This window comes from Aotus nancymaae, unplaced genomic scaffold (genome assembly GCF_030222135.1).
Source record: "Aotus nancymaae isolate 86718 unplaced genomic scaffold, 86718_ANA_hifiasm-v0.15.2.pri h1tg000008l, whole genome shotgun sequence".
Lineage (NCBI taxonomy): Eukaryota > Metazoa > Chordata > Mammalia > Primates > Aotidae > Aotus > Aotus nancymaae.
In genome coordinates this window covers 27,116,503-27,224,705 of record NW_026988419.1, presented here as the reverse complement: position 1 = coordinate 27,224,705, position 108,203 = coordinate 27,116,503, and the positions used below count along the sequence as shown (strand labels likewise).

Below are 108,203 nucleotides of genomic sequence, written 5' to 3'. Positions count from 1 at the left end.
GAAGAACCAATTCCTACCAAAAAAAAAAAATAAGTGGAATAAGATGTGGATTCTCAAGACCCAAATATATATATATTTGGGTCTTGAGAAAAAATATATATTTTTTTGTTTTCTTTTTTTGAGACAGAATCTTGCTCTGTCACCTAGGCTGGAGTGCAGTGGTGCAATCTTGGCTCACTGCAACCTCTGCCTCCCAGGTTCAAGTGATTCTCCTGCTTCAGCCTCCTGATTAGCTAGGACTACAGGCATGTGCCACCATGCCCGTCTAATTTTTTGTATTTTTTAGGAGAGACAGGGTTTCACCATGTTGGCCAGGCTGGTCTCGAACTCCTCGGCCTCCCAAAGTGCTGGGATTACAGGCACGAGCCACTGCGCCCGGCCTTTTACTTTTTAATCAACTTAAATTTTTGGTTTTCCTACAGATTCTTCATTGAAACAATATGGTGTTTAAAAACAATTATAAAGCAATATATTGTAAATTCTTTCAAACGTTCAAATGACCAAGGTATAACATTCATTTTCTTATGCTATACTACATTAGTTGATCCAGAGGTACTCACAATTAAGTTTTTATTGTATCTGCTGAGATACTTTCCATACATATACACACACATATATATACACACACATTATACACTTATGTCCTTAATACATCCTGAAGCTCTTTCCATATCAGCATGTTGAGATATAGCTCATGAAACCTCTGCATGTTTCATTTTATGATCATACAAAAAAACGTTTAAGCAGTTCCCTATTGGATATTTAAATATTTTTGTTTCGTCTGACAAACATTGCAAATATACATCCTTTGTCTCACAATGAATCATGCCTTGAGTCTCACTCATATTTGATTCAGATGAGACTTTGGACTTTGACTTTAAAGTTGATGCTGGAATAGTTAAGACTTTTTGGGGGCTATTGGGATGGAATGAATTTATTTCGCATGTGAGGACATGAATCTGGGGAGCCCAAGGTGTGGAATGCTATGTTTAGATTGTGTTGTTTCCAAAATTCATGTGTTGAAACCTTAATCCCAATGCAACAGGGTTGGGAGGCAGGGCCTTTTGGAAAATGATTAGGTCACAGGGCTCTGCCCTCGTATTTGACTGATGCCATTATAAAAAGAACTTGTGGGAGCATGTCAGCTCTCTCTTGCTCTTCCATCTTCTGCCATGGGAGGACAGCAAGAAGACCCGTGCTAGATGCTGGCACCTTGATCATGGACTTCCTGGCCTCCAGAATTCTAAGAAGTAAATTTCTTTATAAATTACCCAGTCTGGGCCTGGTGGGTCTCTTTAGGCTCACATCTGTAATTTCAAAACTTTGGGAGGTGAAGATGGGAGAAGTGTCTGAGCCCAGGGGTTCAAGACCAGCCTGGGCAACATAGTGAGACCCATCTCTATAAAAAAAACTTTTAAAAATTGGCCAAGTGCAGTGGGTTATGCCTGTAATCCCAGCACTTTGGGAGGTTGAGGCAGGCAGAGCATGAGGTCAGGAGTTCGAGACCAGCTTGGCCAACATGGTGAAACCGTCTCTACTAAAAATACAAAAATAAGCTGGAGGCCAGCACAGTAGCTCACGCCTATAATCCCAGCATTTTGGGAGGCCAAGGCAAGTGGATCACTTGAGGTCAGGAGTTTGAGACCAGCCTGGCCAACATGGTGAAACCCCATCTCTACTAAAAATACAAAAATTAGCCAGGCGTGGTAGGGGGCACCTGTAATCCCAGCTACTTGGGAGGCTGAGGCACAAGAATCACTTGAACCTGGGAGGCAGAGGTTGCAGTGAGCTGGGAGCAGTCCACTGCACTCCAGCCTGGGCAATACAGTGAGACCTATCTTAAAAAAAACAAAAAAACAAAAATAAGTTGGGCATGGTGGTACATGCCTATAATCCTAGCTACTCAGGAGGCTGAGGCAGGAGAATTGCTTGAACCCAGGAGGTAGAGGTTGCAGTGAGCCTAGATCATGCCACTGCACTCCAGCCTGGGCAATGAGAGCAAGACTCTGTATCAAAAAAAAAAAAAAAAAAAAGGTTATATTCTGTGAAAGGATGAGAACCAAGTAGACTATCAACTTTTTAAAATTAGTGGGGCATGGTGGCTCAAACCTGTAGTTCCAGCTGTTCAGGAGGCTGAGGCAGGAGGATTGATCGAGGGAGTTTGAGGCTACAGTGAGCTGTGATCATGCCACTGAATCCTGGACTGGATGACAGAGTGAGACCCTGCCTCAATCAATAAATAAATCAGTCAATCAGTCACCCAGTCTGTGGTATTCTGTTTTAACAGCAGCAACAAAGACAACTAGCCATGGTCACTGTGTTATATACATACCTCTATTAGAATATGTTATGACATTACTATAATTGATGCCTAAGTATCTTTTAGTATACTGTTAGCTTCTTCAGGATATGAGTTAAATTATATTTGTTTTGTAGTCTTGGGTAAATAATGTACTTGACACACAGTAGATACTCTGCAAATGTTTAATAGATGTTGGAGTTGAATTTCAGGCTTTGTAATGTCACAGAAACAGGAGTCATAAGAGCTGATCCAAACCCAAGATCTGCCCCTACCTTGCCTCTTATTCTTTCTGGCCTCCATTTCCACAATTATAAAATTGTGGATCTCAGCTCACTGCATCCTCCGCCTCCTGGGTTCAAGCAATTCAGCAGAAGAAATTTCTAAGCAGCAAAGCATTCAAGATGTGGCCTAGCTAATGCTAGTGGCCTACAATCAGATACAAAGAAATAATTTAAAGTTGTAACTTATATTTAAAAGGGAAGCACAGCATGTAAGTTTGGAAAATTCACAGGCTAGTCATGTGGCACAGAAGGAAAAAGCACTTTTAGGAGAGGAATACAAGCAGGCTACAGGAATATAGTTGCCCATGCTAGACTCAAACTTATTGGCTCAAGCAATCCTTATTCCTTAGCCTCCCGAGTAGCCGGGGTTATAGGCTTGTGCCATCATGCTCAACTATTCACCTTATATTGCTGTCCAAAATGTTTTTATTTGAGGCAACCTGGGATAGTGAAATTACTTCTAATAATTAAACACTCTTGCCATTAGTATCTAGTTGTGTAACCATAGATAAAGTTATTTAATATTTCTTGAGTCTCAATACCTACCATTAGCAGAGATTTAGTGAAGATGAGCCATAATGTATTTAAAGCTTTAATGGCACTTATTTAGAAGGTCCTCAGGAAATTGTATTATTCTTCCAAGATCTTTCTAAATTGCCTTATTCACCTAAAGAGACTTGACCTTGAGCCTTTGTAGACTTTCTCATTGGTGACTCCTTCATTGCTTAGAATGTCATGATTCCACCGGCCAGGTTATTCTCATCTACACGTATTTTTCTTACATCTGAGGACTCAGTCTGTTTTTCTCTAGCAATTATCTTCAATGTTTGTGCTTACAATAACCTTACTATTTGGCATTATGACACTAATATGTGCCCATGAGACAGACTGAGCACTACTTATCCCAGATAAGGTATTTTTTAGAGATTATGATTGTTCACCATAAGCTGCCCATCAGGTAGCCCAAGGATCCTGGATCAACTTAGCCATATATCATCTTTTCTATCTGAATGCAGTATTCTCTTACCCACCATATAAGGTCTACACATATTCACTAAGAGTATTATATAAAATAAAAAACTGGGACTAGGTCTCCTCAAGGTAAGCACAGTGCTAAGGGTAAGAGATGGGAAGTTTGTTTTAAGTTCAAACACTTGAGGCAAGAATTTATACAATTTCAGGCAACTGGGCATTTTAAGCAAACTACACAACTTCATGATATATCACTGAGGAGGATAAAATAAACAGTTCTAAAAGCTGGTACAGGTGACAAATTTTGTGTAATTTTAAGTTTTAAATTTTTTTTGTAGAGACAGGATCTTGCTATGTTTCCAGGCTGGTCTTAAACTCCTGGCCTCAACTGATCCTCCTGCCCTGAACCCCCAAAATGCTGGGCTTACAGACGTGAACCACTGCACCTGCTGTTTTTTTTTTTTTTTAGACAGAGTCTCACTCCATCACCAGGCGTCAGGCTGGAGTGCAGTGGCGTGACCTCGGCTCACTGCAACCTCCTCCTCCCGGGTTCAAGCAATTCTCCTGCCTCAGCCTCCTGAGTAGCTGGGACTACAGGCGCGCACCACCATGCCCAGCTAATTTTTTTGTATTTTTAGTAGAGATGGGGTTTCACCATGTTGGCCAGGATGGTCTCGATCTCTTGACCTCGTGATTCGCCCGCCTTAGCCTCCCAACGCGCTGGGATTACAGGCGTGAGCCTGTAATTACATGCCCGGCCTGCACTTGCTGTTTTTAAAGACATTGTGACATCAGCCTGGCCAACCCTGTCTTCACCAAACCCCGACTCTACCAAAAATACAAAATTAGCCAGGTGTAGTGGCACATGGCTATAGGAGGATTGTCTGAACCCAGGAGGCGGAGGTTGCAGTGAAATGAGATTGTGCCACTACACTCCAGCCTGGGCAAAAAAGAGTGAAACTCTGTCTCAAAAAAAAAAGCAAAAATTAACCAGGTATGATGGAGTGTGTTTGTAATCCCAGCTACTGGGGAGGGTGAGGCAAGAGAATCAACTGAACCAGGGAGGTGGAGGTTGCAGTGAGCTAAGATCGTGCCACTGTACTCCAGCCTGGGTGACAGAGCAAGACTCCATGTCAAAAAAAAAGAAAAGAAAAAAAAGAAATAAAGGAAAAGCGTATCCTATACTTGGGCTGAGTCTTTAGTGAAAACAGAAAATAATAACAAAACAAAAAAATTGTGAACATAGTTTTTTGTTTGTTGTTTTGAGACAAAGTCTTGCTCTGTTGCCCAGGTTGGAATGCAGTGGTGCAGTCAAGGCTCACTGCAGCCTCAAACTTCCTGGGCTCAGGTGATCCTTCCACTTCAGCCTATAGGCGTGCACCACCACGCCCAGCTAATTTTTGTAATTTTTTGTAGAGATGGGGTTTTGCTACATTGCCCAGACTGGTCTGCAACTTCTGCGATCAAGCGACCCCCAAAATTTGGACTCCCAAAGTGCTGGGATTACAGGTGTGAGCCACCACACCTGGTCTTTGATTAGAAAAAAAGAAAACAAAGAAAACAAAAACCAAAAAACTTTATCTACCTTTAATTATCTTCTAAGTTACCTAAGATTTTTACTGCCTTTTTTTTTTTTTAATTCTCAGTGATCCTTATTCTGATTCCTTTCTGTTTTGACAATTAAAAATTATGAAAGCTGGTAGTTTTGTCTCCTATTACTGGAATAATTTAGTTGATTTAATGCTACAGATGGTGTTAGGATAATGAATACGGAACATCAATGCGAATCTAAATTGTATCTTGAGACCTCTCTTATTACAAAAGTGTGCATACATGTATAACTTATACACAAAAAAGCCACATAAATCACCATGATATTATAAAAGGAGATTGAAGAGAAAATAGAAAAATGTGTTAACCATTAAACTCAATATTAATTCTTAGAAGTAACAACCTATGGAATCTGCATTAATGAGAGGAAATGATATGTTGCAGTCAAGAACAATGGGCTTTGGAGTGAATAAGAAATATGTTTGTGTCTTTTGCTGTGTGGCCTTGGGCAAGCTATTTAATATACCCAGGCTTCAGTCTTAATCTGTAAAATGAGATAACAATACCACCTCATAGGGTTGTAGTAAGAACAAAAGATAATGCATGTAAAACCAGAGTGCTTAGCACACATAATAAAGCTAAATAATCATTAGCCATTGTTATTATAATCATTAATTATAATTATCCCAGATACATATCTGAGCATGATTATATACTTTTCCTGTTTACCCAGCTGGACAAAGTATTTAAATCTAGCACTAGAAAAAAGTGGGCTTTAATTGAAACTCTTCACTTCATCCATTTTATAGACATAAATGATTTACGAAGATAAACAACCCATACTTTAACAATTTCTTTATATTTGTCACAAAGGTTATCAATGCTTTTAAGAGCATATGCATAAAGTTTTATTATTTAACGTTACACACGATGCATGTTTTTGAAACTGCAAAGTTGATAATATCATTTTCAAATAGGCATAGCATAACCTTAAATATTACATGATTCAGGCTTTCTTTTTTTTTTAACAAAGAAATAAACCTGTAAGGGATTACTCCACTATAGTTGTCCATTAATTATTTGTGGCAAAACTGGGCTCCTAGGAAATGCTTCAGCATATGGATGGTTCCTCGACTGCCTGGGCACCCTCTGTGACAGCTTTGACACATTTGGCCATTGTCTGTGAGGCTCTGCTAATTGAATCTGAAAGATATTAAGAAAACGTCATTTTGATAATACAACTTTTTAAAAAGCACATAGTGAAACTTTAATGCTGCACGTATTTAGGAGGAAAAAAGATTATAAGGCCCTATCCAAGTATATATAATTATATGTAACCAACAGAGTCCAACGACAAACCCCTTACTGGCCAAATGCTTTATTATTCATTTTTTTTGAGACGGAGTCTTACTCTTGTTGCCCAGGCTGGAGTGCAATGGCAAAATCTAGACTCAACGAAACCTCCTCTTCTCAGGTTCAAGCAATTCTCCTGCCTCAGCCCCCTGAGTAGCTGAGATGACAGGCATGCACCACCTCGACTGGCTGATTTTGTATTTTTAGTAGAGACGGGGTTTCTCCATGCTGGTCAGGCTGGTCTCGAACTCCTGACCTCAGGTGATCCGCCGCCTTGGCCTCCCAGTGCTGGGATTATAGGTGTGAGCCATTGTGCCTGGCCCAAATGCTTTCAATTAATAATCAAGTAACTATAGAACAGCTAGACAGTGCAGCAGCCATTAAAAAATTATAAAAAAGGGCTACACACATATAAATAGTAATAATTACATATAAATAACAATATATAATTATTAACATAATATTATATATGTATATTATATATGTGTGTGTCCCTGGAGGAAGAGTGATTAAAATGTTAAAAATAATTATAGTTATTTCTTGGTAGTAGGAATGTAGTGACTTAAAAAAAAAAAAAAAAGACAAACTTATTTTAGGTTCAGGGGTACATGTGAAGGATTTTTACACAGGTAAACTCATGTCATGGGGATTTGTTGTACAGAACATTTCATCACCCAGGAATTAAGCCCAGTACCCAAGACTTGTCTTTTCTGCACTTCTCCTTCCTCGCACCCTCCATCCTCAAGTAGACTACGGTGTCTGTTGTTTCCTTCTTTGTGTTCATAAGTTCTTAGATAAATACTGTAGAAGTGATTTTTCGTTGTGCTTTTGAGCACAGGCACTATTTTACAACGAAGGTAACTTATTATCTAACTAAAATATCTATTAATAATCTTACAAACTATATCAAAAAATTAAAATAGACTCCTATGTACTTTTAGATAGTTAAAATAATCTGTCAACTATTAAGTACCTCATAACCTAGATGTTATATCAACTGTTCTAAGAATCTGCAATAAAGAAGTTTCAGTTTTTCTGCATTCTTAAAAACATTCCTAACAACTTACATCAGAAGCACTGTTTAACATGTTTCACATTTAAATGTTTTGATTCTTCTACCTATAATTCTCAGAAAAACCTTCAGTTATTTGTCACTTTGGAAATTCTCCCTAAATTGCCATACAGTGACATTCCTTACAACAATAAAATTTTATGTTTAAAATCTATTAATTGTTTGGATTTTCAAACTTTGCTCACATTTCAGAAACAACAAAAAAAATTAGAGTGTAATCAGAAAATAAGTTAATGTTACCTTCAATGTTTGAAAACCGTCAAAGATTAAGAATTGCAAACACTACCAATCACAAATTGGAACTATAATACTAAATGAGGTGTTCTGATTACTTCTTACCTCTCATATTTGGCAGTCATGTTGACAATTACTTACCTGTCATGTAAAAGTCTTTTATAGTTAGCTGAGGTGGAACAAGTGGGTCAGCAAGAAGCTGCTGATTCACCAGCTGCACAAAAAAGAAGAGATCAACAATAATATGGAAAACTAGTAGTGTTAAACCAGTAGATATACCATTATGAAAACCGCTCATAAGCGAGCTGTTACCTTTGAGAGCTCATTTGCTTGCTGGAAGTAATTAGCCCCTTCGATATCATCATATCGAACAAGATTAGGAGAGACTTCTTCCAATCTGTTCCTTACTTGATCCAGAGTATCATATGGAAGAGTTATCCCCGCAATCTACATGTCAGGTTCCCAAAAACAACAAAAAGCGGCACTACTGAAAAACCTATTGGTGTAGCCATACATTTATGAAGAAACAGTTAAGCAGAGAACACAAATATCAAAAATTCCAATTCATAAACAGCTGTCAGTACATTAGTGACTCTATGAAATGATTCAAGAGACAATACTATGCTAAATCCAAATGTTTCTGCTAACAATACACAAAGTTTACAATGTATCATTATTTTAAAAGTCAGGATGCTTACGTTTACATCAATAAAGAGCTAACAGACATATTTTCAGGCAAAAGACAAGTCAACAATTTTCAACAATAAAAGCACCAATTTCAGGCCTAGTGCACTGGCTCACACCTGTAAATCCGGCACTTTGGGAGAAAGAGGTGGAAAAATCGCTTGAGGGCAGGAATTGGAGACCAGCCTGGCCAACATGGTGAAACCCCATCTCTACTAAAAATACAAACATTAGCTGCGCTTGTTGGTACATGCCTGTAATCCTAGCTACTCGGGAGGCTGAGGCATGAGAACCGCTTGAGCCTGGGAGATGAAGGTTGCAGTAAGCTGAGATAATTTCACTGCACTCCAGCCTGGGCAACAGAGGGAAACTCTGTCTCAAAGATAAATAAATAAAATAATAAAAGCACCAATTTCAAATTAATTAATTAATTAATTAATTCGACAGAGTCTTGCTCTGTCACCAGGCTGGAGCACAGTGGCTTGATCTCCGCCCACTAGAACCTCTGCCTCCCAGGTTCAATCGATTCTCCTGCCTCAGCCTCCCTAGTAGCTGGGATTACAGGTGTACATTACCACACCCAATTAATTTTTGTATTTTTAGTAGAGATGGGGTTTCACTGTGTTGGCCAGGATGGTCTTGCTCTCTTGACCTCGTGATCTGCCGGCCTCTGCCTCCCAAAATGCTTACAAAAGGATTATAGGCGTGAGACACTAATTCCCCGCAAATTCCTTTAAGAGACAGGGTCTTCCTCTATCCCTCAGACTGGAGTGCAGTGGTGCAATCAGAGTTCACTGTAACCTTGAATTACTGTTTCTGAATACATGTTTCCTATAGAAATTATTTAAATCATCTCTGCATTTCAAATTGGCATCTTCCTTGACTCTGAAAATCATTCTAATAGGCTAAAATGTCAAATATCCCGTTAGCAGCATCACTAAGAAATGCCTCAGAAATTATACCTCAGAGAGTGCTCTTATAATTTTCCAGTCTTCTCTTGCCAAGCCAGGAGGTGTCACTGCTACTTTAGTCTGCTGAGCTCTACCCTCAGTGTTGACATATGTAGCAGACTTCTCTGTGTAAGCAGCTCCTGGGAGAATAACATCAGCTATGGGAGCCCCAACATCACCATGATGTCCTGTACAAAGATGGAAAATGGCAAACCACATTTTTATTAAACACTGATTTTCTACTGTACATGAAAGACAATATATATCATTTTAAATCCCATTTTGTAAAGTCACAAAAGTTTTTAAAATTAAAATAAAGCAGTGAAGTAATATATATTAAAGTCCATCTCACCCCTAATTCAACTCCCTTCCCAAAGAAAATTAACGCTAAAGCATTTGGGCTGGGCACGGTGGTTCACGCCTGTAATCCCAGCAGTTTGGGAGGTTGAGGCAGGTGGATGACTTGAGACCAGGAGCTTGTGACCAGCCTGGTCAACGTGGAAAACTTCATCACTACTAAAAATAAAAGAAATATAAACGAATGTGGTGGTGTGTGCCTGGAATTCCAGCTACTCAGGAGGCTAGGGCCTAAGAATCGTTTGAGCCCATGAGGAAGAGGCTGCAGTGAGCCGAGATCACACTGCTGCACTCCACCCTGGGTGACAGAGTGAGACTCTGTCTCAAAAAAATTTTTTTCAGCCTGGCATAGTGGCTCATGCCTGCAATCCCAGCACTTTGGGAGGCCGAGGTGGGTGGATCATGAGGTCAAGAGATCAAGACCATCCTGGCCAATATGGTAAAACCCTGTCTCTTCTTAAAAATACAAAAAATTAGCTGGGTGTTGTGGGGCATGCATGTAGTCCCAGATACTTGGGAGGCTAAGGCAGGAGGATTGCTTGAACCCAGGAGGTGGAGGTTGCAGTGAGCCGAGATCGTGTCACCGCACTCCAGCCTGGCGACAAAGCAAGACTCCGTCTCATAAAAATTTTTTTTTTAAATTAAAAAAAAAAGTATTTTTGGCCAGGCACGGTGGCTCACACCTGTAATCCCAGCACTTTGGGAGGCAGAGGCAGGTGGATCACGAGGTCAAGAGATCAAGACCATCCCGGCCAACATGGTGAAATCCCGTCTCTAATAAAAATACAAAAATTAGCCAGGCGTTTAGCACGTGCCTGTAATTCCAGCTACTCGAGAAGCTGAGGTGGAAGAATCACTTGAATCCGGGAGGTGGAGGTTGCAGTGAGCGGGGACTGCGCCACTCTGCTCCAGCCTGGCGAGAGAGCAAGACTCCATCTCAAAAAAAAAAAAGTATTTTCTGGGCCGGGTGCAGTGGCTCACGGCTGTAAACCCAGCACTTCGGGAGGCCAAGGCGGATGGATCACGAGGTCAAGAGATCGAGACCATCCTGGTCAACATGGTGAAACTCCATCTCTACTAAAAATACAAAAAATTAGCTGGGCATGGTGGCACGTGCCTGTAATCCCAGCTACTCAGGAGGCTGAGGCAGGAGAATTGCCTGAACCCAGGAGGTGGAGGTTGCGGTGAGCCAAGATCGCGCCATTGCACTCCAGCCTGGGTAACAAGAGCCTCCGTCTCAAAAAAAAAAAAAAGTATTTTCTCAGACTATTTTATGCAAATACAAGTAAGTGTAATATCATACACACATATAAAATGGGCCAATAAGTATATTTATGCTTACAAACTAGAAATGCTTGCAAAGTAGAACTGCTCAGATGTACCAGTTTGTGAAATTTGGTAAAGCAGACTGAAATAGGGGAAGATGCAAAGACAGGAATACGACAGTAGTTAATACTGAAAAAGGCATAATCGAAAAATTACAGAAAAATTCAGAAATACTATCACCAATTAATAACAAAACTGGTAGAAGAAAAAAGTTATTCAGAAAAGAAGACCTTTAGAAACATCTGAATCAAGTGTAAGAAGTGGTAGAATAGGCCAGATGCAGTGGCTCATGCCTGTAATCCCAGCACTTAGGGAGGCAGAGGCGGGCGGATTACCTCAGGTCGGGAGCTGGAGACCAGCCTGACCAACATGGAGAAACCCCGTCTCTACTAAAAACATAAAAAATAGGCTGGGTGTAGTAGCGCATCCCTGTAATCCCAGCTACTTGGGAGGCTAAGGCAGGAGAATTGCTTGAACCTGGGAGGTGGAGATTGCAGTGAGTAAGATTGTGTCGTTGCACTCCAGCCTGGGCAACAAAAGTAAAACCTCTGTCTCACAAAATAAAGAAAGTCGTAGAATAATATATATAGTTTAATATAATTTGTGCACATTTGTATATGCGTACAAAGATGTTATGAAGTACGCATACCAAAACTGTCATTAATGATTATCTCTGGAAAGGACTAGGAATAGGATTTTAGTTTATTTATGTTACTATTTTATTAAAAAATAACATTTTTTATTGCTCAGTCACCCAGGCTAGAGTGCAGTGGTGTGATCATGGCTCACTGTAGCTTCAGCCTCCTGGGCTCAAGTGATCCTCCCCACCTCGGTCTCCCAAGTAGCTGGGATCACTGACATGCAGCACCACGCCTAGCTAATTTTTAATTTTTTTGTAGAAACAGGGTCTCCCTATGTTGCCCAGATTGGTCTAGAACTCCTAGGCTCAACAAATCCTCCTGCCTCAGCCTCTTAAAGTGCTGGGATTACAGCATAAGTACAGCATCCAAGGAACAGGATTTAGTTCATATATTTTGGTTTAACTTTTTTTTTTTTTTTTTTTTTTCCCTCAGACGAAGTTTCGCTCTTGTTGCTCTGGCTGGAGTGCAATGGCATGATCTTGGCTTACTGCAACCTCTGCCTCCTAGGTTCAAGCAATTCTCCTGTCTCAGTCTCCTAAGTAGCTGGGATTACAGGTGCCCACCACCATGCCCAGTTAAATTTTTGTATTTTTAGTAGAGACAGGGTTTCACCATGTTGGTCAGGCTGGTCTCAAACTCCTGACCTTAGGTGATCCACCCACCTCGGCCTCCCAAAGTGCTGGGATCACAGCAGTGAGCCACCGTGCTCGGCAAGTAATAATAATTTTGTTTTTTTGAGATGGAGTCTCGCTCTATCACCAGGCTAGAATGCAGCAGCGCTATCTTGGCTTACCACAACCTCCAACTCCCAAGTTCAAGCAATTCTCCTGCCTCAGCCTCCTAAGTAGCTGAGACTACAGGCCACCATGCCCAGCTAATTTTTGTATATTTAGTAGAGACAGGGTTTCATCATGTTAGCCAGGACAGTCTCGATCTCTTGACCTTGTGATCTGCCAGCCTCGGCCTCCCAAAGTGTTGGGATTAGAGGCGTGAGCCACCACACCTGGTAGGTAATAATTCTTAAAAGCAGTATCAACTATGTAACTAATACGGTTTGTTTAAAAAAAATAGGTGCGAGAAGGGGGGTGTAAAATTCTCAAATGGAAAACATTCAATTCACTAAACATATTACTAAATGGTTTATAATATACACAATGTACTGTTCTCTTTTGTTTCTGGTGTCACAGGTGATACTTACCTTGATAAATAATGAAACAATCCTTTGGCAAATCCTGTCGTGTGATACAACCTCCATCTGCTCCCAGGAGAAACAGCACCTTGGGAGGGCTCTTCCGAATTGCTTCCACCCCAGGTTTATAGCCAAGGTCTAAGGCAGCTACTTGACTTGCAATCCTGTAAAACAATTATAGAATTTTACCATAACTGCAGTGTTTTCAATGTAAAAAAAAATGTGATTCTTGGAATAATTTCAACGCTGTCAAAAAACCTATTTTATTTATTTATTTTATTTTTGGAGATACAGTCTCACTCTGTTGCCCAGGCTAGAGTGCAGTGGCACAACCTCAGCTCACTGTAACCTCTGCCAACCATATTTAAGCGATTCTCCTTTCTCAGCCTCCCAAGCAGCTGGGACTATAGGCACATGCCATCACATTCAGCTAATTTTTATATTTTTAGCAGAGATGGGGTTTCATCATGTTGGCCAGGCTGGTCTTGAACTTTTGACCTCAGGTGATCCATCCACCTTGGCCTCCCAAAGTGCTGGGATTACAAGCCCAAGCCACCATGCCTGGCCAAAAATCCCATTCTTATCCATTTAAAATAGACGCCAAAACCAGAAACAGCAGTCTTTTACTGTTTTGAGAATGGCAGCCAAAGAAATATAAGATTCTTAAGACACTCTGTCTCTCTATGACATAGTAACAAATGAAATAATTCTAGAAATTTTATGCCAACTGTAATTGCTTTAAGTCTGACTCTTACTCAATACAGTAAGACATAAAACATGACAAGCTATATATATTTATTAAAGAAAAATCAAATGATTTCAAAAATCAACAAGGAGAAATTTATTTATTTATTTATTTATTTTTTGAGATGGGGTCTTGCTCTGTCACCCGGCTGGAGTGCAGTGGCGCAGTCTTGGCTCACTGCAACCTCCACCTCCCGTGTTCAAGCGATTCTCCTGCTTCAGCCTCCTGATTAGTTGGGACTACAGCCATGTGCCACCATGCCTGGCTAATTTTTTATATTTTTAGTAGAGATGGGGTTTCTCCGTGTTGGTCAGGCTGGTCTCGAACTCCCGACCTCAGGTAATCCGTCCACCTCGGCCTCCCAAAGTGCTGGGATTACAGATGTGAGCCACTGCGCCCAGCCTATATTACTCTTATAAGGAGAAAATAATCTTTTAAGGAAGAGGTCTAGAATAAATAAACTTTGAATAGTAGGGTTGTTGTTTTGGTCTAACTTGCTATTGTTAACTATCTAGAAATAGCCATTCTGAGGACCTACTGTATATAATATAAATAGGTAAAACTTTCTAAAACAAGTTGGAAGCATGCTTCAAAAGCCTCAGAAATGGTTATCCTGTGTGCCCCAATAGTCCTATTTTTAGAAATATATCCTAAGAAAATAATATCAAGTGTAAAGGTATCTGTGTATCACTGTATTATTTAAGAAGTTAAAAACTAGCATCAACATACATGTTAAAAAGAAGAAAATGGCTAAAAAAATTTATAGTATATTCATGATATTAATTAGCCATTAACACTTTTATTTATAAACAATTTCTGGAAAAACAAATTCTGATCATAGTAGGAAATTCTCATTTGGCAATGAAAACCTATTAAAACCAGGATACAAAATTGTATTCATAGTATAATTTCACCTATGTAACTAAAAAGTATCACATAACCACCAGGTAGAGTGTCTCATGTCTGTAATTCCAGCACTTTGGGAGTCCAAGGTGGGTGGATCACCTGAGGTCAGGACTTTGAGACCAGCCTGGTGTAGAAACCCTGTTTCTACTAAAAATACAAAAATTAGCCAGCTGTGGTGGCACACGCCAATAGTCCCAGCTACTTGGGAGGCTGAGGCAGGAGGGTTGCTTGAACCTGGGAGGTAAAGGCTGCAGTTAGCCAAGACTGCACCACTGTACTCCAGCTTGGGCAACAGAGTGAGACTCTGGTCTCAAAAAGTAAAATATTACACAGGGTAAATAAAAGCTAGAGGAAAATGCATGAATATAGCAATAATAATTATCTACACAATGTAGAACAAGGATCAGCTCCATTTCTGCTCATGTTTTTCTCTTTTCAACTTACCTAAATTAAACCTGCATTATTGATATAGTTAAAAATACAGGCCAGGTGCAGTGACTCATGCTTATAGTCCCAGCAGTTTGGGAGGCTGAGGCAGAAGTATCACCTGAGCCCAGGAGTTTGAGATCAGCCTCGGCAACATAGTGAGATCTCAACTCTACAAAAATAAAATATTAGCTGGGCATGTGGCATGCGCCTATAGTTTCAGCTATTTAATACTTGGGAGGCAGGGGTGGGAGATCGCTGGAGCTCGGGAAGTCAGGGCTGCAATGGACTATGATCACACCATTGCACTGAGACCCTGTCTTAAAACAAAAAACCAAATAATTAAAAAGAAAAAAGAAATCCTTCAGCTGAATTCTCACATTAGCTTATCATTTAATCAAAGAACTTGATGCAATTTTTGAAACAAGGTATAACTAATATAACAATTTTTAAAGTACTTCACTTTTTTTCTCAACAATTACTGCTATTTCAAGTATTTTTAATACTCCCTATTATTTTGGGCTCTTATCATACAGAGAGTAAAGGTCTATGTCTATATTTTACGTGTGTAACTGGGATATTGTTGCTAAATGTTGCTTGTAAATTAAATGTGACAGTGTATCAGGAACACATATACACACACAAAATTACTTGGATTTATAGCATATAAAGCAATTATTCAACAAACCTATGAAGGATATTCATAACTTTCCAATCACCAGTAACACCACTAGTCATCCGAATCTTTTGTGCAATGCTAGAAACAGCTGCAAGAATTGCTGCTCCATCATTTCTTTGTAGTGCAGAACTGCCTAAAACCACCATAGGTTTTTTAGCTTCCTTTAGGACCTAAAAAAAAAAAAACAAAAACAAAAAAAACTTTGATTTTAAAATATTACAAGTAAACTGAACAGCTAACCACATTTGCCTCTACAATGTATGTTGTCCCAAGTCTTAGATCTAACATGAATGTCTTTGACTTGCTAGCCCAACGTACAGACACACATATACAACCAGATTTAGTTTAATACAAAGCATCTTGGCAATACTACTGTGAAATGCCTGAGTGAATATCAGCTAAAACACATTTTCTAAAAGTAATTATTCAGAATAAAAAGCCTACCAAATTATCCTGTGGTCAGAATGACTATGGGCGGGTCCCAGAAAAATTGGGAAACTTCTCTACAGAGATTCAGATGGTACTAAAGAATAGGAAAAACCATGCTGAAGTATCATGTCTGCTATCTTCTATCTACTTACCATGCTACAGACAGGGAGGAGGAGGCAGGGAAAGCAATGATCATTAAATCACAATGTTGAATACCTAACTTTTTTTTTTTTTTGGGGGCGGAGTTTCGCTCTTGTTACCCAGACTGGAGTGCAATGGCACGATCTCGGCTCACCACAACCTCCGCCTCCTGGGTTCAGGCAATTCTCCTGCCTCAGCCTCCTGAGTAGCTGGGATTACAGGCGCGCCACCGTGCCCAGCTAATTTTTGTATTTTTAGTAGAGACGGGGTTTCACCATGTTGACCAGGATGGTCTCGATCTCTTGACCTCGTGATCCACCCACCTCGGCCTCTCAAAGTGCTGGGATTACAGGCTGAATATCTAACGTTTTTAAGGGTTTGTTTTAAACCACAGTAACTCTGAATGACAAAAACTGTGGGAGAATGCATCCCAAGAGTAAAGGAAACTACAGATTTCACAGAAGATGGACAAATAAGTTGTAAAGTTATAAGCCAGGCATGGTGGCTCACGCCTGTAATCCCAACACTTTGGGAAGCTGAGGTGGGTGGATCACTTGAGGACAGGAGTTCAAGACCAGCCTGGCCAACCTGGCAAAACACCATATCTAGTAAAAATATAGGAAATGTTAGCCGAGCGTGGTGGCGTGTACCTGTAGCCCCAGCTATTCAGGAGGCTGAGGCATGAGAATTGCTTGGACCAAGGAGGTGGAGGTTGCAATGAGCCAAGATCATGCCACTGCACTCCAGCCTGGGCAACAGAATGAGACTCTGTCTCAAAAAAAAAAAAAAAATACTGTAAAGTTATAGAATACACAGCTCATTCTCCCACCCATCCTTTGCGTCATTCTTCAATAAATAGCTGGCCACAATCAAAGAATCAGCATGGAAATTATGCTGAGATATTATAAAGAGGAATACATTCATCACAAGAGAAACTTCCCAAGGAAATGTGAATAGTTCAGAGAAATAGTTTTTAATAGTCTCAAAGACACCGAAAAATAACACACTCCTTTTCATTTAAAAAGAGCTCAAAGAAGCAACACTGAAGAGATTATTATATAGTAAGGAGATTTGTATCACTGAATTCAGGAAAGAACTGAAAGAAAAACAAATTAAAGAGCTAAATACCATTCCAGAAACAATAAAAAATTAAATAGGCTAGGTGCAATGGTTCACGCTTGTAATTGCAATACTTTGGGAGGCTGAGGTGGGTGGATGACTTGAGCCCAGGAGTTCAAGAGCAGCCTGGGAAAAGTGGGAAAACCATCTCTCCAAAAAGTTGGCCAGGTGTGATGGTGCACACCTGTGGTCCCAGTGACAGCGGCAGTAAGCCAAGATGGTACCACTGCACTCCAGCCTGGGTGACAGAGCAAGACTCTGTCTCAAAAAATAAAGAAAGACAACATGACTAAATACAGGGACAGCAAAGACAGGGTATAGGATACAAAACAAATGGAAAAAGAATAAAAGAACAAAGGGAAAAAGACAGATATGAAAGACCAGGCAAGGTTGGCTCATGCTTGTAATCCCAACACTTAGGAGTCTGAGGTAGGAGGACTGCTTCAGGCCAGGGGTTTGAGACCAGCCTGGGCATCACAATGCGCCCCATCTATAAAAAAATAAAATAAAAATTAGCTGTGCATGGTAGTGCATGCCTGCAGTCCCAGCTACAGGGGAGGCTTAGGTGGGAGGACTGCTTAAACCCAGGAGTTGGAGGCTACAGTCAGCTACAATTCTGCCATTGCACTGCAGCCTGGGCAACAGAGTGAGACCTTAAAGAAGATTCAGCATCTGCACTGTTATGAGTTATTTTCTTTTGGGACGGGGTCTTACTCTGTCACCCAGGCTGGAGTGCTGTCACATGAACTCAACTCACTGCAACCTCCACCTCCCGAGTTTAAGCTATTCTCCTGCCGCAGACTCCTGGGTAGCTGGGATTACAGGCACGCACCACCATGCACAGCTGATTTTTAAATTTTTATTTAATTTTTATTTTTTAGTAGAAACAGGGTTTCACCATGTTGCCCAGGCTGGTCTTGACCTCCTGACTTCAGGTGATTTGCCTGCTTTGGCCTCCCAAACTGCTGGGATTACAGGTGTGAGGCCACTGTGTCCAGTCAAGAGTTTTTTGTTTGTTTGTTTGTTTTGAGATGGAGTATCGCTCTATCACCAGGCTGGAATGCAGTGGTGCAATCTCAGCTCACTGCAACCTCTGCCTCCTGGGTTCAAGTGATTCTCCTGGCACAGCCTCCCAAGTAGCTGGGACTACAGGTGTGTGCCACCATGCCCAGCTAATTTTTCTAATTTTAGTAGAGATGGGGTTTCACCCTGTTAGTCAGGATGGTCTCGATCTCTTGATCCCGTGATCCACCTGCCTCAGCTTCCCAAAGTACTGAGATTACAGGTGTGAGCCATGAGCCCGGCCATCAAGAGTTCTTAATGAGGGCTGGGTGCGGTGGCTCACGCCTATAATCCCAGCACTTTGGGAGGCCGAGGCAGGTGGATCACGAGGTCAAGAGATCGAGACCATCCTGGTCAACATGGTGAAACCCCGTCTCTACTAAAAACACAAAAAATTAGCTGGGCACGGTGGCGCGTGCCTGTAATCCCAGCTACTCAGGAGGCTGAGGCAGAATTGCTTGAACCCAGGAGGCGGAGGTTGCAGTGAGCCGAGATCGCACCATTGTACTCTAGCCTGGGTAACAAGAGCGAAACTCCGTCTCTTAAAAAAAAAAAAAAAAAAAAAAAAAGTTCTTAATGAAGAGAACAGAATTAATGGAAAATATATTTAAATCTATTATAGAAGAAAATGTTCTCTGAAAACACTAGTCACCTACCATATGGGGATGGGAATTGGAGAGAAGAAAGGGAGACTTTTCACTGAATATTTTAAAATATTTTTGATCTTTTAATCATGATAATGTTTTGTCTATTGAAAATAAGGGGGAGGCCGAGGCGGGTGGATCACGAGGTCGAGAGATCGAGACCATCCTGGTCAACATTGTGAAACCCCGTCTCTACTAATACAAAAAAATTAGCTGGGCACGGTGGCGCGTGCCTGTAATCCCAGCTACTCAGGAGGCTGAGGCAGGAGAATTGCCTGAACCCAGGAGGCGGAGGTTGTGGTGAGCCGAGATCGCGCCATTGCACTCCAGCCTGGGTAACAAGAGCGAGACTCCGTCTCAAAAAAAAAAAAAAAAAAAAAAAAAGAAAATAAGGAAGCAAGCTGGGTTTTGCTACTTCATCCTCTTGCACATCAGCTTCCTCCCTACACCTGAGACTGTAAGTGAAGCAACCATCTTGTAGCCACAAGTGTGTAGAGAGACACACACTTCCACATGTCAGTGAACAAACATATTGATGCAGCAAAGCAGAAGGCAGGCTCTCTTTGATGGTATCCTTGGATTACTGCATCATCTTTCCAAGTGCCTACCTCCATACCTCTTTGTGCGACAGAAATTCCTTATTTTTTTTTTTTTTTTTTGAGATGAAGTTTTACTCTTATTCCTCAAGCAGGAGTGCAATGGCACGATCTCAGTTCACTGCAACCTCTACCTCCTGGCTTCAAGCAATTCTCCAGCCTCAGCCTCCCGAGTAGCTGGGATTACAGGCACCTACCAACACGCCCAGCTAATTTTTGTATTTTCAGTAGAGACGGACTTTCACCATGTTGGCCAGGGTGGTCTTGAACTCCTGACCTCAGGTGATCTGCCCACCTCGGCCTCCTAATGTGCTGGGATTACAGGCATGAGCCACCACCTCCAGTGAGAAACTCCTTATTTATTTTTTTTGAGATAGAGTTTCGCTTTTGTTGCCCAGGCTGGAGTGCAGTGGCTCCATCTTGGCTCACTACAACCTCTGCCTCCAGGGTTCAAGCGATTCTCCTTCCTCAGCCTCCTGAGTAGCTTGGATCATAGGCATGTGCCACCATGCCCAGCTAATTTTGTATTTTTAGTAGAGACAGGGTTTCTCCATGTTGATCAGACTGGTATCAAATTCTCAACCTCAGGTGATCCACCTGCCTCGGCCTCCCAAAGTGCTGGGATTATAGGCATAAACCACAGCGCTCGGTCAACTCGTTAGTTTTTTAACCACCACTACCACATGTACATTCTAAAATAAAGAGAACCTTGTATCTTTAAAAGTACACCCTGTTCTATAAGACATCACCTTTAAGACATATTTTGGAAAAGTTACTGAATTTCAAGAATGATAATCAGAACAGGGTTTGGGGAGGGGTGGGGGAATAAAGTTTACAGGCGGCTGGGCGCGGTGGCTCACGCCTGTAATCCCAGCACTTTGGGAGGCCGAGGCGGGTGGATCACGAGGTCAAGAGATCGAGACCATCCTGGTCAACATGGTGAAACCCCGTCTCTACTAAAAATACAAAAAATTAGCTGGGCATGGTGGCGCGTGCCTGTAATCCCAGCTACTCAGGAGGCTGAGGCAGGAGAATTGCCTGAACCCAGGAGGCGGAGGTTGTGGTGAGCCGAGATCGCGCCATTGCACTCCAGCCTGGGTAACAAGAGCGAAACTCCGTCTCAAAAAAAAAAAAAAAAAAGTTTACAAGCTTCTTCACTAGCATAAGGCAGTGTCTATAAAGCTCAGAAAGGGAAAAATATGTCTGACCCTGGAATTTCACATCCTGACAAGCTGTCTTTTCAGGAACAGACATTCTCAAACAAACAAGAACTCAAGGAACAGAGGCAACCATGAGCCACCTTTGGGGGAAAAAATCAATAAAGCCAACAACAAAATGAATTAAAGAAAGAACTCAACTGAAAAAAACATGTAACTCTGAAATGAAAATAGAAGGACTGGTAAAATTTTAAGGAATAACTCCTTTCGCAATAAAGAAAGATTTAATTGAAGTTGAAAGTGCAATTCTTTCAGTTTTACTTCGATTTCTTTTCAGATAATTTCAAGAAAATTAAACCTGGTAATTAAAAACTGCATGTACAATAAGATCTCATTTTTGTTTGACTACTCATCCATCTTGCTTTGCTCTCTGTATAAATGGAGAGATGATTATGATGTTTTATCAATACCTGTTTTGAGGTGGTGGGATTTTAGGTAACGTTTTACTTTCTTCCTCACATTCTTTTCAGTATTGGTATAAGTTTTAACAATCACATAGGATTATTACAAAATCAGTTAAGTTTAAATATTAATTAAAAATCAACAAGAATAGATACATATAACTTCAGAGCACCTGGCTAAATGGATGGCTACCCGAAGCAATGTCTTGAAGAATTTTGGGGGAGTCTCCCAGGTGGTTATAGCTGTAAGTGAGGTCCACTGGACTGCCTATAAGGGCCACTTTTAAGTCATTATGCAGCCAGCTGAAATAAAAACAACATTTTTAGAAGTCAATAACTAAGCTAAGCAGTTACCGGTCTCATCAATGCTAAGTGATACATCTATTTACTATTACAAAATGTTAAAAGCACAAAAGCACTGATAATACATTTAACAGATATAATTTACTATGTACCTTACAAAACAGTGTTGCAAAAAAGCATGCCAAGGCAATTCAATGCATTAATTTGCTGTATAGAAATACTATCTAGGCCAGGCGCAGTGGTTGGGAGACCTAGGTAGGTGATTACTTGAGGTCAGGAGTTCAAAACCAGCCTGACCAACATCGTGAAACCCCCATCTCTGCTAAAAATACAAAATTAGTTGGGCGTGGTGGCACATGCCTGTAGTCCCAGCTACTTGGGAGTCTGAGGAGGCAGGAGAATCGCTTGAATCTGGGAGGCAGAGGTTGCAGTAAGCCAAGATTGCACCACTGCACTCTAGCCTGGGCAACAAGAGTGAAATTCTGTCTCAAAAGACGAAAAAAAAAAAGCTCTATTCAATCAGCTATAAACAAATATTTTAGTTTTGGAATTAATCTGTAATTTTTATTTTGCAGTATTTACATGGCAGTGTCATTTATCTCTTAATTATCCATTAAGGACATTTAAACATTTTCATAATTTATGGAAATATACGTCAGTGAGTACCTCGTATTAGGGAGCACCTACTCTGTGCCAAGTGCTGGACATAAGTGACCTATGCACCCAAATGCAATGGTCATGAGACCCCCACAAGGGAAGTGCTGCTTTCACCAATGAGGCTCAGGGAAATATACTATGTTATATTCATATTTATTCTCCATGGCAGAGAACTACGGCTCCAGCTCCTCCAAAAAGTCGTAAGTGGGCCAGGCATGGTGGCTCAGGCCTGTAATCCCAGCACTTTGAGAGGCCTAGGTGAGCTGATTACGAGATCAGGAGTTCAAGACCAGCCTGTCTAATACAGCAAAACCCTGTCTCTACTAGATACACAAAAATTAGCCAGGCATGGTGGTATGCACCTGTAATCCCAGCTACTCAGAAGGCTGAGGCCCAAGAATCGCTTGAACCCAGGAGGTAGAGGCTACAGTGAGCCAAGATCGTGCCACTGCACTCCAGCCTGGGTGACAGAGCAAGATTCTGACTCAAAAAAAAAAAAAGTCATAAGTGCAGTGACTATATAGTCTGGTTTGTCTGAGACAGTGCTGTTTTTTTTTTTAGCCTGTTATCTTGATATAATTAATAATTTGCCCTTTCATTCCCCTAGTTTAGACAATAAACTATATGGCTACCCTCTTTATAAATCTCTAAGATGTAAATTTAAAAGAAAGAAGGCATGTTACAAAGTAACTTGTGAGACTAATTGCAATGTATGACTCCAGAAGGATCCTAAGGAAAGAAAAAAAAAGAAATTATGAAAAAAATTAATGACATTTAAATATAAACAGTGACTTATAAATAATATTGTATCAAAACTAAATTTCTGGCTGGGTATAGTGGTTCATGTCTATTACTTTCAGCACTTTTGGAGGCCGAGGCAGAGGAACACTTGAGCTCAGGAGTTCAAGACCAGCCTGGGCAACATAGTGAGACCCTGTCTCTATAAAAAGTATTTTAAAAAAAATAGCTGGGCATGGTGGTGCATGCTTGTAATCCCAGCTACTCAGGAAGCTGTGGTGGGAGCATCATCTGAGCCCAGGAGGTCAAGGCTGCAGTGAGCTATATGATCATGCCACTACATCCTAGCCTGGGTAACAGTGCAAGATCCTGTACGAAAAACCAAAAAAACTAAATTTTTTTTTTTTTTGAGACAGAGTTTCACTCTTGTTGCCCAGGCTGGAGTGCAACGGTGCGATCTTGGCTCATCAAAACCTCCGTCTCCCGAGTTCAAACGATTCTCCTGCCTCAGCCTCCCGAGTAGCTGGGATTACAGGCATGTGCCACCACGCCTGGCTAATTTTGTATTTTTAGTAGAGACTGGGTTTCTCCATGTTGGTGAGGCTGGTCTTGAACTCCCGACCTCAGGTGATCCACCTGCCTCAGCCTCCCAAAGTGTTGGGATTACAGGCGTGAGCCACCGCGCCTGGTCGAAATTTCTTGATTATTTCAGAGAATCTTCCTTGTTCTTAGGAAATCCACACTGAGAATTTAGGTATAAAAGGGCACCATGTCCACCAGAAACTTCCAAATGATTCAGAAAATTAGATTCTCGCTCTTTCCTCTGGGCCGCCAACATGCCATCCAGACTGACGAAGACCCAGAAACTTCAGGGCCATGTGAGCCACGGCCACGGCAGCATCGGCAAGCACCGGAAGCACCCCGGAGGCCGTGGTAATGCTGGTGGTATGCATCACCACAGGATCAACTTCGACAAATACCACCCAGGTTACTTTGGGAAAGTTGGTATGAGGCATTACCACTTAAAGAGGAACCAGAGCTTCTGCCCAACTGTCAACCTTGACAAATTGTGGACTTTGGTCAGTGAGCAGACACGGGTGAATGCTGCTAAAAACAAGACTGGGGCTGCTCCCAAGATTGATGTGGTGCGATCGGGCTACTATAAAGTTCTGGGCAAGGGAAAGCTCCCAAAGCAGCCTGTCATTGTCAAGGCCAAATTCTTCAGCAGAAGAGCTGAGGAGAAGATTAAGGGTGTCGGGGGGGCCTGTGTCCTCGTGGCTTGAAGCCACATGGAGGGAGGTTCATTAAATGCTGAGTACTTGTTCAAAAAAAAAAAAGAAAATTAGATTCTCTCTCAAACACACACACACATATGTACATATATACATACATATATGTATATATATACACATACTGAGAATCATAATACAAATATGGCAAGATGTTAACATCAGTTAATCTATGTGAACAATATACAAAATGGTATACAAAGACCATTTCAAGCATCTTGAATTATTTCAAAATAATAAGCTAACAAAATAAATTTAAAAGACCAGCAAGCAGAGGAGAAAATGGACCTATCAGAAATTGTTACAACTGGGCATGGCAGTTCATGCCTATAATCCCAGTACTTTGGGAGGCCAAAGTGGAAGGATGGCCTGAACCCAGGAGTTCGAGACTAGCCTGGCAACATGTCAAGGCTCCATCTCTAAAAAATTAAAAAATTAGAAAATATTTTAAATAAGAAATTGTCTTCCAGTTACCTTTTGGAGTCTCATTACCACCTACACTATTAGGAAGATGTCATTTTTCACAAACATAAAAATTACATAAATATTTTTAAACCTTGAATAAATATTACCAACCTCTTTCGAATTCTAGCATTAAATAGTGGTGCCTCAAAACGTGGATTTGTACCAACCAGAAGTAAAACATCTGCCTCTTCCACACCAGCAATTGTAGTATTAAGAAGATAATTGGAACGCAAATCTGTGCTAGAAATACAATATATAAAATGCAAATTTAAAACTAATACATACAGAGAATCCATAAAATATTCTCATATCATCAAACCCACTGCATTCCCAAACAAAAAATTTTATGAAGTATTTCTAAATTAAATGAACATTTCAGATAGTTATTTTTTTTTTAAGACAGCATCTCGCTCTGTCATCTAGGCTGGAGTGCAGCGGCATAATCCTGGCTCACTGCAACCTCCACCTCCCTGGTTCAAGCAATTCTCCTGCCTCAGCCTCCCCAGTAGCTGGGATTATAGGCACACACCACCACGCCTGGCTAATATTTCTGTATTACTAGTAGAGACAGGGTTTCACCACGTTGGCCAGGCTGGTCTCAAACTCCTGACCTCAGGCAATCGCCTGCCTTGGCCTCCCAAAGTGCTGGGATTACAGGCGTGAGCCACCATGCCTGGCCTCAGATACTTATTGATAAGTGGATTCCTCTATTTCCTACAACTTCTGGTTTGATCTTGGTGTATATGTGAAAATAAATTGGGGGATATATTGGAGAATCTAGGTTGTCTCATTTTACACGTAACTTGTAACTAAAAGAAGAAAGGAAAGCCTAGATCCTAGCTTCATATTTCTCACCCAGCTCCTGCAGTAGGGAAGACCTCTTCAGTGCATAAGGTGTCAGAGTCCACTCTATTAAGTAAATCTTTGAGAGCTACTAGGGCTTCAGCATCCACCAAGCCACCTGCAATTGCTGCCACATCTTTGCCTTGAAAACTCTGCAACTAGAAATAGATGAAAAGGGCATCACCAAGAAACCTACATGCAGCAAAGACCACAATGAAATATTCAGAAAATAAAACAGTAATTGTTTTTAAGTACAAAAGAAGTTAACAGATTTCTGATTAAAAAGTTTTACAACACAGCCAGGCTCGGTGGCTCATGCCTGTAATCCCAGCACTTTGGGAGGCCAAGGCAGGCAGATCACCTGTAGTCACAAGTTCGAGATCAGCCTGGCCAACATGGTGAAACCCCATCTCTATTGTTAATACAAAAATCAGCTGGGTGTGGTGGCACATGCCTATATTCCCAGATACTTGGGAGGCTGAGGCAGGAGAACTGCTTGAACCCAGGAGATGGAGGCTGCAGTGAGCCAAGACTGAGACTGAGCCACTGCACCCCCAGCCTGGGCAACAAGAGCAAAACTCCATCTCAAAGAAAAAAAAAAGTTTTACAATAATTATTAATCTAAAAGTGAGAAGCTGCAGAGGTATTACGTGGGGCCACAGCTAATAACATCAGCTTGGAAAGAAGCTATTTGTTTTATATTTAGGAACAAAGGCACTTCAAAATGAGGTCTGGAGAATAAAGTGGAACTACAGTTAGCTTAAATGCAACTTCCTCTGAAGTATCTGCCTTCCCCTGTAGTGCTTTACGTTGTCTTTCTCTAGTAAGAAAACTATTCCCTCCACTTGTGCTCTGGCATGCTCATATTCATTCTCAGATTCTTCTTTAAGAATCACCTCTTGGCCGGGCATGGTGGCTCACGCCTGTAATCCAAGCACTTTGGAGGCCAAGGCGGGTGGATCACCTGAGGTTGGGAGTTCAAGACCAGCCTGACCAATGTGGTGAAACACCGTCTTTAAAAAAAAAAAAAGAATCACCTCCATAGGAAGGCATTGCTTTTTTTTTTGAGATGGAGTCTCACTCTGTCACTCAGACTGGAATGCAGTGGTGCAACCTCAGCTCACTGCAACCTCCAAGGAAAACACTTGATATGCCTGTCCTAGTTAGGCATCCCTCCTATGTGCTCTTACTCATATTACTCCCTAATCATAGCTGCATATAATAATTGCTGAATTGTGCAACTTTCTCCACTACAAGACTGTAGGATGCAGGAACCATGTCAGTGGTTTTTATATCCCTTAATCTAGCATAATATCTAGCATATGTCCTCAATAGATGTTTGTAAAATGAGAAAGATTAAATCATAATCTTAGTAAAAGGAAAAAAGGGAAGAAACATACGCGCCCCCCCACTTCATGGTAAAGATGTTTCTTGATCATCGCAAACACTATTTAACACTATTTATTTCCATTTTTACCATTCCAGCTACACGAGAGAGTGCATCCTCCCAGGAAGTATAGGTTAAAAGCCCTTTTTCGTTTCTGACCATCGGCTGGGTAAGTCTTTGACGTTTTAGCCCATCATAGGCAAATCTAGAAAACAGAAATTACGCCATTGTGGAATCTTGCTAAAGAAGCAACTATAATTTTCAAGTTTAAAATCAACAAAAAATGTTATTAAAATACAGTGCTGGTTAAAGTATCAAATATCTAAACACCTAGACACAAGTAATTATTCCAGATACTTTTAGAGATGAATAGATTTTATGAACTTCACCTGAAACTAAAATACCATCTAAAAGTTTGATTTCTTCCCTTAAATCCATACAAAAAAAGTTTGATATCTTATACTTTTAGATAACTGAACAATCTTAAAATTACAATACAAAGAGATCTGATAGCTAAAAAAGGCAAATCATTTTTATTTACAAAACGTGAGTACCTCTAGATATTTTATCAAAATTACATTGTGCAAACTCTTACATTTAGTTTCTTTCAAGCAATCATCCTGCTTGGCCTCCCAGGGTGCTGGGATTACAAGTGTGAGTCACCGTGCCCAGCCTAGCTTCTTTTCTCTAATGAACAAACTGAAATAAGCTGAGAATGTATCAATCTACTTTAATTTCTCCATGTGTGAGGAAAAAAGATCTTTCTCAAAGTAAATAAAATATCCAGGATTGACCTAGGACTATTAAAGTCAGTATTATCACATTACATAAGCAGCTCAGATTCCAGTAGTCTATATTCAGTAAATAATTTGCAAATATAAAAGATAACTCTTTAAAATTATTATAAAATTTCCTTTAAACTGCAAAAGTTAAGGAAAACAATATAGCATATACCTGGTTTTATCAGAGATCCACTCTTCATTGATGTCCTCATGCATTCGTGGCAAAATCCTCATCACTTCTCCAGTTCTTGTGCTAACCACAATATTACTCCCAACTGCATCCATTACATCAATGGATTCTGTCTTTCTGAGAAACACATATGGTGTTTACTATGGTGCTTTTGAGAATAAAATAAATTTCTGTTACCTGGTTTACCAAAAAAAAATTTTTACAATTGATTCCCTTTCTGAATTACTTAAAACTATGAAGCTCAGAGGAATTGCAAATAAATAAAAGAACTCCCTACTTTTTTTTTTTTTTTTTGCCATGGAGTCTCACTCTGTTGCCCAGGCTAGAGTGGCATGATCATAGTACATTGCAGCCTAGAACTCCTGGGCTCCAACAATCCTCTCAAGTCATTTAAAATTTTTTTTTTTGTAGAGACAGGGTCTCATTAAGTTGACCAGGCTGGTCTTGAACTTCTGGCCTAAAGCATTCCTCCCACCTTGGCCTGCCAAAATGCTGCAATTATAGATGTGAGACACTGCTCCTAGTACACCCATATTTGAACACACAAATTCCTGGCACAATAATTAAGGCTTTAAAACTATTATCTCACATAGAAGCTAGATTGAAGGGGCTCCAATTGGCCAAATTTGGGATGATCAACAAAAGGGGCAGGATTTCTGTCTATGGGCGATTAAGGAGCTCAACAAACCTTCCCACTGAAAAGCAAAAGTAAAGCTGGACAAAAATGACAAAACCCACCATCTTAGCAGTTTGGAAATCTACCAAAGGCACACAACAATGTGGGAAGCTTTTATGCACTGAAAAACTCGTGGCTGGGCTCAGTGCTGCTCCTATGCTCCTCTCCAGCCCCTCGAAATGGAATTTTGTTGAGTGTGGGGCAGGCTGTGAAAATGAGAACTTCTTTGCTACTGAGGGAGACAACTCACTTAATTTGGAGCAATAGGCAAACTTGTCTGTGGAGGTGATCCTTGGAGGTCATCATAGCTGAGGATAGTCAAGATTTTACTAGCCTGAGGTTGTAGTGGTAACTGCAGCAAGCATTCCTAGCCAAGGCTGCTATATGCACAGGTGAAACCAGAATGGGCTCAACCCATTCACAAACTCCTGGACAATACTGAGACCCAAAGGGCCCAGTGCAAAGTAATATAACAGTGGGGCAGACTTGAAAATAGCCTCAACTTTTGAAGATGCTCCTCTATCCACATACAGATCCACTGGCAAAGAACATAACTCTTATTAGGTCAAGGTGTTTGAAGTATAATCATACCTGACTACTAAACTACACAGACACAGAGGAACCCCTAAGCCTCATTTAAAAACAAAACCAAGAATATTAAAATATGTTCAAAGAACCAAAGAAAATCATGTTTAAAAATTAAAGGGGATGTATGACAACCACGAATCAGTGAGCAGAGATTCTCAGTAAGAATACAGAAATTATGCAAAAACAAAAAGCCAAATCCTAAAATTGAAAAGTATAAAGTTTGGGTGGACGCAGTGGCTCACACCTGTAATCTCAGCACTTTGGGAGGCCGAGGTGGGAGGATCACCTGAGGCCAGGAGTTTGAGACCACCAACATGGAGACATCTCATCTCTACTAAGAATACAAAAATTAGCTGGGTGTGGTGGCACATGCCTGTAATCCCAGCTACTTGGGAGGCTGAGGTAGGAGAATCGCTTGAGGTGGAGGTTGCAGTGAGCTGAGATCATCCCACTGCACTCCAGCCTGGGCAACTAAAGTGCAACTCTGTCAAAAAAAAAAAAAAAGAAAAAAAAGAGAGAAAGGAAAGTATCAAGTTTAAAACTGGATGATAATTTGTTATGTAAATACTCACACCTCAGGCCGGCACAGTAGCTCACACCTGTAATTCCAGCACTTTGGGAGTCTGAGGCGGGCAGATCATGAGGTCAGAAGTTCAAGACCAGCCTGGCCAACGTGGTGAAACCCCATCTCCACTAACACAAAACTTAGCTGGGTATGGTGGCAGGCACCTGTAATCCCAGCTACTCAGGAGGCTAAGGCAGAGAATTGCTTGAACCAGGGAGGCGGAGGATGCAGTGAGCCGAGATCATGCCACTGCACTCCAGCCTGGGCAACAATAGCAAAACTCCGCCACAAAAAAAAAAAAAAAATTCACATCTCTTGCATCTATCTACTCCATTTCTTGGTTTAATTGAGAGAATGAGAGATATATACAGAAATTTATGAACAGCAATGTTTTTTACAGATTTGTAATGATAAAGAAATATAAATACGCTAAATGTCTATTAACAGAAACTGGTTAAGTAACATGACATTCCTAATGGTTGAAAACTTAATATACAACAACATGGGAGACTATAAATTTAAAATATCAACATTATTAAACTCCTTGGAAGAACACATGAAACAAATAATTTTGTGGTTGAGTACTTTATAATTAATTTCCAAGAAAACTACAATTAATTTGCACAGGTTCATCCTAACTACTTAACTTCTATTTAAAGGGTTTTACTTAAACAAACAAAAAGTCAACAAACCAAAACAACACTTTCTTCCTGAAACTCAGGAAGAAAGTGAACCTTAATTTTTTTTTGAATGGTAATGAATTAAGGACAAAAAATAAATTATCATAAAATACAAAAATACCTTGTTTCCCAAGGCCGGGCAGTAAAGGCATAGGGCTTAGAGGTGAGGGCACCTACAGGGCAGATATCAATGATATTTCCAGACAGTTCAGACATGAACATCTTTTCAATGTATGTACCAACTTGCATATCATTTCCTCTGCCTGTTGTTCCCAAATCATCAACTCCTGCAATCTCACTTGCAAACCTACAAGATAAAAAATGTGCCATCAAATGGTCAAGTCCAGCAAAATAATTTCCTTATTCATGATAACAAAGAGATGATGATTTTCAAAACACTAAAAATAAATGAGTGTATCTTCAATGGTGAGCACAGTTCTAATAAAAAATAATTAAATGTTTGCATTTTATTGAGGTGTAACACATATGCAGAAACTTATACAAATCATATGTGTACAACTCAGCAAGCTGAGAGTGAAAGCGAATGCTTGTAGATTTTAAATCCACCTGAAGTTGGTACTAATTGAAAGTGAACTTATTTTATTGGTATATCAAAAATAGCATCCCTCTTCTCCCACCCAACAAAAATAGCCATTCAGTTCAAAGTTATTATTCATCAAATTGTGACTATTAAGTAAGTATACAATGATATTCTATAATATAAGAAACCAGGAAAAAAAATTTACCTGATGCAGCGAGTACACTGTATACATCTTGTCATGATGGTCTTTACCAATGGCCCAATGTTTTTGTCTTCCACTGCACGTTTCCCCTCTAAAAATCGGCTCCTGTCATTTCCAAACATCATGGACTGGTCCTTAAGTAGATTATGAAAGAGTCAATCTAATGCTGCTAATAAAATTAAAATCTGAGACAACCAAAAAGATTGACAGAATTCTACTACATACCTGCAGATCACATTCACCTCCCTGGTCACAAATAGGACAGTCCAGTGGGTGATTTGCTAGTAAGAACTCCATCACACCTTCTCTGTATGAAGATTGTAACATATAAAATGACTCTCAAATACATACATACTGACATATACAGTTAGTACTCAAAATGACCTATAAGCTTATTATTTATTTATTTATTTTTTGATGGTGTCTCACTCTGTTGTTCAGGATAGAGAGCAACGGCATGATCTTGGTTCACTGCTGCCTCCTGCCTCTGCCTCTTGGGTTCAACCAATTCTCAGCCTCTCAAGTATTTGAGATTATAGGTGCTCACCACTACACCTAGCTAATTTTTGTACTTTTAGTAGAGGCAGGATTTCATCATGTTGGTCAGGCTGGTGTTGAACTCCTGACCTTAAGTGATCCTTCCTAGCCTTGGCCTCCCAAAGTGCTAGGATTACAGGCATGAGCCACTGCGCCAGGCTCACCTATAGGCCATTTAAACAACTTTCATAGATGTGTATACATATATGTATAAAAATATATACATATATCTATTTGTTGAGACGGAGTCCTGCTCTGTTGCCTAGGCTGTAGGGCAGTGGCATGATCTCAGCTCACAGCATCCTCCACCGCCCCAGGTTCAAGGGATTCCGCTGTCTCAGCCTCCTGAGTAGCTGGGACTACAGGTGTGTACCACCACGCCTGGCTAATTTTTTTCTATTTTAGTAGAGACAGGGTTTCACCATGTTGGCCAGGATGGTCTTGATCTCTTGACCTCGTGATCCGCCGCGCCCAGCCAGGTGTATTTTTTAATACTGTTAATAGTAATTTTACATTTTGTATCAGAAATGCCAATTAACTGTCATTCTGGTAGTTTTTTTTTTTTTAAACAGACAGGATTTTGCTATGTTGCCCAGGCTGGTCTTGGGCTCCTAGGCTCAAGTGATCCTCCCACCTCAGCCTCCTAATTATCATTCTGATAGTATTAAACACACAATCTGGAAAATACTTACAGGAGCCTAGAATAAAGTATCATTAGAGGACCTAGAAAAGTATTATTTTTGGTCAGGTTTGGTGGCTCACATGTGTAATCCCAGCACTATAGGAGAGAGGTCAAGGTAGGATGATCACTTGAGGCCAGGAGTTCAAGAGCGCCTAGACAACATAGAGAGCTATATTTCAAAAAAATAAAGAAAATTATAAGTTTTTTTTTTTTTTGAGATGGAGTCCCACTCTGTCACCCTGGCTGGAGTGCAGTGGCAGGATGTCAGCTCACTGCAACCTCTGCCCCCTGGGTTCAAGTGATTCTCCTGCCTCAACCACCCAAGTAGCTGGGATTACAGGTCCCTTCGTGCTCGGCTAATTCTTTTTGTAGTTTTTAATAGAGATGGGGTTTCACCGTGTTGGCCAGGCTGGTCTTGAACTCCTGACCTCATGATCCACCTGCCTTGGCCTCCCAAAGGGCTGGGATTGTAGGCATGAGCCACCGTGTCCAGCCAGAAAATTATAACTTTGAACAATACCGAATGATCAAACGTTGCTGAATGGTCCTCAGAAAATATTCACATTAATTCAAAACAAAATAATCAGTGCCAGTACAAATACATCAATGAAATAATAGCTTAGTAAGTCCAAATTCACCATTTATCACAAGTTGATCAAGTTACTAAGCAAGGATTTTTAATGTTGATCCTAAGGCTCAATACAATAAGCTCCTGACTTGACCTCTTCTACTATGTAGAACTCACTTCTATTGCTCCTAGATGCCAAGTACACCAACTTCTTCAGAGTTTGATACTAAATTCTTAATTTATGGGAAGGTCTAAAAAACAAAACGGCAATTTTCTGCTTTATGAAAGTCTACAACATTGAGTAACATTAAAGTACCTGGCTTTCTTGGACTTTTCTGAGTTTGTCAGGATATTCCAACCCTTCATTACTGGCATGGCACAAGCAGCTACAACCTGGGATTTCAATTTAAAAAAAAATGTGTATTTGTATTTATTTGTAATTACAAGCAACCCAATATAGAAAAATGTTAAATTATATAAAAACATTAAATTATACAGTGGATAACAGGCAAAGAATGGAGTATTTTTTAAAACTAAGTTTTCATATTCATAGTATGATGATCTGGTACTTCACATTTATCTCAGAGATAAAACATCCTGGTTCTTAAGTTTATTCTAATAGTTAACGCAATTTTTTATTCTGCTCTGAAACAGAACCCAAAGAACTATGCTTTGATTAGCAGGCACTACTGAGTTAAATATTGCATACACCAAAATGAAACTACTAAAAGTAAACCTCTTCCCTGCAACCCTTTTCTCTATTAAAAATGGCAAGGCATCAGCAATTCTAATGTTCTACTTGGCAACTCTACATCCTAGTTAGAAATCATACAACCATTTGGAAATACTGACAGCTGTAAATCACTTTTAATTTCTAGATCTGTTACAATTATATGGCATATGTGTTTATAAAGCACTTCTATCTGTTTCCAGTTTTGAAATGAAGAGAATTGATTGCACAAAAGAATTAAATTTATATATAAAAGTAAAGACGGCTAGGTTTTCCACTACAATATTGATTCTAAATAAAGTTTGCTGCAAGATTTAAAGTTTTCTACCTTCTACAGCATGGTATAGAATTTTAGGTATCAAGTACCTTAGGAGCTTTCTCAATTTCAACAAGGCACATCCTGCAGTTTCCAGCAACAGACAACCTTTCATGATAACAGAATCGAGGAATCTGCATGCCAACCTTCTCACAAGCCTAGAAGACAAAGTAAAAAAAAAAAAAAAATGCATTAGAATAACCTGACTTCACTGCTGTTATTGCTGAAACACACATATACAGCCATCTTATTACTACTATCTATCCACTTATCTTCATTCATTCTTATTTCAGTCCGTTTATTTGCCCTTGATTTTAACCCCTTCTCCTCTGAAGCTGCCTCAGAGGACCTTAGGATCCTTGGCATGACTTCACCTTATGTGGAAGAAACTGGATAAAGTATCCTTTGACTGTGCTGATGACCTGACTTCCCATATCCATTTTGAACTGTTGTCCATAATGACCCTTCAACCTCTGTCCTAGTGGTTTCATACCTGGACTACTTCTTTGCCTCACTCTCTTCCTTTGGATTAGAGATTTCATTACACATCACCTAGCTGGCTATGATTTATTTCTGTCTTTGGCTCCTATGTCCCATTCAGAACTCACCTCCCACTGTGGCTGAAGTTTTTCCCAGTTCCTGTTTGCCCAGTAAGGGGGATTATCTCTGCTCTACCAGTTGTCACCTACCCTCCTCTGCAATTTCTTCCTCCTTTTAGTCCTTTTAATGTTCAAATTTCCTCTAGAGTCACTTCCTCCATCTCCAGACTTCATTCTAAAGCAATCTCATCAATTTCCAGTGTTTAAATTATTTAGTTAGCAAAAATGTGTTGAGTGTTTCCTTTGTGCAGGATGCAGGTATAGTACTGAACAAGACAGACAGTGTCCCAGTCTTCACACTAGCTGACATTCCTTATGATGATTATGTCCAAACTTTCATCTGCAGCTGTGTTAGTCCTCCACTTCTCCAAGCTTCAGATTTACAGGCATTTGCATGTGTATGTTCCACAGACAGCTTAAATTCAAATGATCTCTCCCTTCTACATACTTCAAAATAACCTAACAAATGCAGAAAACCACAAAATTCCTCTGCTCTCTTTGAATTCTAAAGGACTATCTGTCTCTACATCTCCACTGAAATTTTTTTGTGTTTTTTCCCCGCTATTGAAACATATTGGGAAGTTCTGCACAACAGGGGGAGAAATTCCTCTGCTCTTCATCATTCCTGAAGGCCTGTCTACATTTCAGTCTCCCTTGAATTTACTCCTCTTGTCTTCATTCCCATCGCCACTATCTATTTTAGGCCTTTTTGTATCCTGTTCCAATAACACAAAATGCTTTTTCCTTGTCTCTTATTCCAGTCTTGCTATTCTCCAAACCATCATCCTCTACAGTCACTGTCACCCTACTTAAACAGGCAACAAAACTCCTGATGGATCAAAATATAAGCTCTTCTGAGTAGCAGACATTGTATTTTACAACTAGACCTTCCTGTCCTCAATAACTTGATTTCCTGTAATCTCATCTTCTACTTATACCTTATGTTTCATCAATATTAAACTATTTGAAGCTTTCAAAACATGACAAGCTATCTGCCTTAACTGATTTTTCCATAGGAAATGCAAGCATGTCCTTCTTATTCACATATGAACACACCTGTTCATCCTTTAACACTTCCTCAAGGATCACCTGAGGTACCCGACATCTCTTTCTACTACCTCCTATCCCTGCCACAACTTTTCATTGTACCTTAAACACACATTTATATCATATTTTGTGCTTACATGTCTGTGACTGGCAGATAGTCTAGAAATGACTCCTAAAATGAACAAAGAACATTTAGATCTGTGACAACTTATAAATGGTGTGAAGCATTACCTCTCTATGACCAATTTATTATTTCTGGAGGAATATGAAGAAATTAAATATATAGAGCATGAATTTAAGCACATGCTACCTTCCATTTACCTGCTTTGTAGGACATATTCCTATACTACTAATCACAGAAAGGTTGTATGAAAGTGAAAAGCATCAAGCAGGCGCACAGCAAACGAAGGTTATTTTTTCACAAACTTACCTATAGTAACTAATTTAAGTTACTTCAATTTCTTAATGGGTATTCATTTGGAATGCAGAAGTGAAACAAAAAAACTACCGCAGTTCACTAAAAATGCCACGAACAAATAAATGATAGCTCACTTTCAAGTGCCAAGATTTAAAATGAAATAATATTAATATAATTTTGCTACATATAGTTCTTTTAAAGATTTACTAATACTTTAAACAGTATAAAGGAAATAAATTCAAATTAAAAAAAAATCAGCACACACACAAAATAAAAAGTTAGAATGTATGCCTACTTGGAGGACGGTTGTTCCTGGTTCCACCATGACAGACTGACCATCAACAAACACTTCAATCAAGTTGCTTGCTGCTGTGGCAGTTGTTCGAGCTGACCATCAAAGATATTGAAGTAAAAAACAGATTAACAGAGTTTAATTTATTATAGCAGATGGTAATGAATGAATTAACTCTAACTATAAACCCAAAATTTTTCATTCCGTATTATTCCTCTGTATTTCTCTAGATGCAAACTTATGGTTATCTATTTTTGATAGTAGTTTAAACTAACATTTTTCTTTTGAGAAGGAGTCTTGCTCTGTTACTTAGGCTGAAGTATAGTGGCACAGTATTGGCTCACTGCAACCTTCACCTCTCAGATTAAAGCAATTCTCCTGCCTCAGTTTCCTGAATAGCCGGGATTACAAGCACATGCACCATGCTCACTAATTTTTGTATTTTTAGTAGAGACAGGGTTTCTTCCATATTGGCAAGGCTGGTTTCAAACTCCTGACCTCAAGTAATTCTCCCACCTCGGCCTCCAAAAGTGCTGGGATTACAGGCATGGGCCACCGCGCTGAACTTTAAACTGAAACTGTTAATACCACTGAAAATATGTTCATGGGAAGATCACTTTTCAAAAACGGAATGTGATTTTTTCATTTTGGCATTGATGTGTGTAGTTTCTAATACTTTCCATTCCATGATAATTCCTATAAACTGTTTAAAGTAAAATTGTATTTTGAAAGTTATTCAACTTGGATCATTTGTTTCTTTTGTGTGTATGTGAGATGGAGTCTCGCTTTGTTGCCCAGGCTGGAGTGCAGTGGCGTGATCCTGGCTCTATGCAACCTCTACCTCTCAGGTTCAAGCGACTTGCGCCTCAGCATCCCAAGTAGCTGGGATTATAGGCGTGCGCCACCATGCCCAGCTGATTTTTGTATTTTTAGTAGAGATGGGGTTTCACCATGTTGGCTAGGCTTGTTTTGAAGTCCTGGCGATCCACCTGCCTCAGCCTCCCAAAGTTCTGGGATTACAGGCATGAGTAACTGCGTCCAGTCTGTTACCTATTTTTATTTTTTAAAATTATGGGTTTAGGGTCTTTGATAAAATATTCTGTAGACTTTTCATAGCCATCTTGGACTAAAATATATATATATATATATATATATATATATATACATATATATATATATATATATATATATTCCACAGACTTATAAATTTACAAAAATAAGGTATAATACCCATGAATGCAAATTGAAAAAAAATACTCACCACATCCTTTAGGAGACTTAGAAAGGCCTACTAAGGCCTTTCTTAGAGGTGTCCTTAACATATTGCTAAAAATAAAACAAAGAATTATATTATTGTAATGGGAAAAAACTGTTTGGTAATGTTTATGGCTTTAAAGTATTTCATATACATTATGTCGCTGAACATTCATAGGTTCTGATATTTTCCCTCAAAGTCTGTAGATAAGAATTCTTAGTCTCAGAGACATAGATTTGTACAATGTCAAAGAGCTAAGCAGCAACAGCTATTGTACACATTTGCACTTTCTAATTCTATGCAGAGAGGAGTTTTGTCATTTTAAAAAAATTATTTAGAAAGGATCAAACTTAAAACACTACCACACAGTAAAATAAACTGCAAGACTAACAGTAAGCTTATCACTAATGGTTATGTAAAATAAGGTCTACTTTTCTGCTTTCATTTCCTACCAATACCTATTCTATTATTTCATGTTCCAAGCATAGCTGTCTACTAAAGGCTCCTGAGATACTCTGAGATAGCTCACCAGCCCAAGCCTTTGAAGTGTCTTGAGTGCTATTTTCTGATACACTTGTTTTACAGATTTCCAATTATGTGTTTATAAGCCCATTCTGCCCTCACTGCATTAACTCCTTGATTTTTCTATCTTCAGTACCTATGCATCAGAATGGCACAGAGTAAGCTCTTAAACAACAGTTCTCAACTGGGGACAATTTTGCTCCCCAGGGAGTATTTAGCAACATCTGAAGACAGTGCTGTCACAAACAGGGGGAAGCTACCAACATTTAGTGGACAGAGGGCAGGGTGCTGGCTAAACATCCTGCAATGTACAGGATAGTCCTCCACAATAAAGAATTATCCAAAGTAACAACAGTGCTGAAGTTGAGACACTGCTCTAAAAGGCTTACTGAATTACTGAAATAAATGGGGGTGGATTACATAAACACCATGACTCAAAGACAACACAAACAGAAAGAAAAGTTACTGAAACTTTTTTTTTTTTTTTTGAGATGGAGTCTTACTCTGTTGCCCAGGCTGGAGTGCAGTGGTGCAGTCTCAGCTCACTGCAACGTCTGCCTCCTAGGTTCAAGCAATTCTGCCACAGCCTCCTGAGTAGCTGGGACCACAGGTGTGCGCGACCACACCAGGCTAATTTTTGCATTTTTATTATTTGTTTATGTATTTATTTTTGAGGGGGAGTCTTGCTGTCACCCAGTCTCGCTGTCATCCAGGAGTGCAGTGGTGTGATCTCGACTCACTGCAACCTCTGCCTCCCAGGTTCAAGCGATTCTCCTGTCTCAGCCTCCCTAGTGCTGGAATTACAGGCTCCTACCACCACTCTGGCAAATTTTTGTATTTTTAGTAAGACAGGGTTTCGCCATGTTGGCCAGGCTGGTCTTGGACTCCTGACCTCAGGTGATTGGCCTGCCTCAGTCTCCCAAAGTGCTGGAACTACAGGTGTGAGTCACTTTGCCCAGAAAATTTTTGTATTTTTAGTAGAGATGGGGTTTCACCATGTTGGCCAGGCTGGTCTCAAACTCCGGACCTCAGGTGACCCACCCGCCTTGGCCTTCCAAAGAGCTAGGATTACAGGCATGAGCCACAGTGCCCAGTCAAGTTACCAAAACTTCTAAACTTGTTGGGGTTTTTTTTCTACTTGATCACATAGACTAAGCACTGACCTTTTTGCCTATTTGCTTGATCATATAGGTTAAGCATCTAAAATCATTTGGAACTTCTAAAGGAATTAAAAATGCAAATTGGCCAGAGGAGGTGGTTTATGCCTGTAGTCTCAACATTTTGGGAGGCCACCTTGACGAGTTTGAGATCAGCCTGGGCAACACAGCAGGAACCCATCTCTATCAAAAAAAGAAAAAATTAGCTGGGTGTGTGGCATGCACCTGTAGTCCCAGCTCCTCAGGAGGCTGACCTGGGAGGATGGCTTGAGCCCAGGTGTTCAAGGTTACAATGAGCTTTAATCATGTCACTGCATTCCAGCCTGGGAGACAGAATAAGATCCTGTCTCAAAAAACAACAAACAAGCAAAAAAAAAAAGCAGCAAATTATGTGATTAGAATGTATTAAAAAAAAATTTCAACAGTAAAGTTTCAATACCTGCAACAGTATTATTGGATAACAGTCCATATACATTGGTTTTAAGCACAAAATTCTGCACACAGATGATGTACAACAGGAAATTCATCATTTCATTATTTAAGATTATGTGATACTGAATTTGCAAACATCAACTCTGTTTCCTGTAATTTTTTGGTAAATCAGTTACTGGTTCTTTACTTACAGAGCAGGAGGAAAACAGTACTTCCTAGACTATGAGCTACTAGTAGGAGCTCAATAAATGCCAGTTAAAGCTGACTGAATTCGACTTAGGCAGTACTGGTGGCCACTGACAATAAGTTTCTGTGTGTCTGGCTTTTTTTTTCTTTGAGACAGAGTCTCGTTCTGTCGCCCAGGTTGGAGTGCAATGGCATGATCTTGGCTCACTGCAACCTGTGCCTCCCAAGTTCAAGCAATTCTCCTGCCTCAGCCTCCCAAGCAGCTGGGATTACAGGCACCTGCCACCATGCCCAGCTAATTTTTGTATTTTTAGTTGAGACAAGGTTTGCCAAGTTGGCCAGGCTGGTCTTGAACTTTTGACCTAAGTGATCCACCCACCTTGGCCTCCCAAAGTGCTGGGATTACAGGTGTGAACCACCACGGCCCACCGACAATCAGTTTTAAAGTGCTCTTTGTGCTTTTTCTTTAGTACCAGTACACACTGCGTATTTATTTTTATTATTCCACTTACTAAACTGTAGGTTAGTAATCAATTTTAGTACCTATCAGACTGTAAGCTCCTTGAGGACAAAGAGTTTGCATATTTCCCTTCTTGAAGACCTAACACGGTATCACCAAGTTTTAGAAATGAGTAGCATCTGTCCTATTAAAAACTGATGGCATATATAAATGTAAACCTAAACTTACTGCATTAGAGCATTGACAGATTTGCAATCAACAATCAGTATTTCATTCAATTTTAAAACTTTAATACTATTTAAAATACGATATAACAATAGTACTCACTTTAGATAGGAAATCAACTAGAACTAGGCTATTGACACTAGCATCAAAGCATAGGCCAAAGTAAGAAACACAGATTTGCAACACTTCCATATGTGTTTTGAACACTGACATACCAAGTAGCAACAGAAATAACTGTCTCTTTAGATGGAAAAATGCTAATGACCAATCATTTCTAATACTAGACTGGATACCTTTCCGTATAGGGACCATACTATTCCACGTTCTCCAACATGGATCCTGCATCCATCCAAGGTACTACCCTATCCCAATCCATCATCACTCCTTGCCTGGAGTATTTCAATAGCTTCTTAACAGGTCACCAGACTTTCACACCGTTCCCACACAGCCCCTCCCCTCTCGCCACCGGCTGTAACCTCAGACTGAAATGCTCTTCCCTCTGATCTTTCGGGCCACTCCTCATCCTTCACATCTTGGCTTAAAAACCTTTTCTCAAGGAGATTTTCATTGACCAGCCTATCTAACATTTCCTGACCATTCCCGAGTCATATCACCTATTTTATTCTTCTTTACGAACTCCTTTTTGGCTCGTAAACGTTCAATAACTGTTAAGTGAACTGAATCTCTAATTTCTGGTCGTAACTTGAACAGAGCACTTTCCAGGATTTAAACAGTGCAGGTGCTCTGGCAGCCTTAACTCGGTGAAAACAAGAGTATTCCGCAAAACAAAAATAACTGTTTACTTATCAAAAGTTACGGTTACACTTCTATACTGTCAATTCGTGTGTGAACAGAGTTGTGCCTGATTCAAGATCTTACAGTATAAGCATTAGATCTCAAGAACGTGTAAACAACGTTTTGTTATTCGCAATGCAACCCTGAGCTAACTTTTCAAAAGTCCTTTTTCTCAATTTCCCCGTCAGTGAAAGGAATAAAATGCTGTCCAACGTGGTCAATGGACAAAACAAACAAAGTCAACAGAGGCGTGAACGAAAACGCAACAGTGACTAAACAATCAGGCACTGTACCAGGTGTGTGGAAATCTGGGGGGACAGGCTCGGTCTTAAGGCTTAAGTCATCGGACACTAGTTCTCTCCTGGGGAACAAAACGTCCTCCACCTCTGAGAGGGGAATGTCCTGAATTTTCCCTGCAGAGGAAAGGTCGCCTGCAAGCGTGCATTCGGGCCAGCGTTCCCAAGGGTCCCCTGATCCTCCTCGTCCTTTCTGCTTCATCAGACCAGACTCCGTGGCTAAAAGCCCCCACCTGCCGGTTCTCAAGGGCTTCTGAGGTGGCGGAGCGGGAGGCGGCGCCCAGTCAAGGACAAGAGAAGAATAAGTCGCGTGGGCCAAAGGAAACAGTCCCGTCAAGAAATAAACCCCTGGCAGACGCATCTCACCCTTCCCATCCATGCAAAACCTCACCTTCTCCCCGGAGCCGCGAAGGCTGCTCTGCTAAACTGTCCGGACCACAACGACCCTTAGGAGACCGGGTCGCTTACTTAATATGGCGGCCTCAGCTAACTCTGTCAGCCGGTTCTGGAGAACGGAAAGCCCGGAGGGACTAGAATCCTCGCATTCGACAAGTCTGTCGGCAATTTCCGTCAGCCGACCAGAGGGCGGAGCGGAGGTCGGCCCAGCGGGGAGGCGGGAAGGACAGCTTGGACCCGCAGTTCCGCCGGAAGTGGCCTGTAACCCCCGAGGCCGAGCGTGTTTGGTCATCTCCGGCGCTTCAAGGGGCGGTTCCCGTTATCTTCCGGAGCCGTGGAGGTACGAATTTAAGACATGCCCATTTTGTTAATTTATTTCCAAACGCAACGAAGGGTCCAGGAACAATTTGTGGGCCGCTTAATTCAGGGCCCCCAATTCGTACGTGGAGAAGTGAGAATGCTAACGTACTTTGACCTTTAACCTTTGGTCGGGCGCAGTGGAGGGAAACGCCTCCGTCTCTATATAAGGAATTTTCCGGCCTCTCTGATCCCTTTTTTCTCTTTGAGCGCGGGGCTCTCTTGGCGTACGCTGTCTCTTTCTGCTGCTCCCCAGCTCTCGGATACTAGCAGACGTCATGGGTTTCGGAGACCTGAAAAGCCCCGCCGGCCTCCAGGTGCTCAACGATTACCTGGCGGACAAGAGCTACATCGAGGGGTGAGCGGACGGGCCGAGACGGGACCGTGGGGAGGCTTGCCGGGGCTGGGGCCACGTGGCGCAGCGTCGGCTGCCCCGGGAGGGAGGGAGGGAGGATGAGGGGTTGGCGCCCCCCCGTTGCCATCTCCCAAGGCCCGCGTGTGGTGCTAGCCCGGGCTCTGGGGAGCGGTTCACTAGCAGTAAAAGGTTGAAATGTGCTTTATTTACACTTAATTCAGCCAGGTGTCGCCGCGTCGCTGCCCAGTTAATAAAATGTTGGGCTGTAGATAGAGCAGTGCTAGAGATTGCAATCGTTGAGGTCTACTAAGTGGCAAGACATTTCTCAGGATAACGTGGCGACCCAAGCATGGTTTGATTTTTAAGGAGCTTATAAAAAATATATATATATATATTAAAGCACCCCTACCGGGGCTAGTGCTCACTAATTAATGTGATGCATACAGCATTATTTTCGCTGGCGTTTGTCTTTCAAAGATGTGTATGAACGTTTCTGTGTCATTGGCAGGTATGTGCCATCACAAGCAGATGTGGCAGTATTTGAAGCAGTGTCCGGCCCACCGCCTGCTGACTTGTGTCATGCCCTACGTTGGTATAATCACATCAAGTCTTATGAAAAGGAAAAGGCCAGGTAAAATCATCTTTGTGTCTAGCTGAGCAATAAGACTGCTCCCGAAGTTAATCAGGATGTTCACATGACAAAACTGGACCCAGGCTACTTTAGCTTTGTTGGGATATTGTAAGCTAAATTTTTCAGTAACCTTAGAGGGCCAAGAGACTGAAGTCCTCCATTTTTTCACAGAACAGGTAGAACATGGACAACAGCAATTCAGCTTTTCCCCACACTGCCCTGCCAATGTGCCTCGACCCTGACCTGGGAGGCCCACCTCTTGGGTGAGAGGGTGGCTCATTCATTCAGTCCTTGGCCATTCTTCTGAAACTGCCAACAAGGGTGGAAATTTGGGGAACTGGACTCCATTTCACTAAGAATGGAACTGAGCATACTTAATGAAATTTCAAACAGAAATGTGCATACTGAAAGAGTAAATCATAGCGAGTATTGAAAATACTGTCTCACATGGGACTAATGTTTGTTGGGTGACCAGTTGAACATATGACAGTGTTTACCTGGGAGTATGTGAAAGGGTAAATTATTGCAGAAGGGATCTAGTGATAAATAGTGATTGAAACAAGTTATTTTGTATTGTCTGGAAAAGGATGTTATATTAGCTCAGTAGTGGTTGAATTTAAATGTTTTTCAAGCCTGCCAGGAGTGAAGAAAGCTTTGGGCAAGTATGGTCCTGTGGATGTGGAAGACACTACAGGAAGTGGAGCTACAGATAGTAAAGATGATGATGACATTGATCTCTTCGGATCTGATGATGAGGAGGTATGGCATCTTCTATAAAGAATATATCGGCTGGGCGCAGTAGCTCACGCCTGTAATCCCAGCAATTTGGGAGGCTGAAGTGGGTGGGTCATGAGGTCAGGAGTTCAAGAACAGCCTGGCCAAGTTGGTGAAACCCCATCTCTACTAAAAATACAAAAAAAATTAGCCAGGTGTGGTGGCGGGCGCCTGTAATCCCATCTGAGGCAGAGAATTACTTGAACCCAGAAGGCGGAGGTTGCAAGGAGCTATGATCGTGTTCCAGCCTGGGCAACAGAGCGAGACTCCGTCTCAAAAAAAAAAAAAAAAAAAACACACATTGATCAGCAATTTATCATTGTGGATAAACCAAATTGCCTGGATTTGAATCTTGGTTTTGATTTTTATGCATTTCTCAATTCTGACTGGTTGCATGATGAATAAAATCAAATCACCATCTTTCGGCTGAGTTCGTGATGTATTTGCTTTTTTCTGATAAGGCCAGTCTTTTTTGTGATGACCCCACTGGCTTTAAGCAGGAACAACCGGCTTTCTGAAAAAATGGATTAATTTTTTTTTTTCTTTACAGGAAAGTGAAGAAGCAAAGAGGCTAAGGGAAGAACGTCTTGCACAATATGAATCAAAGAAAGCCAAAAGTAGGTCATTTGTTTTTAACTTCACTTCATAATAATGTAAGTAATGTTTTTCATAGTTGTCCTTGAAGTAATTTTCTTCACATTTCATGAATAGGTTAGTATTTTAAAACCTGTAGGGATTCTTCCACAGCTACTGGTCTGCAGCTGTTCTTGTGGTAGCAGTTGTGGCATTCCTCTGTGGGAAAGAAACTGTTAACACAATTAAACACCTCTTTCTTAGCAAAACAGAAAGTGGGCATATGTGTGACAGACACAAGATGTATCTGTAGTTTTGACTAACGAGATAGTCACTCTCAAAACAAATTGAGATGATTTGTTTGTGTCTTAGAGTAGGGTGAAAAAATGTAATTCATTATTTGAATAATGCCATTTATGTTTTTTAGAACCTGCACTTGTTGCCAAGTCTTCCATCTTACTGGATGTGAAACCTTGGGATGATGAGACAGATATGGCGAAATTAGAGGAGTGTGTCAGAAGCATTCAAGCAGACGGCTTAGTCTGGGGCTCATGTGAGTTTAGGCATTGCTTTTTTTTTTTTTATCTGACATCTGGAATTTTCATACAGCTTCAGTTCTTTCTCTACAAGACTTTTCTAACTAAGATTTTTCTTAATGCTCTTTTTAGCTAAACTAGTTCCGGTGGGATATGGAATTAAGAAACTTCAAATACAATGTGTAGTTGAAGATGATAAAGTTGGAACAGATATGCTGGAGGAGCAGATCACTGCTTTTGAGGACTATGTGCAGTCCATGGATGTGGCTGCTTTCAACAAGATCTAAAATCCATCCTGGATCATGGCATTTAAATAAAAGCTTGAAATATTACCTGTGGCTTTTGAGTATGTTACATAGAGGGGTGGTGTGTATATTCCTTTCATTTTGAGGGAAGGAATTAAATGAATATGTGATTCCTAAATAATAAAAATTTGGTTCAGCATTGTTAAAAAATGGTAGTGCAGGCTGGGTGTGGGGGTTTATGCCTGTAATCCCGGCACTTTGGGGAGGCTGAAGTGGGTGGGTTGATACCAGCCTGGGCAATATGGGGAGACCCTGACCCTACAAAAAATAGAAAACTTAGCTGAGCATGGTGGTGCACCCACCCCTATATTCCCAGCTATTTGGGAGCTTGAGGTGGGAGGATTGCTTGAGCCCAGGAGGTTGAAGTTGCAGTGAGGTGAGGTTGTGCCACTACTCCAGCCTGGGTGCCAGAGCAAGGCCCTGTCTCCAAAAAAATCGTAATGCAACTTTACCCACTTGTAATGTCCTTAGCAATGCCTGATGACGTGATTTATTGTAATCCAGCATCTTCGCATTGGGATCAGTTGTTGGCTGGAAAGCAATAATTGCAAATCTCACTTGAAGATGTGAGATATGTGACACCACTAGAAGACACAACCCAGAGGAGGGAGGGCTTCCCAGAATTTGGCATGAATTAAACAACTACTTAAAGTTTACAAATTTAAAATAATGACTCATGTTGTAAAGAAACCATCTTTTAAGTGTTGGAAATGTGATTTGGAGTAGCACTGTGTCCTAGGAGGGGATTATATAGGTAGCTGGTTTCCAGGCTTCCCAGATAAACTTGACTTTCCTGTGATGATTCATAGCTGCTTGATTGTGGGGGTGGAGTATTTTACTTGGATTTGGAAATCTGATTGGTCCTCATGCTGCGGGTAAATACTGGGATGAGGGTAGTATGTTGAGTAAAGTGATAAGCGTTGGAAACAGCTTCATTTTGACAGTGAATTTGGGGTCTGGCTAACGTTTGATAGGGCTTTTTTTTACAGTAGTTTTACAAAACTAGTGCTTGGGAATTGCTGATCTCAAATGATCAAAAATTTTTAGGTCAATTTTTTAATAGATCTAGACAGTGCTGGCCCAGTATAGTGGCTCACACCTGTAATCCCAGCAGTTTGGGAGGCTGAGGCGGGCGGATCACTTGAGATCAGGAGTTGAGAGACCAGCCTGGCCAACATGGTGAAACCCCGTCTCTACTAAAAATACAAAAATTAGCTGGGTGTGTTGGCAGGTGCCTGTAATCCCAGCTACTCTGGAGGCTGAGGCAGGAGAATTGCTTGAACCCAGGAAGTAGAGGTTGCAGTGAGCCAAGATTGCAGCCACTGTACTCTAGCCTGGGTGACAGGGCAAGACTGTCTTAAAAAAAAAAGAACTAGACAATGCTATTTCCTCTCAATCTAATATTATGTTGTAACTGCCTTGACTGTGGGAAACTGTATTATAAAGAGGATTTAACAGATAGATGCATTGAATAGTATCTCTAAGCAATGTTTATAGTCCAACCAACACAGCCTAAAAGTCATGGGAGGCCGGGTGCAGTGGCTCACACCTGTAATCCCAGCGCTTTGGGAGACTGAGGCTGGCAGACCACCTGAGATTGGGAGTTCGAGACCAGCCTGACCAACATGGTGAAACCCCATCTCTAGTAAAAATACAAAATTAGCCGGGTGTGGTGGCACATGCTTATAATCCCAGCTACTCAGGAGACTGAGGCAGGAGAATGGCTTGAACCTGGGAGGTGGAGGTTGCAGTGAGCCGAGATGGTGGCATTGCACTCCAGCCTGGCCATAAATAAACTTAACTGAATGGTAATAAAAATTCGCAATTATTCACATAGTAAAGGGGTTGAGTTCCAAATAGCTTGACCAAAATGTTAAGTATCAGCAGAAGTTTTCCTCTCAGTCTGATTTTATGTTGTGGCTGCCTTGACTGTGGGAAATTATAAAGAGGATTTTTTTAACAGATATATGCATCAAATAGTATCTCTAAGCAATGTTTATAGTCCAACACAGCCTGAAAGTCCTGGGAGACATTTTCAGGTTGTCATCATGAGAGCCAGTAGAGGGCAGCACTTCATTTTCTGGAAAAAACAAGAGCCTGAGAATTCTGAAAATGCCAAAAAAAAAAAAAAAAAAAAAAAAACCAAAACCACGAATAAACTTAAGTGATGGTAATAAAAATCTGCAATTATTCACATAGTAAAGGGGTTGAGTTCCAAATAGCTTGACCAAAATGTTAAGTATCAGCAGAAGTCAATGATGAAAAAACTAACGATTAATAATTTGTTTAGGCTGGGTGCGGTGGCTCACGCCTGTAATCTCAGTACTTTGGGAGGCCAAGGCGGGTGCATCACGAGGTTGAGTTCGAGACCAGCCTGGCCAACATGGTGAAACCTTGTCTCTACTAAAAGTACAAAAATTAGCCAGGCGTGGTGGCAGGCACCTATAATCCCAGCTACTCTGGAGGCTGAGGCAGGAGAATTGCTTGAACCCAGGAGGCAGAGGTTGCAGTGAGCTGGGATTGCACCACTGCACTCCAGCCTGGGCATCAAGAGTGAAGCTCCATCACAAAAAAAAACAAAACCGAAAACAACAACAGACCCAGCTAGTATATATATCAAGTATTTATAGAGCTAAAACACTGTTCTAAATGCTTTACCTGCATTAACTCATTTAATTTTTATAGTAACCTATCCCCATTTTCCAGATCGGGGAAACAGAGGTCTAGAACTTGGAATTAATTTAGCCAAGGTCACAGAACTAGAGTGTGTTTAAGTCATAACTCAAATCCAGCTATCCTGCCTCTGTGGCCCTGGGACTCACCGTCTATTTCAAAGTACTTCCTTTCATTGAGAGGGAGGCAACTCTGTCCATCAGTTCTATGCCCCAGTAGAAAGTATGCCTCACCTTCAGCCCCTCTGTTCTATAAACAGTCAGCCATCCTGTTCTTGGTCATTAGCTCTCTGGCGATCCCTTTTTCTCCCTCACCAATCTGATTCCAACCTCCAGGGAGGAGGCTTGGAGTCCCCAAGCCCGTATCCAAGCTTGGAGTTTTATGTTACTCTTTGGCTCTTTCCTCAAACTAAGAATTTGAAAAATTAACTGCTGTTTCTGCTGAGAAGTGCCTACACTGTTTGCTACTTTCCACTGGTAGATTCCTGTTATTCCTTGTGCAAGTCTAGGCCTTGGGCTTGTGATGGAAGGGGCTGATATGAAGACCTCTGATGTGCCTTGGAGACATTTTCCCCTTGTCTTGGTGACTAACATTCGGCTCCCCATTACTTATGCAAATTTCTGCAACTGGCTTGAATTTCTCCTCAGAAAATGGAATTTTCTTTTTTATCACATTGTCAGGCTGCAAATTTTCCAAACTTTCATGCTCTGCTTCCCTTATAAAACTGAATGCCTTTAACAGCACCCTAGTCACCTCTTGAATGCTTTGCTGCTTAGAAATTTATTCCACCAGATACCCTACCATGACTGGGTATCACAAGAACAGCACAAGAATGACCTGCTCCCATGATTCAATTACCTCCTGCCTGGTCCCTCCCACATGGAAATTCAAGATGAGATTTGAGTGGGGACACAGCCAAACCATATCATGGCAGAAGAAATTTCTAAGCAGCAAAGCATTCAAGGGGTGACTTGGGTGCTGTTAAATGCAGTTTTATAAGGGAAGCAGCGCATAAAAGTTTGGAAAATTTGCAGCCTGACAGGGTGACAGAAAAGATAATCTCATTTTCTGAGGATAAATCCAAGCTGGCTACAGAAATTTGCATAAGTAATGAGGAACTGAATGTTAATCACCAAGACAATGGAGAAAATATCTCCAGGATATGTCAGACACCTTTGCAGCAGCCCTTCCCATCGAAGGCCTAGAGGCCTAGGAGGAAAAAGTGGTTTCCTGGACTGGGCCCAGGGTCTCCATGCTGTGTGCAGCCTAGGGACTTGGAGCCTTGTGTCCCAGCCACTCCAGCCATGGCTGAAAGGGGACAAAGTAGAGCTCAGGTCATGGCTTCAGAGGGTTCAAGCCTCAAGCCTTGGCAGCTTCTACATGGTGTTGAGGCTGCAAGTGCACAGACATCAAGAATTGAAGTTTGAGAACCTCTGCCTAGATTTCAGATGTATGGAAAAGCCTGGATGCCCAGGTGGAAGGGCAGGGTCCTCATGGAGAACCTGTGCCAGGGCAGTGCAGAAAGGAAATGTGGGGTGGGAGCCCCCACACAGAGTTTCTACTGGGGCACTGCTTACTGGAGCTGTGAGAAAAGGGTTACCATCCTCTAGACCCCAGAATGGTAGATCCATTCCAGCTTACACCATGTGCCTGGAAAATATTCAGACAATGCCAGCCTGTGAAGGCAGCCAGGAGAGATCATACTACTTGACTTCAAATTTTTGTATTTTTAGTAGAGTCGGGGTTTCACCATGTTGGTCAGGCTGGCCTTGAATTCCCAACCTCAGGTAATCCACCTGCCTTGGCCTCCCAAAGTGCTGGGATTACAGGCGTGAGCCACCACACTCGGCCTGGACTATGTACTTTTGAGTTAATGCTGAAATGAGTTGAGACTTTAGGGGACTGTTGGGAAGGCATGATTGGGTTTAAAATGTGAGGACATGAGATTTGGGAGGGGCCAGGGGCGGAATGATATGGTTTGGCTGTGTCCCCACCAAAATCTCATCTTGAATTTCCATGTGTCGTGGGAGGGACCCAGTAGGAGGTCATTGAATCACAGGGCAGGACTTTCCTGTGCTATTCTTATGATAGCAAATAAGTCTCACAAGATCTGTGGTTTTAAAAAGGGGAGTTTCCCTGCACAAGCTCTCTTCTCTCGTCTGCCCCACGTGAGATGTCCCTTTCACCTTCCACTATGATTGTGAGGCCTCCCCAGGCAAGTGGAACTGTGAGTCCATTATACCTCCTTCCTTTGTAAATCATCCAGTCATGGGTATGTCTTTATCAGCAGCGTGAAAATGGACTACTACACACCAGATACCCTAACTCATCTCTCTCAAGTTCGAAGTTCCACAAATCTCCAGGGCAGGGGCAAAATGCCACTAGTCTCTGCTAAAACGTTATGAGTCACTCTTGCTCCAGTTCCCAATAAGTTCCTCGTCTCCATCTGAGACCACCTCAGCCTGGACCTTATTGTTCACATCACTATCAGCATTTTTGTCAAAGTCATTCAACAAGTCTCTAGGAAGTTCCAAACTTTCCCACATTTTCCTGTCTTCTTCTGAGCCCTCCAAACTGTTCCATCCTCTGCCTGTTACCCAGTTCTAAAGTTGCTTCCACATTTTCAGGTAACTTTTCAGCAGTGACCCACTCAACTGGTACCAATTTACTGTATTTGTCTGTTTTCCGCTGATGATAAAGACATACCTGAGACTGGCCATTTACAAAAGGAAGAGGTTTAGTTGGACTCTCAGTTCCACATAGCTGGGGAGGCCTCACAATCATAGTGGAGGTAAAGGAGGAGCAAGCCACGTCTTCTGTGGATGGTGGCAGGCAAAAAGACTGCTCCCTTCATAATTTTCAAAAGAAAATTGAGAAATTATAGAAATTGAAATATGTTTTTAAACTTGTAGTGAGTAGCAGAGTCAGATAAGACAAAGACTCCAGCAGGGACTGGGATAAGAGGAGGATCTTTGGGAAACCCCAAAGACAAGGATATAGATTTCCAGTGTTTCTTCACCTCCACAGTTGGATGCAATCTCTTTCTCTGAACAATTTGCAAACTTCTCCTTGGCTGTCTATAGTACTTATTATTTTCTACCTTATTTTAGGATTGTTTTTAATGCAGGTTTAATCTCACTTTCTAAACCCATTCCACTGTGAACAGGACTATACAAACCTACCACCAAAGTCTGAGGAAGCTGAGAGGCTAAAGAGGCTGACACAGCCAGTTTTTCAGAAAGAAACATTTCGGCTGGGCATGGTGGCTCACGCCTGTAATTCCAGCACTTTGGGAGGCTAAGGTGGGCAGATCATGAGGTCAGGAGTTCGAGACCAGTCTGACCAACATTATGAAACCATCTCAACTAAAAATACAAAAAATTAGCCGGGTGTGGTGGTGTGCGCCTGTAATCCCAATTACTTGGGAGGCTGAGGCAGGAGAATCGCATGAACCGGGGGGGCAGAGGTTGCAGTGAGCCAAGATTGCACCATTTCCCTCCAGACTGGGCAACAATGTGAGACTCTATCTCAAAAAAAAAAAGAAAAAAAGAAAGAAACATTTTATAGATACTTAAAATTTTATAGGAAGCTATATCTGTGTCCTTGGGTGAACCCAGGAGGCGGAGGTCGCAGTGAGCTGAGATTGTGCCATTGCACTCCAGCCTGGGTGACAGTGCGAGACTCCATCTCAAAAAAAAAAGAAACATTTCATAGAGACTTACCAAGAGAATGGTGGTAAGACAAGATGGTGGATCCCTGCACTGTTACCCACAAGACCCAGGGCTTATATACCTTAGGGAAAAAGCGATTTGGAAGTGATGTGTAGTCTAAAATGCAACCGATTTGCACCATGAAGGGGTCACTGATATAAAGGTATGCTTTATTGATCTTACACTGGTGTCTATATATATATAGGAATAGAAGGTGGAAATATATCAATAGGTCCATGCTTTTTCTGAAATCATTCTGAAAGTAGACTTGTCCACTTGCCATCTGAATGTCAGTGTTGTTTTCATATATACAGTTAGTTTTAATTTATACACATTTACATACCCATTTCCTTTTTTTAAAATTTCAAATTTTATTTTAGTTAGGGGAGTACATGTGCAGATTCGTTACATGGGAATATTGTGTGATGCTGAGGCTTGAAGTATGAATCCTGTCACCCTGGTAGTGAGCAAAATACCCAATAGTTTTGTTTGAGATGGAGTCTTGCTCTGTCACCCAAACTGGAGTGCAGTGGCATGATCTCAGCTCACTGCAACCTCTGCTTCCCGGGTTCAAGCAAGTCTCCTCCCTCAGCCTCCTGAGTAGCTGGGATTACAGGTGCACACCACCACACCCGGCTAATTTTTTGTATTTTTAGTAGAGACCGGGTTTCACTATATTGGTCAGGCTGGTCTTGAACTCCTGACCTCGTGATCCGCCTACCTCAGCCTCCCAAAGTGCTGGGATTACAAGCATGAGCCACCACACTCAGACTTTTTTTTTTCTTTTTTGAGACAGAGTTTCACTCTTGTTGCCCAGGCTAGAGTGCAATGGTGCGATCTTGGCTCACTGCAACCTCCACCTCCCGGGTTCAAGTGATTCTCCTACCTCAGCCTCCCGAGTACCTGAGATTACAGATGTGCCACCATGCACGGCTAATTTTTGTATTTTTAGTAGAGACGGGGTTTCACCATGTTGGCCACGCTGGTCTTGAGCTCCTGACCTCAGGTGATCTGCCTGCCTTGGCCTCCCAAAGTGCTGGGATAACAGGTGTGAGCCACCGTGCCCGGTCTTAGCTCCCACTTACAAGTGAGAACATGCAGTATTTGGTTTTCTGTTCCTGCATTAATTTGCTTAGGATAATGCCCTCCAGTTCCGTCCATGTTGCTGCAAAGGACACAATTTCATTCTTTTTTATGTCTGTGTAGTAGTCCATGGTGTATACGTACCACACTTTCTTTATTCAATCTACTATTGATAGGTACCTGATACCCAGAATTCTTGAAGAAGCATTTCTGTTTATAATGATATTGTAGAGGATTAAAGAGGAGTGCAATTTTTTTTTTTTTTTTTTTTTTAAGACGAGATTTCACCATGTTGGTCAGGCTGGTCTTGAACTCCCAACCTCAGGTGATCCACCTGCCTTGGCCTCCAAAGTTCTTGGATTACAGGTGTAAGCCACCACTCCCGGCCAAGTGCAATTTTTTTTTTTTGACATTCCTCCTGTTGAGAGTTGGGTATGTATGTCTTTTCCCCTTGAACCTGAGCTGGTCTATGTCTGCTTTGACAGTACTGTGAAAGTGATACTGTACCAGTGTCAATCATAGCCTTTAAGAGGACTAGAAATTTCCACGTTGGTCTCTTGGAGCCCTGCGTTGTCACATAAGAAGTCTGGCTACCCTGAAGTGTCATGCTGGGATAGCTGTGTTGAGAGGGGAGAGGGAGGGAGGGAAGGGATGTCTTAGGCAGCTGCCAGCTGTGATTTGCATCATCTAGTCCAGCTGAGGCTCCAGACATTGCAAAGCAGGGAGAGATGAATCTCCCTCCTGACGTCTTTGAATTCCTGACCCTCAGAATTGTGAAAATTATATCACAAGCATAAATTGTTTTAAACAATGAAGTTTGGGAGCAGTTTATTAAGCATCATTAGTTAGCTGTGTTTTTGGAGTGTGGTGATGGTTTCTGTGGACACTGCCCTGGGAACATGAGTCGTTGCATCCCCTCCTCTTTCATTTCCCATTGCAACCAATAAAGGCTGTTCCTACTATTAGAGAGAGAGAGAGAAATAAGAAAAAATCCCCCCAAATCATTAACTAGAACAGATGTTTTAAGATAACCAACTATTATTTTAATTCACAAATGTGTATACATAGATTACATAAAGAAATTGAGTACGCATGTTGCATTTAAAAATGTATCTAGTAGGTTATTTGTACAAAATTAAAATGAATTTAAGCAAACATTTTAACATTTTAAAAATTAATCATTGATTAATTGGTTGATTGAGATGGAGTTTTGCTCTTGTTGCCCAGGCTGGAGTGCAATGCTGCAATCTTGGCTCACCACAACCTCCGCCTCCTGGGTTCCAGTGATTCTCCTGCCTCAGCCTCCTGAGTAGCTGGAATCACAAGCACCCACCACCATGCCTGGCTAATTTTGTACTTTTAGTACAGACAGGGTTTCTCCATGTTGGTCAGGCTGGTCTCAGACTCCTGATCTCAGGTGATCCACCTGCCTTGGCCTCCCAAAGGGGATTACAGGTGTGAGCCACTGCACCTGGCCAATCACATATTTAATATTAAGACTTAAGTCTTTAGAAACATTATTATTTAAAAAATAACTGATACTGCTTTAACAGTGATTACTTCACCATGGTATAATTAGCAAGAATGATGCATTTTATTTAAGTTGCAGAAAATAATTATTCAGATCCTTCCTAAGTATTTTTAGCTTTTTTTTTTTTTTTTGAGACAGAGTCTCGCTTTGTCACCAGGCTGGAGTACAGTGGTGCAATCTCAGTTCACTGCAACCTCTGCCTCCTTGGGTCAAGTGATTCTCCTCCTCAGCCTTCCAAGCAGCTGGGATTATAGGTGCGTGCCACCACACCCAGCTAATTATCATATTTTAGTAGAGATGGGGTTTCACCATGTTGGCCAGGATGGTCTCGATCTCTTGTCCTTGTGGTCCGCCTGACTCGGCCTCCCAAAGTGCGGGGATTACAGGCATGAGCCACCACGCCCGGTGTATTTTTAGTTTTTAAAAAATTTTTATTGCCACATCACAAGAAGTCAAGAGGATCCTTCCGAAGTTTTATATCCACACAAAAATGTGATGCCTATATAGTGACCAAAAACAAAAACAATAAAAGTAGGGTCAGCTCTCTATCTCGGAAACAATTTTAATCTGAAAGCATTCATCAGAGGACCCATATGAAAGCCTTATACTGATTTGTGGAAAAGTAGTAACTTATTGGGCTGTTTCCAGGAGACAGAGATTCTTCGTTTCTGAGTTCCTGAGCTGTTCACTCACTGTGCCAGAGCAGCTGACTTCCCACAGGGTATACTTGAGTATCTCAGCAACCGAGGCCCGGAAGCGAGCTTGGAACTTTTTACTAATTAGGACGTAAAGGATGGGGTTCAAGCAACTATTGAGGAATGCCAAACCAGTGGAGAGGGGGATTCCAGCCTGCAGCACATAGTGGGAATAGCTATTGTGGTGAATGGTGAGCTCCCAAATACTAAACAGGTGATAGGGAGTCCAGCAAACTACAAAGGCCACAACCACAGCCAGAATTGTCCAGAAATGCTTACTGGAGATCAGGATGCTTCGCTTCTTCACTTTGAAGATGAGACACAAGTAGAAAATACTCATTGTTAGCAAAGGGAAGAGATAGCCAAAGATAAATTTCACCCAGGTCAGAACATGGTGTCTTATCAAAGTGAGGTCAGGATCATGCTTCTGAAAATTGTTATAGCAAAGAGTATGGTTACGGAACTCCACAGTTTCCCGGAAGTATAGGGCAGGACCACCAATTAGAGAAGCCAAAAGCCAGATGAATATAATGACAATCAGAGAGTTGTTGAAGGTTCGATGCCGATGACACAAGATGGGATGGATCAAGTGGATATAGTGGTCCAGGCTGATCACCGTCAGGAAGAAAACACTGGCAAACATGTTCAACTGGGCAATGAAGGAATTGGCTTTGCACAGCCAGATGCCAAAGGGCCAGTGGAAATTCATGGCCACATAGGAAATGTACAGGGGCAGGAAGAGAACAAAAATGAAATCCGCAATGGCTAGATTGAGAAACCACAGAGTAGTGACTGACTTCTTCCACTTGAACCCCATGAACCAAATGACAATGGCATTTCCTGGAATTCCCAGTACAAAAGCTAAACAATATAACACCAGGGAGACCCAGTGAACAACTCCCAGCTCGACTTTCTCCTCCAAATCAGACTCCAGAGTGTAATAGTCTAGTTCATAGGAATAGTTCTCAAATTCTTCAAATAATGTTTCCTCTGTATCTCCCATGACCTTTGTAAATGGAGAATGAAGAAATCTGTAGAAACGAATTTAAAAACAAAGAAAAAAATGTTAAAGAAAAATAAAATGTTAGTGAATAAGGAACATGAAGATAAAAATATTTCAGGTTATAGACCAGACATAGTAATTTTTTTTTTTTTTTTTTTTTTGAGATAGGGTCTCACTCTGTTGCCCAAGCTGGAGTGCAATGGCATGATTTTGGCTCACTGCAGCCTTGACCTCCTAGGCTCAAGTACCTCCTACCTCAGCCTCCCCAGTAACTAGAACTACAGGTGCTCACGACCATACCCAGACAATTTTAAACTTTTTTGTAGAGATGAGGACTCACTATATTGCTCAGGCTGATCTCGAACTTCTGGGCTCAAGTGATCCTCCTGCCTCAGCCTCCCAAGGTGTTGGGATTACAGGCATAAGCCACCATGCCCAGCCAACATAGTATATTTTTTGATGGGACTTTGTTTATACTCCATATGTTCAAGTCTTAGCGAGCCTCAGTTTTACTCGGCTTATCACTCTCCCAGCTATGAAAGTACATTTTTATAAAGTATTTAGTAATTGCTAAATTAAAATGAATGACTCTATAGTTAAAATTCTTCTGTTCATAATGCTTGTAGGGCTGACTAGAGAGAGTCTAACATTCAACAAGCATTTATTAGATTCCTACTATGCATTATTATTTTATGGCAGATGCATAAAAAAACAGATTAATACTTACACAGTGCTAACTTAAAAATCTGTATTTCAGCCAGGCACAGTGGCTCACACCTGTAATCCCAGTACTTTGGGAGGCTGAGGCAGGGAGATCACTTGAGACCAGCCTGGGAAATTCAGCAAAAACCCATCTCTACAAAAAAATTAGCCCAGTCTGGTGGCTCATACTGTAGTCTTAGCTACTCAGGAGGCTGAGGCAAGAGGACTGCATGAGCCCAGGAGTTTGTGGCTGCAGTGAGCAATGATCGAGCCACTGCACTTCAGCCTGGGCAGCAGAGCAGGACACCACCTCAAGATAAAAATTTTTCTGCAAAAATCTGGATTTGTTATTGCCCTGATTTTTTAAGCTCTAGACAAATAGTTCCAGTTACTTCCTAGACCCCTCCACCTGGATGTTACTGGAGATTTTGACCCAAGATTTTGCTTCTAAGGATGTTTTGAGTCCATGTTTATGAAACCAAACAGAGAAATCAGAATTATATCAATATGAATGGCTTCTCATCCCAAAGGTAGCTTTTGGAATAAACTTGATTATGGCCACTTAATTTCTATATTAATTTCCTATAGAATGCAATTAAGCTTTATTTAAATTTTTACCTTACTGAAATAATTCTTTTGTATAATAATTTATGACAAAGATTGGATTTTTTCTTTTTTTTTTTAGAGACAGAGTTTTGCTCTGTTGCCAAGGCTGGAGTGCATGGTGTGATCTCAGCTCACTGCAGCCTCTGCCTACTGGGCTCAAGCAATTCTCCTGCCTCAGTCTCCCAAGTAGTTGGGATTACAGATGCCTGCTACCACTCATGGCTGTTTGTTTTTTTTTTTTTTTTTTTTTTTTTTTTTTTTTTTGAGACGGAGTCTCGCTCTTGTTACCCAGGCTGGAGTGCAATGGCGCGATCTCGGCTCACCGCAACCTCCGCCTCCCGGGTTCAGGCAATTCTCCTGCCTCAGCCTCCTAAGTAGCTGGGATTACAGGCACGTGCCACCATGCCCAGCTAATTTTTTGTATTTTTAGTAGAGACGGGGTTTCACCATGTTGACCAGGATGGTCTCGATCTCTTGACCTCGTGATCCACCCGCCTCGGCCTCCCAAAGTGCTGGGATTACAGGCGTGAGCCACCGCGCCCGGCCATGGCTGTTTTTAGTAGAGACAGGGTTTCACTATGTTGGTCAGGCTGGTCTCAGATTCCTGATCTCAAGTGACCCACCTGCCTCGACTTCCCAAAGTGCTAGGATTACAGGTGTAAGCCACAGCACCTGGCCAAAGATTGGATTTATTAATCAGTTTCACTTTATTTTTGTCCATACCAAATTTTGTCTCTTATAATTTCTACCAAAGTAAGTTTTATTTTGTGCCTACCCACCTCCCTTTTTTCTCATCAAGTCCAGTTTTTCTGGGTTAAGAAGACTTGAATGTCAGTTTTTCAATCAGAATAAAAGTGTACTGTGTGCAACTCTGGCATCTTCCATTTTATTTTGTGCTATTTCTATCTGTAGTATTGAAGATTAAGTAGAAAAAATTAATAGTTATATTCATTTCATGGAGCTACAATCATACATGAGGCAAATACGTAAAATTTTATAAAGAGGTCAAAACAGCCTATGTTGCTCATGGGTTTCTCAAATTCAATTTGACTATCACTGAATTCATTCATCATCCTAGCTAAAACCTTCTGAGAAATTTGACAGGGCATAATTAAAAAACAAAAGCAATTTATTCACTTCCTCCCAGCCCTAGCCCAGTAATTTTTTGTTCTTCAGGATTCAATGCAAATGCCACCTTTCTTAGAAACATTTTCTGACTTACCTTTCTGCAGATAATTATAATTATTGTTATTAAAACAATTTATTACAAAATAATAGTAAGTGTTATTGAGAATTTACTAGATGCCAGACATGTATGATCTAATTTGGTCCTCATAAGCATCTTACAGATACCTGTAATCCCAGCTCTTTGGGAGGCTGAGGCAGGAGGATTGCTTGAGCCCAGGAGTTTGAGACAAGCCTGGGCAACAAAGTGAGACACTGTTTCTTAAAAGAAAAAAAAAATCTTACATTGTAGGTAAGTACAGCTGAGCCTTGAAAAACATGGGGGGTGCCTAGAGGTGCTGACCCCACACATAGTAAAAAAAATTCACATAAAACTTTTAATTATTATTATTTGAGACAGTCTCCCACTGTCACCCAGGCCAGAGTGCAATGGTGCAATCATAGCTGACTGCAGCTTCAAACTCCTAAGCTCAAGTGATTCTCTCACCTCAACTTCCCAAGTAGCTGGGACTACAGAAGTACACCACCATGCCTGGCTAATATTCTTATTTTCGTAGAGGTGGGATCTTGCTATGTTGCCCAGGCTGGTCTTGAACTCCTGGCCTTAAGGGATTCTCCTGCCTTAGCCTCCCAAAGTGCTGAAATTATGGGAGTAAGTCACTGTGCCCAGCCTATTATTATTATTATTGAGATGGAGTCTTGCTCTGTTGCCCAAGTTGGAGTGTAGTGGCACAATCTCGGCTCACTGCAATCTCCACCTCCGGGGTTCAAGTGATTCTCCTGCCTCAGCCTTCCTAGTAGCTGGGATTACAGGTACCCACCACCACACCTTGCCAATTTTTGTATTTTTAGTAGAGACAGGGTTTCACCTTGTTGACCAGGCTGGTCTTGAACTCCTGACCTCAGGTCATCTGCCCGCCTTAGCCTCCCGAAATGTTGAGATTTCAGGCGTGAGCCACAATGCCCGGGCTTATTATTGTTGAGACCAACTCTCTCACTCTGTTGCCAAGGCTGGAGTGCAGCGTTGCAATCTTGGCTCACTGCAACTTCTGCCTCCTAGGTTCAAGAGATTCTCCTCCCTCAGCCTCCCAAGTAGCTGGGACTACAGGCTTGCGCCACCACGCCTGGCTAATTTTTGTATTTTTAGTAGAGATGGGGATTCACCATGTTGGCCAGGCTGGTATTGATCTCCTGAGCTCAAGTAATCCACCCACTTCAGCCTCCCCAAAGGGCTGGAATTACAGGCGTGAGCCACCATGCCTGGCCCTATCATTTTTTTTAGAAACAGGTATCACTATGTTTCCCAGGCTAAACTCAAACTCCTGGGCCCAAGGTTCCTCCCACCTCAGACTCTTCAGTTGTTGAGACTACAGGAACATACCACCAAACTTATCTTGCATATAACTTTTGACTCCCCCAAAACTTAACTATTAATAGCCTTCTGTTGATCAGAAGCCTTAATGGCCGGGCGCGGTGGCTTACGCCTGTAATCCCAGCACTTTGGGAGGCCAAGGAGGGTGGATCACCAGAGGTTGGGAGTTTGAGACCAGTCTGACCAACATGGAGAAAACCCATCTCTACTAAAAATACAAAATTAACCGGGCATGGTGGTGCATGCCTGTAATCCCACCTATTCGGGAGGCTGAGGCAGAAGAATTGCTTGAATCTGGGAAACAGGGGTTGCTGTGAGCCGAGATCATGCCATTGCACTCCAGCCTGGGCATCAAGAGCAAAACTCCATCTCAAAAAAAAAAAAGCCTTACTAATGACATAAAGTGTCAACACATATTTTGTAGGTTTTATATACTGTATTTTTGCAATAAAGTAAGCTAGAGAAAAGAAAATGTTATTAGGAAATCAAAAGGGGCTGAGAGCAATGGCTCACACCTATAATCCCAGCACTTTGGGAGGCCAAGGTGGGTAAATCACCTAAGGTCAGGAGTTCGAGACCAGCCTGACCAACATAATGAAACCCTGTCTCTATTAAAAATATGAAATTAGCCGAGTATGGTGGTGTATGCCTATAATCTCAACTGCTCAGGAGGCTGAGGCAGGAGGATTGCTTGAACCCGGGAGGTGGAGGTTATAGTGAGCTGAGATTGTACCACTGCACTCCAGCTTGGGCAACAAGAGTGAAACTTCAACTTAAAAAAAAAAAAAGGAAATCATAAGGAAGAAAAAAATGTATAAGTGGAAGTGGATCAACATATAGGGCTTCATCCTCATCATCTTCACAAGTAGGCTGAGGAGGAGGAAGAAGGTGGGTTGGTCTTGCTATCTTGGGGTGGTAGGGGCAGAGGAAGAAAATCTACGCAGAAGTGGATCTGCATAGTTGAAATCCATGTTGAGAGCTGGGCATGGTGGCTCACATCTGTCATCCTAGCACTTTGGGAGGCTGAGGTGGTTGGATCACGAGGTCAGGAGATCAAGACCATCCTGGCTAACACAGTGAAATCCCATCTCTACTAAAATACAAAAAAAAAAAAAAAAAATTATCTGGGCATCGTGGTGTACACCTGTAGCCAAGCTGCTCGGGAGGCTGAAGCAGGGCAATCGCTTGAACCCAGGAGGTGGAGATTGCAGTGAGCTGAGATCGTGCCACTGAACTCCAGCCTGGCGACCAAATGAGACTCCATCTCAAAAAAAAAAAAAAAAAAAAAGAAACCCATGTTGTTCAAGGGTCAACTGTACTATTATTGGACTCATTTATAAGAAACATTGAAGCTTACAGAAGCTTAGTAACTTACTCAAGATCAGGCAACCTGTGATTGCAGGGTCAGGATCTAAAGTCAGATTGGTTGGACCCATAGCCTGAACTCTTAACCACTACAGCATTCCCCTCTTCTGTCATACTTCTCTTATCACACTTAACACATTATGTTGTCATTAGTTTATTTTTAATTTCTCCCCTACTAGACTGTGAACTCTTTGAGAATAAGAACTGTCATTGCTGTACCCACAGTGCCTTGTACACCTTCATATATCACAGGTGATTAACAGATGCTTAATAAATGATTGACTCCCATTGCAAACCAAAGATAATTTTAAAATTTCAGGTGAGATTTTGTGAGTTCACCCCTAAGTCAGTGTCACTGCCAGACTCTCTCTAACCTTGACCCACAGTTCTATTACCAGGATCTTGACTTATTCCTCGACACCAAATCCCTTCCTTGGTGGGTCCTACTCCAGTGAGCAAGAATTGGCTCCTGACTTGCTGCCCTGTTCTTTCAGGCCTGGGATCTCACCCTGCTCTCTCACTCCTGGTGGCTGACTCTCCCCAGTGTCAGATCCTTTCCAGCTTAGCCTAAAACTTTCTGTCTTGGTTTTCTGCCTATGTCCTAGGTCGTCCTTACCTTCCTGGTGCCTATGATCTGTTCCTTTAGGTTATTAGCAATTCAGAAGCCACAGGACCCATTGGGTGATCTGAATCACCTTACAAAACCCTAAACGGAATCTCATTCCCCAAACAAAGATAAGCCCATGGGAGACCCACTAATAGCTTCTAGCCACTATCCTCTAACCCTTCCAATGTCATTACTGACCCTCCTGGGACAGTGTTATCATAACAGGGCCTGTTAAAGGCAACCATCTTCTTCAGCATTCTGTTTGAATGGGGTCGGCAGAGTGGGGAGTGTTGGAGGGTGGGATAGTGATATATTTACGTGTGTGGGTATGCCTCGAGGATGAGTGATCTATCTGAATAGTACACCTTTAAACAGAAAGCCCTGCACCAGAGAGGTTCCTAATCTTCCAGAAAGTAGATGAAAATATTAGACTAAAAGTGTAGTTCAGGCTTGGAGAAAGAGCTTCAGGAACAGCTGGTTGCTGCTCAGCTGAATCCTTTATGGGAAATAGGAGCTTAGGAATTCCCCTAAGATTTAGAGCAAATGTTTTTGTGTGATGATGATGGTGAGGAGGGGAGACAGAGTTGAGAAAAGAGAGAAAGCAGCGGGCACGGTGGCTTATGCCTGTAATCCCAGCACTTTGGGAGGCTGAGGAGGATGGATCACCTGAGGTTGGGAGTTCAAGACCAGCCTGACCAACACAGAGAAACCTCATTTTTACTAAAAATACAAAAATTAGCCAGGCGTGGTGGCACATGCCTGTAATCCCAGCTACTTGGGAGGCTGAGGCAGGAGAATCGCTTGAACCCGGGAGGTGGAGGTGGCGGGGAGCTGAGATCGCTCCATTGCACTCCAGCCTGGGCAACAAAGGTGAAACTTCGTCTCAAAAAAAAAAAAAGAGAGAGAGAAAATGCAGAACTTAGCCACTGTCCTACTGAGTCCTTGAGCAGACACAGTGAACTTTTGAGGGCATATTCTTGTTTACCTATTATACCTTGTTTGGCTATTGCTTTACAGTTTTCAGGTACTTCCAGATCTAAGTAAGTTTCCAGATCTCATTTAGACCCACCCAAATATCTAGAGACTAAATGTATTCATTTCCTAGGGCCACCATAACAAAGCACCAGAGACTGCTTGGCCTAAGATGACAGAAATGGTTTGTTTCACAGTCTGGAGGCTCAAAGTCTTAAATCAAGGTTGTTTCCTTCTGAGGACTGTCATGGAAAACCTGCTCCATGCCTCTTGGCCTTGCTGGTTTGCTGGCAAACTTGGACCTTCTTGTGGTTTGCTGGCAAACTTGGACCTTCCTTGGCTTGTCCATGTGTTACATTGATCTCTGTCTTCATTTTTACATGGCACTCTCCCTATGTGACTCTGTTTCTAAATTCCAACCCCTGCTTTTTTTTTAAGACGGAGTCTCACTCTTGTTGCCCAGGCTGGAGTGCAATGATGCTATCTTGGCTCACTGCAACCTCTGCCTCCTGGGTCCAAGTGATTCTCCTGCCTCAGCCTCCCGAGTACCTGGGACTATAGGCATGTGCCACCATGCCCAGCTAATTTTGTATTCTTAATAGAGACGGGGTTTCTCTATGTTGGTAAGGCTGGTCTCAAACTCCCGACCTCAGGTGATCCGTCTGCCTCAGCTTCCCAAACAACAGGGATTATAGGCATGAGCCACCACACCCAGTTAAATTTCCCCTTTATATAAAGACACCAGTCATTTTGGATTAGGGCCCACACTAATACCTCATTCTATTTTCTATTCTATTGCCTCCATAAAGACCCATTTCTTTTCTTTTCTTTTTGAGACAGGGTTTCACTCTTGTTGCCCAGACTGGAATGCAGTGGTGTGATCTCAGCTCACTGCAACCTCTGCCTCCCCGGTTCAAGCGATTCTTCTGCCTCAGCCTCTCGAGTAGCTGAGACTACAGGCATGTGCCACCATGCCCAGCTAATTTTTGTATTTTTAGTAGAGACGGGGTTTCACCACATTGGCCAGGCTTGCCTCAAACTCTTGACCTCGTGATCTGCCCACCTCAGCCTCCCAAAGTGCTGGGATTACAGGCATAATCTAAGCCACCGCACCTGGCCTAGACCCCATTTCAAATAAGGTCATAGTCTGAGGTAATGGGGGTTAGGACTCAACATATCTTTTTTTTGGTGGGGTAGGAGGGTTACCATCCAACTCATAGCACTAACCCAGTAGTGGCAACCATCATTTCTGAATCCCGATCACTCATTCATTCAGCCAATATTTGGTAAGTGCCCACATTGTTCAGGTACTATTCTAGCCGATTGAAATACTTCACTAAATAAGACAACTATTTCTTCCCTCTTAGATTTTACATTTACCAGGCAGGGATAGATAGTAAAAAAAATAATAATTATAATTATAAAATTACATAGTGTGTTAAGAGATGGTAAGTGCTATAGAAAGATGAAAAACACTGAATAAAATAAAGGGAGTAGAAGGTAGTTTTAACTTTCTTTCTTTCTTTTTTTTTTTTAAGATAGAGTCTTGCTCTGTTGCCCAGGCTGAAGTGCAGTGGCATAATCTCTACTCACTGCAACCTTCGCATCCTGGGTTCTAGTGATTCTCCTGTCTTAGCCTCCAAGTACCTTGGATTACAGGTGTGAGCCACCACAGCCAGCTAATTTTTGTATTTTTAGCAGAGATGGGGTTTCACTGTGTTGGCCGGACTGGTCTCAAACTCCTGACCTCAAGTGATCCACCCACCTCAGCCTTCCAAAGAGCTGGGATTACAGGCTTGAGCCACCGCGCTCGGCCTGGTTTTAACTTTCAATAAGGTGGTCTGAGAAGGACTCATTGAGAAAATAACTGCAAAGGCTTGATGGAGGTGAGGGGATTAGTTGTAGATATTTCCAGCAAGAGTGTTCCAGGCAGAGGGGTCAGCCAGAGCAAAGGCCCTATGGCAGAAATGTGTCTAACATATTCTAGAAGCAACAAGGATGCCAGTATGTCTAGGATAGGATGAGAAAACCAAGCAAGAGGAAGAAAAGAAGAAAAAAAGTTCAACAAGAATGTAGGAAGTTATATCATATAGACGCTTGTCAGCCTTTGAAGGATTTTAGCAAAGGGAAAAAGTAATCTGATTTTTATTGTGGAAAGAGCCCACTTTCTGCTGTGTAGAGAATAGAGTGTTAGATATAATGGTGGGGCAAACAAGTATAGAAATAGGCAGACCAGGCCGAGTGTGGTGGCTCACACCTGTAATCCCAGCACTTTGGGAGGCTGAGGCAGGTGGATCACGAGGGCGAGAGATCGAGACCATCTGGGCCAACATGGTGAAACCCCATCTCTACTAAAAATACAAAAATTAGCTGGGTGTGGTGGCGTGTGCCTGTAGTCCCAGCTACTTGGGAGGCTGAGGCAAGAGAATTGCTTGAACCTGGGAGGTGGAGGTTGCAGTGAGCCAAGATCGTGCCACTGTACTCCAGCCTGGGCAACAGAGCAAGATGCCGTCTAAAAAAAAGGGAAAGAAATAGAAACTCCAAGTGGGCTTTTCCCTTTTACAACAACCAGTAAGTTATTCCTTGTTCCCAGGGAGGCAATCACAAGATGTATTGCCACTCAGAGGCCTCTCCAGAGATCCTGCTTCCCTCAACAGATAGATGAGACTAGCTGTAGAATTTGGGACAATTCTACTTTTTACCCCTGAGGAAAAAAAAATTCCATGGACAAGTCTTAGACTTTCTTAGGTTTCTACCAGAATTACCAAGGAGGACCCTGGGAAGTAAAGCAAAAACACTGGATCAGCACACAGGCCCAGAGTTACTCCCTGCGGCTGGGACAGAGCCCCGGGGCCCTGAGAGGGAACAGTGAGTAAGTCTCCAGGTAAATGGCACTCAGCCTGCTACCTGCCATCTCTGGCTAGAAGACCCCTGTGTCTCTGCTTCATCATTGCTCCAATCCCCACAGCTTGGGTCTGTCAATTTCTACCTGTAAGCTGTGCTTTGCCACAAAGTTGCACTCAACCATGTTTCTAGTTCAAAGTATAATTTAGCAGATACCTAACCCACTTCTACTTCATTCATTTTTTTTTTTTTTTTGAGATGGAGTCTTGTTCTGTCGCCCAGGCTGGAGTGCAGTGGTGTGATCTCAGTTCATTGCAACCTCTGCCTTACCACATCCGACTAATTTATGTGTTTTTAGTAGAGATGGGGTTTTGCCATGTTGGCCAGGGTGGTCTTGAACTCCTGAGCTCAAGTGAGCCACCCAACACACCCAGCTAATTTTTTGTATTTTTAGTAGAGACAGGGCTTCGCCACGTTGGCCAGGCTAGTCTTGAACTCCTGACCTCAGGTGATCCACCCACCTTGGCCTCCCAAAGTGTTGGGATTATGGGTGTCAGCCCCACGCCCAGCCTTGAATTCCTCTTTAAACAAGATATGCACTCTCTTATTTGCCATAGTCATGACCAGTTCCTGATCACTCACTTATGATACTTTCCAGGATGCTGTCTGCAGTTGAATTTGCAATCTTTCTTTTTCTTCCAGACAGAGTCTTGCTCTGTCTACCCAAGCTGGAGTGCAGTGGCATGATCATGGCTTACTGTGGCCTCGACCTGCTGGGCTCGAGTTATCCTCCCATCTCAGCCTCTGGAGTAGCTGGGACTACAGGCACATGCCACTGCACCCAGCTAATTTTTTAAATTAATTTTTTGTAGAGATGTAGATCTCTTTCTGTTGCTCAAGTTGGTCTTGAATTCCTGAGCTCAAGAAATCTTCCTGTCTCAGCCTTCTAGAAGTTGTCATCTTTACTGATACCATGCTTTATATATAGTTAGAAATACAGTTGTTGAAAAATTAAAACTGTACACATGAGCATGAAAATGAATTGTGATAATGTAATCTCAAAGTAATACCAGCGATCTCAAAGGAAAAATGTGTTTACAAAGAAGGCTTACTACCTTGACCATTTCTGCCAACTTAAAAGGCCTATAGAGATGTTTCTATACTTATTAAAAAGTGGCATTACACTGTATAATCAATCATGTCATGTTATAATTCCCATTTATTTTCGGTGGGATAAGAGAGAAAGGACAAAAAGAGACACAAAAAGAAAATGGGGGAAATTTTTCCTCAAGTAAGTCAGGTGGAGATATAGATATATACATGCACACACATACATACATGTGCATATATACATATACAAATAGTATTTGAGAGGGGATGGGAGGATGTGAATCAAGGATCAGAGGTGAATAGGAGGGATGTCTGAGCAATAGAAAGAAGCTGCAGTGGGCAGTAACCAGAAATGAAGACAGATAGCAGGTGGACATTAGGCTTTTTTTTTTTTTTTTTTAGACAGAGTCTTGTTCTGTCATTCAGGCTGGAGTGGAGTGCAGTGGCACGATCTCAACTCACTGCAACCTCCACCTCCCAGGTTCAAGTGATTCTCGCTTGAGAATCAAGTGTGAAAATCACGTGTGAAAAATCAAGTGCTTCTCATGCCTCAGCCTCCCAAGTAGTTGGGATTACAGGTGTGTGCCACCACACCCAGCTAATTTTTGTATTTTGAGTAGAGTTCAAGACCAAGACAGGCTGGTCTTGAACTCCTGACCTCAAGTGATCTAGCCCCCTCCTGGATCTCCCAAAGTGCTGGGATTACAGGTGTGAGCCACCACACCTGGCAGCACTAGGACTTTAAATCCAGGTTGAAAAGAAAGAGGATCATTAAATGGGCAGGATCAAGTGGTCTTGCCTGGCAGTGACTTTGCATTGAGATGTCCATGTAGTTTTCTCAGTTTGGAACAGCACAATAAGAATGCTAGGATGAGGCTTTTTGACTTGACAGAAAAGAGGAAATAGCTACTGTATTTGTCTTAAACCATATGTGCCGCTGAAAGGCAAGTAAATAATTCGGACTGAAATAAAGACTAATAAAGATCTCTATGATCATAAAATGTTTGTGTAGCCACTTAACCACCAAGCTGTGCTGTGAACAGTGATATATGTAGGGCCACTCAAGTCTATTAGAAATGTGTGAAAAGTGCTGGATGTGAAGCAAAGTTCAGAGAACCTCTATGAAGTCTCTGGTTTAAGTTCCAAAGAAAGTGAAGGGACACATTTACTGCAGGGATTCAGCTGCTGCGAGGACCCATGTAGTCACATTCCTGGGCTACTGCTACCTAGATACTCAAATGGCAAATTGCGTGGTTGTAGAGCATAGAACTACTCATTGAATTAAACAATCTGGTTTCTGATCTATTCAGATTTAATAGATGGCAAAGCTGAAACTCTTTTCTGAATAAATAAATTTTACGGCGAGAGTTCTGGCAGAAAGTGTAATAATAAACAGTTTATAAAATCCAGATGATTTTGGGGAAGGACATCTGATAGAAGTGTGTAACATTAAACACTTAAATGTGGCTTTAGACAAGGCTTGGCTATAGAGGGAAACATTTTGTTCATCTACCTTGACAAAACACAAAGATTTTTCTGGCAGAATATTTGGTGAATGAAGAGAGGTTTAATTTTCTTCTGTATTGTTGAGTTAGATGGGTTTTCATGGACCACTGTGAAAATGTGCACCTCCCAGAATCTTAAGGCAGTTTAGACTCTAAGCTGCTTTGAACAGAGAGAAGGACTTGATATTGCTGACCTTTGTCTGTGTAGGTTTCCTGTGTAGAGTTCCCCACACACTCTAGTAAAAAGAACTCAAGCTCTGAATGTGTCTCCTGTTAAAACCATAGGGGCCCTTAGGGGAACATGTATTTTGCCTCTGACTAGATAACTAACAGGAATGAATAGAATAGGCAGGGTGTGATGGCTCACACCTGTAATCCCAGCACTTTGGGAGGCTGAGGCAGGTAGATCACTTGAGGTCAGGAGTTCAAGACCAGCCTGGCCAACATGATAAAACCTCCATCTCTACTAAAATACAAAAATTAGCCAGGCGTGGTGGTGTGTGCCTGTAGCCTCAGCTACTCAGGAGGCTGAGGCAGGAGAATTGCTTGAACCCAGCAGGTGGAGGTTGCTGTGCACCAATATGGTGCTACTGCACTCCAGCCTGGGTAACAGACTGAGACTTCATCTGAAAAAAAAAAAAAAAAAAAAAAAAAAAGACCAGGTGCGGTGGCTCACACTTGTAATCCCAGCACTTTGGGAGGCAGAGGCAGGTGGATCACCTGAGGTCAGGAGTTCAGGACCAGCCTGGCCAATGTGATGAAACCTTGTCTCTACTAAAAATACAAAAATTAGCTGGTGTGGTGGTGGGTGCCTGAAATCCCAGCTACTTAGGAGGCTGAGATCAGAGAATCACTTGAACCTGGGAGGCAGAGATTGCAGTGAGCCAAGATCATACCATTACACTTCAGTCTGGGAAACAGGAGTGAAACTCCATCTCAAGAAAAAAAAAAAAGAATGAATAGAAAGAATCGATGGACACAAGAGAGAAATTCTCAGGTGAAAACCACAGATCCATGACCTATCAAACCTATGGTCAGCAAACTGTTTTTCAAGGGCTGTCTTCTTAGGGAAGAAAGATTTTTTGAAACATGTATATGTGTGTGTTTCCTTGGGGAGGTGGTATTTGGGACATTGCTCAATATTTTCCACGGTCAAACATAAACTATACTACACTCCAGAATGTACTCAAGATGTTTGGCATCAGTAGAGTATTTTGTTGCCATTCAGATGAACAATCTCTGCTTGGAAGGCGTTGAGGCACAGCAACACTTTAAAAAGAGACCCTGTTTATTCACCCAAGGGAAGCAAAGAGAGTTTAGCTGAAAATGGAAGGTTGGGTGGTGATATATTGTTGACTGCAGCCAGTTGGGAGGTGGTGGAACAACCCTCACACCCTAGCCCTGGCACAGTTTTTCCTGTAATAGAGATGCAGCTTGCCTAGCTGTAGTTCCCATGTCATTTACTACTTAATGCCAGGCATTAAGACAAATGACAATATTCTTTGGTCTATTAGGAAGACTGAAAGCATTTTGATTGGGTTTAAGAAGAGACAACATAAATGGGAGTGTTCTGATGTTCTGATGATGAAGGCCTTTGAATGTCATGCTTAAGGGTTTGGATTTTATTCCATTGCCAGTTGGGAGCAAGTAAAATTGTTTGTAGCAGGGAGTGACATGACAGAATATTTGTTTTTGTAAAGATCATCTGGTAGCAGTTTGCAAGATGGCTTGGAAAAGGATTTGAATGGAAGAAAGACAATCATTAGGAGGCTATTATCACAATGGAAGTCAAAGATGGAAGGGCCTTAGACAGTGAGAGAACTGAGATGAGGGAGATGTATTTGAAAGACATTGATTTGAGAAATGAATAGAATCTTTCAGGAAGCTTAGCTAAATTGCATATAATCTTCACAATAACATTTTTTATTGAGTTGGCATTGAAAACCAACCTCGAACAGAAAAGCAAGCTAATTTTAGGCAATCAAATGTTTTATCAGTTTTAAAGGCAGTGAGATTGGGAGAGAGAAAGAGAAAGTTTTTCCCTTACAAAGTATAATTGAATCAAATGGAAATTAAATGATACCTATTTTCACGATGCTGGGATCAAATTCTTGTCATAAAAGGCATTTGCAGCCTGATCTGCATGTCAGCCCCCATGCTTCATTTTGACAGTTTGAAAAAGAGAACACAGCACATGTACGGGAAGTCAACGCCTACTTATGTACCTGTTGTTTTAGTGCTCCACCCAGAAATTAGTGTTCCAACTTGTACAATCTGTATTGCCCTGTTGACTGCTGGGGGTAAATGATTATCCTTAAGTTAGGAAGAAACTTTTTTTTTTTTTTGAGACAGAGTTTCGCTCTTGTTGCCTAGGCTGGAGTGCAATGGCGTGGTCTCAGCTCACTGCAACCTCTGCCTCCCTGGTTCAAGCAATTCTCCTGCCTTGGCCTCCTAAGTAGCTGGGATTATAGGTGCCTGTCACCATGCCTGGCTAATTTTTTTTTTTTTTTTTTTTTTGTATTTTTAGTAGAGATGGGGTTTCACCATGTTGGTCAGGCTAATCTTGAACTCCTGACCTCATGATCCACCCGCCTCATCCTCTCAAAGTGCCGGGATTACAGACATGAACCACCATGCCCAGCCAATTTTTGTACTTTTTAGTAGAAACAGGGTTTCACCACGTTGGACAGGCTGGTCTCAAACTCCTGACCTCGTGATCCACCTGCCTCACCCTCCCAAAGTGCTGGGATTACAAGGGTGAGCCACTGCACCTGGCCAGGAAGAAATTTTTAGGCTTAATTCCTTTGCAAGACTTTAAGATAATTAACACACAGGAATAATTTAAATATAAGGCAATATTGTGGTCTATGGGTTGTAGAATTAGACTGCCTGCTCCCCAATCCCAGTCCTTCCTACATCACCTGCTACCAAGAAATCTCAGCTTCCTCACTTATAAAATGAGAATAGCAGTAGCTCCTAACTCATGGGGTTGCTGTAATGATCACATGAGGAAATCCTCAAACAGTTGTTAGTTCAGTACCTGGCACAAAAAGCATGCTCAATAATTGTAGGTATTGATCATTATCTACAAGTTTTAGTTTAGGACTGAAAGCAGTAGAAGATAAAGGGGCAGGCAGAGGGAGTGGGACTTCTTTGAGTTACTTCAAGAGAAGGGTGAGAAGATTTTAAGCAGAGATTTAAAAACTTCTTTTTTTATTATTTTTTTATTTTTCTTTTTATTTATTTATTTTTTTTAAAGATGGGGTTTCACCATGTTGGTCAGGCTGGTCTTGAACTCCCGACCTCAGGTGATCCGCCCGCCTTGGCCTCCAAAGTGCTTGGATTACAGGTGTGAGCCACCACACCCGGCAACTTTTTTTTTTTTTTTTGACGGAGTCTTTCTCTGTCGCCACGCTGGAGTGCAGTGGTACAATCTTGGCTCACTGCAACCTCTGCCTCCCAAGTAGCTGGGACTACAGGCACGTGCCACCACGCCCAGCTAGTTTTTTTTTGTATTTTAGTAGAGACAGGGTTTCACCATGTTGGCCAGAATGGTCTCGATCACTTGACCTTGTGACCCACCTGCCTTGGCCTCCCAAAGTGCTGAAATTACAGGTGTAAGCCACTGCGCCTGGCCAAAAACATGTTTTAATTTGTGGTGAGAAAATATAATAATGTATAGCACTATATCTCTCTTACTTCCCTTTTTTAACCTTTTTTTTTTTTTGAGACAGGATCTGGCTCTGTCACCTAGACTGTAGTGCAGTGGTGTAATGTTGGCTCAACTGCAGCCTTGACCTCCCAAGGCTCAAGCGATCCTCCCACCTCAGCCCCCCACAGTAGCTGGGACCACAGAGGCACACGTCACCATGCCCAACTAATTTTTGTATTTTTTAGTAGAGACGGGGTTTCACTATGATGCCCAGGCTGGTCTTGAACTCCTGAGTTCAAGTGATTTGCCCACCTCAGCCTCCCAAAGTGCTGGGATTACAAGCATGAGCCACTGGGACTGGAGTTCTCTTTTTTTAAAAAAGGTATTTATTTTGTTGGACATGGTGGCTCATGTCTGGAATCCTAGCATTTTGGGAGGCCGAGGTGAAAAAATTGCTTGAGGTCAGGACTTCAAGACCATAGTGAGAACCCTGTCTCTTAAACAACAATAGCAACAACACAACAAAATAAAAATTCTTCATTTACCTTTGCTAAAAGGATTTAGTCTAGGTCCTTATCTCATGCTCTTCCATTTTTTTTTTTCTATTCCATAAACTGAAACAAGTGGCAACTTCTTCCCAAACTTTGTCTCAAGTCTGGGAAAGAATCACAGTGTAACAATATAATGTAATCGACAATATAATGTTTGAAAGTCTTGATCATAGTAAAGAGAAATCTCCAAATTAGTACAGTTATCCTTCCATATCCATAGGAGATTGGTTTCAGGACCTCCCATACATACCAAAATTCAAGGATGCTCAAGTCCCTGGAATAAAATAGTATAGTATTTGCATATAACTTATGCACATCATCCCATATACTTTAAATCCTCTCTAGATTACTTATAATACCTCATACAATGTAAATGCTATAAAATAGTTGTTGTATTGTTTAGGGAATAACAATAAGAAAAAAGTCTGGGCATGTTTAGTACAGATACAGCCATTGATTTTTTTCTTCTGAATATTTTTGATCTATGAACCTACAGATATGGAGGAACAAACTGTATCCTCCTTCCCTCCCTCCCTCCCTCTCTCCCTTCCTTCGTTCCCTCCCTCTCTTCATATCTCTCTCTCTCTCTTTTTCTTTCTTTCTTGACAAAGGCTTGCTTTGTCACCCAGGCTGGAGTGCAATGACGTAATTTTGGCCCACTGCAATCTCCGCTTCCTGGGTTCAAGAAATTCTCTTGCCTCAGCCTCCCGAATAACTGGGATTACAGGCATGCACCACCATGCCCGGTTAGCTTTTGTATTTTTACTAGAGACAGGGTTTCACCATGTTGGTCAGGCTGATCTCAAACTCCTGACCTCAAATGATCTACCTGCCTCAGCCTCCCAAAGTGCTGGGGTTACATGCGTGAGCCACCGGGCCTGGCCCCAACTGTGTTTTCTTAAAAAGAGATTTTTTGTGTATACAAGTCACTTTTTTATCAGGAAGAATACAGGCACTGAATTTGGAAACCTTGATGGCACAGGACTTCTGTAACTTTACATTTGTAGGGTATGTGACTGGACAACTGTTAGAGATCTGAAATGTTTAGTTTATGTTGCTGATATGTTCATCCATATAAACAGAACTGAAGCTTTAATCCTCTTTAGTGTCTTCTGGGCAATGTTATGTATCATAATACAACAAATAACTAATTCTGGAAGCAAGTATCATGGCAGGGTACCTACTAGATTATAAAACTTCTCGTACATAGATAATATTCATGGTTGAAAAAAATTTTTAAGGCTAAAAATGACTGTGTCTGAGGCAAGAATATTTAACCATGACCTGAAATCTCTGCAGGTCAAGATAGGCTTCCAAGAAGTCAGGGGACATGGTGGAACTCTGTACTCCTATATCTTTGTTGTTTTTTTTTTTTTTTTTTTTTTGATACAGAGCTTTGTTCTGTCGCCAGGCACCAGGCTGGAGTGCAGTGGCACAATCTCGCAATCTTGGCTCACTGCAACCTCCGCCTCCTGGGTTCAAGCAATTCTCCTGCCTCAGCCTCCCGAGTAGCTGGGACTACAGGCACGCGCCACCACACCCAGCTAATTTTTGTATTTTTAGTAGAGACGGGGTTTCACCATGTTGGCCAGGATGGTCTCGATCTCTTGACCTGGTGATCCACCCACTTTGGCCTCCCAAAGTGCTGGGATTACAGGCTTGAGCCACCGCGCCCGGCCACTCCTGTATCTTTGCTTTGAAGATGTTTGGTTTTTTGAAGATGCTTTGGTTCTCAATCACACATTGTCAATGACATTTATAGAAGTCCAGGGAGAATATCCGGTTTAGTGTGGGAACTGAATTGGTGGCAAACATATTCTTATCTTAATTTACATCAAGATACTTTCTCTCTTAAGAAAAGAGAAGTCTTTTTCCTAAAGGGGAAGGAACATTAATCAGGGAACTCGCAGAACATATTGAGATTGCAGCCACTTCACAAAACAATACTGTTTATCATCCAAGAGGTAATAAGTGAACTTGGTGAATGAGTGGGAAGAAAAATTTGTTTCTGTAGCAACAGTAATGCTGTTTCAACACAGCAGCAAAAGGAGGGGGAAGAGGACAACAATTCTAGAACTTCCTCTCATTCATACAGATTATGCTCGAAAATATTTTTGCCTCTTTTTTTTCCTAGGATGAGATACAGAAGAGTAGAGGATAAAATGTAGACCTGAAAGATAAAGCAAAGGTTAAAAGATTTGCTCATTGATCACAACTAAACAATCTGGGTGCCAGATTCATTATTGTGATGGTTTAAGACATTCATTATGGTCTTTAGTTTTGTTTTGTTTGGAGGCAGTGTTTCACTCTGTCACCGAGGCTGGAGTGCAATGGCATGATATGGCTCACTGCAACCTCCACCTCCTAGGTCCAAGCAATTCTCGTGCCTCAGACTCTGGAGTAGCCACGCCCAGCTAATTATTGTATTTTTAGTAGAGACAGGGTTTCGCCATGCCGGCCAGGCTGATCTTAAATCCCTGGCCTCAAGTGATCCACCTGCCTCAGGCTCCCAAAGTGTTGGGATTACAGGCATGAGCCACCACACTGGGCCATCATAGACATTTTTAATTATTTTATGGTAATGAAAACAAAGCTAGCAATGGCAACACTCTGTTTTCTCCTGGTCAATCTGTATTTGGAACAGTTTGTCCAGTTCTGCAAAACAGACGTCGGGAAGACCATAGGAAAACAAAAGTGGTGCAAAAGAAAGAACTCTGGAAGGTGACAGAGGGGACTTGAAATCACGTATTTGTTGGAATCCTTAAGGAACCAGTGAGAAAGGAAGACTTAAGGAGTTTGATGACTATCTTCAGATACTTGAAGATGCTAGGACAAAAAATGTTGGCATAATAGTCAAGAAAATTTTGGCTTAGGAGAAGCAAGAACTTACATCTGTTTAATATCAAGAAAGTTACAAGCCTACCAACCAACAAAGCAAGCAAGCAGAATGGATTGCTTTGGGTGGGCGCTAAGGGCGTTTGATCACAGCCTGGATGCTGCTGGCTGGGGATACTCCAGAAGGCACTTGACTCATGCACTAAGGGGGCTTTTCACATCATCCTTCAAGGGTAAGACTATGATAATGGATCTCATTTTTGAGCTCTTATTCTCTATTTACAGATTAGGAAGCTGAAGATCAAAAAAATTAAAGAATTTACAAAAACTCTCCAGAGGCCAGGAGCAGTGGCTTGCACCTGTAATCCCAGCACTTTGGGAGGCCGAGGCAGGCAGATCACCTGAGGTCAGGAGTTCAAGACCAGACTGACCAACATGGATAAATCCCATCTCTACTAAAAATACAAAATTAGCTGGGCGTGGTGGCACATGCTTGTAATCCCAGCTACTCAGGAGGCTGAGGCAGGGAATTGCTTGAATCCAGGAGGCAGAGGTTGCAGTGAGCTGAGATCATGCCATTGCACTCCAGCCTGGGCAACAAGAACAAAACTCCATCTCAAAAAAACAAAACAAAACAAAAACAAAAATTATTCAGTGGCATGGTTAGCATTCTTATTCAAATTGGCAAATGCCTATGTTCTTTTTTTTTTTTTTTTGAGACGGAGTTTCGCTCTTGTTACCCAGGCTGCAGTGCAATGGCGCGATCTCGGCTCACAGCAACCTTCACCTCCTGGGTTCAGGCAATTCTCCTGCCTCAGCCTCCTGAGTAGCTGGGATTACAGGCACGTGCCACCATGCCCAGCTAATTTTTTGTATTTTTTAGTCGAGACGGGGTTTCACCATGTTGACCAGGATGGTCTCGATCTCTTGACCTCGTGATCCACCCGCCTCGGCCTCCCAAAGTGCTGGGATTACAGGCTTGAGCCACCGCGCCCGGCCGGTAAATGCCTATGTTCTTAACCACCAGGCATTTGGGGCACAAGAATCCTTCTTCAGGAGTGCTTAAACCAGGCCAGGCACTGTGGCTCACGCCTGTAATCCCAGCACTTCAGGAGGCTGAGGTGGGTGGATCACTTGAGCCCAAGAGTTTGAGATCAGCCTGGCAAACATAGTGAAACCTTGTCTCTACTAAAAACACAAAAATTAGCCGGGCGTGGTGGTGCATGTCTGTAAGCCCAGCTACTTGGAGGCTGATGCAGGAGAATCGCTGGAACCCTGGAGGTGGAGGTTGCAGTGAGCCGAGATCATGCTACTGCACTCCAGCCTGGGTGACAGAGCAAGACTCCATCTCAAAAAAATAAAAATAATAAATAATAAATAAATAAATAAATAAATAAAATATAAATAAATAAATAGTACTTAAACCAGGAGAGAGTGATGCTGAATTTAGAGAATAACTCTATGTTCCTTTTCTAGAGCTGCACCTTTGGCTGAATGAAAAAAGAAAACAAAACACAAAATAAACCATTCTTCCCTGCGGAGGAGGGTGACTTGATAGGAGGAAGCCCAGAATGATGATGATGCATGGAAAAGAAAGCAACTTCGTTTCTTTCTTAGACTCTCCCTCACCACTCCCCTCTTCTCACCTCCGCCTCCAGGACCAGGGGAACAGACAGTTTATAAGAACGGCTTTAATTTCAGCTTTTATCCTACCTATATTTTAGTACTATGTCAGAGGTCCACACTTGCCAGGGTATGTTCTGTTCCTCGGACTGGTTCTGACTCTGTTGTTAAAGTCACTGCAAGATGACTTTACAAGAACCAAATTGCCAACTCTTATCCAGCCTCTGGCAGCTGGATTCTGAGGAATAAATGAAGAGAAGACACTCAGGCAAATGCATATTCTTGTTTTTGTTTGTTTTTTAGACAGAGTCTTGCTCCATCACCCTGGCTGGAGTACAGCAGCAAGATCTCGGCTCACTGCAACCTCCGCCTCCCAGGTTCAAGCAATTCTCCTGCCTCAGCCTCCCTACTAAGTGGCATTATAGGTGTATACCACCACACTAGGCTATTTTTTGTATTTTTAGTAGAAATGGGGTCTCAACATGTTTGCCAGGCTGGTCTTGAACTCCTGACCCCAGATGATACAACCACCTCAGCCTCTCAGCCTCCCAAAGTGTGTTGGGATTATAGGCATGAGCTATACATATATATATGTATGTATATTATATATGTATGTATATATATGTGTGTGTGTGTACATATATATATATATATATATATATATATATATATATTTTTTTTTTTTTTTTTTTTTTTTTTTGAGACGGAGTTTCGTTCTTGTTACCCAGGCTGGAGTGCAATGGCGCAATCTCGGCTCACTGCAACCTCCGCCTCCTGGGTTCAGGCAATTCTCCTGCCTCAGCCTCCTGAGTAGCTGGGATTACAGTCACGCGCCACCATGCCCAGCTAATTTTTTGTGTTAGTAGAGACGGGGTTTCACCATGTTGACCAGGATGGTCTCGATCTCTTGACCTCGTGATCCACCCGCCTCGGCCTCCCAAAGTGCTGGGATTACAGGCTTGAGCCACCGCACCGGGCCTATTTTTTTTTTTTTTTTTTGAGACAGAGTCTCACTCTGTCACCAGGCTAGAGTGGAATGGAGTGATCTTGGCTCATTGCAACCTCTGCCTCCTGGGGTCAAGCGATTCTCCTGCCTCAGCCTCCTGAGTAGCTGGGACTACAGGCACGTGCCACCATGCCAGCTAATTTTTTGTATTTTTAGTAGAGATGGGGTTTCACCATGTTGGCCGGGATGGTCTCAAACTCATGAACTTGTGATCCACCTGCCTTAGTGCACCTCCCAAAGTGCTGGGATTACAGGTGTGAGGCATTGTGCCCGGCAAAATTTCATTGCAATTTAAAAAAATTTTTGTAGAGATGGGGTCTTGCTATGTTGTCCAGGCTGACCTAGAACTCTTGGGCTCAAGTGGTCCTCCCACCTCAGCCTCCCAAAGTGCTAGGATTATAGGTGTGAGCCACTGTGCTCAACCCAGTCTTTCTTTTTTTCTTTTTGTAGTTTTACCCTCAAAACTGCCATCACTTTTTTATTCTCTCAATACACAATTGTGCACAAAGGTTTGTGATCTGTCTCCGAACATCTGGACAGCTCACTCTGCACATCCAGGGATTCCAGCCAAAGGGATATTTTCCATGTTGGTTTTCCCCTTGATCCACCCAAAAGTTCAGATTATCTGATGGAGGGCTGAGATTAGGGTCAGACAGGTGAAGCTGGATCATGAAAGAGAAAAGCAGGACCTTGTCTTTGTTTAAAAATTTGATATTTTGTTAATCATGGATTTTTTCCATTAATTTTAATTACTGAGGCTTTTGGTGCCCTGTTAAATTTTGGGCCAAGTGCGGTGGCTCACGCCTGTAATCTCAACACTTTGGGAGGCTGAGGAGGGCAGATCACAAGGTCACTAGATGGAGACCATCCTGGCTAACACAGTGAAACCCTGTCTCTACTAAAAATACAAAAAAGTAGCTGGGCATGGTGGTACGTGCCTGTAGTCCCAGCTACTCGGGAGGCTGAGGCAGGAGAACTGTCTGAACCTGGGAGGCAGAGGTTGCAGTGAGCCAAGATCACGCCACCGCACTCCAGCCTGGGTAACAGAGCAAGACTCCATCTCAAAAAAAAAAAAAAAAAAAATTACCTCAATTGCCTTATCCTAATTCTGACCTGCCGTAAGACTTGATCCCATTTAAGTCATGGAAATTAGGTAGTCCTGTGTGTTGAAAAAGCATTGGAACTCAGGAGAGATGGTTCTAAAACGTAGCTCTGACTATCACTAGCTGTGTTACTTTGGATAGGTCAGTGGCCCATTTGGGACCCCAGATATCTCATGTGGAAAACACAGGTGACATCTAATTCTAAACCTTTATGATTCTCCCCTGGTGTTTCCTAACTGAGAAGCTCAAAGATGGCAGTCTAGCTCTTTTATTACTCTCCATGCCTCAAATTAGCACCAAATCCAGTCCCTTACAGAGTGGACATTCAAACAATGTCTTCCATTAAATGGTTTTTACACATTGGAACAAAAATATAGATCAAGGTCCAAACCAAAAAGCCTACACAAATTAAAAACATTCTGCAAATGAAAACAAAACCTTCCCAAACAAGAATATTGTACCTCCCTCATTCCTTCCACAGAAAAGAACCAACTGAAATCATTGGTGTTTCTGATTCGTTTAAGTATGGCAAAGTCTTACTACCTTTTTTCCCCCAGGAAATATTCTATTCAAATATTTCAGATTTTGAGTGAATCAGACTTATGTAATCATTCTGCCCTTGGGGCTTTCTGTCCATCTAAAGATGCTAGAACCACCCTAATGAGTCACAGTTCATAAAATGTAACATCTGTGAGAGAAGGTTATAAACATCAGCAGTGCCCAAAACAGCTGTAGAATTTTAGAAGAAACAGAATTTCCACTTCCCAACTAGTTATTCATATTTAAGTTGGCATAACTAGAAAGCAGAGAGAGAGAGCATTTGTGCATATAGCCCAAACCCCCTTTTCTTTTCTCCTTTTTTCCTTGAGAAAGAGAGACACAGGCTGGGTGCAATGGCTCACGCTTGTAATCCCAGCACTTTGGGAGGCCCTGGTGGGCAGATTACTTGAGGCCAAAAGTTTGAGACCAGCCTGGCCAACATGGTGAAACCCTGCCTCCACTAAAAATACAAAAAATTATCCGGGCATGGTGGTGCATGCCTGTAATCCCAGCTACTTGGGAGGCTGAGGCACAAGAATTGCTTGAGCCTAGGAGATGAAGGTTGCAGTGAGCAGAGATCCCACCACTGCATTCCAGCCTGGGTGACAGCACAAGATTCTGTCTCATTTAAAGAGAGAGACAGAAAAAAAAAGAGAAAGTGTGTGAGTGCGAGCATATGCATGAGAAAGAGTGCAGGGAGGGAAAGAGGCAAAGGAGAGAGGGAAAAGATACTGATTCAATGGTAAAATACATGACCTTAAAATATAAAACATATTTTGGGAGCTCTTTTCTTAGCCTCTTTTTTTTTTTTTTTTTTGGTGAGACAGAGTTTTGCTCTTGTCTCGATCTCGTCTCAATCTCGGCTCCATCTCGGCTCACCGCAACCTCCCACTCCCGGGTTCAAGTGATTCTCCTGCCTCAGTCTCACAAGTAGCTGGGATTACAGGCATGTGCCACCACATCCAGCTAATGTTTTGTACTTTTAGTAGAGACCGGGTTTCTCCATGTTGGTCAGGCCAGTCTCAAACTCCTGACCTCGTGATCCTCCCGCCTTGGCCTCCCAAAGTGCTGGGATTACAGGTGAGCCACCGTGCCCGGCCCTACGACATCTTTTCTGCATATCTATTCTCTAACCAGTGGTAGAAATGAAAGGGCAAGAACCACTTCAGATACCTCTTGACAATTTTGTAAATTGCTTCTGGACACAAAGAGTACATACCAATAGCTGTATAGTAAGTCATTTTAATTTACTTAATCTTTCTTTCATAGTTGATATTAACCACCTTGTCCCAGAAGCAAAGGTCTTGTACTTGAGGGAAATGAAAGTGACCTTCTAAAGGCCATTAAATATGGTGGGTCATAGAAAGGACAGACATAGGTACAGATCTGCACTGTCTATGGTCTCAATACTTTAGATAATTCAAAAGCCAAGTACACCTCCAGGTATTCAAGTTCAAGAAAATAGTTACAAAATATCTTGACACATATGTATACCAGTAATACAATATATCTTCATGGAAACATAACACAAGCATTTTTTCTTTTTATGTTTCTATTTTATTTCTATAGAGATGGGATCTTGCTATGCTGCCCAGGCTGGACTAGAACTCCTGGCCCAAGAGATTCTCCCTTTAAGCCTCTGGAGTAGCTGGGATTACAGGCACGCACCATCATACCTAATAGGCAGTTCATTTCCGACAAGGAACTTGGAAGGAACATAGTAAACCACTTGATACAAGAAAATTTTGTTTAAAAAATTCTACTTTTAGAATAATTTCCTGTATCTTTTGTTTTCATCACAGATTTTCTCTAACAAGGCAAAGTCAGACAAAGCATTTTTTTCCCTTTATTTCTTTCTTTCATTCAATTACTATTGTTATTATTATTATTATTATTATTTTAGAGGCAGGGTCTCACTCTGTCTCCAACGTTGGAGTGTAGGGGCATGATCATAGCTAACTGCAACCTCAAACTCCTGGACTCAAGGAATCCACCCACCTTAGCCACCTGAGTAATTGGGATTACAGGCACCCCCATCACTCCTGGCTAATTTTTGTATTTTTTGTGGAGATGAGGTTTCACCATGTTGGCCAGTCTGATCTCAGACTTCTGACCTCAAGTGATCCTCCGAAAGTGGTGGGATTATAGGCGTGAGCCACCCTGCTTGGGCAGCATTCACTTATTAAGCAACACCTGCATTGAACTTTACGTCATTGCAATGCAAAGCAAATAATCTTCTCCAACAGGTTTTCCTAGCAGATAATGTGTCTAGGCAGTAATTGCAGACCCTGAATTATTTCCTTAAAATGGATTTCATAATTTTACATTAAAGAGATATGTAATATTGACTAATGGTTTATTTAGTGCCTTTTCACAATGAAAAGGAAGCAAATATAGTGTGCCCCGGTGGGGTCCCAATCAACCATTTTTCATATACATTTCCTTTGGACAAGTACCATTCACCAAAGGCATCAAAGTTAGTGTCCTGTGATGACCTGTTCTGTCATTTAAACATCCTAAATTTCTGCTCAAACACAACCTTTCTCCTTGACCTTGAGCTCAATGTGAGTCAACAACGGGATGTGACAGCTTAAAAAAAAAAAAAAAAAAAAAAGTATTTGCCCTTTGGCTGTCTTGATAGAATTGGAGGAGTGTTTATCCAATTCTACTTGAACTCATCAGACAGCACCTAGGGGTACTTTGTTCTTTTCTAGGAATTACAGTTTAAGAGAAACAACGATAAACAGGAATATGACCAGAGGAGAGAGAACCGGATGGACAGAAACTATATCATGTGAGGAGCACTGAACAAACTGGTGGAAGCTATTTTTCTGGGAAAAGAAAGAGCAGGGTCACATTTTTTCAAATGTCCAAGGGCTGACATTTGAAAGAGGGAACTGTTTAAACTGGCCTCAAAAAATTGAGGGACAGTAATGTTAGCTCAATGTAAGGCAGAGTTTCTTAAAGATTATAGTTGTTAAACATTTAATAAATTAATTAAATGAATTATTTATTCAGTACCTACTATGTATTCTAGGCCCTGGAGAAAGAGCAGGACACAGAACGTATGGAGCTTTCATTCTACTATAAAGCTGTGTCAGAGGATGGTACACTTCTCATGCTTGGAGATGTTTAATGATGCAACCATAAAGTGAGGGGTTTTAAGCAGGAAATCAGACATTACACGGGATTGGACTTACTGATGCCTAAAGTTCAGTCGATGCTGACACCCTAAGGTTCTGTTAGGTTCTACCAAGTTTTTTGGAGGGATGGGGTGACATGGAGGGTATAGAGGACGGGTATGATTTTTGTTTTTTTCAATCTTAAAGCTGTTTGAAAAGGGGTGGAGTCAGATTGGCTAAAGATCATGGGATCACAGCCTTGGTTGTGCGTGTGTGTTTTTCCCCTTTGTTTTTAAAAGATGGGTCTCACTCAGTTGCCCAGACTGGCGTGCAGTGGCGCAATAATGGTTCACTTTCAACCAGCTGGGCTCAAGCGATTCTCCTGCTCAGCCTCCTGAGTAGCTGAGACTGTAGGCACGCCACCACATTCCGCACTAGCCTTGCTAAAGCTGGATGGCTTCCATAGGTATTCGCCCAGGGCGCCCGCCTCTTAGGGCTGGGGATGGGGGGGGGGAGGGTGGCGGCAGCAGTTGCGGGGGGCGGGGTTTCAACCCACCCAGGTCAGGCGGCCAGCTTACTTTACCACAAAATAGGAAAACTCTGCTCTTCTCAGTGCCTCAGTCCACATGGCACTATGGACCTCAGATGCTGCTGCCCCTCAAGGCCCGTCACCCCTCCACCCACTGTGCCCACTCCAGCGCGTTTCCTCTCCTGTAACAAACACCTCCCAAACTCACCTTCTACCCTAGTTCTTTCCTGCTACCAAATCGACCTCCTCCCTCCTAGACACCATGTTTTGTGCCCCTTTGTAGCCACAAACTTGAACCTAGCTGCATTTGAAAGAGCCCCAGGCTGGCACAGTGGCTCCCACCTGTAATCCCAGCACTTTGGGAGGCGAGGCGGGCGGATCACTGAGGTCAGGAGTTTGAGACCTGACCAACATGGTGAAACCCTGTCTCTACTAAAACTACCAAAAAAAAAAAAAAAAAAAAAATTAGCCAGGCGTGGTGGCGCATGCTGTAGTCCCAGCTACTCGGGAGGCTGAGGAAGGAGAATCACCTGAACCGGCACCCGGGAGACAGAGATTGCAGTGAGCTGAGATCGCGCTACTGCACTCCAGCCTGGGTGACAGAGCAAGACTCTGTCTCAAAAAAAAAAAAAAAAAAAGCCCAATATCTGTGTCTTGCACTAATTACAAATCATGTCCATAGCCCACTCCCCAACCTCCACCTCCAGGGGATGATTGGGGGCTGAAGATTGCATTAATTTCCAATGGCCAGTGGTTTAATCAATCATGACTAAGTAATGAGCCACCGTAAAAACCAGAGCTTCCGGTTTGGTGAACACGCGGAAGTCCTGGAAATGGTGGCGCGCCCAGAGGGCATGGAAGCTCCGCGCCCCTTCCACAGACCTTGTCCCGTGCCTCGCTCCCATCTGGCTCTTCTTGAGTTTTGGCCTTTGTAGTAATCTTGTGAGTACACCATTTTCCCGAGTTCTCCGACCTGATCTAGCAAACTAATGAATGTGAGGGGTGGTAGTGGGAAACCTGATTTATATTGTATTTTAGAAGAATAGGTAACGACCTGGACTTGTAATTGGCTTCTGAAATGGGGGCGGTCTTGTGTAAAGAAGCCCTTGATCTACGTGGGTCTGCGCTATCTCCAGGCAGAAAAGGTCAGAACTAATATATATATATATATATATATTTTTTTTTTTTTAACTAAGTTTCGCTCTTGTCGCCCAGGCTGCAGTGCAGTGGCGCGATCTCGGCTGACTGCAACCTCCGCCTTCTGGGTTCAAGCGATTCTCTTGCCTCATCCTCCCGAGTAGCTGGGACTAAGGGCGCGCGCCACCACACCCGGCTAATTTTTCTATTTTTAGTAGAGACAGGGTTTTACCATGTTGGCCGGGATGGTCTCCATCTCCTGACCTCGTGATCCACTCGCCTCGGCCTCCCAAAGTGCTGGGATTACCGGCGTCAGCCACTGTACCTGGCCGAACTGAGTTAATTTTTAGGACACCAGTTTATGTCCAAGCCTGGCAAGGTGGCTTATGCCTGGAATCCCAGCCAGGCAGAAGATTGCATGAGGCCAGAAGTTCGAGACCTATTTGGACAACATAACAAGACCCAGTCTCTAAATCACGTTTTTTTTTTTTTTTTTTTTTTTTTTTTGAGACTGAATGTTGTTCTATTACCTAGGCTGGAGTGCAATGGCAGGATCTCGGCTCACTGCAACCTCTACCTCCTGGTCTCAAGAGATCCTCCCACCTCAGCCTCCTGAGTAACTGGAAGTACAGGCATGAGCCACCTGTCTGGCTATTTTTTTTTTTCTTTTTTGAGATGGGGTGTCACTCAGGCTGGAGTGTAGTGGTGCGATCCTGGCTCACTTCAGCCTCCACCTCCCCAGGCTCAGGTGATCCTCCCACCTCAGGTTTTGCATTTTTGTAGAGATGGGGTTTCACCATGTCACCCAGGCTGATCTTGAACTTCTGGACTCAAGCAATCTGCCCATCTTGGCCTCCCAAAGTGCCAGGATTACAGGCATGAGCCACCAAACCTCGCCTCTAAAATTTTTTTTTAAGTTAGCTGGATGTGATCATGCATACCTACAGTCTCAGCTACTTGGGAGGCTGAGGCAGAAGGATCACTTCAATCTAGGAGTTTGAGGCTGTAGTGAGCTATGATCCTACCACTGTACTCCAGACTAGGCAGACTAGACCAGACCTCACAGTCTCTTAAAAAAAAAAAAAAAAGAAAAGAAAAAGCTGGTCACAGTGGCTCAGGTTTGTAATCCCAGCACTTTGGGAGGGTGGGCTGGGAGGATCACTTGAAGCCAGGAATTTGAGACCAGCCTGGGCAACATGGTGGGACCTCCTTGTCTCTACAAAAAAATTAGCCAGGCATAGTGGTGCACACCTGTAGTCTCAGCCGCTTCAGGAGCTAAGGTGGGAGAATTGCTTGAGCCTAGGAAGTCTAAGATCCAGTGAGCAGAGATTGCACCACTGCACTCCAGCATGGGTGACAAAGAGAGACCCTGAATCAAAAATAAAAATTAAAAAAAAAAAAAGAAAGAAAAGAGTTAGAGAATTGCTTGGTGTGGGAAAAACTCTCTAACCTGGTGGAAGAAGTATTGAGAATATTTGAGTATAGAAAAATGTTTATCCCATCATATACTCAGTATATATAACCTATTACTCTAATTTTCTTTTCTATCTCAAGTCCCTTCCAATTTCCTATCTTCCTTCTATTTCTAGTGTCCTTCTAGTTCCTATGTTCTTTTCTTTTCCTTTTTTCTAGAGACAGGATCTTGCTCTGTCACCCAGGCTAGAATATAGCGGCCTGATCATACTTAATTGCAGCCTCAACTCCTGGGCTCAAGTGATCTGGCCTCAGCCTCCCAAGTAGCTGGGGCTCCAGGCATGTGCCACCACACTCAGCTTAGTTCCTGCTTATTTATTTATAGGTACTGCTTTGCACATTTTTCTCAGCCCAGCATAGATACTAAATCAAATACATTGATCAAGCTTGTCATATAAATGTTTTGGTACAATCAGTTCCTGTTCTTTCATCAGTGATCTAGGGAACTGGAGAAGAAACCATGAGTAAACCGTTCTAGGTTTGTTGTATGAAAGACCAAGATAGTATATGTTAGGGCATAGCACAGTGTCCAGATCATAGTAAGAGCTCAATAAATGTGCAATATCATTGTTATGACTTTACTTGCTTGATCCTTTCATTAGAGTGTATTATGAAATATTTCACATGCCTTACATGACTTCGTTGAAATGTAGCAAATTCTCGGGCTTCTAGATAATTTAATGATCAATGGCTCTAATCAGAGAGCTCATTTGATAATACTATTTGTGGTTACTTTTTTTTTTTTTTTTAAGATGGAGTCTTGCTCTGTTGCCCAGGCTGGAGTGCAATGGTGTGATCTCGGCTCACTGCAACCTCCACCTCCTGGGTTCAAGCAATTCTCCTGCCTCAACCTCCTAAGTAGCAGAGATTATAGGCATGAGCCACCATGCCTGGGTTGTGGTTACTTCTGATGGCATTTTGGATCTAGGTTTCATCCAAAGAGAAAATATCAGCGGAAAGACTGCTGTGAGCAACAAAATAATGGTTTCCTGCTGTTACAGTAAAGCTACACTGTGTTCATTCCATCTCTGACAAAGTGGCACATTCTGATCCTGTGATAATGTTCCACCAAAGGAGTTTATTTATTTTGCAGCAAAAGATTTGTGTAGATGAGTTCATTTCTTGTGATGAATATCAGTATAACATAACCAAGCTACTTGCTATGATCTCACTGACCTGCTATAATCCAACTGGCCAAAGAAGCAATCAGTGGTTTGTCTTAGCAAGAGATATATTTGATTTGTTTATTCTCTTAAGTTTGATGAATATATCGTTTACTGCTTGCTTGAGAAAAAAGTAAAAACAAGTGCTCATCATGTGGGAAATTACTAAAGAGCATCCAGTGATTCTGAGCAGATTCTATTTACCATAGCTAGAAAATGCCTCTTTATTTTAAAAAATCTATCTTTATTTAAAGGCTGAAAGATGTGTGAATATTCTTGTAAGTGTTCAAGTAACAAGTTAAAAAGCTAAACATTTTTTTTAACTTCCTGCATTTTGGGAAATCTAACATATTTCTGAGGAAGTCTCAAAATACAACTTTTTTTTTTCTTTTTTGGAAACACTCTCTCTCCTGGCTAGAGTGCAGTAGCAAGATCATAGCTCACTGCAGCCTCAAACTCCTGGGCTCAAGTGGTCCTCCCACCTCTGCCTCCCCAGTAGTTGGGACTACAGGTGTGCACCACCAAACCCACCTAATTTTTTTTTTAATTTGGGGTAGAGATGGGGGTCTTACTATGTTCAAGATGGTGATCCTGAACTCCTGGGCTCAAGTGATCTTCCTGCCTTGGCCTCCCAAAGTGGTGGGATTATAGGTGTGAGGTGAAAATGCCACTTTTACACAGTGTTAGGTATATTATCATCCTTCCTACAAGACAAGCAGTTTTCAGTGTGTGCTGAAATACACCCTTCCCCATTCAGCTGCCAAAAATCCAAAAAGAAGATCATGGAGAAATACCATATTTATATATGAAATATCATTCCAGAACAAAGAGTCCCTCCCAGATAAGAGAAAAACCATTTCGTTTTACCATCTGAATTTTCCCCAACTCCTTGTTTGTTGCATGTAAGGAACCTTAGTTAAGTGTGCATTTATATGTGTGTGTTAACAGTAATAAAATCATTCCAAAGGTGGATGATTTTATTTTGAATACAGTTAATAAAATGAGAGTCCCATTGGGGCACAGTGACAAATGGAAAGGCCATATTTAATGTTATCAATACAATTGGGTGACAGAATAAATAATTTATATCAACATGGCATGTTCCATATAGTAACCAAAAATTTATTTGACAAAGCTTTTATCTCCTGAACTTGCTGGTGGTTTTGGAGCTAAAGAGAAAATCACCAGCTCTTCTAAAGCGTAAGTAGTACTTTTAGATATTGCTTCCCTAAATGAACTCTTCCCTGCCTCCACAAACCTATGTCCCCGCCTAAATCAGGGCCTTTGCTCTAAGCTCCTCACTTACTTGTTACTATGAATGTGGAAGCTTATTTCATGGATGTCTGTCTCCCCCAGTAGCCTGTGGATTTGCTTTCCTTTATACTCCCAGAGCCTAGCACAGTGCCTGGCAGACAGTAGGACTCAATAGTGTTCCTTGAAGGAAAGACTATTCAGTAGGCTTTGTTGAAGGCATTCATGTACATGGGCATCTTGGCAATAACTATTTTGTCTGAGAAGGCAAATGTGAACTGGAAAAGAGAATTTATATTCTTATTTATTATCAAATCTATTAGTTCCTGTTTCATTTCTCTCTCTCTCTTTTTTTAATCAAAGGCATTAAAAGAATGTTGAGTACCTAAGAAAGCCAGCTCCACTCCTGGTGTGTTCAATCTGTTCAGCCACTTCCTTAGCCCAGCACTTTTGATTGACAACAGGTCCCATTTCCAGGAAAAGATGATGAGATTTTTCTCTGAACTGGTATGAGGAACTAACAAATACACTATAAACCATTGTCACTGTCATGTATTGCTTATAATTTTTTTTGTTTTGTTTTGAGATAGAGTCTCTTGCTCTGTGGCCCAGGCTGGAGTGCAGTGGCGTGACCTCGGCTCACTGCAACTTCTGCCGCCAGAGTTCAAAGGATTCTCCTGCTCCAGCCTCCAGAGTAGCTGGGACAAGTGTGCACCACCCTACCTGGCTAATTTTGTATTTGTATTTTTATTTAATTAATTAATTAATTTATTTTATTTTTTAAGAGATGGAGTCTTGCTCTATCGCCCAGGCTAGAGTGCATCTCGGCTCACTGCAACCTGTGCCTCCTGGATTCAAGTGAATCTCCTGCCTCAGTCTCCTGAGTAGCTGGGATTACCAGCACCTACCACCATGCCTGGCTATTTTTTTTTGTATTTTCAGTAGAGATGGGGTTTCACCATGTTGGCCAGGCTGGTCTTGAACTCCTGACCTCAGGTCCATCTGCCTCGGCCTCCCTAAGTGCTGGGACCACAGGCGTGAGCCACTGCATCTGGCAATTTTGTATTTTTAGTAGAGACAAGGTTTTACCATGTTGGCCAGGCTGGTCTCAAAACACCTGACCTCAGGTGATCCACCTGCCTCAGCCTCCCAAAGTGCTGGGATTACAGGCGTGAGACACCCTGCCTGGCCTGTTGCTTATAATTAAAACCAGTTGACCTAACTCCACTCAAAGGAAGCAAGTACCAACCACATCTAATTATGTAAGTAGCATTTAACACATACAGTAATACTCAGCATTTCCTGAGTACTTGTTAAGCACAGTACAACGCTAAGCAACTTCACATGCATTGTCACACTGAACTCTCACAAGAATCCTGGGAGGTACTGTTATTATTTCCACGAGGCTAAGAGAGCTTTGGCACTTAGTAAAAGTGGTGAAGACCACACTAAACATCTGGGTCTGTCTGACCTCGGGGTCTTCCTTCTTAACCCCTGCACACACAGTCTCTCTGAGTAATGATTTGTTAAGGTGTTCATCTCTCTTAGTAAGCTAAGAACATCAAGGGCAAGGAATATCTTTTACTCATCCTTGTATCTCAGCAAGGAGCAGAGTGCTCAATAGGTGCTCAATGAATGTCAAGTGAATGAAGAAGGAAGTGCTTTCTCAATCATCAAAACTATTATGTATAGGCTGGGTGTAATCTCAGCAGTTTGGGAGGCAGAGGTGGGAGGATTGCTTGAGTCCAGGAGTTTGAAACCAGCCTGGGAAACATAATGAGACCTCCATCTCTACAAAATCGAAAAAGAAGCCAGGCATGGTAATGTATGCCTGTAGTCCTAGCTACCCAGGGTGGTAGGATCACTTGGGCCTAGGAGGTTGAGGTTGCAGTGAACTGTGATAGTGCTACTGTACTCCAGCCTGGGCAACAGAGAGAGCTGTGTCTCAAAAACAAACAAATCATGCTTACTATGGTTTTAATGTATAGAAATACACAAATGTTTATATAAATGAGAAATATTTACATATATAAATATATGTAACTTTTTTTTTTTCAGACAGGGTCTCACTCTGTAATGGAGGCTAGAATGTAGTGGCACGGTCACATTTCCCTGCAGCCTCCACCTTCCAGGCTCCAGCAATCCTTCTGCCTCAGCTTCCTGTGTAGCGGAAGTATAGGCACGTACTACCATGCCTAGCTAATTTTTAAAATTTTGATAGAAATATGGACTCACTATGGTGCCCAGGCTGGTCTCGAACTCTTGGGCTCAAGCAATTCTCCCATCTTGGCCTCTGAAAGTGCTTGGGCTACAGGTGTGGGCCATGGGGCCCAGTCTCCTATTTTTATTAAATTATTGATTCATTTTTTATGTTAAAGCATAACAAACTGCTATTTTGTTAGATCAAAAATGGTCAAGGTCACAGCCAGGCCCAGTGGCTCACATCTGTAATCCTAACACTTTGGGAGGCCGAGGTGGGTGGATCACTTAAGGCCAGGAGTTGGAGACTAGCCTGGACAACATGGTGAAACTCTGTCTCCTAAGAAAAATACAAAAATTAGCCAGGGATGGTAAAACACACCTGTAATCCAAGCTACTCTGATGGCTGAAGCAAGAGAATCACTTGAACCCGGAGGTGGAGGCTGCAGTGAGCTGAGATCACACCACTGCCCTTCAGCCTGGGTGATAGAGTGAGACTCTGTCTCCTCCTGCCCCCCAAATAGCACTTTTTTTTTTTTTTTTTTTTGAGATGGAGTTTCGCTCTTGTTACCCAGGCTGGAGTGCATGGCACAGTCTCGGCTCACCGCAACCTCTGCCTCCTGGATTCAAGCAATTCTCCTGCCTCAGCCTCCAGAGTAGCTGGGACTACAGGCATGCACCACCATGCCCAGCTATTTTTTTTTTTTTTCGTATTTTTAGTAGAGACGGGGTTTCACCATGTTGATCAGGATGGTCTCGATCTCTTGACCTCGTGATCCACCCGCCTCGGCCTCCCAAAGTGCTGGGATTATAGGCGTGAGCCACTGCGCCCAGCCTCAAATAGCACTTTTTTTGGTTATTTGTTTTTTTCAACTTTTTTTTTTTTTTTTTTTTGAGATGGAAACTCGTTCTGTCACCCAGGCTGGAGTGCAGTGGTGTGATCTCGGCTCACTGCAACCTCTGCCCCAAGGTTCCAGTGATTCTTCTACCTCAATCTCCCAAATAGCTGGAACTACAGGCCTGTGCCACCATGCCCAGCTATTTTTTTTTTTTTTTTTGCATTTTTAATACGGATGGAGTTTCATTTTGTTAGCCAAGATGGTCTCCATCTCCTGACCTTGTGATCTGCCCACCTCGGCCTCCCAAAGTGCTGGGATTACAGGCGTGAGCCACCACACCCAGCCTGTTTTTTCAACTTTGATTTTAAGTTCTAGGATACAGGTTCAGGATGTACAGGTTTGTTACATAGGTAAATGTGTGTCAGGGTGGTTTGTTGCACAAATCAACCCATCACTTAGGTATTAAGCCCAGCATCCATTAGCTATTCTTCCTGATGCTCTCTCTCCCCCAACCGTCCCACATGCTCCAGTGTGTGTTGTTACCTCAGGTGTCCATGTGTTCGAATCATTCAGTTCCCACTTATAAGTGAGAACGTGCCATGTTGCTGTGTATGGTTTTCTTTTTTTGTTTTTTGGAGACAAAGTCTTACTCTGTCACACAAACTGGAGTGCAGTGGCACAATCTCGGCTCACTGCAACCTCTGCCTTCCAGGTTCAAGCAATTATCATGCCTCAGACTCTCAAATAGCTGGACTACAGGTGCACATCACCATGACTGGCTGATTTTTATATTTTTAGTAGAGATGGGGTTTCACCATGTTGGCCAGGCTGGTCTCGAACTCCCAACCTCAGGTGATCACCTGCCTCAGCCTCCCAAAGTGCTGGGATTACAAGCCTAAGCCACCATGCCTGGCCTCATGTTTGGTTTTCTGTTCCTGTGTTAGTCTGCTGAGGATAATGGCTTCTAGCTCCATCCATGTCCCTGCAAAAGACATGATCTCATTCCTTTTCATGGCTGCATAGTATTCCATGGTGTATATGCACCACATTTTCTTTATCCAGTCTATTACTGATGGGCACTTAGGTTGATTCCAGGTCTTTGCTATTGTGAATAGCAAATAGTTTTTTTTTTTTGAGATGGAATCTCACTCTGTCACCAGACTGGAGTGCAGTGGTGATATCTAGGCTTACTGCAACCTCTGCCTCCCAAGTTCTAGTGATTCTCCTGCCTCAGCCTCCTGAGTAGCTGGGACTACAGGCGCATGCCACCATGCCCAGATAATTTTTGTATTTTTAGTAGAGACGTGGTTTCACCATATTAGCCAGGATGGTCTCGATCTCTTGACCTCGTCATCTGCCTGCCTCGGCCTCCCAAAGTGCTGGGATTACAGGTGTGAGCCACTGTGCCTGGCCGAAAATAGCATTTTTATACAGCACAACTGAATAAAGAAAAAGCTCTGTCAACTCTTACTTATACAATTAAGTAAAATGTTTCATTGTCAGATTTTTTCACTCAACTACAGGTTTATCATTATAAGCTCTTAAAGAGAAAGTTTTGTGAAAAATTAAGGATGTCATATCTATAAGCCATTTTTTTTCTAGGTTCAATGATCTAACGTTGATTCAACTTTGTATTTTATTATTTCCATGCCATTAGGGACAATTTGGTCTTAATGAAAACTCAAGCAGGCACATATATATATATATTCCTGCTTAGATTCTCCACCTTTTTCAAGCTGCCAGGTTGTCTACTTCCTTTCAAAATCATTCTCCATGAAGTCTTTTCTTTTTCAGATTAACTCCACCTTTATCCCATGCCTGACCCACCCCCAGTGTTCGTCAAGCACTTGCGTAATGACGATATTTCATGTGTTGATAGTGATCACTTTTTGTTGAAATATTGGTCTCTATTGTATTCAATTATGTAAAGCACTTAACATGGAGGAACTTTACCCAACTCATTCAGTTATTGTTATTACTATTATTATTTTTGAGATGGAGTCTTGCTCTGTCACCCAGACCAGGCTGACCAATATGGTGTCTCTACTAAAAATACAAAAATTAGCCAGGCATGGTGGTGTGTGCCTATAGTCCCAGCTACTCAGGAGGCTGAGACAGGAGAATTACTTGAATTTGGCAGGCGGAAGCTACAATGAGCAGAGATCTCACCACTGCACTCCAACCTGGGCAACAAGAGCGAAAACTCTCTCTCTCCCCCCACCCCCCACCCCCCACCCCAAAAAAAGTATTTCCAGGGCCTCCAGGAGGTGAGTTACATGTGTTTGTATACAAGTCTGCTCCTCTTGGGTGCTAAGTTATGCTGCCATATCACTGGGCTCCTCGTCTTGTCAAAATTGGGTAGAGTTTTAGCATGAAGGGAAGGTAGGAGGCCAGAGAATTACTTTCTCTTATGATATATATACATATTTTTTGTTGTTAGAGTCATCCCAAGATAGGGCTGCTTGTGCTCTGAGATTTTAGTGGAAACAAAACTTTCCATTTTTATTTTTATTTTATTTTTGAGTTAAAGTCTCACTCTGTCGCCCAGGCTGGAGTGCAGTGGCGCCATCTTGGCTGACCGCAACCTCTGCCTCCTGAGTTCAAGCAATTCTCCTGCCTCAGCCTCCCGAGTATTGGGGTTACAGGTGCACGCCACCACACTCAGCTAATTTTTGTATTTTTAGTAGAGATGGGGTTTTGCCATGTTGGCCAGGCTGATCCCGAACTCCTGATTTCAGGTGATCCACCCACCTGGGCCTCCCGGAGTGCTGGGATTACACGCGTGAGCCACCTTTCCATTTTTATTTACGTGCCGCTCTCACACTTCCTTTCCTCTCAGAGGTCAAAGGCTGCGCCAGGCTCCTCCCTCCCAGTAAGTTCTTCCGCTATTTAGGCCAGGAAGGACTTCTGGTAGGTGTGCCCCAGCAGCTGGCCAAAGTCCAGATCTTCTCATCTCACTTGGACCTATGATGGCACAGCAAAACCCTCACACCTTCTCACCTTCCCGTGAACTGTGAGCCTGGATATTTCAGTTCAAATCCAATCCCTTCCTTTTCTGAACTCCATATTCTCTAGGCACTACAGAATTTTAAAACTTCTTAGTTTATGAACTTAATTCTGTGTCCCAGGCAGTACAACTCAAAGCTTTCTGAGGTTAAGAACTTTCCACTAAAATCCCGTGTCTTCTCTCATCACACTGAGGGTTCAGTCAATATTTGCTTGACTGACAATGACAAATACAGGTGGATTTTCTTAGTGAATGCTAAGCACCTCTCCAATGGGGCAAAATATTAGACTTCCAAATAAATAACCCAGTTTTTCAGTTTCCATCTTCCTCTGCCTGACGATGAAGGTGAAAACTGAGAGTAAAACAAAATATTACGACATTCAAAAAGCCGTAACATACCTTATTTATTTGCTTTGTTGAATTCTTTTATCACAAAACAGGTCTTTATTTGCACTTGTCCTGTAGAGAGTTGCTGTTTGCAATGCTTCACACACTCGATTTACATACGCTAGTTGAGTTTGTTTGCTGAATAAAATGCATTAAGACCAAGTTTGGGTAATTGGCTCTCCCCTAGGTCAATTTGCTTTGCCCAGAGATAAACTTTTCTGTAGGTAAAGCCAGGTCCCATTCCTAACCCCTGCCCTTCTCCACTCTATTGAAGGGAGGATCGCATAATTTCTAGTCTGCCTGATTCATGTTATATTTTATTCCTGTTGATACCACTTTCTTTAACAATGAAGAACATTTTTCCACTTATTTGAGTTTCAACAAACTAATCAGAACATAATAAGATCAAGTTCATATTGAAAAATATGAAAACAGAGTCTAAATAGAAGATTTTTTCCCACTAAATATTAAGTACCCATTGTATATGCTAGATAATCCATCATATAGATCACACTGAGGAGTGACTTAATAAGAAGGGGTTAAAAAAAAAATCCAAAAAGGATTTGGAGAGTTTTGGAAGAAATCTTATCCATTTGATTTATTGTAAAGGAAAGGAAGCCAAGGTCCAGAGAGTTTGCTCTGTCTCATGCCATGAGACAAGTTAGAGGCAGAGGTCAGGGATGACTTGGCAAAATCAAAATAACAAGTGTAAAGATATTGTGCAGTCACCTGTAATCCCAGCACTTTGCGAGACCGAGGTGGGCAGATCACAAGGTCAAGAGTTTGAGACCAGCTTGACCAACATGGTGAAACCCCATCTCTACTAAAAATACAAAAATTAACTGGGTGTGATGGCACACACCTGTAATCTCAGCTACTCAGAAGGCTGAGGCAGGAGAATTGCTGGAACCTGGGAGGAGGAGGTTACGGTGAGCTGAGATTGCGCCATTGCACTCCAGCCTAGGCAACAGAGCAAGATGCCGTCTCTCAAAAAAAAAAAAGGTATTGTAGGTATTGTGCAGTTAGAGGCATATTTGGAAATTGTCCAAGTTCAAGAGAGTGCTACGTTACTAATCTTGATTTAACTAGTTATGTCTTTTCTACCTTTTAATTTTGTACTGTAGGTTTTTATTGTGGCATAGTGTCTATTACTTTCATTAAACGTAGCCATACTGAAGTTAATACCACCAAGGAAACCAGGTGAATCAGGACTGTATATTGCCACCAGATTTAAAGGTTTAATTTTGTGGTTTGTGTGGTAATTCAGACCTGAAAAAAAAGTAGATAGTTATTTTCCCCCCCATTTTTTTTTCCCCTAGAGACAGGTCTCACTATATTCACAGGCTGGACACCATCTCTTGGTTCAAGAGATCCTCCTGCCTCAGCCTCCTAAGTTGCTAGGACTACAGGTATGCACCACTGCACCTGGCAATATTATAGAGTTTTAACATTATAAAAATAATGTACGATTAGAGCAAGTTTGGGAAAATGGAATGATTATATTGCCTGAAGCAGTGTAGAACACACCAGTGTGGCATAAAAATTATTTTGAGCAGAAGGGATTTAAGTTCTGAAATCTCTTATCTGCCTAAAAGCAGAGCCTTCCAAAAGAACTCAAGAGAACTTATGTGCCATAGATCCCCTCCCTGGAAGCAATCAGGGAAGACTGACTCATCACCAGAGATGAGAAGTCTTCCACCACACCTGAACAGATATTGTCACTAAAACTCTCATATCACCGGTCTATTCTCCTAAGGACCCGTTTATGCTTCTAAAAAGTCATTTGTTTTCTCATAAGTGCCCTTCTTCTCTTCCATTTCTCCTATTCAGATGGCATATATAAAACAAAACAAAAAAACACTCACATAAAAAAAAAAAAGATCGCATGTAAGCCCCAAATTCTAACTGCCTATCTAAGTCTTTTTTTTTTTTTGAGGTAGGTTCTGGTTGCCCAGGCTGGAATGTAGTGGCACAATCATAGCTCACTGCAACCTCTGAGTCACATGTACTTGGAAACACCTATATCTATGTACATACAATTAAATTTTGTTTTCTCTTGATAATCTTTCTTTTGCCAATTTCATTTGCTGGGCCCTGGTAACAAATCTAAGAGGGAACAGGAGAAGATTTTTCTCCCTGACACATCTATAGCCTCACCATCAGAGTAACACATCTATTATCAGTTTTGCATGATCAATCCTTTCTACTTCACTTACTTTTTACATGATTATAATTCTGGTTAACATGATCTGTTATTAAATATTTATCTCAGGGACATGACAATTAGCGGTAAAGTAACAAATGTAAGACCTTTTATAAGCTAAATGACTTAGATAAAATCATAAAATAGGCCATGAAAAACATAATAATCTAGCATCTGGAAGATGTACAAATATGATGAGAATTATTCACTAAGAATAATTACTTGTAACTTGATACCCAAAGAAAGTTCCCTTGGCCTTTTTTTTTTTTTTTTTAATAAAACAAAAATACCATCAGATTGATGTAACAACAGGTTTGTGGATTCTTGAGTGAATGAGTCTGCCTTAAGTGAAAAAGTCAATTTAAGATCATTATTGCCAGTGAAAATTCTGTTATCAAATGTTATTTGGTTTTCATTAGCTTTCTTTTGGAGGAAAAGATAAAAGCAATTGGTGCTCACAGTTTCTGACTAGAAAAGGAACAATGAAATAGCTGAACCCTTCTCTCCCAGTCTTCCCTGCATTTAGCCATCTATCCCTTGTTGGGAGAGCCTGGATATCAATTATTCTAAAAAGAAATCGAGAGTGAGATTTCAAAAAGGCAACAACAACAAAGAAAGGGGAGAGCACAGCAAACCACAAGCCTTTCATCGTACAAAGCGGGAGCCAGCGTGGGGGAACTGCATTACAGCTCAATTGAGAACTTTTTCCCACCTTGTAATCTAAAGAGGGCATTATCAGTTTTCATCTCAGAGTACCATTTTTTCTCTACTAGTTTCTCAACAGTGAGCCTTCCACAAATGATGTTTGACTATTTCTAGATCACAACTCTTTAAAAGCCAGATTTATGAGCTGTAATTATGTAGGTAAAAAGCTGAGAAAATTACTGAAAGTTCTTCTTTGTCCGCCCACCCCAGCAACATGCTCATTTTCTCTCTTGCAGGGTTTTAGGATTCATCAGCAGCTGTAGTGAACCTTGTAGGATCATCCCTAAACACTTTTGCCAAGACCAAAAATATGAATCTGCAGACAGAGCATTTTGTAATGATCAGGAGTCCTTTCCTTTTTTGCCAGCTAGTAGTTAGTCAAAATGCTGTTTTGTAAATAAATCATCTGCAGGAATCCTCATCAGGTCAGCTCTAAATGTATCAGTTTGAGGAAAACAAACAGGAAAGCACTTACCAGTTAATTTTCTGGGATGAGAAAAGCTATTGTCCCACCAGAATGAAATGGAGAATGGTGTTCTAAACGGCTTCCTTCCTCCTTCCACTGGTATCTGGCTTTTGAAATGACAGTGTAGAGAAGAATGATGTTGGGTTTTGAATGTGGTTCTTCCCTTCCCCCACCACCCTCCACAAAAATTCATCATGCAGGCCGGGCGGGGTGGCTCATGCCTGTAATCTCAGCACTTTGGGAGGCTGAGGCAGGTGGATCACAAGGTCAAGAGTTCAAGATCAGCCTGGCCAACATAGTGAACCCCACCGTGTCTACTAAAAATACAAAAATTAGCCGAGCATAGTGGTGCACGCCTGTAGTCCCAGCTACTCAGGAGGCTGGGGCAGGAGAATCATTTGAACCTGGGAGGTACAGGTTGCAGTGAGCCGAGATTGTGCTACTGTACTCCAGCCTGGGTGACAGAGCAAGACTCCCTCTTGGGGGGGAAAAAAAAGAAAAAAAGAAAAAAAAACTCATTATGCAATCCAGGAAGAAAGTAAGCAATGAACATCTGTACAAATTAATTCTCTCTCCCAGCCTGTGTTTGTGTAACAAGTTTGTTTTTTGAATGGAAATCATTGCTACTAGCAGTTCTGCTGCAGGCTAAAAATCAGTGATGAATGAGGGGCACCCAACCCTTCTTTGTCTGGGTAGGCTTTTGCTTAAGAAGAGTCAAGTTAAATTAACAGAGACGGGCAGGGCACAGTGGCTCAGCCTGTAATCCCAGCACTTTGGGAGGCCAAGGTGGGTGGATCACTGGAGTTGGAGACCAGCCTGACAAACATGGTGAAACCTCGCCTCTACTAAAAACACAAAAATTGCCAGACGTGGTGGCACATGTCTGTAATCCCAGCTACACGGGAGGCTGAGGCAGGAGAATCACTTGATCCTGGAAGGTGGAGGTTGTGCCACTGCACTCCAGCCTGGGCAAACAAGAGTGAAACTCCATCTCGAAAAGAAAAAAAAAAAAAATTAGCAGAGATGGAACGTTCTTCAAATGCATAGTATAAGGCTCATTAGGAGATTTTACTTTCTGGGCTTCAGTATGTCCTGACAGTGAAGAGATGGAATCACATATTAGTTAAGTGTGAATTTTAACTTTTTTTTTTCTTTTTTGAGCCGGAGTCTCACTCTGTCGCCCAGGCTGGAGTGCAATGGTGTGATCTTCAGCTCACTGCAATCTCCGCCTCCCGGGTTCAAGCAATTCTCCTGTCTCAGCCTCCTGAGTAGCTGGGATTATAGGTGCCTGCCACCACATCCAGCTAATTTTTGTATTTTTAGTAGAGACCGGGTTTCACCATATTGGTCAGGTTCATCTCATAGCCAGGCTGTTTTCGAACTCCTGACCTCACGATCTACCTGACTCAGTCTCCCAAAGTGCTGGGATTATAGGCGTGAACCACTGTACATGGCCTGAATTTTAACTTTTTTTTTTTTTTTTTTGAGACGGAGTTTCGCTCTTGTTACCCAGACTGGAGTGCAATGGTGCGATCTCGGCTCACCGCAACCTCTGCCTCCTGGGTTCAGGCAATTCTCCTGCCTCAGCCTCCTGAGTAGCTAGGATTACAGACACGCGCCACCGTGCCCAGCTAATTTTTTGTATTTTTAGTAGAGACGGGGTTTCACCATGTTGACCAGGATGGTCTCGATCTCTTGACCTCGTGATCCACCCGCCTCGGCCTCCCAAAGTGCTGGGATTACAGGCGTGAGCCACTGCTCCCGGCCTGATTTTTTTTTTTTTTTGAGATGGAATCTTGCTCTGTTGCCCAGGCTGGAGTACAGTGGCGTGATCTCGGCTGACTGCAACCTCCGCCTCCTGGGTTCAAGGAATTCTCCTGCCTTAGCCTCCTGAGTAGATGGGATTACAGGCATGTGCCACCACGCCTGGCTAACTTTTTTCTATTTTTAGTAGAAACGGGGGTTTCCCATATTGGCCACGCTGGACTCAAACTCCTGACTTTGTGATCCGCCTGCCTCGGCCTCCCAAAGTGCTGGGATTACAGGCATGAGCCACCTCACCGAGCCTAAAGATTTGATTTTTATCTCTGGTCACCATCTGTGGGCCTGGCAGATGTGAGCCCATCTGTGTACCTAAGGCATGACTCAGAATTCATAAATTCAAAGGATGAGAAGTGTGGAGCATGAAGGTAGACATGCCTTGATGTGGCAGACTTCTCTCTGACAGCTAGCTATCTTTATTTTTGTCTGGTCTAACTTCAGCTTAACCATGTGATATTTGAAACTGAACATTGTTAGGCCGTGAAAGGTCAGCTGCCAGAGAAGCACACGATTTTGTTTTTGTCCACTGTTAAAGACCAAGTCTAAGTCTAGGAAATTCAAAGCAGGAATTCTCATGGTAGGGGTCGGGGGCTAGGAGGTGCACTTTTACAAAGTACAGATATCCCTCTGCCCTGTAAGAATGAATACTCTCTCACACCTACCCGCAATCCCTTGATTCAGTCTTGGCATATTTTTCAGTCTTTTGTGAGACCAGATGAATAGATGTGGTCAGTGAAGGGGGTAGTTACTAGAGATCTGTTAATTTCCATTCCTTTGCATTAGCAGTATTAGTGTTTACTATAGTTCTGTACTATGTTCTGTAATCACACAAAATCACAATTTCACCTGTAAAAGCTATTCCTGAAGAGTATTTCAGGGAGTTACTTTACATGAGTTTATTTTTGGCTGTAGAGCAGGAGGCAATGAGTAGCAAAGAACGTAAAAGGCGACAAGAGAAATGACATTGAACAAGGATTGTCCTATGTGCCAAGCATAGTTTAAGCACAGTACACACTGAAACCCAGGAAAGTGTATGCATTTTTATGTTGCAGTTACCACCTAAAACAGTATTAAAACATATACTTGCTTCACTTTGAAATTAGTCTAAGAAATAATAAATAAAAGGAATAAATATCTCTGCAAATAAGCCTTATAGTTTGATGTATGTTTGAAGAGCTTTCCCTTGATACTCTAAGGCATGACTTGCAGTTGATCCGTTGTGCAAAAGTAGCTGAAGTGCTCAGGTGTACTAGAGATAAGCTACCCACTACCTCTGAGCATTAAGGGTATAGTAGATACCAGCCAGGCTGTTTGGTGCATTGGTTAAGCTGGTGGGTTAGTTAATTGGAGATCTGTTAAGAGAGCCTTTCGTGTAAGTGACAGAGTTGGGGTTTGGTTCCAGATGTTCTAATTTCAAAGATCATTCTCTTAAGAGACTTAACCATTGGGCTATCAATTTCCTTATTGGAAGAGATATTTACAGAATTGAGTGAATGAGAGGAAGGGATAGCAAAACTTCTACCAGGTAGAAGGATTTCAGGACAGTTTTGCCACTTTCTTTTTTTTTTTTGAGATGGAGTTTTGCTCTTGTTGCCCGAGCTGGAGTGCAGTGGCACAATCTCATCTTAACGCATCCTCTCCCTCCCGGGATCGAGCGATTCTCCTGCCCCAGCCTCCTGAATAGCTGTGATTACAGGCACCTGCCATCACTCCTGGCTAATTTTTTGTATTTTTAGTAGGAATGGTGTTTCGCCATGTTGGCCAGGCTGGTCTCAAACTCCTGACCTTGTGACCTGCCCGCCTCGGCCTCCCAAAGTGCTGGGAATACAGGCATGAGCCACTGCACCCAGCCAGTTTTGCCACTTCCTAAAAAATCGTTTGCAGATTTTCTGAAGGCTGTTATGGCTAGTATTTCAATGGGTTTCTTTTTATATATATTATTTTTATTTTTAAAATTAGAGATGGGCCAGGCGGAGTGGCTCATGCCTGTAATCCTAGCACTTTGGGAGGCTGAGGTGGGTGGATCATCTAAGGTCAGGCGTTCGAGACCAGCCTGACCAAAATGGTGAAATCCTGTCCTTACTAAAAATACAAAAATTAGCCAGGAGTGGTGGCGTGCGCCTGCAGTCCCCAGCTACTCAGGAGGCTGAGGCAGGAGAATTGCTTGAACCCAGGAGGCATAGGTTGCAGTGAGCCAAGATTGTGCCACTGCACTCCAGCTTGGATGACAGAGTGAGACTCTGTCTCAAAAAAAAAAAAAATAGAGACAGGGTCTCACTGTGTTGCCCACCCAGGCTGGTCTGGAAATACTGGGCTCAAGTAATCCTCCTGCCTCAGCTTCCCGAAGTGCTGGGATTACAGGCATGAGGCACCATGCCTGCTCTCAAAGGGTTTCTTGACTGGAGAATGTGTGCAAGCAGATCTATCTGTAGGGCCACCTGGGTTCAGAGATGGAAGATACACAATGCTGCTATCATATTATTTTGCGGAATAGGATCTCCCATTTCATACAAATAGCATTTCTCCACTAATGCTTGAAATATCACTGTTAGAAAACTGTTCTTTTGAAGAGATTACATTGTAAAAGAGAAGATTTATATTAACTTAATGAAGCTTTAATTGTAAGAAAGGGTTGGATGATTTTAAGTGGGTCATCCCCTCCCTCCCGTCAACCTCACCAGATAAATTGGGGTCGCCAACTTGGACTTTCACCTTTTGATATCATCAAGGTTAGCATTATTCTTTCTTTCTTGTGTGATGTTAAAATAGCATATTCCCCCAAACATCTAAAAACTCTGATGATAGAAATTTCAGAAATAGACATTTGGGAGAATATTATATAATCAAGTCATATTAATTCTTGTCAATGACCATTTCTAATCTTTTTGTTGTTGTTTGAAAAAACAAACAAAAAAAATCAGTCCAGAACAGAAGCACTGGAAAAGACATATACAAAAGGACATTTTCCTACAAAGAAGCTGATTTATGAATAACAGAAAGACATTTACATTTTTTCCTCCTGTCAGGGTGATGATTATCTTGTGTAAATGCCTGGTTCTTCAGGGTAGGCAGGTTGGAGATACTTGGGGGGCCCTTACTTGGTTGAACTGTGAGGCTAGAGACACAAAAAGCTTTTTGCAGAGACTGAAATGGTCTCACAGTGGCAGGCTCAGTAGCCTTGGGGGTCACAGCAAGCAGCCATGGCAACCCAGCCATACAGGGAAGTTTTCATCCACTTAAACCAGAGAATACTTAAAGGCTTCTGAATGAGGATGAAGCATTGTGCAGATTCTTGCTTCTAATTCTGTTTTGCCCCATGTAAAGTGAGTCTTGAGGATACTTAGTGGGAAAGTCTGCGGAGGACTTAGCTCTCCAACTTTTCCACTAAGATTCCCGAAGTTCTAATTACCTGTGGAAATGTGGGGGAACAGCTTCTGTTTTATATCTAATTTGAGTAAACTTTCACTTTTAATATGCCAAATTCAAATTCAAAAGAGATCCAGATACAAAGCATTTTTAGGTTTTCTTAAGTACAATCTACTGGCTCAGACACATGGCATGCTGGCGGGTGTGAAGCTTTTGGGGCAAAGCAAGCACTCACCTCTCTGGAGTTGCTGGTGCCCGTGGCTGCTGAGGGGAAGGAAGCGCGTGGCCAGAGTTTTCAGGGCTCTGGGCTCTGTCTGAATCCTTGCGGCTTAATGATTTCTCTGGGAAGACGGGTCACAGCTGCCCTGAGTCCAGGAAGAAGTATTTCCTCTCTTTGCAACAAAGGGAGATAAATAATCTTTTAAGTTATTGCCCTGGAAAAGGAAATGTGGTTTGCCAGTGGTTAAGTAAATCTGTTGTACATTAGTTAGTCAACAGCGTCTGGGTGACACCATTGCTGGCCCTGATTCAAAAGAAAGGACTGCTGTGGGCATTCAGGTCACTCCCAACTACCTACTCTAATTATGCTACTTTTCTCATTAAACTGCAGATAATTGTGGCTATGATGTAAGTGTATCTGGATTTTTCCAAAATGCTACTTATTAGGAAAGGAAAAGGATCAGAGAAGACAGCATATTTTCTCAACCTCTTTAAACTTGTTCAGCTGCTGCTTTTGCATTTTTCATCAGGAAATTGGTAGCCTGAAGGCTTACTGCAGCTGTGGATGTATTTTGTTTGTGAAGCAGTGTTTTCTAGAGTTTGAATTAAGTTTCAACATTTAAAAGTCAGGAATCTTAGCCATCTAGATTATCGGCTCCTTATGAAAAAATTAGCAGACCTGGGTACAGTGGGTCTATGTCCCAGCAAGGATACTGTTCGTGGTGTCTGCACAGCGGCTTACTCCCAGCACCACCTGCCTACTTTTGACTTGGCATCGAGTCACAGCTCCACGCCCTCCTCCTCTGTTCTCCTCACTCACGGACACCGTCTGGATCCTCTAGCAATGTGCACTTTCAGTTTTTTTAATCTTTCTAATTTTTTTCCTATTGTGTTTCTTCCAGTTCGGAAAATTGAATATGCAGAATAATAAGTCACTGGGTGCTTATTTTTATTGCATAAGGAACTTGTGATTTGTTCATTAAGAAAATGAATACCCAATGTTTCCATAGTAAAACCTGAATGCGGTATAAAGCACTGTGAAATTAACAAAACCAACCTTGCCGAGCTTAACTATGGAGGCATGACGAGAGGAGGTGTAGCAGGGAGCAGTCCACCTAGGTGTAGGCAATAAGGGGCCTTCTGTCTGTAGAGAATTTAAAAACGATAATAAAACCAAATAAGCCCTCCTGCTTTTTGTTGTAACCATGTGCCAGCAATTGTCAGGTCAATCATGAAATGCTCCTCCCCTCAAGAGACCTTGTTGGTTTCAGTTGTAAACAATTACTGTGATTATGATGCGCTGTCATTTCATGTGTATGTATTATCTACTCTTAAACAGACAATGTATTTTACATAAAAGCTAAGTATTATTATTTTAATCTTTGTTATTTCTCTTTAATAGACAATGTAGTTTACATTGAAGATGACAATTATAAAGATGGCCCGATGCCATGTGTTGATTTAGATATGTTTTCTTTTGAGATTCAGTTGATAATTGTTCCAAAACATTGGCACAAATTGTATTTTCCCACTATGAGGCTACATGTGCCTGCATTCAAACAATAGATTTAAAATACATAATGATAGCATAATCAGGGCAAAAACAAAGAAGCAGAACTTAAGTCATTTCAACTTCTTTATTCCATATTCTGTCTTGGAATTTTTAGGTTTTTTTTTTTTTTTTTTTGAGACGGAGTCTTGCTTTGTTGCCCAGGCTGGAGTGTAGTGGCGCGATTGAGGCTGGCTGAAACCTCTGCCTCGAGGGTTCAAGCGATTCTCCTGCCTTAGCCTTCTCAGTAGCTAGGAATTCAGGCATGTGCCACCATGCCCAGCTAATATTTTGTACTTTTAGTAGAGCTGGGGTTTCACTGTGTTAGCCAGGATGGTCTCGAACTCCTGACCTCGTGATCTGCCTGCCTCGGCCTCCCAAAGCGCTGGGGTTATGGCATGAGCCACTGCGCCTGGCCTGACATTTTTAGTTTTTAAAAATTTTAAACAGTGAAACAAAAAGAGTGCTTCAAGGCGTACTATTATTTTGCCCTTTGGCAATTGTAAATTTTAGTTCACAGATAAATTTTTTTGCTGAATTTGGATACTTTTTAGATTAAAATTTTTTGTTTTTGGGATGGAGTCTCCCTGTGTCACCCATGCTAGAGTGCAGTGGGTGATCTTAACTCACTGCAACCTCCGCCTCCTGGGTTCAGGTCATTCTCCTGCCTCAGCCTCCCCAGGAGTTGGGATTACAGGCATGCGCCACCACGCTGGGCTAATTTTTGTATTTTTGGTAGAAACAGGGTTTTGCCATGTTGGCCAAGCTGGTCTCGAACTCCTGACCTCAGGGTATCCACCTCTCTTGGCCTCCCAAAGTGTTAGGATTATAGGCGTGAGCCACTGCACTGGGCCTAAAAATTATTTTTAAAAATTATCTGTTTTCTCAAGGTAGAAAGTTAGTACCAGTATAAAGTAAAATCTAAAATAATACAGCTAAGTTCAGTAGCTCACTCCTGTAATCTCAACAATTTAGGAGCTGAGGCAGAAGTATCACTTGAGCCCAATAGTTCGAGACCAGCCTGGGCAACATGGTGAGACCCTGTCTCTACAAAAAAAAAAAAAAAAAAAAAGCTGGGCATGGTGGCTTTCACCTGTCGTTCCAGCTACTTGGGAGGCCAAGATGGGAGGATCACTTGAGCCAGGAACTTCGAGACTGCAATGAGGTGTGATTGTGCCAATGCACTCCAGAACCTGGGTGACAGAGCAAGCCCTTGTCTCAAAAACAAAAAATAAAAAAAGAGAGATGAAATAAATTAAAAAACTTTTTTTAATGTTGTTTTAAAACTACAGACTGAATCAAGAAATAAAGGCATTATGGCAATGATGTGATTTAGTAGTTGCCTAAATTGGATCTTCTGCTCATTTCACTTTTATTAAAATTTAGTTATTAATCACTGAACAATTATGTGTATAAAATATTATGTCATATTATAACCAAGAGATCTATGGTCTAATTATTAGATATAAAAACTGAAGAAATCATTGTCCATTTTTTCTGTTTTTGTACTGTGAGTACGTATTACTCAGAGTCTCACTCTGTCGCCAGGCTGGAGTGCAGTGCCACAATCTCGGCTCACTGCAACCTCCGCCTCCTGGGTTCAAGCGATTCTCCTATCTCAGCCTCCCGAGTAGTTGGGACTACAGGTGCATGCCACCACGCCCAGCTAATTTTTGTATTTTTAGTAGACTGTAACCATTTTATGTGTACAATTCAGTAATTCACTTTTATATTGTCATGAAACAGACCCCTAGAATGTTTTTACCTTGAAAATCTAAAACTTTATACCCATTAAACAACTACTTCCTTGATTTCTTTTTTTTTTTTTAAGAGACAGGTTCTCCCTCTGTTGCCCAGGCTGGAATACAGTGGTGTGATTATAGCTCCTGGACTCAAGTGATCCTCCCATCTCAGCCTCCCGAGTAGCTACGACTACGGGCATGTGATACCACACCTCACTAATTTTAAGTGTTTTGTTTTTGTAGAGATAGAGTCTTGCTATATTGCTCAGGCTGGTCTCAAATTCTTGGCCTCAAGTGATCCTCCTGCCTCAGCCTCCCAAAGTGCTGGGATTATAGGCATGAGCCACTGTGCCTGGCCTACTTCCCTGAATTTTCAAAAGGGGATTTCAACTGATCCTTTCAGCCATCCTGAAGAAGGGAGTCAACCTCACAGTGGAATGTAAATAGAAAGAAGGGTCCAAGCAGGTCCTGATAGGACAGCCTGATTTGCCTGGAGTGGCAGAGGTCCAGGTGGAGTTCCTGGAAGAAGGAGAATAAAAAAAGGCCCAGACCATTATCTTTACCACAGGCTTTGGAGATGCTTGGTATCTTTGGAATGAAACTGTCCATAGAATGAGATGTTAGCAGCTTGTTTAGGCTTTACTGCACTACAGTCAGGGTCACACTGTAGCACCTTCCACTCACTCATTCAAAGGGACTTTTTAAAAAATAACTTTGATCGGGTGCGGTGGCACACACCTGTAATCTTAGCACTTTGGGAGGCTGAGGCTAGCAGATCATTTGAGTCCAGGAGTTAAAGACCAGCCTGGGCAACATGGCGAAACCCTATCTCTGCAAAAAATACAAATAAATTCCCAGCTTCTCGAGAGGATGAGGTGGGAGGAGTGCTTGAGTTTGTGAGGTTGAGGATGCAATGAGTTATGTTTATGTCACTGTACTCTATACTCCAGCCTGGGTAACAGAGCGATACCTTGTCTCAAAAAAAAAGAAAAAAGAAAAAAGAAAAAAATAAAAAAGAGAGAGAGAAAAGAAAAAAAGAAAAGAAAACCTAAAAAAACCCCAAAACCAAAAACTTTTTTTCAATTAAGTAAGTTGTGGCCAGGGCATTGTGGCTCACACCTATAA

General features: G+C 42.0%; 4 protein-coding genes and 2 non-coding genes across 7 annotated transcripts; 4 read left to right on the top strand and 2 right to left on the bottom strand.

Moving 5' to 3' along the window:
• Positions 1-553: 553 nt before the first annotated feature.
• NDUFS1 (NADH:ubiquinone oxidoreductase core subunit S1) lies at positions 554-42,238 on the bottom strand. The gene is made up of 19 exons (XM_064373112.1): positions 42,092-42,238; positions 37,634-37,698; positions 36,376-36,467; positions 34,067-34,174; positions 33,287-33,363; positions 31,409-31,490; positions 31,187-31,317; positions 30,562-30,747; positions 27,914-28,048; positions 27,050-27,164; positions 25,585-25,730; positions 24,841-24,969; positions 21,451-21,580; positions 15,678-15,838; positions 12,922-13,076; positions 9,412-9,587; positions 8,078-8,212; positions 7,907-7,979; positions 554-6,309 (listed from the first exon to the last, which is right to left on the bottom strand). The coding sequence occupies exons 2-19, from the start codon at positions 37,692-37,694 to the stop codon at positions 6,218-6,220; spliced, it is 2,184 nt and encodes a 727-aa protein (XP_064229182.1). The 5' UTR covers positions 37,695-37,698; positions 42,092-42,238; the 3' UTR covers positions 554-6,217.
• On the top strand, positions 23,792-24,297 carry LOC135273649 (large ribosomal subunit protein uL15-like). The gene has a single exon (XM_064373113.1). The coding sequence runs from the start codon at positions 23,812-23,814 to the stop codon at positions 24,256-24,258; it is 447 nt and encodes a 148-aa protein (XP_064229183.1). The 5' UTR covers positions 23,792-23,811; the 3' UTR covers positions 24,259-24,297.
• Positions 42,239-42,361: 123 nt separating the features above from the next.
• EEF1B2 (eukaryotic translation elongation factor 1 beta 2) lies at positions 42,362-45,654 on the top strand. The gene is made up of 7 exons (XM_021667226.2): positions 42,362-42,436; positions 42,710-42,811; positions 43,317-43,439; positions 44,072-44,198; positions 44,764-44,830; positions 45,214-45,339; positions 45,455-45,654. The coding sequence occupies exons 2-7, from the start codon at positions 42,732-42,734 to the stop codon at positions 45,607-45,609; spliced, it is 678 nt and encodes a 225-aa protein (XP_021522901.2). The 5' UTR covers positions 42,362-42,436; positions 42,710-42,731; the 3' UTR covers positions 45,610-45,654.
• LOC135273734 (small nucleolar RNA SNORD51) lies at positions 44,600-44,678 on the top strand. The gene has a single exon (XR_010341544.1). It is a non-coding gene; the product is annotated as a small nucleolar RNA SNORD51 (small nucleolar RNA).
• LOC135273737 (small nucleolar RNA SNORA41) lies at positions 44,953-45,086 on the top strand. Its single transcript, XR_010341547.1, has one exon. It is a non-coding gene; the product is annotated as a small nucleolar RNA SNORA41 (small nucleolar RNA).
• An 8,761-nt stretch (positions 45,655-54,415) lies between the features above and the next one.
• CMKLR2 (chemerin chemokine-like receptor 2) lies at positions 54,416-103,887 on the bottom strand. Of its 2 annotated transcripts, none has more exons than XM_064372825.1 (3): positions 103,804-103,887; positions 98,391-98,488; positions 54,416-56,350 (listed from the first exon to the last, which is right to left on the bottom strand). In XM_064372825.1, exon 3 carries the CDS (start codon positions 56,320-56,322, stop codon positions 55,255-55,257), a length of 1,068 nt encoding a protein of 355 aa, XP_064228895.1. In that variant the 5' UTR covers positions 56,323-56,350; positions 98,391-98,488; positions 103,804-103,887; the 3' UTR covers positions 54,416-55,254. The 2 variants fall into 2 exon arrangements, with proteins under 2 accessions (XP_064228895.1, XP_064228896.1); XM_064372826.1 differs by having other exon boundaries at positions 98,391-98,484.
• Positions 103,888-108,203: the final 4,316 nt, after the last annotated feature.

What these genes read in the sequence shown, in the direction of transcription:
- CMKLR2 (XM_064372825.1), bottom strand. Translation starts at nt 56,322, where the DNA reads ATGGGAGATACAGAGGAAACATTATTTGAAGAATTTGAGAACTATTCC.
- EEF1B2 (XM_021667226.2), top strand. Translation starts at nt 42,732, where the DNA reads ATGGGTTTCGGAGACCTGAAAAGCCCCGCCGGCCTCCAGGTGCTCAAC. An exon ending in GACAAGAGCTACATCGAGGG is followed by an intron (nt 42,812 to 43,316) that starts GTGAGCGGACGG and finishes TGTCATTGGCAG; the next exon opens with GTATGTGCCATCACAAGCAG. An exon ending in TATGAAAAGGAAAAGGCCAG is followed by an intron (nt 43,440 to 44,071) that starts GTAAAATCATCT and finishes ATGTTTTTCAAG; the next exon opens with CCTGCCAGGAGTGAAGAAAG.
- NDUFS1 (XM_064373112.1), bottom strand. Translation starts at nt 37,694, where the DNA reads ATGTTAAGGACACCTCTAAGAAAGGCCTTAGTAGGCCTTTCTAAGTCT. An exon ending in GCCCGGCCTTGGGAAACAAG is followed by an intron (nt 28,049 to 30,561) that starts GTATTTTTGTAT and finishes TGTGTTTCTCAG; the next exon opens with AAAGACAGAATCCATTGATG. An exon ending in GTTATGAATATCCTTCATAG is followed by an intron (nt 13,077 to 15,677) that starts GTTTGTTGAATA and finishes ATTGTTTTACAG; the next exon opens with GATTGCAAGTCAAGTAGCTG.
- LOC135273649 (XM_064373113.1), top strand. Translation starts at nt 23,812, where the DNA reads ATGCCATCCAGACTGACGAAGACCCAGAAACTTCAGGGCCATGTGAGC.